The sequence below is a fragment of the Hyalella azteca genome, unplaced genomic scaffold (assembly GCF_000764305.2).
Source record: "Hyalella azteca isolate HAZT.00-mixed unplaced genomic scaffold, Hazt_2.0.2 contig5432, whole genome shotgun sequence".
Classification (NCBI taxonomy): domain Eukaryota; kingdom Metazoa; phylum Arthropoda; class Malacostraca; order Amphipoda; family Hyalellidae; genus Hyalella; species Hyalella azteca.
Window position 1 is genome coordinate 254,407 of NW_025935622.1, and position 144,179 is coordinate 398,585.

The following is a 144,179-nucleotide window of genomic DNA, read 5'->3' on the forward strand; positions in this document are numbered from 1 at the left end:
GATGTTCCTCTTGCAAAGGCTGCACAGAAATGCTCTTTGCACTTAGAAAAATTATCTAAATTATTTTGAGGATGGCGGGATAGACTTAATTAAGGTGAGGAACTGTTTAAAAATTTGTTTTTAGAGTATTCGTCGTATGTAACGGTTGTGTGCATGGAACCGCAGTTTGCAGATGTTCTAAGCATCCTTTGCTGCTGATTATTTGAATAAGTTTACAGATAATCACAATAAATCAAAAATGATTCAGCTAAAATGAGTTATACGTGGGTACAAAAAATTTTGGATTCGTTAATTGATTTCATCTTAGTAAACAAGAAGACATTGATGAAAACATTGAAGTGTGATAAAAAGACACTGTAGTTGTTGACATGGAACTTGTTATGCAGAAAACTTGTGACTCATATTGTTTCAAAATTGATATACATTTATTTAAAATATATATTTTCAAAAAGAACCTATAACAATTTCGATGCTATTGTAGGCCTTTTCCATGTTATTCTGAAAACTTTAATCAAATACAATTACCTAATTTAGGTATAGAAAAAAATATTTCGGGCTATTGCCCGTGGTTTTTTCTATTAACACATCATCTTTAACGAGAAATTTAAATTAATTAGCAACATTTTATCATCTTAAGAAGCCATGGGACTAAAATACATTTCCGTAATCGCAATTTTATTTCTTCAATAATAGATATATATAATCGGTATTTTTTGAAACGTTTGTTGAATAGAACTATACCGCTTGTTACTTATTAAAGAGTTCTTTAGTAAAAATTAATCGGGCTGTTGAGAGTTACCGTTTTTCAAAAATTCTTTATGGCAGAATATGATTACAGTTTTATTTCATGTCAACAAATGTACAGCTCAAATATTTATTCCGATATATCTTGGTATCAATTACACGCTGTTTCGGAAAATTTGTGTATTATTCCAACAAGTCAAGAATTATGAACTTGAACATGTTAAGGAAATTGTGTTTGGTTCGTTAACTGATAAGTAAGAGAAGCTGCGGTTCCAATCATTTATCACTTTATTGCAGTTAGTTGGGGTAGTTGTTCTGTTGCGAGTCGATTGCATGTATGATGAATAATTACTTTATTCATTTTTTTAAATTATCAAACTGATGATGGAGCTGAACTCTGAAACGTTTTCAATATCGATATGGTGAGTTTGCTTGGCGTTTTCCTTGTTTTTAAATTCCTTGTGAACTTGCAATTTAACCACACTGATAATATGAGTGAATAAATTATTTTATTTATTGTTCTATTTTGGTTCATTTATCTTTTTAATTTTCTACCTTTTGTGTGAAAACGGAATAATATAACACACTTAAAAGAGTACGGGGAACAGGATAATCGTGAGGACAAGGAGTTCATACTGCCGCAGAATTAGTATTTGAAAAATCATCAGAATATTCCTATTCGTGAGTTTTTACATTCTAATAAACAACAAGAAGGAAGCATAACTACATTCAACATCTATCGACCATTAAAATTTTTAAAAATTCTTCAAGCAAAAATTGAGGATTACATACAGTAGATTTAAAGAAGGGCAAGAATTTAATTTTGAATCGCAGCTTATTCATTTGTTAAAGTGTTTTACATGTTTTTTATTGAAAAGAAATGGAAATGTTATGCCGTTGCAAAATTTGTTTTAGTTGAATTCAAAGCAAATCTAGGAGCAAATTTCAATTCATCATAAATAAATAGTCAATAAATTCAGTCGAGCTCTTCACCCCTGTATTTACTGAAGAAGTTATATTAATCTTCATTTTTATCTACTTACGGGCCTCCTGCTTTAGGCTGGGCGCAAAATGCGCTCAATTTTTTCTCGTTAAGAAGTTGTAATCCCGCGCTCGAAAAAATCATCCCCGTAATGAGATTAATGACGCCTTCGTGAGTGGCGGTCTGTCTCTGGCGATCTCAATGGAAAATACCAGATTAAATCCTTTTTTAAATTCCCTCTAAAAATATTTCACTTTTTTTCGTTCTTTTAGGAATCCATGGAACCTCGGCTCAATTATTCGATTGATGATTTTTTGACTAATTTAATGGTCGATTTATGTCGTAATTGAAAATTTCTGTTTGTAATTTAGAGAATTTAGTGTAATTTAGAATTTAAAAAATCACGAATAGGAATTATGCAGATGCTACTACAATTTTTTTTCTAATTATGCAACGATTATCTGGTGTTGAAGAAGTTTTTGATTCTATCTTAAATTCATTTAGTGGCTATTTTCACGGAACGCCTCAAATTAGAAGGAGTCTCATAATAAGGAGTCCTTATAATAGGAGTCTCATAAGACAGTTATAGGATTGCAGTAGGATTCTCATAAAACAGTCATAGGATTGCAGTAGGAGTTTCATAATACAGTTTGAGGATTACAGTATATAGGAGTCTTAAGGCCAGATACAGGATTACAGCGAGAGTCTTAAAGGCCAGATACAGGATTACAGTGAGAGTCTTTAAAGGCCATATACAGGATTACAGCAGGAGTCTTAAGGGCCAGTTAGAGGATTACTTTAAAAGTCTCGTAAGCCAGTTAACGAATGGCTTAGGAATGTTTATGCCAGTTAACAATTAACTTAGGAATCTTTATGCCATTTGACGATTAGTTTAAGAGCCTTATATTACAGTAAATGATTAGCTTAAGAGTCTTTATGCCAGTTGATGATTAGCTTTGGAGCCTTAAATGTCAGTTTGAGATTAGCTCGGGATTTTTACTGACCTGTTCAGAATTAGCGTTGGAATCATATTTGCAGGATAACATTAGCGTATGAGTCTTTCATGTCAATTAAAAAATTTTAATAACTTTGAGATAAATTGTTTTCCTCGACTGAGAAGCGATAATAATGAAACATTTTACGAGGGTAGAAACACGAATATGCATAGCAATTAACGTCTATAAATTAATTGTTGGGAAATTAATGTCTGCTTTACAAGGACAATGTTATTTTACATGAAAATAAAACTTCTATTTGTAAGCATTGAATTGAATTCAAAATCATCCCTATTGCTTGAAAGTCACGTTTGAAGCTCAGTATAAAGTCATATATTCTTCATTCACGTGAGCAGCGCGAAAGGCTCTCACCAGACATTCTCGATCGCAACATAAACGCTGAGTCAACTGAGCACTTCGCTCGACTAGCGGGCCTGGAAAGCTATTGCAAGTGGTAACACAAACTTGTCGTTCGTTAAATTTTTGAGTTACCGTTCCCGGGTACAAAAAACGAAAGCTGGTTAGTGTAATCGTGCAATTCATTAAATAAGATAGTGTAATAAAGTCAGAATGTTTTTAGTTTGTGATAAAGTGTGATCTGTCGTGGCCAGACTAAATGAAAATCTACGACATGATACTGGCCAAAAAATACTACATCGAAAATCTTCGGCTGAATTGTGAGAATTGATAACTTATTTGACTGCTGTGGCATATCCTTGCACCTCGTCCGTGAATAAAATATCGCCATGACACACGAGGGAGATAAAACACGACCTTTCGCCTGCTGGACAATCTGTCTGCACCGCCATATCGCTCTGACAGACGCAAGACGGCGAATTTACACGCGTCCTTTGCACGGATATGCTTCACAAGATGGCACGGATATGCTTCACAAGATGGCACGGATATGCTTCAAGATTGCACGGATATGCTTCACAAGATGACATGGATATGCTTCACAAGATTGCACGGATATGCTTCACAAGATTGCACGGATATGCTTCACAAGATTGCACGGATATGCTTCACAAGTTTGCACGGATATGCTTCACATGATTGCACGGGTATGCTTCACAAGATTGCACGGATATGCTTCACAAGATGCCGTGGATATGCTTCACAAGAGTGCACGGATATGCTTCACAATATTGCACGGATATGCTTCACAAGATTGCACGGATATGCTTCACAAGATGGCTTGGATATGCTTCAGAGATGGCATGGATATGCTTCACAAGATGGCTTGGATATGCTTCACAAGATGCCACGGATATGCTTCACAAAATGGCATGGATATGCTTCACAAGTTTGCACGGATATGCTTCAGAGATGGCATGGATATTCTTCACAAGATGGCTCGGATATGCTTCACAAGATGGCATGGATATGCTTCACAAGACTGCACGGATTTGCTTCACAAGTTTGCACGGATATGCTTCACAAGATGGCATGGATATGCTTCACAAGATGGCACGGATATGCTTCACAAGATGGCATGGATATGCTTCACAAGATGGCATGGATATGCTTCACAAGATGGCATGGATATGCTTCACAAGATGGCATGGATATGCTTCACAAGATGGCATGAATATGCTTCTCAAGATGGCATGGATATGCTTCACAAGATGGCATGAATATGCTTCACAAGATGGCATGGATATGCTTCACAAGATGGCATGGATATGCTTCACAAGATGGCATGGATATGCTTCACAAGATTGCACGGATATGCTTCACAAGATGCCACGGATATGCTTCACATCATGCAAAGGAGCCCTTGCAAGTGTAGGATCTTTTTATGACGTAGCAGCTGTGGAAATCCTATTCAGGCTGTCCTGCCGATATTGGATTGACCAAAACTAAAAAAATCAATCAACGAGTAAATGAAGTTAATCAAATTTATGAAATAAAGCCTTCTTAACTCATACGATGCAAGCGAGTATTTCAGCCAGTAGAAAATCTCACAAATTAGTTATAATTTCTGAACTAAAGTCGTTCGGAGTGACGCTGTTCCGTAAAATTAACTGGCTTATGTAGCAGATTATTCGTCTTATACGCCTTAGAGGTCTTTAGGACGTTAAACACCTCAAAGGTATTACGTACGTCTTTCAGACGAAGGCGGACGTTTAATACTTCACATATGACGTTTATTATATGATGATAGACACGTTTTTTGGGACACTTGACGCCTGAGGGCGCCATCCTTCCGGATTGCTTCTTTACCACCGCCAAGGAAGCAATCTTCTTGTAATGCGGCTGGTACAGCGAAGCACTCAAATCTACGACAGCTTTAAACTTGCGGGCAATTTTTTATTGTGAAGTGACGGGGTACAATTTTGGAACAAATTCGGAATGAAAGTTTTGTTTTCTTATACGTATGTTTAGATTCCGAGGAGTTCCCAAAAAGCTAAATAAAAATTGTATGCTCTAAATTTGATGAAAATGTTGTCGATCAAAGGATGGCGAGCAGCAGAAACGAATGTTCGCAAAATCACAAGATAAAGAAGTTTATGCGTAGTAGTTTGTGTTTCGCTGTCCCGCTGTAAGCTAAGTTAACATGAGGGGGACTCATATACACTAGCGAGGGAAGTGTATTTTCATGGAAGTTGCACGTGAAGAATGAGTGAAATATTATAATACTAATGGCACAATAAATATTGACATAATAATGGCATCTAGAAGTTATAAGAGGAAATATTAAAAATTAGACTAAAACAGTAGGAGATATTTAAGGCTTACTTGACTGAACTAACGAAGAATGAAAAAGTTAATTCAGAAATTGATTGTTTGGTTTGCAGAGAGTTTAATTATTTAGAGAGTTTAATAAGAAAATTTTATATGTTTTGCCAATTATAACAATTGTACGTATTGGATGCCCGTATAAGTCCTCTCGTGTCATGAATTCGTATAAATTAATTCTGCTTCCAATCGTGTCTAAAAATATCAAGAATTTTTTCATCTGCAAAAGTCCAATCAGTTTCTTGTAGTTGAACTTTCTCTCTCTTACAGGTTGTTATGTAACGAAATGCCTGCACTGCAGAGCACAGCGTGTCAATATGTACAACACTGGCGAGCACAGCGTGCTAATTGTACAGCGCTGTGCTTATGTTCTGAAGTGCAGGAGTCGGTGAGTACAGCGTGCTAATTGTACAGCGCTGTACTTATGTTCTGAAGTGCTGGTGTTGGTTTGTTTCCAGGCTTGCTTCCGACAAAGCGATCTAATTGTGTTGGAAAAATATAATAGCATTGGATGCAGGAGATATTGAATTGAATTGCTACGCAAAGAAATGCTAGAGTTAAAGCAGTGTGAAAATGCAAAAATTGTTCCTGAATTAAAATGTTCTATTCATGTAAAATCTCGTAACGTACAACGACTTACAAAGATTTTATTATTGAAGGTTATTGAACTTGTCAAGAAAAGTTATTGTAAATTTCTTACATATTAAATTGCGATGAAATTCCGTCAAATTTTAAAATAAATAATTTGTATTCAAAATTACCGAGTAGTTTAATAATATTTTCGATTAAATAGGAAGACGACTGAGAGAACATGCAGATTTCGATAAAGTAGCTTCTAGATTTAATAATCTTTACTTTGTTAATTAAATAAAACATAACGTTCAAAGTGATATTAGTAATTGAATTAGTAGAGTAAAATGACCTTATTCACGTGAAAAGTCCAAATGTGATTAAGTTTAGTAGTATTAAAAACAGTGGGCCTAAAAACCAATTTCTTCCTTAGGAGTTTGCTACTTTTACATACTTAAAATCGCTGTTATAGATTCTGAACAAATCACAATTTCCTTACTTTAATTCTGTTTTAAAATAACTACGAATAATTCCTAGTTCTACAAACCATTCCAGTAATTCACAATAAATTATTTAAACCTACGAAGCATAACTTTTTATTTCCGAAATAAGTCAGGACCATTACTCTGGAATATTAAATATTCAAATTACTTGAGAATAACGAAACATTTAAGCCTGGAGTGTTACTGCGTACCGCATTTGCTCTCTGCCGCGTCGTATTTGGTCAAGAATATTTTATTATGATTGTTCTTACATAATGTGAAAGCATACTGAAATATTCGGGTTTTAGACCAACGGAAACCATCTCATATTCACGATAAGTGTGTGGTGGCGGCAATGAAATGGGCGAGAAAGAGAATGAACATAAAAATATTCTAGCGAATTCTCTATTTGACATGATGAAAGCTACATAAAATTTCATTTTTTTTTACAGAGGCTGTCATGTTGAATTATAGCGGACTTATATTGTATTGGAGTACAAATTTTAGGTGAATGTATTTTAAAAATATGTATCAAATTAACCTCTGAAAAATACGTTATTAGAAAGTCAACCTTTGAAAAACATGTTAACAGAAAGGACATATGTAAATTTTTTCGAGGAAATTATTTATCAGAGATTAGATGTATCGTCAATTATGTAACATGAATGAAATTCCGGTTCAAGGATCACAATTCATTGCTCATGGTTCTTTTGGTGGGATTTGTCATGCGATTTAAGAAAACTAAAGGACAGACTTATTGTATAAAAGACACGGTTATATAACACTAAAATGTTTAATCATCATTGATCCTAAATGAAAAGACAGCATTGATGAATAAATTTATTTGTCCAACATTCAAACTTTTAAATTAAAAATGTTCAGGTAATGTAATATTGTTGCATAAATTCACCATCAACTTGAATGGCTAATGTAAATATTTTCACCAAGAGTAGCAATCTTATTTAAGTAGTTAATAATCAGAAAAAAGCTAGGTAGCAACGTTAATCGTTTCTAAAGTTTTATAATTGGTGCTTTAGAGTAACTTTAACATTTTGTTATATTCAATAACGTGGTCATGAATTCATGCATGTGATACATACGATGCATAGATTGGACGCTAGAATTCATTTGCAAGTTTCATGAATTGTTTTTAGGCACGAAGCGTAATGTTAGTGGCAGTGATAAATTTTAAATCTTTCATGAAGCGATTTTCTTGTGAACTCCGCACAACAGACAAAACTCACAAACACACATTCACACAAGGGCAGCCATCGGATGGCAGTCATGGCACATCTTATTAAATATATGTACATGTTCTGTTGTTCATGTTGAATTAACTCTAAAGTTTTAACGAAGCAACAAGAGAGCTGTAATTTAAATGTAACTAAAGCTGTCGAAGTTAACTGAATTACCAGAGATATGACCAAAAAGATTCACTGGTGAGGACTTGAGCTGATGAAGCTGAAAGATCAGACCAATATGGTTGATAAATTTGACCAGCCCACGTGGCTGATACATAAACATATTTGGCCGTTAGCTTAGTTAGAATGACGGGGCAAACAGATATGGTGACTTGTTACGGTACTTAGACTAACGTGGCAAAGAGATATGGCTGATTTGACATGGTCGTTAGACTGACGTGGCAAACAGATATGGCTAAATTGACGTGGTAGTTAGAACCGCCTTAGCTAAGAGATAAGGCTGACATGGCTTATCTATGACATCGATAGACAAGGCAAACTTTGTTGATGGATAAGTCCTGCTTTGCTGATGGAATGGCGGGTGATATAATGATTGATTAACCGCACGTGGAGGCGATTGTTACCCTGGCCAAAGCCTCCACGTTCTCCACGCCCCCTGGTGATATTTGATCAAAACAGCGCGCCTAATTCAGCGTACACGGTTGTGTGATTGCAAGGCGTGTTTGATTTATTAAGGCCGCTAAATACGATTGCGGGGGATGTCATCATCGTCGTAACGGGCAGCTCGAACGTCGTCGATCAAACTGGTGCTCGTGATATGACGTCGTTAGCAGCTTGGCAATACCTGCGTCGATACGACTCCTCAGCGGCTGTGATCGACGTTCTGCACGAGTTATTGCGTTCTTAATTCTTGAACTTAATGAATTAGTTATTTCGGTCTCACGTGGTTCGACTTGAGTTGAAAGCATTACTAATTAAATGTACTACATTGGTTATTACGGTGTCACGCAGTTCAGCTTGAACTGACTGCGTATTTTCTGAAACGTATTGCATTAGTTATTTTCGGTGTCACGTGGTTCGTCCTGAGTTGAAAGCATTACTACTTAAATGTAATTAATACATTAGTTATTTCGGTGTCACGTGGTTCGGCATTAGTTGACTGTGTTTGTCCGTAGACGTAATGCATTTATTATTAATTCATAGGTCGATGCATGAGTTACTGGGTCACGATATACGTAGTCTGTTACGGTTTTACAACAAAAATTCTAGAAAAAAACACAAATTGCTTTAATTGAATCTAATTGTTTAACTTTTTCACAGACCACAGAACAGCGATATTGTTTATGTTTTGTATTACTTAGTTGTTTTGTATTCACAATCACCAATTTCCGCACGAGCGTTTGTATAAAAATATCTTATATCTATTTTCAAGCTAAGACAGTAACAGCTAATACAATTAAATTTTTGATTCGATTAGGTTATGATCTTTTCTGTGACTTTTTGAATCAAGTTTCAAAGTCCATAAGCTTTTCACTAATGCCACGATGATGCGGCATTGAAAGCTTCAGGTGGAGAAGTAATTTTGAGTACAGAGCCACTTCGCGAGCAGCAAGTGAAAGCTGGTCCATTTAATAGAGCCGCTCGCCAGCTTCTTTATAAACTAGGCTCATCTCACCGGCGCTGTAGGCACACTTGCCGTACAGCAACGGCCCTTCAGAGGCCGGTATAATGGACCGCTCGCTCCTCCAGTCTGTAGTCTTAAACTGCGGCGGATCCAAAGAAGAGAGATCCAAAGGTTAGATCGCGGTAGAGTAATGAAACATTCTGAGTTTTGACTCAATTGCAAAGGTCTGCCTGCGATTAAGTTTTCAATGATTAAAAAGAAAACTATATTAATCATAATATTTCGATACATTTAAATTCATGGAGAGATAATCTACTCTGATGAGAAATGAAAAATGTTTCAATGATGAGCCCAATGTACCATCTGACAAATTCAAAAAAAAGTTGACAATAGGTAGGTCCCTCACAGTATAAACCCAGCGTACTCAATATACGATATGCAATATCCCGGAATATAATATAATCCTCGTTTGAGATACATTTTTTATTTTTGTTCTCAATACCTTGACTTGCTCCAAGATAATTTATGAAGAGGGCACTGAGGAGGGCAAAAGGAAAGGACTCTGATACGCCATTTTGCCGGGACAGAATGATTCGCGCCGGTGTATAAAGGGCGCCATTATTTTGATAATACGTAGCTTATTTCTCAGGGTATATGTTATCGCTTGGCCAAATATAAGACAATGTATTTACTCTCTCTGTAATTGCTAGCTGCAAGTTGACCAAGATCGAGCTGCTATATAAGTGAGGTTAAGTCTAAGAATTGAAGGGTTTATTTTTTAATTAAAATATCAATTTATTCTTATTATTATTTTACTTTTAGATATATTAAGTTTACCTTGTGTAAATTTTAATAATGAAATTTCCAACAAAATTAGTTAAAAAGCAATATCTTGGGAACAAAATAGTCTTCTTAGCTCCGCACGAATCACGATTTTCTTTAATTACTTGACAATTTTCACAGGGTAAGCTTGAGCTACGTAATCGACCTAACACTTTTTAATTGATGTGTTCGTTGATTGATGTGTTCGTTAGTTGATGTGTGCATTGATTGATGTGTACGTAGATTGATGTGTTCGTTAATTAATGTGTTCTCTGATTGATGTGTTCGTTAATTGATGTGTGCGTTGATTAATGTGTTCGTTAATTGATGTTTTCGTTAATTGATGTTTTCGTTAATTGATGTGTGCGTTGATTGATGTGTACGTTAATTGATGTTTAAACGGAGTGACCCCCCAAACTGGACAAGCTGAACATGATGTGACATGATGTAGTCATGTCCCTACTGAGCCCCCTCGGTTTAAGCTGTACATGATATGATCGAACGAAGCTGTATATGATAAAATAAATTTATTGCACGCTCAGGTCCCGAATGAGTCCAGCCAGGATTAGCTGTATACATGATATAACCAATCCAAGCTGTACATGATTCGACATGAAGACACCTTTGGCCTCGTCTAAGCCCAACCGGGTCCAGGTGTACATGACATAACTGGACCAAGCTGTATACACGGTTTGACGTGATGAGGCCCTAGGTCCCGAATGGCCCCAATTGGGCCAAGTTGTTCATGATGGGACTTGATGATCAAGTCCTGACTCCTACACACCTGCGTGCGTCTGCCTCATTCTTCATTGGTTGCGGCCAACACTTACGTGCGCTGAAATTGGGTAATACCAAAGCCCGGCCAACGGTGCAAAAGCTCGACCAAGCCAACTTAAAGTATTTAGAGGAAGAATTAGTGGTAATTTGTCTTTAATATAAATGACACCGCTGGAAGGAGAACGCTCGGCAACGTTTGGATTTAAGTCAAAGTCGTAGAAGCAGTGAACCTGTGACGACATCCAATGATTTTACCGGGATTTGTTCACACGAATTGTCACGTTTCGCGTTTTGATGCGAATTCCGTCTTCATGTAGAATGTAGCAGAACATTATCCGCTCGGAAATCGGTTTTGTACACGCTATGATTTGGAAGATATGAGTTTTAAGAATCATATTCGAGATCTAGAAAAACATTCATAAGCGTAGTGTTCTACTAAGGATGTCAGTTAAGTTCAAGAGGTGCTGCGAATGATTTCGCAACATAAGTATTAACTACTTGATTGTATACTGTTTCAGTAAGTATAGTTCGAATTCATTAAACTTATTTGGAAGACTATCATGTATCATTCGAGCTGTATTATCGAAAAGTAAGTTCATCACTAATGTCAGGACTTTGAGTACAGTAAAATTTTCTATTTAACAGCATACTCCAATTTGCTAAGAGTTGTGCGGGAATATTAGCAAGCATTTCTTGAGCTTGAAAAAACATCTGCGTAATCACCGACTAGGCGAGATGCGAGTGAAACACGCATGCATCAACAGGGATGTTGGTGAGGAGAGCTTGCTTGTTATTCATGGGAATCATCATACGTAATGAGAACAACAGGTTCTGTTTTGTACGGCAGACATGCTGAGTTGCTGGCAACAATACGATACGAGCAATGTATATGAGCACTTAATGCGAATTACTCTTAGCTCGTCATGAGAAAACGAAGAGAAAATACGCTGCCTGCGATTTGCAGGGCTTAAAACGGACTTATTTCATTTCAAAACTGTACCCAGTTTTGAAATGTCATATATGTTTTAAATGTTTCAATTTCATATATATCAAATATCGTGTATTGTGACAGAAATTCATAAATTCTTTTGAATAAATCATTTTAATAATTCCTTGATCGATATGATTTATCCCGATAAATTAAAAAAAGTTAAAATCGAATTAAATTAATGAAAAATTATTCTTTTATCAATTATGATGGACATGCCTCGACGTTCCGATCAAGAAAAATGTTCGCTTGTGCCACTATTTATTAAACAAATTTCAGCGCTGAATTGAGTGGCTTGTCGTGGCTCTCTTGACACTCACAAGGTAACGGCCTAATATGCCGGGTATAAGGGCTCACGACAGGCGTCAACCGTGGGGGTGAATCATGGGTGCAGGCGAGGGTGATACTCACGACAGGCGTCAACCGTGGGGGTTAATCATGGGTGCAGGCGAGGGCGAAACTCACGACAGGCGTTTACCGTGGGGGTGAACCATGGGTGCAGGCGAGGGTGATACTCACGACAGGCGTCACCCGTGGGGGTTAATCATGAGTGCTGGCGAGGGCGAAACTCACTACAGGCGTCAGCATGGGTGCAGGCGAGGGTGATACTCACGACAGGCGTCACCCGTGGGGGTTATCATGAGTGCTGGCGAGGGCGAAACTCACTACAGGCGTCAGCCGTGGGGGTGAATCATGGGTGCAGGCGAGGGTGATACTCACGACAGGCGTCAACCGTGGAGGTGAACCATGGGTGCAGGCGAGGGCGAAACTCACTACAGGCGTCAACCGTGGAGGTGAATCATGGATGCAGGCGAGGGTGATACTCACGACAGGCGTCAACCCTGGAGGTGAACCATGGGTGCAGGAGAGGGCGAAACTCACTACAGGCGTCAGCCGTGGGGGTGAATCATGGGTGCAGGCGAGGGTGATACTCACAACAGGCGTCAACCGTGGAGGTGAATCATGGATGCAGGCGAGGGTGATACTCAATTCAGACATTTACCGTGGGGGGTGCAGGCGAGGTTCAGAGCCGCCTGTGCCGCTGTAACTTGCGGCAGCTGAGCTCACAGATGAGTTTTTGACCATGACTTGCGACACGTAAAATTAAATTAGGCGATGGTTAATTATTAATGGTTTATTTTCAAAATTATAAATCGAACTTTACTTAACTGAGAACTAAATCATCATGACTGTGATTATTAAATTTGAAGAAGACTTAATGTAAAATTTTGCACCAGGCTTCGGCTAACGTTAATTGGTAAATAATTCAAAATTTATTCGAAAATTCGGGTAAAAGATTGTTATTCTTGCCCCGATGCGGTACTCCCTGGTTTATGAATGCAGTTAAGCGCGTACGTCGGAATTAGGCAGGAGTGATCGTGCTGAACTGCCGCTTGCCCATCCGTCCCACTCTGCTGTGCGCCTTCACGCTGAACAGTGCGACGTAATTGCGTCGGAATACGATATTTCAAGATGCTTGGTTGGACCTTTGCTGCTTCGGATTCAAGGATTTCAAAATCTCTTCATATACTTAGGCATGCATTTTATATTATTAGTATTTATTATTATTGTGCGTCATATATCATTATTATAAATAACGTATTATTATCAAATATTCTATATTATCATTATATATTATTATTATGCTCTTGCAATTCTTATTTATTTGAAATTATGAATCGATTTCATGCTATGTAAGCTGATTTTTATGCTTCAGGTTTGATTTCAGCTTTTTTATGCTATTTAATTGAATGATTTGATGATATTTGATATTTCTTGTAGGTATTATGCTGGTTTAATTGAGCTTTTTTGTATTATTTTAGTTAACTTTAGCTGTATTTGTAAAATGCTGGTTGAGCTTAGCTGTTTCTTCATTGGCGGCTTATCTTTACGCTTGTTGAATACGATTTGTATGAGTTTAAGATGCATCACACACACATATGATACAACACACACATGATACACATACGATACAAACGTCATTATACATCCTTATACACGACGGCTCATCATTTGACGTGTTGGGAGTTAAAACAGATTGTTTTAATCTGTTGCAAACAGATCGACGTGTTAAACAGATTGTTTGCATGATGAGTAGATATATTAATGAAAATCTTTTGTTAAAAATGAATACGCAGTTCGAGCTGCACGATATTATGTCAAGACCGCCATTACAGTGACTCGTGATATACTGCCAGCGCACCCGTCGTTCCTAGATCATCTAACTGTGGGTTACAGCAACAAAATAAATTACGCGCGCCTTCTCATTTGTCGCCGCGGACTCGAGAACGAATTCTGTCTTCAACGTACAGGATATAAGAGCGCTGGAAAACTTTGTTTCAATTTTTGCGGTGTATGTTGACGAATTTTAAATGATGGTCGAGTTAGGTTACTGAAAAAAATTATTTAAAAACCGATGTAGTTATTATCGGTGAAATACTTTGCCTCCATTTATTTATAGAATTATATTCGAATAAACTTATATACGTATATTGACGGATAAATTAGAATTGAATTTAGTTTTTCAATTAAAAAATAAATAATAACTAATTTTTTGTCAAAACGTGCGTGATATTATTGGCGTAATTATTTGCGAGGCGTATTTTCATCATGATAATCGTTGCTAATTTTCTTGTTGAATACAATTTTTTCGAGCTTCTTTAAAACTTTATGTATTTGAACATTAAATTAACGCTTAAACGAGATCGCTTAAGCCTTAATTTAATTTTGTTATATTTTTTACACATGCGTGTAGTAGAATAGTTCGACACTCAGGACGTAGCGCAGGTTTGACGAACAACAAATTACTTCCTCCATATTGGTCCCACTGGAGCTTTGATCTGGTCATTCCAATTCCAAACAGGCAGGCGTCGACATTCAATTTTATGTGAAGCAATTTGTGTGGAAAGCTTGGGTTTTGCATGGCCATTTGTTTTATATTCAATGACGCCCTCAAGCTAGTCGTTAGCGGTACTGAAAGCCATTCAGGGGCACGTTCAAGCCATTTCATCGCACGCTTCAACTGTTCAACTTTGTTGCCAATGATGCTGTGTTTCGCCCTCGATGAGCTTTTGTTCGGTGCCTCCACATGTCTGAGAGAGCAGGGAAATATCAATGAGCACGACTGTGCTAGAGGACATTTTTGCTCTGCGACGAAGTCATCCTACTGCATTGTTTGTGCTGCAGGAAACTTTTGCTGTGCAACAGAGTGATGCTTCTCCTTTTTGCTGCTACAGAAAGGTTTTTTCAGGGCAGGAAAGTATTACTACCGCTATTTTTAGCTCGGAAAAACTAGCATGCTGGTTTGGGGAATGAATCTAAGGATATTTGGCTTTAAAATCAATCATGAGGTTTGCTCAGTAAAGACCGGCTGCTTTAGTGAATTTGCAGAAATGCGACACTCTTTGTAGAGGTGAGTATTTCATTTCATTTTTTCAAGTGAATTCATTTTCCTTCAAGAAGTTGAGTTAATAATATTTATTATTAATTTATTTCTTTATTTATTATTATAATAACATTTAGCAAATTCTTGCAATTTTACAGGTGACAATCTTTTTTAATAGCAGAAATTTTGTATGTAAAATTTTCGCTGAAACATTTCAATTATAAATATATGTGATGGAAATGGAATATCCCACGAACGTTGCAATAAGTGATAAAATGAAATATTGTTCTGCTCCGGAATGAAACCCTAACTTTAAATCACCACATTTCCATCAGAAAATTAAACGAATATTCTATTGAGGCTTTAGGTTATTGCAAAAACTCGCCCAACGATCAATATAAGGGCGAAATTTGCAGCAGAGCCGCTACCTCCATAATATTTCAGTCACTTTCTCGCCGAAGGCTAGGAATTAGCAGGAGAGCAGAAACCTCCACAAGACCGGAGTCAAAGACTCCAGCAGATACCTCCACATGTCTCGAGTCAAAAGACTCTAGCAGATTCCTCCACATGACTCGAGTCAAAAGACTCCAGCAGATACCTCCACATGACTCGAGTCAAAAGACTCAGAGTCAAAAGACTCCAGCAGATACCTCCACACGACTCGAGTCAAAAGACTCCAGCAGATACCTCCACATGACTCGAGTCAAAAGACTCCAGCAGACTCCTCTGTAACGCGCCTAGCGAACGCCCGTATGCCAGGCTGGAAATTAGCTGCAGAGCAAATACGATCAGCCACACGGGCTGGAAGCCACAAATCCGCAAGTGACAGCGGCGCGCGCGCGCTGTCAATAAGGACAAAACTTTGAGAACAAATCGCCCCCGCTTCATTGCACCATAAGCTCGCTGCTCTTTACTGCCCCTACTGTTTGGCTTCTAGCAGATTTATGAAGAACATTTCTTGCAACTGCCCAAATATTCCCAATAAAAAGGTATTCATTCAGCTAAGTAACCGAGCATGAAAATTAGTTACGTAAGGCTCAGTTTACATCGATCATGTCAAAAATTCGCTAATCAAATGGGAGGTGTTTAACCACGTTCTAGCTTTTAAAGGTTGTTTTCAATTGTGAGTAAATCACGCTGATAAATAACTAAAAAAATCGATTTTTGGAATTAGTTTCCCTCAGATAAGCATATGGAGCAGTCGTTTGACTGAAAATAATGACTTACCGAGAGAAAAACAAGGCTTATATATTTTTGATGAACATTCCGTTACAGAAGATTTCAGAAAATGTTTCGAGCCACTGTGATATTTAGGAAGGTGTGTGAAAAATGATATTTCATCGAGTTCGTTCACCCAGTTTGCTAAAGTGACCCTGAAACGAAACTTCTCCTAATGAAATCGAATGTTAACGAATTTCTATCATAATACGCTAAATGATTAATCGAAGAATACTTTATTTATTGTATCAGCAACAGCTGCCAAGAATTAAGGATCGCAAAATATTTCTTGAAAACAAAGCTCACTGTTCAACAGCATCTAAATACTCGGATATATCAGCGACGCGGTAATAAAATTTGCCGCTACGACAGCAGAGCTGCAACAAACCATCAACATCTCAATTTAATGTTCTACACTAAGCCCAGTTACAGGTTCCAGCGATCCATATGATGAAATAACACAACACGCAAGTGTTAATCCATACGTTCTCAGAGCTCCCATTATGGCGCCGGTTTAGGACGAAGTGATCAGGAATAGAAACAAGACATGAGCTCTTCAACGACTATTATGTTCCCCATAACGATTACTTGGGTCACCAGGCAGATGAGGTGTTCTTGATATCAACCACTTGCCGTTATTGCAAGCGCTTGCCATTGTCGGAATTGGCCTGCCTCCTGTCTGGCAGTGCAAGGTCAAGGGCGTTTAGGGTTAAGGTATGCGTTGCGTATGCGAGGTTTGGTTATGTAACAGCTAAAGATGTAAGTATGGTTAGTAAAATAAATTGTGTAATGTATGATGAGAGCTGGCTGTTGCGAAAACTCAAACCTAAAGCATTCAAATAATTTTGTTTAATGCTCGTAATTCGGAACTGTTTTAATATTTGATGTACTTTTTTTTTAAATCGGAATGCAGAGTATAATAAATGAAGTTGCGATTGTGGTTCGAAGAAAGAATTTTGGAATGTATAGATGAGTGCTGGCGGTTATGAAAACTCAAGCATTCATATCATTTGTTTAACAGTCATTCATTGGGATTTTTGGTTTTTGAAATATTTCTTCTACTAATTTTTAAGTAAAATGCAGTGCATCATTATCCAAAATCAATTATTTTTTAAATTTTGACAATACAATTTACAATTGACAATATTCTTCATGGTAATTATTTTCAGTCATAATGACTGCACTCTGCATATCTAAGGGAAACTACCTGAAAAAATCGATAATTTCATTTATTTATCTGCATAATTTACTCACAATTGAAACCGATTCACAATTAAAAGAAAATCCTGTACCGTTAACAATGCGCTTGATTGCCAAACATCTTCATTGCTTGGTATCGGAAGCCGCCTCTTGATACGCTAAATTCTCGACGGTCCTTTTTTCAATTACGATCGAGCGCCTGACGTGTATGGCCGTCTCTCCCCAGACGCGATCAGATGCTGAAGCTGAATTATTGGAAGTCGATGGCTTCGTTCAAGTAATCGCACGGCTTTGCTGCCTCGGTAAAAATTTGCCGAGCTGCATCGCTCGATGCGAAGGAATCCGTGGATATTTGACATCTGATTCTTCAGTCTCTTTTGAAATTTAGGTTCGAGGTTTTGCATGATTCTTCAGGGTCTTTTGAAATTTAGGTTCGAGATTTTGCAGTTCGAGGAAAGTAAGAGTCTAGTAAATGTTCATGGAATGTGAAATAAAATGGGGGTATTGAGGCACTTCAACGAATCGACGCTAACTATTAAGTCGTGGAAGTATTACCCAAATCTGACCGATAATATTTAAGAGGTATATGATTTGAATTTAAATTATTTCCTTCCTTTGATTGCATTATCGATAAAATCATGTCGTTTCTATGAGGAGCTAATGCTTCTATTGAAACGAGACTAGCTAGTTAAAAATTAGCGCTAACATCATCAACGGTTGCATGCAAACTTTCAGTCACGTAGCCGCCGCAGCAGAGCCATGGTAGTGCCTACCAATTTGGCGCCGCAATCAGAGATGTGCCCAGACTTTGCATCAGCTACATAGACAGGATGTAGACTCGACAGAGAGCGGCCACGATTGATGACATGGTGGCACTAAATCGGTTTTGCTTCGGCCGTGAAATCAATAAGTTCGTCTAGTTTATATTCGTCAAGAAAACAACGGACTTGTGATACCTGCTCACAAATTGTCTTCTGATATACCTATACAGGTTGGACAACATTTATTCAGAAATCTTATGTATGTGGAGAAGTGCGTACAATCATTTAATTGTTATTATTACAAAATTACTCAACTCAGGTTATCACCGTAAAGTTCGTATAATTTTCCGCACTAAATACTAAATTTTCCATCTTAATTACGCGCATTCGATCCATTCATAAGTCTTTAACATATTTAAGTCAAGGTCACGGCAAGAGTCTATAATTCATTAATTCAAATGTTTAATTAAATTTAAAACTTGAATTAATTGAATAATTTTTCATTTCCATCTTAGCATTGAGCTGTCTTGAATAGAGTTGACACTTTTATCTCAAGTACTTGCTTGGGATTTAAACTAAAAAAATTTTAAAATTATAAATTCAATAAAATTAACTTTTAAGATTATTTTAAACTATAGCTGGTCATCATCTACACTTTCATTCCATTTGAATATTTAAACTATGTCTATGGAACTTATTTAGCTTATTTTAGTGGTAAACTTTGCAAACATCAAAATAAATTTGAATATTATTTGATGATGTGGGATGGTGAAGAAACATGTCATCAATACCTACGCTATGTTAACCCCTATTTTTTAGTGCGAACTCTTTTTGTTACAGCTACGATTCACCTTACATTACAGAAATATTCTAATTATTTTAATGTGTTGGCCACTTTTGACCGTCTATTGGTCACATCGTCTGTTGGTGAACCGTCAGACATACAATGTGCCGACTTAATTCGTTTCCTATACTGCCAACTTGAGTGAATTCCGTCTTAAAGTCAGATACACATGAAGAATATTGTTACTGGTTCATAGGCAATCTTAGGTTGTATAACAGCAAGCACAGTGTTACTATTGAAGTTTTTAATCAAAATTTAAATTGTATGCTAGGAATTGTGGAAGTTTAATATTTTATATTTCACGTGAGCTGAAGTCGGATCGAGCTAGAGTTTATTCGTCAAACTTTCCTTCATACTCCAAATCCTTAATTTAGAAGATACTAGTGAGCTGCTGCTGTGATCGCACCCCAAATTCTACTTGTACAATCAGAGATAAATTAAGAAATAAGCAAATTTTCATAAATTTTCATAGATAATTTATATATAAATTTTTATTTATAATTTTTTATATAATTATTATAAATATAAATTTTAATAATGAATAAATAAAATTTATACTAGTTACCAAAAGAATTTCTAATGTAAAGATAACGTTTTTTCGCGCCAAAGAAATGAAAATCCAAAATCTTGTGTGCACATAAAAACCAATCCACTACATTTAAAATGTATGAGTTTCAAATATAGCAAAATTTCATTTATAAGTATTTATGTTAGGTTTCAACAGAAGCCACCGTGTTTCGAAGAGAATATTGAATTCCGGGCGAAGAATATCCAAGCGTCTTTTGAGTTTTTCCGTGGTGACAGCGCCAGGAAACCTTATCATAAAGGTGTTTTTTCAACACCAACGCCTCATTTTTACCTATTATGTTTCCCGGGTTATGGGAATGACCTTATTCTATTGCGTCATCATACGTGATGTGGCGGCGAGGCTTGATGTGACTTCAGCCGAGTATTACCATATGAGGATCTAAGGATTTGGCTTCAGGAAAAATTCATCCACGGAAACGTGTCATTTCAGCGTGGCTTCCAGACTACCACCTAAGCTGGAGACGTTCATGCCAAGAGATAAAAATTTGTTAAAAAAAATTAAATATTTAGGGATAAAGGCACTGAAATTTATTGTGGCAATACATTTTCAAGGTCCACAATGTAATTGTGGAAATCAGAAATCAAATATTAGGTAAAATTAAAATTTATTATAGAGAAAAGTATTAGTCCCGAGAGCCAATGAATATAAGAAATTTCCTCAAACACTTGCATTTTCCATAAAAATACTCAGTTAATTAGGACTTTAAAAATTATTCCTACATAAATGTTATATTTTCAATGCTCTGTTTTCAATTCAATAAACGTTTGATGAGCTATAATTTTTTGTAATAACTATTATTCAGAGAATCAAGTGAGATGCATGTGTAAATTCAGTAGAATTTTCTCTATTACATTGTAGTCTCCGAAATTCTTTTCCGCCACAATGGGCTTGTCCTGTTAGGGTGCTTGTGGTCGTAAATCCTAGTGCCGTTTTTCAGACGCTAGCGAAGCAGTGCCGTTGTGAGGCTATGTTGAAAAGACCAAAAAATTGTGAGCGTGTGTTTGACTGGCTCAAGCGTTTGTATTCCGAGCGGCTCTGACCGCCTGCAGCCTTCCATTGATCGGGACGGGCCTTTGCCCCAACCCAAAGGCTTTAATGAAGAGGAAGCTGAGCCTCTGCAGGAAGCTTTGCTATGCCTTGTTTTTCACGTTGAATTATTTTGAAGACATTAAGAAAAAAATAATTGAAGATTATCTTTGCGTCTTTTTTGCTCGCCGTTGAATTCAGGAAAAAATGAAAAAAAAATGAAAGAAATAATTGTTTTTCAGTATTACTTAACGATGAAATGTAAGGGAATTTGGAACGTTATATATCAAGTCGTTATATAATTCAAGTCGTTATGTCATGAATTGAATTTACTTGGCGCTTTCTTTGCTTTCAAATTCTTTTAGTTTAGGGAAGTTTTTTCGTGTGCTAATAAGATCGAAGAATAAAAGTATAAATTTAAGCCTTCACTCAATTCTAGCTTTCTGCTACCCAGCTTTGCATGAACGTGCGTGTAAAAAACTAGTAACATAACGAGGTTCGACCTTTGCTCGCCGAAACAGTTAAAGGATCGAGCGCACTACGTACAATTTTTCTCAGGGCGTGGTATTTTTTCTGCGTTGATAATCACTTTATGCATTCACTGTTACCGGGAGAATTTCACTTGCCAACAAAGCCCCAGAGACGCACTGTAGAAATACACTCAATATTAAAATACGTGAGATATTAGAAATAAATACATTAACTTAATCAATGTTCAGAGGGAATTATCTAACACTGAGTGCCATGGTGTACAGATATCTGGAAGATATCACAGAGGTACAGATATTTGAAATACAGGAACATAATAACAGTAATAAGAAGATCAACTAAAAATTATGGAGAAAGATATACGGCATAATTTTTAGTTCGGGGCTTTTAGATACGATAGAAACAATTGATTTACACTTGAATCATTACTTATTAAAGTGTTTTCACGTTGCAAAACAGTCTACATGATTACCTTGAGCAGTTACTTGCCTTAAAAAGGTGCCATAAATTGAAATATTTTGCTTAAGCCTCTCGCCCCTTCGTTCAATCAAAGCGACTGAAGTTTCGTAATATTTTGTTGTCTCGTGTAAGCACCTCCATTAACACTAATCACAGGAACAACGGAAAAGTTGGCCGAGCTTCAATAAGGGTTGTAGGAGCAGCAATACAAAATAGCCTACTTGTGACGTTTTGAATCACTAAACTGATCACCTGACATGAGTTTGATAGAGGCAATGAAGACCTTGACTTATGCTACACGCTAAATCTCCATTCATCGTGGCTTCAAATCAGTGAAGAAATTCGAGGTCCCTCCTACGTTGTGAGGGTTTCGTTCTTGATTCAGAGATGAGGTCGTCGTAGCGTTGCTTCTTTACCAATTTATACGCACAAATGCATTATGTAAGGATTTTTAAAATCTTTATAATTGTTTTTTAATTTTTTTCATGGTGCTAGACGAATATATTGTAATTTGTTATTTAAGACAACACTGAATTACTGAGTGCGTCAAGCAAACCTTACAGCAATAAAAAACAGCCTCTATGTTCGTGGCATATTTCACGAGGACGCTTCCTTTGCCTATGTGGTGTTTTGCCTGCAAAACTTTAGAGCGCCGGCCAGCAGATGGCATTAGTTCTTGCCACATCAAATCACAAGTTTAGTGCCGAGAGATGGACGGGACATCGAGTTCAAGAGCTCTGAATATTGAGCGTCGTTGCAACTCTCTGGATCGGCATTATCACAAATGATTGGCCTCGGACCGAGAAAAAACTTAAAGTCCTGACCCCAACTTCTAATCTGCAGAGCATTTTTCGTCTCATTGAAAAGAAATTACGCGGAACGTATGAGAGAACATTTTCTCTGAAAATTTGGTCTCGTTGAGAAGCTTTTTTTTTGACACATTGAAAATGAATTATGCGGAATGTATATGAGAACACATTCACTGAATATTTGATAAATGAAAAATACGTAGCGCAATAAAATTTCCACCCAAAGAATAAGCCTCGAAATTAAAAAAAATTAAAAAATTTATTGTTCAAGTGGATTAAAAAAAGGTAACTTAACTATATTATTATTCAATATAGTTATTATTATAACTATCTTAAAATATTGTAACGAATGACTGCTTTTCATGTACTAATGAGATGAATTGCTGGAATAGATTTTTTCTAGAGACATAAAAAATGAGGGTGCATAGCGAAGATGCAATTTATTGAAAATTAGTTAATTGATTTAAATGAAAATCTCTGAAGATTATTATTTTATATCGAGCAAAAATTAACCTCAGTTGGAGTGTCAGCAAATGTTCAACATTTTGACTTGAGATTATTTGAGTCACCCAGACATTGCAAAACTCTTACATATGATTTATATTGAGATTAGCGTGATGGAAGGGCACGTACGAATATTCACTGGAAAAATAAGGAGATTATTATACTCCTATTTAAAAGGTGTAAAGTGTGCATCAGCACAAATTATTAAAATAGCGTTTGGAATGCTCTCATTGTTGCATTTTCTATGTTCGAATAGATATCAATGCTACTAATTTTTCGAGCGTTCATATTCAGTCGATCAGCTGCCTTTATTACTTGCGGAATGTAATTGACTGGAAATACTGTTTTGGGGCCAAATGCAGCGTGTCTGAACTCGCATTAAAAGGGAATTCTTTGCTTTGGCACATGGAAAATATTACAGTAATTGGTCAGAAAATCATTTCACGCTCGAAAAGTATTCCACAAAATGTTAATTGAACCACAAAAATTTTGTCCCAAATTCGTATTGAACGGAGATCAAAGCTTTGATAACGAGGCGAGATTTGAAATTAAGATTCAGTGGTGGGATGCAATATTTCTCAAGTAATAAATATATAAAGCCGAATCTCGATGCAAAAACTTTGCAAAAAAAATTAGAGTTAAATCAATTGTTATTTCTACATTCCAAGTATTTTTTTAATGATCTGTGATTAATTCGCATATATTTTTTGTAAATCACATCAAAATGTGATTTATCAAAATGTGATTAATCAAAATGTGATTTTCCTTTCATTTATCAAAATATCAAATCAAAAATTAACTCGCAATTTGTATTATGATTGCAGGCTCAACATCTGTTATGAGGGAAGGCTAACGCCTGCATATCGGGTAATGCAAAAGAGTTTACTTGTTGTACAGATCATATGAATGAGATTGATCGTTCTTCATGTTTTGTAGTGAAATTGCATTCAGCATAAAAAATGTGAACAATTCATAGAAAATATTATTATATCAACTGCTATTTTGGTAAGGTAGGACAGCGAAAAGTTGCATGCCGAAATACGTAAGCTGAAAAGTATTGAGTTTCTAGAACTGTAATGATCTTTGTTAGACGAATAATTTCCTATTCAGAAGATAATGGAGGGCTTTTTGAGACTTTCTTCCAATAGTCTTATTCCAGTTGAGCAAATTGGAAAGAGATGTTGCATTCTAGCGAAGATTATATAGACCGTTCATGAATTTTAAATTCCTTCTACTTACTAAACAAAATTTTGATGAAAAGGCAAAGTACTACTAGTATTAGTTCAAACTTGATTTGCTCTGGCCAATAGGAATAACCTTTTTATTTTTAAACGTTAATGGGTGTAGTTTTATTATGCTAATTGAGTGTGCTGAATTCAAATTAATGAACCGTTCTTGATATCACCTTTAGTTTTTTCGCTTCTAAGAAAACTCTTTTAGCTTTCAACGGAAATTACATAATCACATTTCAAGAGATACAGCGCTGAAATGACGCACACATAAAAAAATAGGAGATTAGGAACCCTGATTGCGATAATGTACTTGGATGACACAATTCAAAGTCCCAAAAACTGACGAAAATAATGTCGTGGCGAGGACAGGGAAACAACGATCGGGCATGATAATAAATCTTTATACGATTTATTGAAAATGAAATAAACCAAATCGCTGGAGCCGTCCACGGGAGGGGGCAAAATCGAGCTGCGCCACCCCTTCTTCCACACGACCTATCTCGTCAGGACACTCATCCTAGATAGAACAATTAAGAGTTGGTCAATAACGAGTAAAAAATGAGAAATAAATCGATAATCATAATTCCCTTACACTTATAGGTCTAATCAATTATGAATTCGAACGAATCCAATGTAAACGAATTATCAATTAAANTTATCAGTTAAATCAGTTATCAGTTAAATCAGTTATCAGTTAAATCAGTTATCAATTAAATCAGGGGCAATAGGCAACTAATGAGGAATGTGATAAACTTAGTTACATTCAAATGAGGACAAAATTTAGCAGGATGAATGTCTAATTTTAGAGGAACTTAGCAAAGCCGACTTAAGACACTTCAAGAAGCAGTCACTGAACCACGGCACAGGGTAGGATAGCGACTTACGGCTTCAAATCAGAAGTGCAAGCTCTTCTGGGTCCAGGTGAGGAGTCGTCTAGTAGGTGGTAGAGCCTAGTGCAGTTCCATCATCGCCGTACGGAGCCACAAGACAAAAATCCAACGCACGGATGGGCACAAAGGTTGGCAACAGGAACGACACAGGTGGGAGTAGCACGTATGGTGTCTGAAGATAATCTGTATGTTGGCGGCCAGCGTTGCCCGACTTCGGTTTCGCTGGAGGGAAAGCCTCGAAAACCGATTAAGTAAAGTCGCGACCTCCCTGGCCGCTGAATGACTGCGTTGAAATTTAAAAATGAATTGGTATAGAAATTTAAATTTGAACATTCCTGATTAATTGCCATAGAAGATCTATAAACTATAATTTAACCTTTTCGACAAAAACAGCCAACTTAGTATTTTCTTGCTTGGTACATTTTTCCTCACGGGTCTCACGCACGAGCATCCAGCACAGTCTACCATTACGCCAGGGCTCCATTTGCCTTGATAGTCGCTCTAAATCTTCGTAATGTCTCGGTGGAATCTTTCTTCACGCTCATCCCTCACTCCTAAGTTTAGCGTGAAGAAGTTGAGATGGAAAGTGAGAATATGAATCTTGAGTGATATCCAGCAACGAGTACATGCCCAGCAAGATTTAAGCATTAAGTAACTTCTCAATGCAGGATTGGTAATTTGGCAGAGATTAAGCCACTCCCGACCGACCCAAGTGCATTTTTTGCTATCATCTCCGTTAAATTAAGAAGCTCGTCAAAATTAGTCTCCTTCAGTATTTTTCGGATGAAAGGCTCAGTAGAGACATCCTCTTTGATCTTAGCAGCACCATTACAGAGGATAAGTTTTGGAGAGACTTAAAAAAAATCGCGGTGCGTTACAAAACTTCACAACACGTAACTTTCTTCATCAAATCAAGCGTGATTCGACGAGTAGAACGAAGCCTTTAATTCATGTCCAATTTCAAAGCTCACGCAAGTACTAGAAGCAGCAAGTTTCTCGTTTGTGAGTAATGGGTTTAGCTTGAAAAGCCATTAGTGATTCGGTTACAAATTCGTAGCTAATTTTGATAGTACGGCCCCAGAAGTTCTTCATCAAAAATCAGACGTGCTGCTAGAACCATTGTATATTCAAAATACTTAGTGGATTGAGAAAATTTGAGGTCTTGACTTTAGAAATCAGTCTTGACATATTTTGCATGCATATAATTTATAGCACTTACTGTAAAACGCTTTTCGTTTTTGTTTGGTTTTGGTTTGACGTAAGTCCGCGTTCAGGATAACCGCGGATTCAACAACAAATTTCCCTTTTTATTGGAGTAAAAAGTTGTATCTGTAAGAACAAACAAATATATTAACCCTATTAACTTCATTGTATGCTTATAATATTCAAATATAACAAATAATCATCAGAACTATAAACAAGTTATAAGAAGGCATAAATTAACGCACCGAAATATTGTGGGAAGTTTTGACGCGGGCTACGAACCATTGACACGTTGAGCTAACATGAAACCATTGACACGTTGTCGACTACCTTTACACTCTAAAGATCGGATAAATAAGTACACTATAGGTGCGCATAAAAAATAGACTATTAAAAACTTAGCTAACAAAAGGTTCGCTAAAAATATTTACTCTTACAATTAGAGTGCTTTAAATAAAAAAGCTGTAATTTCCACGACCAGAGAAATTCCCTTTACGCATATGAGTCTTGTTGTGCCGTATATGCACAAAATTATTACCTTGCATATTAAAAATATAGAAGTGTTAAATGAGAACAAATTTAAAAGTTGATTATATACTCATATATCAATTGATTATAGTTGATTATAAGTTCTTATATATCAATATTCATTCTTTTCTAAACACATGTATTTGTTTATAGAAATAAATTCGGAATGCTATAGCAACATACCAGTTGAAGTCTTATGGGTACAACAATCTCTTAGTCCATTACTGACAAAGACTTGAGTGTGGTGGCCTTTGTAATTTTTAAATGGTTCTAAATGATCAGAGCATTCAGCTTTTACCTTGAAGAAATGCATCAATTGTCTAAATTCAGTCTAAAATTGAGTCTAGTATTCAGTCTAAAAAATAAATTTTATCTCCACAGCAACGGAGGGAGTTTACATTGAAGCCAACATTTTAGAAATTACTATTTTGGGTTAAGAAACTTTTGTGGAAAGTTCAAACTTCGCTTGAACTCTATGATCAAAGTGAATAGCAACAAGAATTATTGACTACTAACTCATTAGAAGCGTTGTGGACGTTGCATGACGCTTGACAAGTTTAGAGTGATAATGAATTGATTATGAATATTTTTCATTGTTTTACATGGATTGGGAAAATTGAGTTTGAATAGAACTGTCCTTATATTAGACTTTAATTTACTTATCTCTAGAAATTGACTTCTTTAGATATTTTCCCTGAAAAACACTGGTGAACTACAACCTAACTTGCCCCAAGTTCATCAGTCGTTTTCTTTAACAGTGTGGTCAGTAAATCTTTTGAGCTAATTAGTCGTCAAAGTTACAAACTAAGTCCCAAGTCTCGGGGCTTTGCAAGGTATTCATTATCATGAATAATTCCGTATGATTTTGAATATTTTTTACTTATTAAATACACTCAGACAAATGAATGTGTCGTATTGTCCACACAGTGAGTCTTACTTAGCAGAAGTATAGAGAAAGAACGTAGCACTGACATATTTTTTAGGTGTAACAAGATTATAGAAGTAAAGAAAATTATAAGTAAATGCTCCATATCTTCTTTGAAAACGTTAAAATGGTGAATTTAATGGGCATTTTTATTTTTATTTTTCAAGTTTTTACTTTTTACTTCACTTCTATTCCTCATTAGTACTTTGATAATCTTTTTCTCCAGGCCGAAATATTTCTGGAAGAAGGGCAAAAAGTGAGTGTCTATTGAGACTATGTATAATGATTGCCTTCCTGAGTGTTGAATCAGAACATTAAGATTATAACGGCAAGACGTACAGTGAGAACAAAATCGGAAGGATATTGCTAACAGGCTTAATTTTCTGATGCACTATAATGAAAATGCTTGATTTAAGCAACAATAGAAGATGACGATTGCGGCCATCTTTAAGAAATTCGTACTATTTTCAAATTTGAACCACCCCTTTTTCTGTGGGAACTTGTAATAAGGCCACTAGGTGATAAGCCTTTTCATGTTTTATAACATGTAAATAACAGTTTCTCCAGAACGACTTTGTCTTGCTCGTAAAGAAGCAGCAGAAACATAACGTTTTGCACTAACAAAACAACCGCAAAAACAGCTCTGTGCATTCCTGAACTGAAATCTCAAATCAGTTTCCTTTCTGGATATTGTATATTTTTGCGTACATAGCTTCTCTCTAAAGTCATTACACTATTGCAGTATGTATTTAAACTGTGAATATAAAAGAGTTACTTATATAACATGAAGAAATTTTAGTTCAAATAAATACTAGAGAAACTAGAGCTGATATATCCATCACATGTTGTTCTATATGTGTTTCCCCTTGGCAAGCTATGCGTTCGCGGCAGCTCCTACTCTTTTGTTCTAGAAAAATTTCATTTGGTGGCGACAAAAATACTGCTGCAGCTTTTAAAGCTGTTCATTGGACCACATGCTCGCTTGGGAAGCACAGCGGGATGGAATTCTAAGCCAGGGATTTGCCTTGTTAAAAAAACGGCCCGCAACAAATAAATCTTTTAAGAATACGTGAACTGATACCACGTTTATGGCTTCTAAATTCCGGCTACGAATCTTGGCTTCTCTTTAGCAACTAGAAATATTTCCACTTAACGCTAAAATTTATTCAGGTCATGAGTGCCTTCAGTTCAACTAGGTTATGCAATCATTAATTAACTAATTTTCAGTTGCGTTGGATATGTTCGCTTGCTTTCAGCCGTGAAGCAAAAAGGGACAAGCAGAAACGCATTAGCAAATGAAACTCTCCCTCGGGATATGTGAAAACCTTAGCTTTTTCTGAACGTAATTGCCGAGTTATTTAAATGTAACAATTTTGCAAACTATTCACTAAATATCTAGTGCATTATAGCCAACTCACAAAATTCCCCATTTACGCTTAAAATTCTGGCATAAACTTTCAAATAATCCTTATTGTGAATTCTTGACAGGAAAAAAATTTTCAGCATCGTTTGCTTGCGCCCAGAAAGTGAAGTAAAATCATTGAACCGAAATGAAAAATATTTGTTAGACTTTTGTGGCACTTTAATTAATTGGTAACGTCTTGGTTGCATACTAACAAATCACTCATCTGGATGTTATTATCATTTTTTAATTAAGGATTTATTAGTTCACAGCACAGTACAGTCTAACTGTTTGCTTCATCAACAGAATTAAATTACAAGGAGCCGGCAAAAAATGATTGAGTTAACGCCGGCAAAAGTCATCTCGTGAAGTGCACTTTATTTGCAAAAAAGCGACGCCTCAGATTGCCGTGATACTTCCTTGATTGGTGCATTTAAAAAATTTAATATTTAAGCAAATGCAATTTTAGTTTTGAATAATGAGGATAATATCATATCCTAGTCAGCTTCTGATGTATTTTAATTAATTATAATCTTTCATTTTATACGCTCTAATTTCATTTAAAATGCGCGCGCCACGTTTTACAATTTCTATAAATTCATCAAAAAACATGTAATTATTTATATACAGTCGAATTAACAATGTCAGTATTTATGTACTAAGATGGCAACGTTGCTTCCACCATTGATGTTTAGCTGTATTTAAAATAAATGAAACAGAAAAAATGCACACGTGCGCTAAAGTCACTATTGCATTTACTCCTAACGAGAAATGTTTATTCCGTAAAAATGGTTTGAAGAAAGCCTGCGTCGGGGCAAACAAATAAATCCTGTTTTTTTATTAAACTGATTAAAGTAACTTCATTGTAGGCTATCGAATGATTTTTGTGCCGGCTTGTCATGTAATCGTTTTTTTTTCTGAGGAAACATGTCTTTCTGACTTTTTTTTACATATAATACTAGCGATTACTAGATTTAATTTAAAGATGAGAATTTATGCTCAAGAGTAAAGTTTGCTCGTGTTTTCACCTTAAACAATTTTTTTGCAGTTGTTTGCTAGGAAGATGTTAACATTGGCAGTGAAACCATGATTTTTCCATGATAAAATAAAATAAAGCGTTATAAAACACGAAGAAAAATGCGTATGTATAAAGAGAGTTATTTTAGATTGAAGCCTCAATAAAATAAAACCGTTTCAAAATTTGCAGAATAGTTGGTATCAATAGGCTTCACAATTTTAGAAGCATTAATGAATTATAAAACTTGAAGTAGGCGTTTACAGCTGAACACATGAATGACTTGTTTGTACTCTTCAACCACATTACTAAATATTTTAGAAGTTCTGAACTCAAGAATTTGATGCGATTTAATGATGTTAATCTTGAAAAATTAGGGGCTCAATTTCTTCATTCATCATAACTTTTAATTGATTCATCGCAATCCTAAATTTAGCAGATATTAAAACGTGATTTTAATAGAGTATTGATTAAATACCTAATACTGGATATTAAGCGGTATTCCATTGTATCTCCAATCTTGACTAACCTAATTCAAACGTTAAACAATCTCAGGAACAGTAAACATTATTAGCTCTATTACTTACATACTATTTGCTTATGACCCAAGTTGAGTAGCTGGTGACAGACAACACAGCAATGGTGGCTCTCTACCTTAACTAAATCATTGCAATGTCTATATTAGTTATAAAGTTCTAGCATCTCGCGTAACACATAATAAACTGTAGCTGGTAGTAAACAATATAGCTATGATAGCTCTCTATCTCAACAAAATAATTATAATGTCCAAGTAAGTTATAAATGTTTAGCATCTCACAAAACATCTAATAAAGGACAACAAGTTAAAGCTAACACAGCAAGGATAGCTCTTTTCCTTAACAAAACTAGTTTAATGTCCACGTCAGTTATCAATGTTTAGCATCTTACAACACATCTAATAAAGGGTAGCAAGTAACCGCTAACACAGCAATGATAGCTCCCTACCTTAACAAAATAATTATAATGTCCAAGTCAGTTTAAATGCTTAGAACCTTACAACACACCTAATAAAGGGCAACAAGTTACAGCTAACACAGCAATGATAGCTCTCTACCTTAACAAAGTAATTATAATGTCCAAGTCAGTTATAAATGTTTAGCATCTCACAATAATCTAATTATAATATCCAGTTCCGTTATCAATGTTTAGCATCTCACAAAACAACTAATAAAGGACAACAAGTTACAGCCAACACAGCAATGATAGCTCACTACCTTAACACAACCATTGCAATTTCCACGTCAGTAGAGGAACTTAGGCGTCAAGCGCTACACCTAATATCGGCGCGCTCCAGCCTCCACTTCTCTGTTAGCTCTTGTTCCGTGTAGGGGAGCAGTAGGGAGAGCAGGACTTAAATATCCTCCTCATTTCCAATAAACGTGGCAGTGCAGCTGTACCTCGCGCACAGCTGCATGGAGGGGCAGCTGTACCTTGCGAGAGACTGCACTTCTTAATCAGTTTGTCTCATTTATTAACGCCATATGTACACTAAGAAAAATGCATGGGTCATATAGTCAATATAATTACACACTTTTTTACCCATAGCACGAAAAGAGACAAGATGTTGAGCTGGTACACATTTTTGCTGCGGTAAATGCATTCAGGATGACTCACACAGGGGCAAAAACTCATCGCTGTTTAGAGAAAATCCTGCATATTTCTCTGCTGTAGCTCTGAAGTATGATGTTCTGGTTCCAGTTAAGTCGTAATGCAGTCTCAAGTAATAGGCTTAATTGGTTCTACTAATATGATCGTCACCAACACCAAACATTATGCTTCATTGGAACAAACATTTATTTTATTTACGCGATGTATGGACTATCGGCAAGAAATTTATGTTGGGAATTAGTAGTGTGATCATACATTAATGACGCCCGATCCAATTTGTCCACTGTTACCTCCGATGAAAATTAGTCATGTTAGGAGTAATGCAAATGTTCCGCTCAAAATCCGTAGATTGATAAAGCGACTTCGATTAGTATGCATAAGTTTAATCAAATATAGACTCTACACCATGTTCTTATTACATAAAGCATAAGCTCACTCATCAGTAGGGAAACAACTTGATTAAAGGGAAAACAGCTTTTCTTGCTTATAATTACTTCGCAGTATTTTCTCGAATAAGCTATATTTTCCTCTTATCCGAAGTAAAAATATGGTCTTAGGTGTTAGTAATATAGTAGTTAAGCCCAAGCCCTCCCAAGAAGTAAGCTTAACTTCCACAATAAAGATTGTCGTTGACACCAAACTTTTATTTGATGGTTTTTAGTCATCGCGTTTGCTCGTCTCGCAGCCACGCCAAGGAGTTCACCGATTTTGCCCCTAAGGCAAAAAGTCTGAAATTGTTCACTAACTTTGCTTGTGCTGGCAACGACTTTCACTTAAAAAAGGTTCTGCAACCTTTTGTGAACTCGCTTTTCTATATATTTTTGTTTATATAGTTCATTTAAGTTTTAATTCTAACCTAGTAAGGTTAAAAATAAAACTTAGATGAATTTTTTTAATGAATTAAAAATGGAACAATTCAATTTTTTTCCTATAATGCATGAATTTTTACATATATGTCGAAAAAAAGTGAACAGTTTATTGCAGACTATTTTCGTAGGTCATCGGGACACACCAACTCAGCCTATGTTAATGATCGTACAGAATCGCCTGGTAACAAATGGTTTTCCAATAAAACCACTTTATTGCAGCTATCTTATCGACAGCGTACACATTCGTCGTGCTGGTCAAAATTGGGAAAAAATTTCTGTATCATTTCAGTGAGAGACAAAGACTTGAAGCCTCACACCGCACAGTAATCTATCTACGCACAACTCCCGCTTTTAAACTTACAAAAACTTAACAATGAATACAAATGAATTAACAATGAATAAATTTACAATAATAAATAAATGTTAGTAAAGTTAAATTGAAAAAAGACGCACATGTTTTCCCTCACTCGGTTTTATTTATTCATCCTTTTTCCTAGGATAGCTTGCGACAAACACTCGTATGTTGTGCTGTAAAAAAAAAAACAGAAAGAAAAACATAATAAACGCTCGCTTCCTAATCTGACATCTACAGACTGGGATTGGGTGTTTTGGCGCACTAATGCAACATGACTGCTCTGCTTGCCTTTGTAAGGTTCTTCACAAATATATATTTACTAGGAAAGTTTTCGGGGCACGTTCCGAATTTCTCCAGAAATTTAGCGGGACAACTTCCATTTTTTCGATTTCTTGAAATACCGCGAATGTAATTTTGAAAACAGTCGAGACTTCCGCTATCTGTTGATATCTGGCCGCATAAATTTTTTAGAGCATCAGCGAATTTTATTTTTAAAGAATGGGACATTGTTTATAGAAAATTATTCATATACAAATGACAGGAACATGCGTTATGATTCATTGACTAAGTATCACAATTTTTCATTATTTATTTTCCATGTTTTAAAAGCTGGTACGATTCTTGAAAAATGATATCGTGTTCTCTGTTTAAACTTAAAATAATTTTAATCGAAAGCCTGGAAAAGAGTTGATTGTACAAACTACGCATGAATTGCAATTTAGCTCAAATAAATAAGTGGCTACAAAAATATTAATTCTTATAAAACATTGTCAGTGTCGGAAATTACTCTCGACCTGGCAAAAGATCGGAAAACCGGTTGAACAATGGTGGAACTATGATTCAACTTCCAATGACTCCGGATAACGCATGATACAGGAATAAGACAGTTAGAAATTGTTACATTTAAGTTTAGAAATGTCCATACCTAAAGTTTAGAACATTTTCTGATTTCAATCGTTTATATTTTGGAGCTGGTAAGTCATATATAAGTCATATATATTTTCCTGTTATATGTAAGTCATATATATTTTCCTGTTATATTTTGGAGCTGGTCATTACAACAGGAAAATTCAATTGAAAATAAACGTTACAAAAATTTAAGAGCGAAAAATTGGATTATTGTGATTGTTCATATGTGATAAACCTTCATGCATGACACTGCACTCATCCAAATGAGTTCAGGTTCTACTTGAACATCCGAGAAACATAGGTGATTGTTTCTTCGTATATTAAAAAATTACTTTTCAAGTCCTCTGTTAAATTAAAAAATTCATTATCATTGTATGAAATTATAGGATTATTTTTTAACAACTTCCATAGGCATGGAATTCCATTGTCAATCCGATAAAAATGCGATGTAAAAACAAATTATTCGGTCGACAAGGTGAATTTTCTTGAATTTCATTTGCTAATAAGTTCATTTATAATGTATAGAGTTAAAAGCGATGATTTTTTTTCATGAACAAAATGCGGTCTGATGATCAGATGTACTATTGTGTCGTCAATTTCTCAAGATTGGCTGCTTTCATAAATACGCGATATTCGATGGAATTCCGCCATTTTCTTATCAGTTTTTCACTTGTACCATTTCTAAAACTAATTTGATTTATAATCCGTCTAATTTTCTTCTATTTGGCGACTAATTGATTTGATCTGTTCCAACGAATACGAGCGCGGAAATTGTATTTACCCCTTGTTGATACTGTTAATTCGGCTGTACAAATACTGAATACATTGTTTATCCGTGTGCCATAATTAGAAATAGTATTAGTAGAAATAGTAGAAATAGTGCCATGGAAAATAGTATTAGTTTGCAACAGAAATATTTTTCTTTTAAACATGGGATATAAACATTGCGGCGCGATGTTTCAAGTATTGAATAAATATGAGACGAACGATCATGGATGACCTACGATTGCGTGAGTAATTAGGATGTGAATAACATATTTAATGCTCAAGTGAAATGCTCATCTTTGAGAATCTAACCAATGTTTAGAAAGACTCAAAAACCCATTTAATGTTAACATATGATTAGCATTTTTCACAGAATGCACTCATGGTTGACAAGTAATTTTTCAGGGAACCATTTAGAATAGCATCTATCTTCTCATAATTTTACATTCTCAAGACTTGCCAGATTTTTCCGCTTATGTGTTAATCAACAGGTAATCAACTGTTTTTTTTTGTCCATTTGCCTGTATCAATTTATTGTGCTTTCTTTCTAGTTATATATAACTTAGATTAAGAATTGAAAAGAAAAAAGACTTCTTTTGCTTTAGAGATTAAATTTTTTGGAGTTATTGGAGTTATTTTTTTAGAGTTATTTTGGTACAGGATTTCTCAATAATTGCAATGGTCTTCATTGAAAATGTAATGCGAAAATGATTTTTACGATTAATTTTCATATATATATATATATATATTAGTTCTACTCGTTGCTTCATTAGCGGTAGCAAAATGTTTATTCATCACACAGATAGGTAGGTACAAGGCAGATGAGGAAGCAATGTGATGTATTTGGAGGATAAAGCAATTTTTTAATTATAGAATTAATGTGCAATACAGTCATTGCTTATAAAATATTGAGCGTCGGTTAGAGATAAACGTGACCTCAAACATCGTTCAAATATTTGTTTAGGCAGTTACTTTGAAGTCACCATGTGGTCCATAATATCTTAACGTTGAGCAAACATGGTTTATCTGAGGATCGTTAGCAAATCTGAATGTGTACTCAGCAAGGACCTTGAAAATGAATTAATTCCAGTAAAGTTTGCTTTTAGGCTTTCATTTGATCATTGATCTTTGGCAAGAGCAAACGCAGGCTAATGGATGCAGGATCATGTCACAGCAAGGGATCAGTTTCGGCTACCAAGTGTTATTCTAGTGGCGGATACAAGCGTATCACTAATACAGTATAATCGACTTAAATAACCGGATCACCACATTGTGATGACGTATATTAAAACTGTGTGATGAAATTACCTTATTCAAGGAGGGACTTAACATAGTCAACTAGGAAGTTTTCCTTGCATGCCAAGAGTAGGAGAAGATTACAACGGCAACGTCATTAACAAAAAATGTAATAAAATACACTCAGCATTCATCCCATCAACATGCTGCGTCTCTGGAGAACTTGAATGTCCTCATCTGTGTAAAAGGATTGGGATGCTTTAGTTGTTCTCGGCCAAGCATAGAGATGGCAGGATCGTGGTAGTGATGTAAGTAACACAATATTCCCAATAGCAAGAGCTCTTGAATACAATTAGCAAGGTTTTGTGAGGAATACGTAACTTTAAAATTGCAAAGTTGAGTTTTTTTTGTAACGTGAATATTTACGACTGTGATGAACACAGCAAGTAAACGAATTGGTTGTGTTAATGCAGGCAGTGAAGAGGAGCTATCGTGAGATCGTCGGAAATTCTTTACAACTTTTTAGCATTAACTTGTACCTGCAAATTATTGAGGAAGTTTATAATTGCTGGATTTTGTGTTACTTACCAAGAAAATATAAATGATTGCTTTAATATTATTATGAACTTGAGCTTTCTGCTGCGTCTCAATTACTTAATTTATGAAATGAATGAGTGAAGGTGAATTTCTCCGGGCTTGAGATGGTGGCACATAGTATTAATTGGAGACTTCGATCAGTTTTTGATGTGCTGTAACACCGAGAAATATGGAATGAAATTCAAGCGTTTTTAATAATTTACCTTTTTCCGGATTTCTAACTTTTCAGGAAATCTTGAAATCCCACCCATTAACCATTGAGTTTGATATAATATGTCGGTTCGTGCATAGCTTTGGAGCAGATTTACAAATCCCCTATATTTCAAATAGCTCGTATGACTCAAACGAGCTTCAATAATTACTTGAAAATCTTTGATGTAAAATTATGCGCTGACCTCATTCGTTAGATAAAGTAGCTGTCATTGAGGTAAAGTTAAACTACCTACGCTCAAACAAATGAGTAAGACATTGTTCAAATGGCGATGAGCTTTTTGGGACATTCAGACCCAGTTCTACACGTATGGCGTATCACTGCTATGTCGACGCTCACGTCGTGCTGCGGACGAGAATGTCGTAACTATTTTGAAATTACGACCCCTTCATATTTCTGAGTGTACTTCTACCATGCGTGTTGTATTTTCACGAGCAAGAAGTGGCGTCAAATTTTCTGATGAGCTAATTATGATGGCGATATTCACACCAGCGAGTGCACTTAATTTTAGACACTAAATTGCGAATGCTTCAAAGGAAAGAAAGCTTCAGGGAGTTGTGTGATGTCGGACTTGCGTGTTCGCCGGAGCGCGATTGCGCAGCTGTCCAGAGACGAGATGGATTGCTCAGGTCTAGCCGCTTTCTAATGCAAAAGACTCAGGTTAGACGTCCAGATTTATTCTGATTAAGATTAAACACGGGCAAATTGGCTGGCGGCGAGCTAAGAATTGCTCACTTGAACTTGCCCGCAGATTACGTTCAGTCGAGCTCTTCTAGGCGCGATTATTTGAAGATTAGTTAAATTCCTGATCTAAAGATTATGCAAATTTTTAGTGGTATTTAAGACAGTAACATTTTCTGCCCAAAACTCTGGTATTTCCACTGATTTACATTTTAAAAGATATTTAAGTTAGCAGATATTTCGGGATTCATTGCTTCCACCTGCTATGGTTCCGACAATAATTTATATTTAATTCGTCACTCGTACGTTAATTTATTTCACTACAAATCTAGAGATGAGTATTTCTATATATAGATGAGTAGATGAGTTTTTCTAAATACCAGCTAGAACGCATTGCCTCTATGTAATAGAAAACTGCAGTTTTTAAAAAATAAAATTTTGAAAAATTTCACTCAGTCCTGCTGAAAATTGCCGAAGTAATAAGTTTGATAATTAATAATTGTATGGCATCTCAAAATGAGCAGAGACAATATGCCATTAAGTATGGCATTAATTTCACCTAGAACCCACCACAGAATTTTTCTTAACTGTTTCAAATTTACTAAAAATGTTGTGCAGTAACTGACATTTTTTAAAACAGACAAGCTGCTATATTTTAAGACAATATTTTGAAATCAGCAGTCGTTCCTTTATATTTTCTATGTTGCTTGGGTCTGCTGAAATTTGCAATTTTAGATGTAAATATGAAATTTGCATGTGTATTTGTAATGAGTGAATATATTGAAATCATGATTTAATTTTGCGGGGTAAATATGAAATGCTTTTCGTATTTATTTGAAAATTTTCATTATGTTTGCACGGAGGGACTCTTTCAGTAAAAGAACACTTTCAGTGAAGAGGGCATTTTCAGTGAAGGTACACTTTCAGTGAAGGAACATCTTTAGTTGAGGTAAACTTTCAATAAAGTGACATTTTCAGTGAAGGAACACTTATCGTAATGAGACACTTTTTAGTGAAGAATCACTTTCAGTGACTCTTCAGTGTAATTTAATTTCGACCAGAAATGATTGCTGTAAACCTATATGATTATAAGTTGACCAAGACTTGAATTGCATGAATTAATAGAGTATATTTTTTGATAACTTGCGCGATTCGTAAATTGACCAAGACTTGAATATGGTGCATTCCTAAAGCATTTTTTTAATTTATTTATATGATTGGTAAGTTGACCAAGACTTTCATTACGTGCATCACCAAACATTCAATCCGCTCAATTATGGAAGGAGGTCGGATTTTCTGTCCGTTTAATCACTCCTTTCGTTTCCCAATCGAAGTTGGTCATCACTGCGAGCGATGTAACACAATCATCTTTATATTCTCCCTCAAAAATTAATATTTTATTCAATAATTTTACCATTCTTTGAAAGCAGTTGCCACTCCTGTTTCAATTCAAGTCAATTCAAGCATTCAATTTTTAAGAAATATATACAAAACACAAAATTATTTTTTAAAATGAATATATATGTAGATGTGCAAGCTTGCTCACAGTGGCGAAAAATGTCTGTGCGGAAACTTTTGTGTGATACAAAATCGTAAAGATACTGTTTCCCAGATTAAAAGGAGAAATCATTAAAAATGCAACAAATTCAAGCGCAAATTTTTTGGCTACATCTTATTCATTCTCAAAGTTAATCTCAGGAAAACGTGCAGTAAAGTTTTCAACACTATCCGCCTCAACATTTTCAACACTAATAAAAAACAACGTCATCACAACCTAGGTTTTTCCCGTCATCTGAATCAATAAAGTCCAGGTTTCGACATTATCCATCTCAATAAAAAAACAAAAACAAATAAAAAACGTCACTACAACCTAAATTTTTTCCTGTCAACGGCTGCAGTGCTTCGTCCTTTTTCAGTTCATTTTTGCTGCAGTGTCGGCCAAATTTGTAGACGCTGAGATATTCTGGCCATGGAGGTCCCACTTCCCCTCACGTCTTATCAAAAGAAGCTTGTTAGGAAATTTTGTCTTTGCTTTAGCGGGTCGACAATTTTCTTAAGTTTCTTTAGTCCTGAGGCAGTAAAGCGAACCTCGTATTATGTGCATTAAACATGGCTCCTGTGCACGCTGCGTCATATCCTTCCATTCATGCACGCAAATTACGTTGATTTCAAGGTTTAGTACGTGTTGATTGCGTTGGAACAACGTAAATTCAACGTTATTTTAAGAGTCAAACACCTGATCGGTAGTTTTAATCGCCTGCCGGGCCCTTGCTGTCTCAATTATCATCAATTAAAAATAGAGTTCAGGGATTAAATGCTCTCAACATTTACTTCTGTTTTTGTCTCTTCTTGAACAGGCAACAGCCATTCAAAGCTTGGCTTATCGAGTTATCGCACTGGAAAATAAACAACGACAACAAGCTCAGTATTCTGGCTGAGAAGTGTTAACAGTAATGGATTTAAAGTAACTTTTTTTCTTAACAAAACAGCAATAGCAATGCTTTTGTTCGATCACAAATAAACGAATTTGAAACCTTGTAACTTTGGCATTTCGGGTTCATTTTTAATTGAATGCGACTGTGAGAACTCTGATTATTTGAAGTTGCCTGCAATTGCGATTAATTTCTTTCGAAGGGCATATTTCACTCTTCCGGGACGGCAAAGATAAATGGGTTCTCATTAACAACGTTGCAAATAACTCATGACTATAATTTTCGGGAATCAAATTAGACAACTAATACTCGTTACTGATTGAATAAAATTTATGAAAGAAAATATACATAATGGAAATCGATTCTAAACAGGGCATTTACAAGTCACGTGGAAATTTTAAAATCGAGCGGTAACAATAAAAACGATTATTGCGTTTTAAATGAGTTTTAAATTAACTCAAAGCCCATAAAAATGCATGGAGTCTTCAGCGTTGTGTGAAAGATTAAAGTTTTGATGATAATATATAGTTCTACCTAAATCACTGTCCCTAGTCAATAAAATAGTAAAAACTTAAAATTTAAAGATATGACGGTAAATAAACAATAAAATCTCCAATATTTCCCTGTACTTAATTAGAAAACTTACTGCTGTACAATGTTGGCGTGATATTCGTATTAAAATATTACTCATTTCCCACAACATAGGAACACAAACACAAAAAAATTCAATAAAGTTTCAGAACTAGCTTCTCAATAAGTTTTGATATCACAAAGAATGGTTCACCGAATTTCTGCTCATGATCAATTTAATTAAAAACTTCATAAATCTGCTCCGAACATGTCATCTTAATATTAATATTACTTGTACTCAGGAAAATCATATTTTAAATCTGACAAGACGACTGGAAGACCTGCTTGGGAGGCGTAGAGCGTCTTTTCCTTGAATTCTCAAGTCCACGAATCTCCTCACTTTCCCACTGAATTGGTCTCAAAATCGCCATGACAAAAAATCTTTTGGACTTTAGGCAGTCCTGTAAAATTTGCCATTGAGCACCGAAAGTCACGTCAGAAATTCAGTGTGCAAGCTTGAAAGCTCGGCAGACTGGAAAAATTGGAAACTGGTCCACTGGCGACCAAACCTTTTGGGACTGCCGCGCGATGTGGGATTCGAACAGAAAAAAGGTAAATGGGACGGGCATTGTGAGCGATGGCATTTGAGAGAAAAAACCCATCGAAAAAAGAAATGAATGTGTTGTTGACTTCGAAATTTGGAGGAAATATGGTCGGTGAGCTATAACAATGAGTTTAAAAAGCTTACAAAAAATACTTGATGAAAATTTTTGAAGCGCTTTTACATAGGAATTCATGTAATTACTTAGATCATTACTATTTCAGATCATGGCATTCCAAGATACGGAAACCTCGTAAAAACTATTCTGTTAGCCACAACAGGACCTTGCTGACAAAAATTACTGTGGTGGTATGACAGGATCGGAATTCCTTTGACAACAGTTCTTCAAATTTGTCGCTGTCAGGTAGAAAATTTAATGCCCGAAAGAAAATTAGAGAATTTGGGGAAGGTATTTTGAAATACAGGCGATCAACAAATGGGCTCCAATTCGATTGACGGAATTTCTTTTATGACATATAGTGAATCTAAAGTTATAGTGCGAATTTAAGCGCAGAAACGAAGAAAAGATGACATAGGTTGCTAAAATTATTATTGAATTATTATAAAATTACAATTTATTATCGAATTTCGTCGTCATTACGCATATCGTTAGTCTCGTGTTAGGAGGCAGAGTCGTGTCTTATTAGCTCGATGGTGATTATTGTTACTTGGACCATACCTGTGTGAAGACGTCCTGCTCAAATCGTATTACAAACCGTGTTCAAGCTTGCTTTTCTATGCCTTAATTAGAGTTTGTGCGAGTTTATTTCCATTTTACTTGAATCTTAAACAATAGTTCTCGTGTAGAGAAATATGGGAAAGAAAATTGAGAAAACATTATAAGGAGTGTTCACTCGTACCTAAATAGTTAAATGCGTACAAGCATGCAATTTAATTCACAAGCAGTAAGGCAAGTGACAAAATTAAAACTAAACATGAGAGCTCCTCATGTTGTCATGAGAGCTCCTCAGTGAACACTCCTTATAATGTTTTCTCAATTTTCTTTCCCATATTTCTCTACACGAGAACTATTGTATAGGATTTATCAAAGGAGACAAATAGGTTAATTAATTTGATCATTTTGCAATTGTTATTCGTGATTTATTTGCTCTTCTTACTAAAACAAACTGTGTTACATCTTGAATTGAATCGGAAGATAGGTTTTAACTTATTATCTACTTTATCCAGATAAGAATCCACCCAATCTCCGTGACGTGCAACTTGACCTGCGAATCTGTCAGCTTGCTTCTTCATTTATTATTTGCCACTACATTATTTTATTATGTGACCCGCAATTTTATGTTGATTGATTGATTCAAAATTGATTTTGAAGATAGGTTTTAACTTCTTATCTACTTTATGCACATAAAAATCCACCTCATCTCCGTGACGGGTGACTTGACCTGCAAATCTGTCAGCTTGCTTCTTCATTTATTATTTGCCACTAAATTATTTTATTATGTAACCCGCAATTCAATGTTGTGAATAGAGAGAGAAACATATAATTTGCATTACAGGGACCTATTCCTTTGCAATAAATATTGTTACATTCACTCCTTGATTTTTAGCGCATTTTCTCATTTATGGAAAAAATGCACTATTGTGCTCGCCATGTTCGTCTGTCTGTCTGTCCGTCCGTCTGTCCGACCGTCCGTGACCTCAAGTTTTCGTCGACGAGAAAATGCGCTCTCTGTCACTCACTGCAGTGAGTACTGAGTTATATTTTTGAACTTATACTGACAACAACCAATTTTCCCTGCATGCGAACTACTACTATGGTTATCTGTTCTTTAATTGGCAGCTGTTCACCCACTTCGTTTGGCGTTAAATAAAATTTTTTAGTTTCTCATTCACTTCTTTCATGTACACTTGCACTGAAATTCGATAAGGAGGCCTAATGGCCTAATGAAAGGCGATGAAAGAAGTTAATATAAATCGGTTAACGGATTTATTATTCCTATACGTATTTACAAATTACGGTACGTAAACTCGATAGAACATTTAACCCTTTGTAATGTTTAATCATCGGGGTCAAAAATTAAAAAAAATATCAAAGAGTTTCATAAACTTATAATTTATCACTATAATATTTGCCTAAAAACTCTTAAGCAGTGAACTTCGTTATGATTATACCATGACCTAGCTGACTGAGACTGCTGATGCGTTGTACTCACTTCTACAACCATCTTAAAACTCGTTGCTATTTAAATGTACCTATCGTTACCAGGACTTTAGGTACGAATATCATAGACGACGGTAAACGTATCCGCAGAAGCAGGATAACCCTTGTCTGCTAAATGTACCTATCGTTACTAGGACTTTGGGTACGATTAGCATTTCCGTCGGTCAAGGTTTCCTTAGACAAAAGATTACGGAGAAGCAAATTTTTACAGAACGCCATTTACGGGCACGTCTCACGGCTGACAAATGATCGGATGAAGACACGCCGCTGATAGACATCACAAAAAATGCTACGCAGGATCGATTCGGGATAGAAAAAGTTTCCATACCTGCTGCTGGCATTGAGTTCTGGTGTGAGGCTCATCTTTCAAAAGTACATTCATTTTTTCATTATCATTTCATCTATCTGAATGGAAAATTTAGATAATTTATATTTTCAGTTATGATTGTGATATGAAAATTATCTTGTTTATTTTTAGAATTCTCCAAATTGTTTACTGGTAGAAGAAAAACAAGTTCTCAATTCTCATAACACCGATGCCAAGAATAGAACTTTGCTTATTTGTTAAAGAATATCTTCTTTATAATCATATGAATATTCTTTTGCAACTTGTATAGGATAGAAACGCAGCCATTTTGTCCCACTCTTTTATAGAAAACAATTGCCAAGTGATGACACATCTCATTTAAAACAGCATAAACATGTAATTGTACCAACTTACACGCACAATCCTCACAATAGACGTGATTGTGATGCAATAATGCCTAAGTCCCTGATAAAATTTCCTGCTTGTCAGTTACAGTTGAAAAAAATAATTTTACAGTTGAAAAAAATAATTATTCTAAATCCATAAAATCAATGTTCTCCAAACTTTTGAAATGCTTCATCGGCCGCACAAAATGTAAAATTTATGTAAGGTGGTAATAATTTAAATCAAAGACTAGATTAGCAGCTGAAATTTATGTAAGTTTAACTCATATTACAGAAAAATTAAAGTCATTTTTGATAGAACCATTATCAAAGTCCGGTGAAAAATAAATTACAGAAGCAAGTAATACCTCAGCCAATTCATATTTGTGAGCAGGCATAGAGAAAAAATCTATTATGTATTAGAGTGTTCCTTGATAAAATCATTATTTTCTCTCTGGTAAATAGCGAATAGAATTTTTAATCGAACTTTGATTGAGCGATGATTGTCATTCTTTATAACAAGCTATTCAAACTTCCCAGTGCTGGTCTATTACAACGGCTAGAGAAATACTTTTTATAGGAAAAAATAAACGTGGAAATTTTAAAAAGTTTCATTACTTTTTCAAAGCAATGAGTATTAGAGCTGTGAAATGTTCTAATTGAATTCTTCACATGATGAACGAACTAACTGAGAAAAGAATGAACTGTGAAAATTGTGCAAAAAATAAGAAGAGTTGATTTGTCACTAGTTTTCCTGTTTATTTAAATTGCCCATATATAATGTTGCTTAAGTAATGTTCTATTAGACTTTAGAATGTAAAAGATAACAAAATTTGGTAAAAGTTATAAATTATGCTTGTAATTTAAAAACTAGATAATTGCAGCCTAATTCATGCCTGAAACTCAAAAAATAATTCCGCGCACATTTAGTTTAATTAACACAAGTTAACATATGACGAACGTTTGTGTGAGAGTTTCTATGAAGAAGCAGCCGGAAAACAAGACTGCCGCCTACCAACGTCACACTGAACTCTCTCTCCGGCCGTCCTCGTCAGTCCCATGCAAACTCGAGGACTGAAGTCCACTTTGGCCACTAGCAGGTAATGGAGAGGCTTCATGTTTCTGGATGACAGAACTCATACCTGGCAGAGCGCGAGATGCAGAGTAGTTTCTACTCACGAGTGTCGCTCCCATGTCCAGATGAAGTAAGCTAGGCTCTTGCGACGTCAGCATAAAAGGAGATAACGTCACTTTAGAGACGGAATTTTGCAAAACTGGATCTGGAGGAGCTGGCTCCGGGGGAGTTGATGAACTCAATCGTCGGTTTTGAGATCCTTTTTCGTCAAAGATAAACGATCGGTTCGAAAAGTGAGGAAGCGTGGTCGCCACCACTGGAGTTTCGAGAGCATTTGTGGAGAAACAAATAGGATCTCCGGATACTTTTGTCTTGTGGCTTCCTTTGAAGGGACAATCTGCAAAGCGACGCAAATGGGAACTACAATTTGATCAGGTTTCTTGTGGGAACACAAAGAGGAGTTACGAATAGAAAATATTGGGGGAAGTGAGATATAAGAGGAATATTGAACATTTTTATTGTTTGATATGAATAGTTTCCACAATAATGTAAAAGGAAGAGAACGAATAATCGGGTGGTCGAATATGAATTGACCAAAGTGATTTTAATATCAACATACCTCAGTGCGTCGTTGCATTTTAAAGCTATAATAATTTCGACGACATTCTAAGTTATATCCACATTGCTAGTGACCTATTCTCTAACATGCAGTTAAATTTTTGTGGAAACAACAACAAAAAATATACTTTTACTATCTAACAAAATTAAAACCCACCACTCCACTATTGTTTGCGAGAATATAATTTGAATGTATACGTAAATTAAAAAGTTAGTTATTTGAACAAACATGGTTAGCCCTTTAGGTTTTTGTTTCAATATTATCTGCGATTCCAAAATACGATATTCGATTTTTATGATTGAATAATTTCTATTTAAAACAATTAAATTTAAACAATGTAGTTGAAACCCTCACCTCGCGTGAGAGATGTCATAGGACTCGACATGATGGTGGCTTCTCCCTCTGTATTTTCAAAGAGGTTTAAAGATATCTGCTTCTTTTTTCTGTAGGTCCCAGCGTCAATACTGAGCGAGTCGGTGACAGATATTGGTGCTACTTCAGATTCTTTAGGAAGGCTAAGGTCTCCGCTGGTGTTAGGAGCGTAGGTCTGCGAGTCTGTCAACTGATCGTTTTGGTCTGAGAGATGCTGCTGTTGTCGGTGACAGCATCGCTTCTGTGACCAAAATGTGACAAAAATATTGAAAAAACACTTCTTCATTAATGATGGAAATTAATTCAATGGAAATTTGATTCGCGATGGAAATTTAATATAATTATAGAATAGTTTGTCGTAAGCTATTTTTAAATTAATGTGTATGATACAAAACAACGAGAGTTTTAATTATCAGCTAATGAACCAATTATCAATGTTAATTATTTTTAAATAATCAACATATTATCGGAATTTCATTCTATAATACAAGAATTTATATTCGTACATGGATTTCTGAATTCATAACATATATTATCAGAATTTTAGTTTTACTTATTTAGATTTAAGCCAAGGGTATAGCGTCAGAATTTTAATCATTGCTTATAATTTACAAGGAATCTTGCCAGATAATCAGTTGGAGAATTATAGAGTGGACTCATGCCATTGAAGTTTATTAATAATAGTATTGAAGGTTTAATAATAATATTATTGAAGGTTTAATAATAATATTATTGAAGGTTTAATAATAATATTATTGAAGGTTCAATAATAATATTATTGAAGGTTCAATAATAATATTATTGAAGGTTTACTAATAATATACAAAATATTAGATAATATAATCATTACTCTGAAAGACAGGACTGCGACGAAGGTGAGTGCCAGCACGGCAGTGATGGTGCCAGCGAATGCGCCCAGCAGGCTCGCGTAGTTGAGTGCCGCTGCAGCGCCAGGGTCGCTGTGTGTCTGTACTGAGCTTCCTTCTGTGTAGTCATTAAACAAAACATTTATAATTCGTAATATTTTGCTTTATAATTTATCTTATAGCCTTACTTATGATGTACATCATGATTTTACATTTTTTTACAATATGGATTTGCCAAATATTATTATTATTATAATAATATTATTTAATTAATTTTTTCTCACAAACAAAACATTCATAATTTATAATATTTTACTTTATAATTCATCTTATAGTCTTACTTATGATGTACATGATTATTTTAAAATTTTTCACCATATGGATTTGTCAGATATTATTATTATTATTATTATAATAATATTATAATTTAATTATTTTTTTCCAAATGGCGACAAACGTAGTATTGAAAAGCTCTTTCGCCAGACCAAACTGGGTCAAGATGACCCACATAAGGGCAAAAAGTTCATCGCAGTTTCAAATGTCTCACTAATTGTTCTGAGTGTACGCAAATAGTGTTGATCTATTGTGCTGATCAATATTAAATTAATTAATTAAGGTTGTGTGTGGAGACATGAGTGTTAATTGTCAATTCTCTACGAAGTCAATAAAACGAGATGATGGAAATTCGTGTGAACTAATGGTTTCATCGCTATTATAATTATTGATATATCATATCTGTATTCTTATCATGATGATGTATGCGTATGTCGTGCCGAGATCACGGAATAGCCAATTCTATGGAATCGGAAGCCACTTTGCCGAATCTGTAGAATCAGCATTTCTATACAATAGGAATCTGGGGTTAGTTCAGTCAACCAAGTTTTTTTTTTAATATTTAAATATAAAGGAACTTGACCTAACATTTTTTTAACTCTAATTGTCGATTTATGTTCTAACTCTAACGTCTGATTTTCTGAATCAACAGCGAAATGCTGATTCTACAAATTCGGCAAAATGGCTGCCGATTCCAAAGAATCGGCAATTCCGTGATTTCGGCACGACACATACACCATCGCGCTAGCTAATGGCTATAGTAGAATTCATTCATCGTTACACAAACGGATATTTACAGGTCAATAAACGATGAAAGTTTAGTTTCTCTCGGCCGGGCCTTTGAGTTCTACTAATGAATCGGAATTTTAGGGCCGACAGTTTCCTGTTGAAATCTTAAACTTGCCTCCAAATAAAACTTTTAAGATGAAAAAAAGCTACGCGACCAAGAGGCTCCAACGGGCCACGGCCATCGTTATTTCCGGGTACAGTAACTGTCGTCGATGTGAGGCGGCGCAAGTCCACAGACTTTTTTGTATTTCTAAAATTAGAAACTTTTCGACTACGTAGAATTTTCGTTTAAATGTTCGACTGTAACGTCGTTCTATTAAAGGCAAATAAAAATCGTAAAAAGCCTAACGCAGTCCCTAAAAATATTTTCTTCTTTATTAAAAATTAAAGCAGAACAACCCCAATTACTTTTTGAAAGATTATTTATCAAATTTTGTATTTACAATTTTATCATCAATTTATGTGTGTGTACAATTATATCGATTTCTGTATTAAATCACCATGCCACGGGCTTTATTTTAAATGAATATTACTTCGAACGTTTTTTATGTTGATTACGATCGAATTTATCGTTACTCATTAATACACAACACACAATATCCTTGATGATATTTTAAACCTTGGGACTTTTTTTGCTCGTCGTGTATGGCTTTCTTTGTTATAACAAAATATAACAGATTCACAAGCAGGGTTGTCGGTATGCACTTACATTTTATTTCGCAGATATATTACGCTGTAATAAATTTTTTCTGCACCTTACATGTTATCAAACTTGATTATGTAAAATCTTAAATTCATTTATATATTATTTTTTTCCTCAACCTACTTCTTCATAATACATTATTCATCTTTCTTTATGCACATATCACAGAGAATTTTTTTGCCGTTCATTTACATGAGAACTTTAATTTATTCCAAGCTTCATATCCTTCATTTCACACTAGAATATTGATTTACTCAGAGCTTTAGTTTCTAAATTCTACACTGGAGCATACGTTTTTTCCAAGCTTCATATCATATTCCTATTCAATACTCGACATTAATTCCAAGCTTCATATTGACACCTGAGCATTCATTTATTCCCAGCTTCATATCACACATACTGCACTGAAGCAATGTTTTATCCCGAGCTTCATATCCTATATTTTCTGCAGCACTCAATTCTATCGCTCGATTCACTCTATTATGGAGATTCCCCATCGGTTGACGCGGGAATTTTTAGAGGACCGTGAGAGCGCAGTCGATGTTTAGAGAAGAGCTTGAACGCATTGAATTATTAATAATCGATGAGCCACACGCTGGAGTCTTTCAAAATAACGTAAGTCCTTAAGCCGTATTTTGATAGATTTTCTTGCCGTTCGTGCTCGCTCATGGGGAAATAAAAGGAGCCAATATTTAAATATGCGAGACAACCTCTCTTGGGTTTGTTCACGAACACCGTGGGGGATGGGATTTCAATTCAGCATTTGAATGCACTCGTGCCGCTATAAATATATGAGCGACATTCTATACGTTGTCGAGCGTGGCGACCGTGGCTTTCAGGCTTACGGAAATTTGAAGTCAAATATTTGCAGAACGAAAACAATCAGTGGGCGATTATGGGCGATATTAACATTGTACGACTGATTTTTCATGCATAAATGAAGGTAAATAAAGTTCTTAATGAAATTTGTACTTATTTTGATAGTTTAATTTAGGATAGTAATGTGGGGCGTTGAAGAATAGGCCAAGTTTGCTTAGTCGCCGGTTCTTGGAATGCTCTTGACTTGTCTCGTGGATATCTAAGAACTTATCTCATAACATTGACCAGTTCTGTCCAAAACTGACGTTGAAGTTAAGTAGGTGTTGCTCATGCACTGGCTTCTGAGGTGGGAGGCACTTCTCGTCTGCATAAATATCTATCTATACATAGCTCGTCTCTGCAAATATCTACACCTAGCATGGGTATATTCTTGAACGCGTTCATCCTCGGAGCGTCAACGATGACGGCAAGAGAATATATTGAAAGACTTTTTCAAAATATTTGTATCACTAGATTGATGTAGATTTTTCTCAAAAATTTGTCATGTCAAAGTTAATCTGCATCGACATTGAAATATTAAAATATGTTCATAATTAGATTGGTATAGTTTCACTTGAGCATAATTTAATGTCAAAATTGATCATTACCCATCTCGATCAACATTGAAATATTATTTCGAAACTATTTTTAAATACTTATCGACGTAGTGTTTTCTGAAATTAATCATATTAATTAAGAAATATTTATTAATAGGATTATGAAGAAAAAATAATATATTCATTAATAATATAGTATTTACCATATTATTAATTAATCCAAAAGTCACCTGTATCATGGCGAGTCTCGAGCTGTTTCACGGGCAGGCTGGGCAGGTCGACGTCAAGTCTGACGCCGGGCAGCGAGCGTCCCCGCGAGTTGCCGGAGTAAATCAGGAGCTGCACGCTAGCCCCGCTCTCCAGTCCTGACACCTGGAACCTGGAGGCAAAAAATGGAGTCATGTTAACCTGGAGGCAAGGAGTGGAGTCATGTTAACCTGGGACCTGGAGGCAGGAGTGGTCATGTTAACCTGGGACCTGGAGGCAAGGAGTGGGGTCATGTTAACCTGGGACCTGGAGGCAGGAGTGGTCATGTTAACCTGGGACCTGGAGGCAAGGAGTGGAGTCATGTTCACCTGGGACCTGGAGGCAAGAGTGGTCATGTTAACCTGGGACCTGGAGGGAAGGAGTGGGGTCATGTTACCTGGGACTTTGGGGCAAGGAGTGGGGTCATGTTTACAATGCAGGAACCTGGAGGCAGGGAGTGGGTTCATGTTAACCAGGGACCTGGAGGCAAGGAGTGGGGTCATGTTAACAATGCAGGAACCTGGAGGCAGGGAGTGGGGTCATGTTAACCTGGGACCTGGAGGCAAGGAGTGGAGTCATGTTAGCCTGGGACCTGGAGGCAAGGAGTGGAGTCATGTTAACCTGGAGGCAGGGAGTGGGGTCATTTTAACCTGAACCCTGGGTGCTAGGCATGCTATCAGGTTAGCCTGGGGGACAAGGCATAGGGTCATATTTACCTGGAACCTGGGGGTGAGGCAAGGCGTCATGTTAACCTGGAACCTGGGGTAGCGCAGCAGGTCCCATTATATTATTAGTTATTAAATTATATTCTAATATTTATACATTAATAAATCATCACATTTAAAATATTAGCCAGTGTAGTGCGTCACTCTGAACATTTTTAATGCAAAAGTTTGCTATAAATCGTGAGCGCCTTGCGCTTGCTCATGCCCTGTGGCGCCTTCCACTTGTCTCTGTCGCCGACGCTTTTCATCGCGGACTGGCGAGCGCCTGCAAACTTGCGCGAGGTCAGGGGAGACTTGGAAAATTCTGAAATTCATGCAGGGCAGAATTTATAAGCAGTAAAGAAAAAAACTTTGATCTAAATAAGATTACTCTCCTAGGTCCAGGTTGCAGATATTACTCCAACTTCTGTGGGCTTATATTAATAAAAAAATAATAATATTACAATAATAATAATATATATAAAATAACAATTACATATATACATAATAATAATATTTAATAATATCAAAATTAATAATAAGTTTCAATAAATTTAAAATCATGCCCAACCACGCCTATAAACCTTTTAGTTGAAATGGAGCTAATCACTGACGCCTGATTTAACCACTTGAATTTCTCTAACGAATTCTTCATTCGAATGGAGCCGCAGTTCTGGAGTATTAAAATATGAGATTTTTTGCTGCCCCACATCATGAGATAATTTTTGTAAAATTTTTTTTTAGCCCAACACTCACCAAGTTACGAAGTGCCATTCACCAAAATTGACTTCCTTCTATTTGCCTTGGCTCAACACTGCTCACGACACTGTCATTTTTCTCACGGCATTCATACAGCGACTGCCGTCGCACAGCATGAATTTTGTATGACATGCCGACACGCACAAGACAGTCTCGATGCAACACTTAACTTCCGGTCTTGAACTGTGAAAATTTATACTTCAAATGAGTTTGTGTCTAATTGACAATATTTTTTATGATTTCGGCATAAACTTTTAAACTTTCGTATTTATAAAGTTATAGAAATATTATTTCACACTTCCTAAACAGTTTTAGCAAAATTTCTGCTGTGTAAAACCAATTTGAGCATTAATGAATACTAAACTGAAAACCTCTTGGCATCCAAATTAGTTAATTAACCAATGAAAATACAAATTTTCGTAAATTGATATAACTGCGAAAAATTCCGCCCCAAAATATTGATTTTCAGTTCGCTAAAAAGGTCTAATTCGCAGTACGGAAAAAACAACAGCAAGCTGCGAAATATTCGATATAATTGATTCTCTCCTGTATGTTTGTGATTTGAAAATTTTGTTAGATTTGTTCAAACCATTTCATATTTAAAATTGACGAAGCAAAATACAAACTATACATCACACAAATTTTTCTTACTTTCGACCAAAATTGCACAGGAGCAAAATGTACGAGAATACGTAATCGTACGTTACTCATTGATTTGACACTCGTTCATAGAAAAGAGGTTACATTATTTACAAATAAGTAACAATAACCGTTTTTAAAAGCCTAATCAATATTTATATTCAAAGCCTAATCAATTTATCAATATTTATTTCCAGTTGCGTCTGTAATAAATTTAATATATTTTTAAAGTTTTCCAATTTATCCTCTGAACGACCGTACTCGGTTTCAAGCCATGCCTCTTATTATACATTCTGCATCGAGCCGCCTGCGTACAAGATTACTGGCCGCCATCTAACTCACTTAGGGTTGGATGCGGACACGTTCAGCCTGCAGTATGTCGGACCTGCCAGACCTGACTTCCATATGTGAAGTTGGAGGCAATCTTCGCCCTCAAAACTAGACTCACTTAGGGGTGGACGCGAAAACATTTGGCTCAGTGTGCACGACCTCACGAACATGACTTCCATATGGAGAGTTCGCATCAATCTGCTGCTGGAAACAGGCTTACTTAGGGCTGCATGCGGACACGTTCTCTTGCTGTATGTCGGGCCTGCCGGAACTGATTTCCATATGTGAAGTTAGACGCAATCTTCGCCCCCATAACTAGGCTCACTTAGGGCTGGATGCGGAAACGTTTGCCTGCAGTGTGTCTGGCCTGCCGGACCTGACTTCCATATGGAAACTTTGCATTAATCAACCCCAAGAATCAGACTCACTTAGGGCTGGATGCGGACACGTTCGCCTGCAGTGTGTCTGGCCTGCCGGACCTGACTTCCATATGGAAAGTTTGCATTAATCCGCCCCAAGAATCAGACTCACTTAGGGCTGGATGCGGACACGTTTGCCTGCAGTGTGTCTGGCCTGCCGGACCTGACTTCCATATGGAAAGTTTGAGGCAGTCCGCCTCCAAAACCAGGCTTGCATGTCACCGCCACGCTGCTAGGAGTCACGTTCGTCACCTTGCATTCATTTGGGGGCTGAGGACGAGCTGTGAATGTAAGTATGAAAACATAAGAAATATGCTTGAAAAGATAGACCATTTATATTAGCTAAAGCAATGATAAGTTTAAATTTTATAGGCCTGTCAAATAGTTGGGTTAAATTTTTTCAGGAAATTTTTGATTGACAGTCGTTCTGACAGTCATTTTGTAAATTATAAATGCTTGCCGATTAATGTAGACTTGAAAATAATTAAGACTATGATGTTTAGATTCACTAAATTATAAACTGCAAGAACTACTTAGAAATGAAACAAAACGCGTTTAAAACCTTAACAAACATTACAAGAGGTATAGTGTTGAAAGTCTTTTCGCACTTCTGGATCAAGCTCCAGTTATATTTTAGCTTATTTTCTAGGTAAGTTTGCCATGGGTGATAATCACATTCATGATAGAAGTTGTTGCCGTGGATATATTGTACCTGCTTTAATGACTTCACGAGATAACAAAAATCGTAAGATGTACGATATAAGTTCTGGCGAAGTAATGAGCTAAATTTTACGCGAATCTGGTCGTTACGCCAAACCTAATTGACGGTTATCACCAAAATCTGAGCTCATTCATCACAAACTTTAGATTAAATTTATCAAGCTCAAAGTATTCAAAAAAATAATCCCCATCATTTTTCATTCGGATTTATTATGTTAAGACATGGTGAAAATATGTACAGAAAGTTTATATAAGAAAATATATAAGAAAAAACTCATGAATAGATTCACTAATAAATCAAGTGCTCTATTCTTGATATTTTGTTCAGCTGTCAAACAGAAAAATAGGCAAATCATCCTAAACTCTTTTTGTTATTGCACGATCACAAAATTTTGCACTAGCTTTGGGCATGCTTCCATATCTGTAAGAAATTAAACCATTTTTCTGAAGCCTTAATCACTCAACTTCTAACTCCTATCTAGTATTCATATCCAATGAGCAAGCGTTATGGATATTACATTAACCTATTTACATTAACCGTTACATTAACCGTTTACATTAACCTATATAATAATATTTGTCCCAATCTATATTTGAATAATATATTTAATATTTTGTTAAATTATTATTAATATTTATTTATTTATTTATTTTCATTTTATTACATTATGAATATATTGTAAAATGTAGGTTATGAAGTACAAGTTGCATAATTTGAATAGAAAGACTGTGATATGATGTGATTATGATAGAATTATAAAAATTATACACCAAAAAGGCATTTATTCACAAATGATCTTACAAAATATATTTATATATTATTCATTTATTTAATTAGATATATTATAGAATATATTTGTCCCCTAATCGTAAACCGAAGAGATATTGTAGGAGGCAAAAGGATCTTCTCAGCCAAAAACAAAACTGAGCGCTGGTTTACCTGCAGGGACAACTTGAAACATGCAAGGCTCCCGTTGTCTGCCGACCGCGTTCTCGGCTCTGCATTGTAATGTGCCGTACTCGAAGTCACTCTTGGGGATATACTCAAGATGACTGATGTCTTTAGGGCCGGTCAAGGGTGACTCAGGAACCTCGAAAGTTTCTGATGTGTTGTTGAAAGTCCAGTAGAAACGCGAGGCCTGTGTAGGTTATGAAGCACAAGTTGCATAATTTAAATAGGAAGACGGTGATATGATGTGATTATGATAGAACTATAAAAATTATACACCAACAAGGCATTTATTCACAAATGAGCTCACAACACAGCTATGGTAAACGTTTTCATAGCAAATTAAGTACCGGCGTTCAATGTGGCCTGAAACTAATGGTTTCGTTTTATAGAAAAATGTATCATGGACAATTTTTTGAGGGGGATTTCTTACATCTTACACAATGTGATGGGCAAAAATATAATATTTATCATAGTCTTTACAAATAATTTAACTATTAAGAGAAATACAACTCAAGGCAAATTAATTTCAAAACTCTCTAATATATTTTCTCAATAAATTTACTTCAAAATTTTCCTAAAATTTACCTAAACTCCATACAAATCCTGAAATTTTTCGAATCATCATTGACAAAAAATAATTAGTTAACATCAACTTGACTGCAAACACAAACACGTGAAGTCCTGAAATTTTATCGAATCTTACTTGAAAAAATAATTCATTAATATCAACTTAAATGCCGACACAAGCACGTCAAGTCCTGAAATTTTCCGAATCTTACTTGAAAAAATAATTAGTTAATATCAACTTAAATGCGAACACAAGCACGTGAAGTGCACTAACCGTAGGCACGGCCTCCGTATTGCACGTGACGGTCACACTTTCCCCCACGGCTGCACCGTACGTCTGCACCTGAGCAGGGCTGCAGACCGGCGCGTCTGCCGGTGTATTTAATTTCTATTTAATTATTGATATTTTGTCGTGCTGTCAAATAGAAAAAAGGAAACTCATACTAATTTTTTAATTATTGATATTTTGTCTCGCTGTAAAGTAGAGGAATGGAAACTCGTACTAAAATTTTAGTTACTGATATTTTGTCTTGCTGTCAAATAGAAGAAAGGAAATTCATACTAAAATAATTTTGTTATTGCACGGATCATGTAAATTTACATCAGCTTTTAGAACGCTGAGTGTTGAACTAATCGCGTTAAGAATAGTACATTAGAAAGTGATAACACTTTGCGTACTAGGAGCAAGGAGTTTGATGAGCTCAGTTACGTGAGACAGAAAGTTATTTGCTGATGCTTTGTAATAGTAATAATTCTTTATTTTGATCAAAATATTGCGCAAAATAGCTATGATCATTCTTAGTTTACTTATTGTATGTATTTGATCTTCTTATCTACAATAACTCAGCAATGCCCAACCGCCTCTGAAAATTCCAATGCAAAGCTGCACCAGAAAATAAAAGGATTACTTATGAAGCCTTTAACTCTGAGAATAGTTAAAGCATGAAAATAATTGAATATAACGAGCCATTTATATGGATATGGTGATCGATCATTTAAAAGGAGTGAATTAAGTGGAAGTTTAATTGTATTGTCGATATTAGGTCACAAAATTTTAATCATCTAAAGTCTAAAGCGTGCCCAAGGCTTACGCAAATGCAAAGACGCCCCTCAGAAAAATGAATTTCTCATATTGTTCAAATAGTTACACTTTGTTGCACTCGTTAAGAGAGCGAAAAGTGCATCTCCATTTAAACAAAGTCCTAATCTTTTCTCTGATTAAACGACGTGCGACTTAAGAGCAAGACGGAAACTAAACTCGTTGATGATATTCAGTCGATCCAGTCGCCTAAAATGCTGCAAGGCAGAATTAAACTCACAGAGGATTTTCAGCATTCTCGGTTTGCTGATGCTGTCGCCCTCCACGTTGCTGGCTTTGCAGGAGTAACCGCCGGCATGCCTGCGGTGAACGTGCTGTAGTACGAGGCTGTTTTGCGTCACGAGTACGCCGGCATCGCGGTCTTGTCGCACCTCTTGGCCCTGTGAGTTCATTCACAAAACACATAAGCTACCTGGCTTAGGAAATCTGAATCTGGAGGGACAGAAATCGCCTAAGTACAAGTAGCGGTCTAAGTACAAGTGTCGGCCTACGTAAACGTAAATGTTCAAGTACGTATAGCCACCTAAGTACATGTGAAGATTTAGGTACATGTAGTTGCTTAAGTATCCATATGCACCGGCCCAAGTACTCGGAACTGTTGGAGTATATGTAGTGGCCAATTTCAAGTCTGCTATTGGTTTGTCTTGAAAAGCCTTCAGTGATTGGCTGACGGAGATAGGAACTCGATCGTAAATATCTTTAATAGTACATCCCGTGCTATTACTCAATTAAATTGTCACTGACTCACTCAAGAATGAAAAGATAACACTAATATCCCTTCTGTAGACCTCGTACATAGGCACAGTAAATATTCGGTCATTTTCATCTAAAACAAAATACATATATAACACAGTCTAGCTGGGTCAACACAGTTAAAATTTTTCCTTGATAAACAGTAGACATTAAATTAGGTTTTCTTTGCCGTTCCCAGAGTGTTTGTTTAGACCTGTTGGTGCAACTCTCGTTCCAAAACACGCACGATTAGTTGTCGTGTATTTTAGCGTCTCTTTGAAAGTATTGTTAGCACAGACTGAAACCTAGGCTGAAAACGTGTGAAAGTTATAGAGTGATTCAAATTTGCAGTGACAATGGCTTTAATGTACATATGAATTTTGTTTTGTGATTTACAAGCGTATTTACTCGTAGTGCTGCATTGCACGCACTTTGCGTTGTCACGCCATGTGGCAACATACTTTATATTGGCACTTATGATACCTATGAAGATAATAACACATTAAGGGATGATAATTATACCAGGAGTGCACTCACCTCGTGCTGCCACGTAACTTTGTAGGCCGGTGGGTTCGAGTTGATGAAACACTCGAAATAAACGTCGTCGCCCTCTCTGATATTCGCGGGGTCCAGAGAGGCTCCAAAGCCCACTGAGACCTCGGGCACGTCTGGTTCATCAAAAATATCCCACAAAATAAAACTATTTTAATTAAAATTTTTTATCTTTTTTTCTTCAATAAAATTAGATTTTTCATAGAAATGAGTAAACAGCCTTTCTTTCTTACAAATAAAGAGGAAAATATAATAAGCCTGTCGAGAAAAATGAGAGATTCAACTACAATCTTTCTTTACATAGATTTTGAACATTTTTCAATTTCAGCGATATTTGGCAAATTTATTCATTCGTCAAAGCCATTACGCTATTTTTCATATATCGAGAGAGCTTTAGTTCGAATTATACATTTTTACGGATCCCAATAGAATAAAGTTAACGTGTTTGCTTCTTTAAAAATCAATATGATCAAATTGGTAGCTGAATCCGAAGGTCCCAACATGCGTAAAATTAAAACCAGTTAATTAACTATGGAAACACGAGATCAATTTAGATAACAAATAAGATGATTCGCTAGTTTCGGCACCATGCATTGCTCGGGGTGATTGAGACAATGAAACAATGATCCAGCAATAACGTAAACTTAATGACAATTGGATTCTTGCAGCTGAAATCAACTCTCGCCTTCCGTCTAATGAGAGCGCCAGAAAAAGCACGCAAATGCCTGGTCTATTCTGAGAATACTTAACTGAATTGACTGCCCCTTTATGAGGGTGGAAATGAGCTTCTTGATAATCTGAACACTATTAGTATTCAGTGAAGTACTGAAGAATACAAGTGAACACCATTAGTGTTTGGAACTCCTGTGTTGTGTAGATACTAAGAAATGAGTTTGGTTTGCTCAAAAATTACCTTGTTATGTTTACCAGCCACAAATGCGCAAAAATTTAACGGGCTAATTGTATGAAACTGCGACTAAAGTTGGGTGAGTTATGTAACCTATTGAGTTGTACCTACACATATAGGCTGCTACAAAGTTTGAGTAGTACCTACACAATAGGCTGTTACAAAGTTTGAGTAGTACCTACACATATAGGCTGCAACAAAATTTGAGTAGTACATACACAATTGGCTGCTACAAAGTTTGAGTAGTACCTAGACAATAGGCTGCTACAAAGTTTGAGTAGTACCTAGACAATAGGCTGCTAGAATAACTCACAGTAAACAGAGAGCTTGAGGCTGTCCTCGAGTTATTTGTATTTGAGATCAAGTATTTATGAAGTTGTTCTCAAGTTATAGAAGCTGCAGAATAACTCACAGTAAACAGAGAGCTTAAGGCTGTCCTCAACGACCGCCTCAGGGATCTTGGGGTTGTGCGCTCTGCAAGCCACAGTCTGGTCGTGCAGACTCGCGTTGATGGCCAAGCGCAACACTGAACGCGACACGTTGCCTTCCTGCCACGTCTGATGCCCAAGGCGAATATAAAATGAGTTATAATAATAATAATAAACGACAATACAATAAATGAAATAATAAATAAACGAGTAACGAGCTGTATCGTCGCCAGCGGCTCATTAATGAGTCTCTGTCTCATAATGACCTATCGCCAGAGTGTTCCTTGTCGTAGTGGAGTATCATTAGAGTCTCCTCGTATCACTATCACAGAGATGTATTAAAAGAGTGCCCCCCGCTTCACAATAAAGTATCATTAGAGAGCCCCATTTATTAGCAATATGTAGCATCAGAGTGCCCCGCTTCACAATAAGTAACATTAGAGAGCCCCTTTATCAGCAAGATGTATCATCAGAGTGCCCCCATTTCACGATAAAATATCAATAGTGAAGTTAAAGAGAAGTGTTGTGATAAGAGCTATATTAATAGTAATAAACGACAATACAGTGAAAAATAAACGAGTAACGTGCTGTATCGTCGCTAGCGGCCATTCTTTATCATCAATATGTATCATCAGAGCGCCTTCTCGTCAAAGGATGTATCATCACAGACATGCTGCACCGAACGAGCACATCACCTGGTCTGCGATAGGCCGCAGTCTGCGGGCGCCCCTGCTGCACCGAACGAACACATCACCTGGTCTGCGATGGGCCGCAGTCTGCGGGCGCCCCTCCACCAGGTGATGAGGGCCGGGGGGCGGGAGCCGCGAGAGGTGCACATGAGGTCGTAGGTGCGGCCTGCCGAGAACGGCTCCACCGGCTCACTGATCACCGCCTCCAGCGGCCGTACTGAGATAAATGTAGCGAGATCCGATATAATAATAAATAAATAAATTTATCGTGTTTACTGGTGGAAGGTGTATCAAAAATGAATCAATAAATAAATTTATCGTGTTTACTGGTGGAAGGTGTACTTAAAATGAATAAATAAATTTATCGTGTTTACTGGTGTATGGTGTATCAAAAAATAATAAATAAATTTCTCGTGTTTACTGGTGGAAGATGTATCAAAAATGAATAAATAAATTTATCGTGTTTACTGGTGGCAGGTGTATCAAAAATGAATAAATAAATTTATCGTGTTTACTGGTGGAAGATGTATCAAAAATAAATAAATAAATTTATCATGTTTACTGGTGTAAGGTGTATCAAAAATGAATAAATAAATTTTTCAGGTTTACTTGTGGAAGGTGTATCAAAAAGACGTACGTAAGACTTCATTAAATCAAGTTTCGCTTAGTACAAGATTTTTGTCGAATTTGAACTTGATCAGTTCAGGTTTAATTAACCAAGCCAATGTTCGAAATTACGAATAATATATTAGACATGATACAAGTTCTAAATTGAAAAACTTCGTTTGAAGATTCGGGTAAAATGTACGTTGTACCGAGAAATTCTAATTTTCACAGCTCACAGCTTAAAGCCAATATTCATCAACTACAAGACCGGCATCAATGTTCTCAGCGGTCCAGCAATAAATTCTTGCTACAGAGGCGCTCGTAGTTCATTCTCACAATTCATATCGATGGTAGCGGAGGCGACCATAAGCTTGGCGACGGAAGCCGTGTGAGCTCTGCAGGAAATTTCAGTCATGACGTATTCGCGGGGTAAATTTTTGAGCACGACGTGACTGATGGTCACTCCTGCCGTCCTGGTCTGGTGAGCTGCGGTCACCAGCTCGTCTTTCACCACCCAGTCGAGGTCCGGGGGTGGTGAGCCTGCGGGTAATTTATTCAAAGCCATCAAGAAAAACAGGATTGAAGCTAGTAGCTGGGCGCAAAATTGTGTTTTCTCAACACTATGTCTGGGCCTGCAGAAGGCCAAAGTATTAGTAAATGATAATCCGTGGAATTTTTAGAGATAAGAACTTTTCAATGTATTGAAATAAGTTTTTATGTATTTGTTAGTTGGCTTGAAATGCCTCGTGCATTCTCATAAACAGCAAGGTCACTAAATACACAGTTCGCTTTTCCAAATTAATACATAATTTATATAATTGTTGAGGCAAAACTTAATGCGTAGTTTGTCGAAGCAAAATCTAATACAAAGTTTGCTGTGGCAAATTTAGTACCGGGGGTTACCATTGCCTTCTCGACCCAAACAAATCTGAATTTTCAAAACCACTTTAATTTCATTTAAACCAAATTTTATACCCTGATGGTCCCGCATCCACGCGCCGGCATCAATGGAGTACAAAATGAACTAAAAAACTGGTTCACTAGCCAAAGTTTTGTTTCAAATATACCTTATCATATGATATTTCATAAATATATTCGATAATTAAACTTAAAAGCTTCACTGCGTGCTGTTGTGGGAGACTCTTCTTCTTTTAACTGAGCGATACAATCAGCACTCGAGTTTAGCAAGGGACATGATCGATAGTAGATGTTTTATCACTAAAGATTGTCCACACCATTATAATATTTACTTCGATTGATTTCTTTAAAATATTCAGTTGATGCATCCAAGAGAACATGAGACCTGAGCATTGTTTCACAACGGACTTCTCCATAGATTACGAAATTATCGATACAAATACTGAATGATTAAAAGCATTTTTGGGGTTATCATTGACCGACGGGCATTGTCTATGGTGAGGATTAATTTATTTATCTTTCTATATAATGCTAAACTCTCATCAAGAAATTATTCAACCTCCTGCTCAGTCGGCAATTGTTTAATTGCGGCAATGGTTATGATTTTCAATAAAAATCTCTTACAATGAAATTATAAAAGGTTGAGGTTATTATTGACTTGAACCCAATGCTATATATAAGGAGACTGGAAATCTTTATTATACTCCCACCAATCTATTGTTCTCCAACATCTGGGCGCAATTTAAAGCGAATCAAAAGCCAAATCCTGCAAAGTAAAAGTTTCTCGGGAAGGATAAAGGAGTTGCGTACGGGCGGATCAACAAGTTTCTTTAGTGTTCAGGAGTTCTTTATCCCTTGCAATATTGCGCTCCATGCTTCGTTGTATGCTTCAAATCTTCTATTATCTTGATGCAAAATAGCCACTTGATCTCCATTGCTTTTTTGAACCTGGTTAAACATGAACAAATACACTAAAAGCTTGAAACCATCATTGCGTTCGACATCAATAAATTTCATCATTCAAATCTGAAATTGTTTGTTTTTTATTATCATATGGAAAGAATTAATTTTAGATCCATATGATGGAGTGACCTTGAGCGATTCCCAAACGTGAAGTGGAAGTTCAACAGACACGAAATGTTGTTGGGACAAACGGCAGCGCTATTACACTAGGAGAAATGAAGTGGTCAGGTTGCCTAAATATTGACACACTTTCTTACCCGCATCATAAACAGAGCAGGGAGCAAACGGTGCACTGTACTCCATTTTGCCGTGGCAAACTATATCAGGATGACCCACACAAGGGCAAAAATTAAATCGATATTTGGACAAGACTCCTCTATTTCCGTGAGTGTAGTCGATAGATGCTCTGTCTTATCATACATACAAGCGCTAAGGATCATAGCACAAGTAATCATCCATTAAATCTGTACATCAGCTTCCAGGAACACTGCTCGCTATAATATACTCTTTATCTTATTAGATAAACATATATAATACAGATACTCCTTGATATTAATTACATTCTTTGAAAAATATTATTTCATAATTTTGTCCGTATATTCTTGGCTCAATAATTAATTTTTTTCTTATTTTTTTCCTCTATCTCCGATATGCCGAGAGGGTGCAAGCTGATAAGACATCGTAACTTTATAGCAATTATGATTTTAATTTTCATACATGATTTTCTAAAATTAACATTTGTTAACTTAGGACGGGCTGTCAAAATGCAATTTTATAATTCGTGAGCAGTCTCTGCGGCAGCGAAATTGTACGTTCATATTGCATGATAAATGATAAAAGTTTCTAGATGATAAATGATGAAAGTTTCTGAATGATGGGGAAGTGTACGTGCATTACCAATTCCTACTCAATGTGGACGCACGAAAGTCAGAACGCTGCAGAACATGAGAAATATAATTTAATTATTGCAGTATTTATAGCACACAAATTATGGTTTACTTGAATATAATTCTCTCGGGCGGAAATTTTTGCGACAGAGCTAAACACATTACTTGTATATTTGATTATTTTTAGTTTAATTTTCAGTTTACCGTATTTAATCACAGTGTTTTCCTTTTCATCTGCAACGTTAATTTATTATTAAATTAATATAATTTAAATCAAGCATCACACTGTAATGACGACAAGTTGTGCGTCTCGTAATGGTCTTCAATTACGCTGACATGAATCTTGATTGCCAGCGACGCAGACCAAATTGCCTGCGAGTTTCCTTCGCAGTGTGAAGACGTATGCAGATAGAAACCTGATTTATCTCCGTAATTGACGGTAGCTTAGCAGCTAGCAAGTGATTTTTAATTAAATGTTTACTTCATACATTTTAAAGTAACTTTTTGCCTTATAACGTCGAGTAGCGAAATAACCGTAATATTTCGAGCCAGTTTTTTACATGATGCAATGATGGCAAAAAAATTTTTATGTATCAAATTTTTCTAAAAAAATTCTGCTCAAATTCCTGAACGATTAATACATTGTTAATTCAGAAAGCTCTAAATTCGAAGAAGCATTGAAAAGCCTCCAAGATCGCGGACAATTCTAAATGTCTCAATTTAGTGATAGTCAAAATTATTCCATAATAAAAGTTGCGATGAAATCATCATTCGAAATGAACCATTGGCTCGTAGTCTCCACGTTGCATACTTGAAATGTTCGCTTAGAATTCTACCTAGCACTGGTTTGTAGTGCTAGTTTAAAGCGTTGCAGTTCGGCCTAACGTGTTATTGTATTGCTAAAGTCCCCGGAGAGTCTCTACAAGTTTCTGGAGAGCTTCAGCAACTGGATCACGTCCAGAAATACCTCTTCGCAAACGTTTCAGGAAACACATCATTGTCAGCAAAAAGTAGAAGCAGACCGGAAAAGTTATATGTCTTCCGCTGAACTGTCTGGCGATTTCGATTGGACTTTTATGGCTTATATAGGCATCAAACGGTATCGAAAAATTGTTAGGGCTTTGGGCTCTGATGAATACTTTGAATAAAGCACAAAACTCTGATGGTTTATTTCGGTTTAAATGGTGAACAAAAATGAATAGGATTATTCTATTATGCCCATTGCAAATGATAATAATACTATTGCATTTTGATTTTGATGTAATGTTATAATGTAATTTAATTTTTTAGAGAATTAGCAGGTTTGCTTGGGGTTGCTGGAAACAGTAATCCCTGCAAAAATTGAATCCCGTATCAAATCATTCTGAACAACGACATCCTAAATTCCGCTAATAATAATAAAGCTAATGAATGCATGCTAATCTAAGAAATACCAGCGTTACCCGCATTCACCATAAACTGCTACTTAACTCTCGTTTAATAATATACATAAAAAAGAATTTTGCGTCTCCTAAATTAAAGATGCAGATACCAATATAATACTCCGATTCCAATTTGTGTACCAAACTTTTCATTTTATATTACGTTACTATTCTCCCACTAATAATAAGTTGTCAGACCCCCGAAATATCCTGTCACGATCGCAGATAAGCGCCCGAACAGCGCATATATTTTCGGCGTCGTCTGCGAACAAATACACAAACGTCCACAAATAAATAACAAAGAACATATTTCATTATAATCAGATCATTGTAGCATTTATTTGCAGTGCGATTTTTCTCAAGCAATTTTATCAGCACGTATATGTTTAGTATTTGCGGAGCTGTGTTCTGTACAACATGTACATTGATCATATATTCCTCAAGGAACAAGCAATTAAAAATTTGCATCTAGTAATGAAAATCCCGTTATTGTTTGATTCAGCGACAAGCTGTAGACACGAGCGTCAGTGTTATTCTGCAGGGCAATTAAACTTACTTCGTTATACTACAGTGTTATGGATGAAAACTATTTTGTCTTTTTGAGCATGACTACATTCAATAGTCATGCTCAAAGTAATAATATGAAAAGATAGTACAAATATCAAAGATATCTGCACCCATCCCATTCGAGCACCCAGGCCATTTGCGTTTCCAGAGGTAATAGTATTTTTATTTTATCATAATAAAAATCTTTCGTTTTCGTGAAAAAAAATTCTTTTTCGTATATGGCAGCACATTGATGTATATAACCTTGACGAGCAGTTCACTATTATTAATTTTTATTAGACTTTGATTTATTATAAAGAATTATATAGTATTTTGTTTGCGTCCAAAACTCATTTGTTAGCAATCTTATATTGTATTCATAAAATCTAATATGTCATTTATATTTTGCTTTTATTATATTCATGCTAATTTAATTAAGATATATTATATTTTTATTTCAATTTTTTGGAAGGTAGTGCATATTAGTTTTCTTTATTTATGGAACGTATTTCGGTATTCCTACTTTATATTTTTATATTCAACATTTTCAATTATAACAGATTCTCTGTAGTGTTGTAATGAATGTTGTAACATTTTAGTGTCCGACATTCGGATCATCATTATGACTATTTACTTTACAATAGAATTTGGAGCAATTTTAGGTGGAGTGGATGTAGTGGAATGGTTTAATAGAATTCCAATAGGTTTCTGAAATTAAATCAACGTCGAATTAAACATTTTTCAGCCGAATCAACGTTAATTAGACGTCGTTTTCCAGAATTAACGTTAAAATAATATTGTTTTATCTAATTAAAATTAATAAAACGTTATTTCGTTAAATTTTATTACGTCTATTAACTTTTTTCCGTCAAATCAACGTTAATTCAACGTCATTTCCCTGTTAGAAAGCTTGCTGCTAATTTCTAGAAGTAAGAGTCGTGACAACTCACCGCCCGACGCGACGCAGGATACCCTCAGGTTGGTACCTTCCATCACAGGACCCAGAACAGAGTGCACTGGCATGCCTTCCTCGTCCTGTAGGACCAACGCAGTCGGGGGCACTGGTCGAGTTAAGAACAAGTTATAGTAGAGCATAGTACATATAATATTGTATAGTTTCATAGTATGGCATAGTAGCTTAGTATAAGATAGTATATAGTATAGTATAGTATAGTATAGTATAGTATAGTATAGTATAGTATAGTATAGTATAGTATAGTATAGTATAGTATAGTATACAGTAATATAGTATAGTACCTTGTATGCTATACATGTTTCGAGGCTTATTATCGGCTTATACATGTATAAAGAATTTGACTCACCCACTATAGTTAGGTTGACGCGGTTGTTTATGGTGGCCGCTCGCTTGAAGTCCACCCTGCATTTGTAGAGGCCGGCGTCGGCCGCAACAAGGTCGGTTAGCTGCAGGTATTGCGACTCTGGCTCGGCTTTAAACAGCGCTCGTGCCCCAAGCAGGGCAGCGTCGTGCCAGTGCAGCGGCCCCGACAGTTCGCGCAGGTCATAACTGCACAAAAACGTCGTATAATATCGTAATTATTTGTAAATGTAATTTTAGGTTGAGCGGAAACTCAAGTCTACCTCATCGTGCATAGCTGTAACGCAGAGGAATGAAATTGCAATGGAAGTGGAAATAATCAAATTTCAGTTTTTTTCAATCACTTTTAGATCGCTTTGCTATAAAATAGCATTAAATTTCATGAAAAATTTTAAACTCAAATGATTTCCACTCAAACGAGGGAAAAATGCCCTAGAAATGGTACTATCATTACTCAGCGCGTTGGAGCGAAATATAAACTTCCAATTAAGTGTTAATGATGGGTCCTGACGTTCTTTGATCTAACTATCTCTTTTGTTACCAAGTCCCGCTGATCGTAAAGACGGAGCTTCATTTTCTTATCATCAAGGCAAGAGGGCATAAGTGTTGTGTTGAGGGCATAGCCACACTTTAAACAGCCCGCCAAGTCATTATCTTAAGAGGGTAGTGTCGGTGAGGGATGAGGTTGTTTAGTAAGGGGAATTTTTTATCGACGTGCCCTTTTATGTGTATCGGTCTGGTGTCGAGGTAGCTTGAAGTGTTTAATAGCGTGACCTCAGCACCGGTGTTTTAATTATTTTACCATGAACTTAACTCCAGCGATCGAAGAATTGATCCGCGGAGATCTTGCTCAAGTGTGTTTTGCAGAGCTCGGTAATTTCTCCTAATACACTTAGAATTAACGTTAGATTATTATTATTATTAGTGGACGGTATGCGTGAGAATTTTTCACTGCCAGTGGATTTTTTTCTATCCCTGACAAAGCTATGAGATTAAATTTGCCCCTGAGAATTTCGTTTTTTCCGTTCCATAATTTCTACTTATTTTCAACCTCTGAATGAATATGATGGCAAGCATCGTCAGAAAACTTAACACAAATAAAAGCTTTTTCTTCGCGAATATAAGTTTGACATGCACATAATTAAGTGTAGTATAGTATTTAGTTTTGCAATATGCTTTCACTCAGAAATGCAATAATATCTGAGGCAATCTCTAACTATAAAATCAGGGAGAAAAATAACATTATTCAGAAATACAACCACACCATAGCCAATCACTAGATATAAAAGCATAAAGAAAAATCCTCAGCCAATCACTTAATTTAAGTGATCTAAATAAAATACTTTCACTTACAACAGCACTATATTATTATTCCTCACTTAATCACTGAATATGAATAGAAATATTCTTAAAATCTGCTGTCGAAAAAATTAAACTAGAGGCTTTCGAATTTCACAATCAATTTATAATTTTAATTTTGGGATGACTTAGTAGTTTAGTATTAAGAGTTTTGAGCAATTGCGGACGCCATCATATTTTTGCCGCGTATTTTTGTTTTTCTATTATAGAAAATAAATAAAATGCTGCGAGTTCTGTTTAGATTTGAAAAATATTGTTATCTTAGCTGATGATAATGGAATAAGTGTTTTTATTACTGGTGCCCAAGAAATATTCCCAGCAAAGTTAGGCTTAATGAAAACAAATAAAATTATAAAATTGGAAATGAATTTTAATAAAACAAATCGAAATTTTATTTAAGTAATTCACTTCCAAGTTTTTTCACTACGTTTTAAATGGTTTGATTTTTTTTCCTTGTTCACTACAGAAAATTGTTATTAAGCAAGACAAGGCTATACTAAATTTGTTGATTAGGTTTAATTCGGTTGTTGTTGAATCGTTGATTCCAATTAGTTGATTCGGTTGTTTTGAATCGTGAGAAGCTTCGTTTATTTTTACAGATTCTTAACGTAAATCGTAGCGTTAATCCAACAGTCCCTTATTATTTAAGATCACTGATCTGAAAAACAAAATTACAACTCGAAATAAGTAAACCTCAGTAAAATGGCTGGAATATCGTTCTTTAAATTCACGTAGCATCGCTAAAAACAAACTCTGAAATAAGTTGTTATAATATTAAAGGCTTAATGTTCACAGGCGATTGCTGAGCGTTTCTGCTGACAACCAAGTAAACGACCATGCGATGAAAAGCCTGAAAGTTAATGAAAAATAATCTATAGCGTATAAAATTTTTGTTGTCAGTGTTGAAGATATGACAGTTCTTTACTTTATAATAAGCGCTGACTGTAATTAAACTCCTTGTGAATACTAGTCTAAAGTTCACGTTCTTTTTTTATCATACATCCTTAATAAAATAGTGTGATGTTATTACACAATACTTAGATAGTTACTATAGTTTCTTCTGACACGGCCCGATAGCGGCCCGATTGAGCCCCAATTCCTGATTGCCGTATTGCGTGCTTATAAGTCCATATTTCATGTCTTGAAGCGTGCACACTTGACGGACAATTTTTTCAGTTAAAGTTTTAATTAGTCCGTTGAAGCAAGCCTCAGCCACCAGCTGCGCTGCCTCGACCCGACAAATGCTTCATTTGTGGAACAAAATTGACACGCATGTAAAAATTTTCAACACGAATACTATTTACACGAAAAAGAATTCAACAATTTGATTCACATGAAAAATTGTGCTTGCGTATTATTATAAAAATGTTTTTCGTCACGTGAATTATATGAATAATTTTACGATCCATTGATTCTCAGTGTTCATGTTAATCGTGACCTCAATTTCGGTACACCTTTTCCCGGAATATAAAGTTTAAAGTTTGGAATGAACTTATTTTCAATATGAAAAGTTCCAGTCATTGCTTAGGAAATAATTATTTTACCGTTCTTCAACGAGTTATTTTGTTTCAACAAGGATTTTAGTTTATCTCTATACCACATCCTTGCACTCGACTCAGACTTACTTACAGTTATTCGTGTGACAAACTGGCATGTATGCATGTAATTGCGCTTGTTTATGGACGTTGATTCACTAAAGTGAGTTATATTGTCCCTCTTATTTCTCTAATTGTTGAAGTTGCACGATTGGTAGATGAAAGTAAAAGTTATGTAAATGTGATTGTTAGTTAATTTGGGATGTGAACTTTGAGTAGATTTAGTTGATGAGAGTAGCAGTTAGGTAGATGTGATTGGTAGATGATTTTGGGATGAGAACTTTCATTAGATTTGGTGGATAAGAGTAACAGTTAGGTAGATGTGATTGATAGATAATTTAGATTGAACTTTTTTAGTTAGTTTTGGTAGATGAAACTAGCAGTTAGGTAGATGTGATTGATAGATGATTTGATAAGAACTTTTATTAGATTTGGTAGATAAGAGTAACAGTTACGTTGATGTTATTGGTAGATGATTTAGGATGAGGAGTTTTATTATATTTAGTAGATGGAATTACCAGTTAGGTAGATGTGATTTCCAGATAATTTGGGAAGAGAACTCTAATTAGATTTGGCAGATGAAATTAACATTAAGTAGATATTATTGGTCGGTAATTTAGGATGAATACTTTAGTTAGATTTTGATAGATAAAATTAACAGTTAGGTAGATGTGATTGGTAGACAATTTGTGATGAGAACTTTTATTACATATGGTAGATGCAACAAAGACTGAGGTAGACAAGAGGCACCTGTAGATGGGGGTGGCGAGACCGTCTCTGAACCACAGCACGAGGGACACCGCGTCGCCGCTTGGGGCGCTCATGTTGCAGGGTAGGTGAGCTGTGCGACCCTCCACCCCCACCACCGCCACGGACGCGTCTGCTCAACAACAGAAAATATATTACTCGTTACTATTATTTACTATTTATTAATAAATTATATATCAATATTGAATAATATTACTAAATTTTATTAATAATATTATTATAACATACTACTATTGATTTAGAAATTGAATTTGATGGCGAATGTTTTGGTCATATTAACGTGTTAATTATTAGTTATTGTTAATAAAGAGTTTTTCTTGAGCCCTTGAGCCTCAATTACCAGTTACAAGGTAACAATTATTTAAGTTTAATTGTATTATTATATGAGGTATCAGTTTAATCAGTTCAGTTCAATAAATTATTCGAAGCTTTTTAAGGAATGGTTCGATATGAATCTTTTGCTAAAATAAGGATGTTGATAGACTCAATATTCCCATAATTTAAAATGCTCATTCTAAATGAAATTCATACTTGTGTCTAGATAAGGTACTTGTGGAAGGATTAAATAAGAAAACCCGAGTAGGAGACAGACTGAGATTGATAGAATATACCTGGTCAGATACATGGTCAGATACCTGGTCAGACTCAAATACCTGGTCATATACCTGGTCAGATACCTGGTCAGACTGAGATACCTGGCCAGATACCTGGTCAGATATCTGGTCAGACTGAGATTGATAGAATATACCTGGTCATATACCTAGTCAGACTGAGATACCTGGTCAGATACCTGGTCAGATACATGGTCAGACTGAGATACCTGGTCAGATACTTGGTCAGACTGAGATACCTGGTCAGATACCTGGTCAGACTGAGATACCTGGTCAGATGCCTGGTCAGACTGAGAGACTTGGTCAGATACTTGGTCAGACTGAGAGACCTGGTCAGATACCTGGTCAGACTGAGAGACCTGGTCAGATACCTGGTCAGACTTAGATACCTGGTCAGCTGCATGGTCAGACTGAGATACCTGGTCAGATATCTGGTCAGACTGAAATTGATAGAATATGCCTGGTCATATACCTGGTCAGACTGAGATACCTGGTCAGATACCTGGCAGACTGAGAGACCTGGTCAGATGTCTGGTCAGACTGAGAGACCTGGTCAGATGCCTGGTCAGACTGAGAGACCTGGTCAGATGCCTGGTCAGACTGAGAGACCTGGTCAGATGCCTGGTCAGACTGAGATACCTGGTCAGACTGAGATGCCTGGACAGACTGAGAGACCTGGTCAGATGCCTCGTCAGACTGAGAGACTTGGTCAGATACCTGGTCAGACTGAGATTGATATCCATGCATATTTATTATTCGTATATTGGTGGCCTCGGCCCTACGTACCTTAACTCGATTATAGGACTCGTATCCTAAAATTAAATCAAATAACGGTCTTGCAGCGCAGAAACTCGAGTTGCTGAATTTCAAACTCACATGATAGAGAAAAGTTTACCTTTTCTAAACGTTATATTATAAAGCTGGTGCATATAGTAAAGACACACAAAATGAAATTTGCTTTCGAAAAAAATTTATATTATATTTTGGTTCAATATTACCCAGAAATTACTTTTCCCGAACAGTTACTTTATATACTTATTTGAAATGTTTCTGTAATTTTCAAAAAATATCCCACTCATTATTATTTGCGCTCTCTTTTAAAAGACTACAATTCGAATTGTAATAAAATACAGCAATTTACAGTGCCTCTAGCTTTGAGGCCATTAAATGTGATGCAAAACAGTTGAACAAGTGTAAAAAATGGTGCAATAAAAACCGTTATGCGCATCACATAAACCATTATGCGCATCACAAAAACATTATGCACATCACTCGAAACTAATGGCAGAGTTGGACTTCGCGATCCATAATAATTCTTGCTCAACGTTACAGTTCTTATTCGCATATGATTACTCTACTACCTTACTGCGTGATCATCAGAATATAGTTTTAAAATATAACTCTTAATGCCCTAGAATTTAAATAATTCTTGCCGTAATTGACTAGCTACAGCAAAGACTTTTAGGTATTAATTCTGGCATTGATTTGCATACGTCAACGCAACTAGCCATCATCAGCCCTTCAAACGTGCATGATGATTTGAGAAAATTATAGAACAGAAAGAACATTGACTAGAATTTGTAAAATAACTAGCTTTATTCAACATAAATCAATATTAATTAGATAAGTATTTGTGTCTTCAAGAATTTTCAACATAGTTTTCTGTTACCTGCTACAAAATTAAGAAACTAGCCAAGAAAATATCTTTAAAAACCACACTCTGCATTCTCTCTGAAGAAATTATGCTTATTAATGTGGGAAGTGAAAATAATATTAAATTTGAAGAACTATCAAACTGTATAATAGCTATTGTCGACGCTAAATTGCTAATTTTCTTTCACAGTTTTGCATTGTAATGTGAAAGAAATTTAATGTATTGAAATGCGACATTTTTTATTCTCAGAAACTATCCCGCTAAATTACATACACGATTCATTGTTGGGTACAAAATACTACCTCGTATTCCTGTATAATTGGCCAAATTAATGTTGAAATATCAGGAAAGATATGCGCATAAATTCAGGCTTAAACATTCCATTTACTAACAACTCTAACGTTAGGCCTGCACGAGCATTCGTACCATCTCGGAATACTACAATCTTTTTTTATTGTGAAATTTTTCAAATTACGAAAAAATATGTTACGAGAAGCAATAATTTTCCTTTCAGAGCCTGTTGAAAAATAACTGAAATGAATAAAAAAGAATTACAATATTTCGGAACTCGTCTCGCTATTTTCATTTCATGCGTCAGTTTTAATTTTATTTTATCACAGTTGTAATTTTATTTTTATCATTCGACGTACCCTAATATTTGTCGGAGTACAAATGTGTTTGGATAATTGACCAATGTCACGAAAAACATAAATAATTAGATTTATTCTACATAAATATTTTTTTGTACTCGTTCGAGAATAGAAGGCGATCAGTCACTAGTGACATCATTGGATCAGTCACCAGTGACAGGGTTAGACCAGTCAACAGTGACATCAAACACATTCCAGGGATATTGATCATCTCTCAACAATGATATCGTTTTGCTCCTAATAACATACTACGGGCTCTGGACAAACTTAATTTAAAAATAAAATATATTTATCAATATATTAAAGTTTATTTGACATTTATGCAAGAAAAATCAACTGGAGTGAAATATTCTTTTTTAACTAGGGCACGGCGATTCTTCGTGGTAAAACTATCTATTTTTCAAAGGCTCATCTTTAATTTGAAGACTGAACAGTTTTTGAAGTTCTTAATACAATCTACATATTTAAAAACTTTTACTTGGCTCAGACATTGGAGGTTAACGTCCGTATATTATGCTTCATATTCGGCCGGCCTTGCCTGCTTGCGCCTACTACAGCACGCTCATTTCGCTCAATAAAATTTTTCACAAACAAATTTTTCTTATTGAAAGTTTGAGGCAATCAAGTCAAAAAGACACATAATTACCCCGAAAAAGTATATTCAAAATTATATCAAATAATAAATATCAGTAGAAAGGATCGGGATGAATCTCGTAACTTCATTTGATAATAAATACGACCAATCCCATGTGTGAAATAGAACTCAATTTTGAACTATGAATCAATTCGATGACATAGTAAGAATCAATGTCAAAACATTGGCCAACATTAGAAACATGGACTTCTTCTCTAGTGGGGCGCGCAGAGAATGTGCGAAGTGGGGAGCTAAAGAAAATTGAAATTAGATTTGTCAAAGTTGACAAGCTGAAAGGGGGAAGAAGGGCTGGTATCCTCTTATCGTCAAGGTTATGATGTTCACTATAGTTACGATGTTTGAGTAGTTTGAAAAATGTTTTAAGGACTTTAGATATTGCACAGCTTTCCTTTTCTTTTGAACTACATATTTAGTTTTTTTATGTCTATTGCTCAATTTTATCGGCATGTGATACAAAAAATAGCTATATTTTTCCCTGCCTCAAGCAATATCAGATTCCTCACGTCATTTTAATACAAGAATTATTCCTCCAATTAAAGTCCTTTGAATATTCTTCGGTTGGATGATACGGTATAATTGAAAATTAACAGTTTCTGGCCCTCTAACAAACAAATAAGAGACAAACATTTTGTTCAATACTAACAAGGTTGTTGTACAATATTAACAAGGGTAATATTGAATACAACTAAACACCCTTGGTCCCTGCTAAAATCCTTCTAAATTTGGAAACATACACTCACAAAATTTCGCCACACAGCTGCAGAGTTACTAGTTACCTAGTCTTAATTTCAAATATGGAATCCCCTTATAAAATTTCGTTATTGGATAGGAAACTTAAGGAAGAAAATGATGGTACATTTATGAAATGATGGTATTCATCTGCTAGACAACCGAAAATATAGCAAATTCTGAATCGGAATAAAATTTGGTAAGCATTTTAAGGTGTTTTTTATATACAGTTCAGTTCATTCATAACATATAGCTGTTCATTCCATAAATGCCGTAAAGTCCATAACGGTTCATTTATGTATATTTAGCTCAAGCATGCAGATGCAACTAAAGAAACACGCAAAATTAATCCCCTGATATTGTATCCTGGCAGGTTTATCTTAGTAATAAACGTCAGGCAGAGAGCTTTGCGCGATCCTGATTGCTTCAAATTGAGAAAAATATAATTGCTCTGGAATTACTGCTACGGCTTCAAGTTTAACATGACGATATGGCGATACGTTCACTTTTTAAATTAATTTCACTTGTTTGAAATTAATTTACCAGTTTGATTCGAATCAAACTGGTAAATTTAAACTTACAGTAACTTGTTTACTAATAATAACCTGTTTCATCAGCCATGGAAGAAAAATGATGTTAAATAATGTCGTTGAATCAAATTCGTTACCTAGATTGGAGGTAAAATAAATTATAATATCATTTTTTCCCAATCACTATTTTAGATTGGAAAAATTTTAATGAACGAAGGAATGGGAATTTTTATGCGAATAACTTTTATTGATCGTTACAAATAAATAAATTTAGTTTAAGGAAGTTTTGATGCCTCTTCGGAGTACTACTGTTCAAATTTTTTACCTTCACTACGATTTTTTTTCTACGGAAGTCCTTCCTAAAGAATTTAAAAAGCTGACTATTCCATCCGTATCCCTTTATTTCAACTTTAGTTGTTACTAAAAATTTCAATCCAAACTTTTCGTACAGGCTTTGACGAATAACTAACCTAAATGTGCAGTTACAAGGAGTCTTTAGTAGCGGTCAGTAAAACTTTCGAATGCAACCACTCCCTAATTATCATGTCAATGGCCTCGTGTAAAGGGTTACTGGGTCATTCAGTGGCTAGTAGCGTATATACACGAAGTCCATAGCAAGGCAAATGAAGGGGGTAATTATTAAGAAGTTATACTGGCCGCCACTTCTATTCTGTACAAGCAGTTTTAATGTAAAAAGAACTCCATATGGCATCAAGGTGTTTTTAACGCTGCAAGATCTCAAACATTAAAACATTTAATTTATTAAATTATCATCCAGCTATGAAACTGTCAAGTTTCAATTACATAAATAAATAAATGAATAAAATAGCTAGCGTGCATGTAGCAAACTTCTGCAAGGAATAACCGTCAGTCAGGACTGGATTGTAAACAAAGTGATATTCTCTGCAGGCATGAGAAGTGAAACGCGTGATTCCTCAGGTCAGGCTCCATGAATTCACGAAGCAGAGTTTTTTTTATAAAAGCTTTTTAAATCTTTTCAAATGTAACCGAGTTTTATTAACGTAGATGAGACAAAATTTTCAATTTATTTTCTAATATTAGGCAATCTTGCGTAATGAAATTGAATAATTATTGGTATAAATTAAGGTCCAAGTCCTCTCCAAATATTTATATATTATGAGGTTTTTAGTTATTATTATTTGTGTTGTTAGTAGGTAAATAACATCGTTTATTTATATCCTATTTCTTGTGTGTGTTTCATTTGCTGAATAAGATCCTGCTATTTCGATGCTCATTTTGTTACAATAGTAATTATTATTTGATCAAACTTCTTAACAAGAATCCAAACCCGTAAAAATCTCCATAATGTTTTATCCTGCATGAGTTGAGGCAATAATGTTCAGTAAATTATCATTAGCAATTGGTCCCTTGAATTCGTTTCAAAAAACAATACCCGTAAGAGTCCCTACAATGTATTAGTTTACTTGCCAGGAGGCAATAATGTTCAGTAAATTGGCGTTAGTTTGGCCTCTTAAGAGCGCCCGCGCCAATATATGTGATGAACGTACCGATTGATTACTCCAGGATCTGTGGACGGCAAGCTTTGACCGAATCTGGCAACTTGCTGCTCGACGAATAATGACGTTGGTTAGTGGTCTTTTATTGATAACTGTTATAAATATGTATACTTGTTTGCAAATTTAAAGTTATATCTAATATAATATTTATTGTTTTGAGTCGGTAAAGGTTGCAGATTGACGAATAATGGCGTAAATCAGTAGCTTTTCCGGATAATTATCAATTACGACTTGTTCATGAATTTTAAGGTTTATTTATTATAATATTCATTTATATAAGCCCGTAAAGATTGCAGCACGAAGACTGATTGCACTGATTATACATTCATGGCAATTTCTTGACAAATGTTAACTTTATATAAAATAGAGGATTGATTGAACATAATATTTATTAATTTGCGCAGTTTCAGTTCAGAGTAATTAAATTTCAATTAATTCAAGAAGCCGCATTGGTCAAAGACTAGCGGCAAATTCTGTTATTCTTAAGCGATATGTATTTAATTTGTTGTGTGTTCTTAAATGAGGACTTGCATATTTCACAAGAAGCCACTGTTCAAATATAACTTTTTCCAACAGTTTTCAAGTCTTAACTCGCACCTTCACAACTGGAGCATGAAAACTAATTAAAAAGGAGCCTAATGTTATACGATCTGTCTTTTCACTCAGTGTGTTCAAATCGATGATGGTCAAAGTTTGAATTCAATTTGAATACTCTGTGCAGCCGATGCGTGTACAACTCTACCCTAACAAAATTTAGAGTCGCTCCAGCTTCTGGTACTCCAAATCAGAAGCTGCCGCGTCTGTAAATTTTCGCTGGGATATAGTCTCCTCGAGCCTTCAATAAGCCGATAGTAGAACACGTGCCCCTACATACATGGAGAGGCCGCCTCTCACTCCACTGCTTTATCGCTAATGCAAGAAATCCGCGGAATTTGGCAAATGCGGAGCATGAGAGAGAGAGAGAGAGCTGTAGTTCGATGAATCCGTTCTAAAACTAACCGTTTATTAAACATGGATAAAATTTCTCGACAAAATTGGGTCATAAAAATTATTGAACGAAATATAAGTCGGAAATTGAAAAAAACATGTAGGTACATTTTAAATGATATCTTCAGGAATCATGAATTGAATAATTCAACCGATATTCGCTTCAAAAACTTCACGAATTTAAAAGAAATAAATTCTCCGTCAATAATGAATTTTCGACCCGAGAAACTTTCAACTTATGCCATGCAAAGTACTATAAAAAATTCATAAAATAAAATATGTCTGGGCTTCGTTCGATTGCAACGATGAACTTTTGATGAACTTCCGACTGAACTTCAGGGAACCTACGACATTCATCAGATCAACGTAGTTATTGAAGTCTCGAAAGTGTTGTTGGTGGACCCGAATCTAATATAAGTGGTCAAAGTTTTATTTAATTCCTTTTATAAAAGTTGCGAGCGCACGAGTGCTAATCACGAGTGCGCTGTTAGAGCGCACGAGTGCGAATCAAAGCGGTCACTGAATCAAATATTTATAATGCACAGCACAAGGCAGCAGTAAACCTCCTGTGTAAGTATAGTTTCCAGCATGGATCCCTGAGGGTACATCTCATATAATAATAATTTGAATTCGATCGAAAATTAATTATTTTTCTAACAGAAGTTTTTATTCCAGATAGATTATTGTAATTTCTCTCACTTGATGGTTGTCAATAATGGACGACAAACGTTCTAAGGATTGCTGCTATTTGATTAAAAACATAACAGCTGTTGAAAATTAGTGTGCCTCCATCTGACCACTGCAGAAAAACTTTTTATTTTAAATCTTTGCTATAAAAATTCTACTCCCAGAATTCAATTTTTCAAGATGACGAAGTCTCATGTCCATCAGCACTAGATATACTATTTTAGCATATAAATCAAACAATTTAAAATGTCATACCTGGTCATGGCTGCAATAAAAAAATGAGTAGCAATTTACAAAATACTATTAATAAGATAATAACATAACCTCTTTGCAAACTCATCCTGAAAATTCTACATTAATTGATGTGGCCCAATTCTAGATCAAATCACTTAAACAATTAATCAATTAATTACATGTGGTCCAATTCTGGACCACATCAAAACACGCACGAAAAACTCAACAAGTAGAAACCCAGTAATCGAAAGACAAATAGTTCACCGTAATAAAGAATTGCAAAATGAACAAACTCTGAAGTTTCGAACTTGAATTAGTTTCAATGCAAATTGGTACTCTGTAGCTGGTAGCAGCTGTAAGGAACTTGAAATAATTTTTGACATTCTGATGGTACGTATATAGGCATATCAAACTGATGGGAGCAAAGACTAACATTTAGTTGCTGTTCGTTTATCATATGACGCGCATACAAAGGCAAATCCTTTAGGATACAGTGATATGACAGCCACGCCGAAATGTTTCATATCATATAGTATTAATGTCACTAGATTTTTTAATCACAAATTCACAAATTTAAAAGCGAAGGAAACTCCACACAAATTCACCATTTGTATATTGAAGACGTTCTGACGTCCAGCTCCATCGTCTGTGCGAAAAATTTAGAACACAAACATAATCAGAAGTTAATACAGTCAAAATTAAAAAAAAAAGTTACAACCTAAACTTATAAAGAAAAGACAGCGTAGGAAAGTAAAATAAATAATGTTTCGGCAAAATGTGTCTATCATAATTTCCGTCGGATAAGAGCTAAAGGCTGCATTTAAACTAGGTCTCTCTTTGAAAACATACAACGATTCTAAAATACGCATATCGGAAGCACCAAAACTAGAAGCTCAAACCTTAAAATCACTGCTATGCCGGACACTGGAACGTTGCACTGTTCGGCATGAGTGAGCGCAGCCCAATGAGCAGGGAGCGATAGTAACTGCCTTCAGATCATAGTCGAGATAATAAACTAAAAATTATTCTATTACATCGAACGGGATCAGGATTAATTATTACACAGCATAAAAATAGATACCTAACAAACGAAAAATTAAATTATTTTTAAAGAATTCGGTATTTAATTATAAATGTTGAAAATTACGCTGCGACAAGGTATCCTTGTGCAATCAAAGAATGAGTGCACTTTGTCTAAATAGAGATGCAATTTTGCGGGTCATCCTGACATAGTTTGGCCTTGAAAAATGCTGCTTTCGCTCTCTGCTTGTGCTTGTAATTAGAACAATAGGGTTTTTTTCCATAAATGAGAAAATGCGCTAAAAAGGCGAGCTCATTAGCGCATTTTCTCATATATGGAAAAAATGCCCTAATTTGCTCGCCATAACCGTCTGTTTGTCTGTCTGTCTGTCCGTCCGTCCGTGACCTCAAGTTTTCGTCGACGAAAAAATGCGCTCTCTGTCACTCACTGCAGTGAGTAATAAGTTATATTTTTTTAGTGTATGTATGTTTGTTATATATCTATGTATATTTATTATGTAGCAATTTGGCGGGCTCACTTTCTCAATGCATGACTCAATTACAAGTCATAACTGAGAATAATTACGCGTCAATCAAGGCACAAGTTTGTAATTTCGCAGTTCCAGAACGCAAGCAGATCAACAATCAGTTGCAATAATTAATTACTATCGTTATAATTCTTTAAGTGTCCCATGTCCCATGTCCCATGAAATTTATAGTGTCAGTTGTCCCACGTGACCTGAACGTTATTACAAAGAATGAATTACTGATACGTTTAAGCTCGAGGTGCTAGTGTAGTTTAGCTCCAGCGTGATGCATGCTGGGAGTTGCATAATTTTGGCTGAGGGAGACATTACGTCTGGAAAATATGGTTCAAATAAAGAGCTTCGTGATCGATGTAGAAATAATTGTAGTTCATGAGAGCAAAATCATCATCAATCAATCATTTTAAGATATGGCGTCCATTATAAGGAAAATCCTTCAACAAATTTATTATTATTAAGCCCGAGAATTTAAAAAAACTTTCTTGATCTAGGATTAAACGTAGTCGTTATGTCGGGAAAAAATGTGCATTCATAATTTAGACGTACTTGGTAGGTAAATTCACGTGTTGAATAAAAGTTAGGACTAAAATAATGTTTAAACTACATCAATATAAACCCGCTGTCACGATTTACTTTCCATTGCACGCAAGTCTTTTCGAGCCAACACGCAAAATAAAAACTTTGCTCAGGGAATTGCGCGAGGCTGTGGCAAAAAAATCGATTTGGCGGCAACAAAACATGGCGCCGCAGGAGCAATAATTTCACCTTTCATCTGGATAAGATAAAAATAAGTGGGTGAAAGAACCTAGTGCCACGAAGGTCTGAATAATGGCCCTATCTTAACGGAGTTTTTATAAGGTATAGGGGAAGTAAAAAGAACACTATTAATGCTACGCAATATGAAGATTGAAGATTCGTGGAGTAAAGATGTCGATAAAATTTCATTTTTATGCAGAAACTAGTTGAATGTAATGAGTCGGTTACCAAACTTGCTTTTTTTATAAAATTTTGCTTAAATGCGCTCCTGTCTATTTCAAATCCTGATTTCTTAATTTACTAAGCCGTGCAATTTGCATGCGCAGCAAAGTTCCGAACTTCACCTGAACTTCGATAGCGGCGAAGACACTCTCCGAGGCGGCAGCACAATAACCAAGTTTCGGCGTACGACAACTTAGGCCAACATTTCCGAGCAAGTTAGGCGTAGTGCAATAACATGAATGGAGCTACTCGTGAAAAAGGAAATTACCGAGTCGTTTGCATGGCAATGTCCGTCCTACTCGGGAATATCCATTACTCGCACCGGAGGGACGTGAAAGAAACGTTTCTTGTCAGCGCTAACTCGCTTGTCAGAATGTTTTTTGTACCATACTTATTGTGCCATTTTCTTACCTTGCCCATTATTTTTGCCTGGTTTTTGCGTCATGATAGATCCATGCAGGAATGAAAATAAGCATATAATAAGTATATATCTTGTCAATTTGCTGCAGAAAAAAACATCAAGTCCAAAACGTAACAAAATTGCAATATGGTAACAATACCAGTGCAAAAATGATGATGAAATTTCTGAATAAAAAACTTTTTGGATAGAAGCGCATACGAGTTCATGTCTCTGAAATCGTAAGGACCGCCGTTTATGTCAGAATGACGTAGAATGCAATAAGATTACGGGTTTCCTATATTTATTGCCTCGCTGAAAACCTAGTCTTTTGATCCTGAAAAATGTGGCAGCGTCGAACAAAGGAGATGTCGCGCACCACACAGGACTCAGTTAACATTACGAAAGATTCTAGTCACGCATCACGCAGAACTCAGTTAACATCACGGAAGATCTAATTCTAGTCACGCACCACACAGCACGCACTCAGCATCACGAAAGATCTAATTCTAGTCACGCACCACACAGCACGCACTCAGCATCACGAAAGATCTAATTCTAGTCACGCACCACACAGCACGCACTCAACATCACGAAAGATCTAATTCTAGTCACGCACCACGCAGCACGCACTCAACATCACGAAAGTTCTAACTCTAGTCACGCACCACGCAGCACGCACATAACATCAAGGAGGATCTAATGCACACTCTAACGTGAAGAAAAATGATAAATTTCGTTTCTGGACGTTACACCCAAAGACTCAAGCTCCGAAATTTGATTAATTGTTATGAGTATGACACACTTATTACATTGAATCACATTGATTTGATGCTTGTATAGATAAATAGAGTGAGAAATTTTTAATTTCCGCTTGCCCAATTAAAAAGTTGAAAATCTTTCAGGGAAGGACTATAAACCGTTTGCGTTATTTCTTTTTACCAATATACAATATAAGTCACCGGAAAAAATAGAGAAACAAATTTATAAAAAATATGAAACTCATTGATTTTAATATTTTTAAACGCTTTACACTTTTAAAATATAGTGAAAATATTTATTTCGATTTGCACGTGTCATCAGCGACCCTGTCGAAACAGAGCATTAATATCTATAATGTATGTAGCCATCTAACACAACTAAAGTTTGCCTAGATGTTTGATTATTATCAAACTTTTCAGTCTGTTGCTAGAGCTACATTTTAATGATATATCATAATACAATAATAAATACATAACTTTCGGAATAAAAAACTTTACTTCACTTTGATCTTGACCGATGTACTGTCACCTATGGTCGATTCCCAGTATTAATTGTTACTTAGGGTAGGTTCTCCTTATGTATTATCACCAATAGTAGATTCTCTTGTTGTATACAGTAGGTTATCCTAATTTACTTTTACCTACTGTAGATTTATTATATGCTTCACAGTTATATTATAGTGATAGCTACAAATTAATAATTTGATCATAATATACATATAAATTACTTATATTCTATTATTTACATCATAATTATAACATAGTGATTTTAAAACTAATTATATAATTGTGAAATAATAAATTGTAAATAAAGAAAAATTAAAGTTTAATTCGGTTCTCTATCTAGTTCAAACTCGAATGTGTACATTCTGCACATTAGATCAGTGAATGAATTTATAGGCCTTATGTTATTTTGAGTAGAGTTATGTTGCATAGTTTTAACTCTCTTGCAACTTCATGGATTTCCGCGGCAATAACCGAGCTATGCCTGTCTTGGTTGCATTGCTGTCAAGCACAACTGTGAAGCAAATATCAAAGCTACTTGAACGAAGATATTATCGGATCTGAATTAATTCTAACCGAATGATTTCTTAGCCAGTCAAGAGGCTCGTAATCTGAAATATCTATATTATGATAATTTTGCAATAATATTATAGTCCATACATTCCGCAATGTGTCACAATGAAGCTCTTAATATGCATGATTACCAGAATTTTGTTAGCACATAATTTTATGGCATCAATCATTCAAAAAATATTCCTTCTTATTGAGAGGCTCTAATGGAGCGAACATGAACACAGCAATAGAGAAGCAATTCTTCGCATCCTCTATAAGCTTGATTCTATTTATAACTAATTTCAAATGATAACAGGGATATAGTTTCTATTCAGGGATATGGCTTGAAAATAACGACAAGATTCTCAGTCAAAGTTTGTCAAATTTTGAGAAATCAATGCTAAGGTAAGATGAAAATAAATAAGTGCTGAGGGAGTTTAACTGGTGAATCAGTTCCTTTTTTACGCATTTGTTACCTATTTGAAATCCCGATGTACTCTCACCTATGGTAGATTCCCAGTATTAATTATTACTCAGGGTAGGTTCTCCTTATGTATTATCACCAACAGTAGATTCTCTTGTTGTATAAAGTACATAGGTCATCCCAATTTACTTTTACCTGCTGTAGATTTACCTAAACCAAATCGCAAAACATAAACTATAAACCATTAAATTTTGACATATGAATATACTTGTCCTACAAAAGAACGAGACGCCTTAATATGCCTCATGGATTTCCCATATATTCCTAAAATAGGCCTTGTGACCAATAATTCATAACTATGCACCGTCAGAATTATACAGATTTGAGGAAAAAAAGCATTTGAAATTATGATACATGGGCTGCTATTATTTTTCATGCCTCATGGCAGGTAACTCCATTGTAATGATTTACTGATCGATTTAGTGGTCGGAATCGGTGAGAAAAACTCCTTAACAGCCACATAAATCTGAGCAAGAAGTCATAACTATCATCATGGCTCCAAGATCAGTACTGTCACCTGTTTGTCGACGTAGCTTTATTGAGGAATATCTGCTTCTTCGCTACAAATCAACGTGCAGCATCGGTTACTCATGTGTCTAAGCACCTTATATTCAGTTAATGGAATGTTGGTGGCTTGTGACTCAAGTGAGTCGACGGGCTGCTAAACTGGAATGTTCGACGGGAATAATTTGTGAACATTGAAGGAGCGTTAACTAAAATCGTTGGCATTCAATAAAATTGGTGAATTAAAGTGTTCATGATATATTTTGCATGCATATATATTTAAAAAATTCTAGTTCATTCAAATTGATTAAATCGACAAAGTTTTGTTATAATACCATTTTATTCTCTCAAATACTCACATTTCCTAGGGGGTAAGATGCCAGGTATGATGGATGAAGGAGGCAGCGCTGTACCAACTTTGATCTTGACCAGACTCGTCTCTTCCTCCACTGGTGCATGCCTCCGCTTGACCAGACTCGTCTCTTCCTCCACTGGTGCATGCCTCCGCTTGACCAGACTCGTCTCTTCCATTTGATTCCGCCACTCAATATTGCTCGCTTCGGCCATGCCATGACTCATTATCAAGCACACATATAACGACAATCTAAACGTGTTCATTGTGTTGTTATAGTTTATCATCAACGCGTTCTTAGAATTGTTGATTCAATAGCGGCATTAACTCACCTATTGAGTCTTATTACAGATTGAGGTACAGTCATGTGTGTTTTAGTAAAATAGTGGGTTCTTATTGCAACCTTTCGCTGGGATTACTTGGAAGAGTTGAGTGGTTTTCAATACACTGTCCCAGGAATGTATTTAGTCATTTTGAGATGCACTTGTTCGTAAAAATAAATCTCACTTAAGCAAGTACTGGATTTGTATATCACGTATATGCGTTCAATGAATTTTTTATTGTATTAATTTGTTTCATAATCGATTCTCTATAAAAATATTATCACTTGTATTACGTTTGCTATAAATCCCGAGCGTTGAAAATTGTGACAAGTGTAATCATGGAATTTCTGTTGGGGCAATAAGATTAAAAGATTTGGTATAAATCCATAAAATTTAGATTTATTTGGCCCTAGAGGCAGTTCCTAGATACAAATTGTCCCTCAGTAATGACTTCATTAAAGCCGAACACTTAATTCTTCAACATCCGCCAAACATCAAAATTAATGAGTAAAAATAATGTCATAAATCACGTCATTGATTGAAGTTCGTACAGGATGACAAAAGTTGCTAAGTTGATGCTCATTAAAGAAATTTTTTTAGAAGTTTATGATTGCGGTGTGGCGTTCTGTTATGATTTCGTCGAAAAATCTTTCCTTTGCAAAACAAAAGTTCATTCATTCGTCTAAAATGCTCATCTGTGCAGCGAGGCTCTGGAGTTAAAAAGATCGTTTTTCTTAAAGCCACGAGCATAGATGAGGTCGGTGCTGCGTTTAAATTAGAATTTCCCCGTTAAAAATGTTCAGAAAATTTTCCGTTGCCCTACATAATTATATTCCGAAACTAGACATATAATTTGTGAAACGATGATGATGAAATTCATGGAAAATTCTCAGAATTCCGGTGTCTGGTGCATCATTTTTAAATTTCTCTCTGCTTAATAAGATATTTTTTCGCTTTAGTAATGATATTGTTCACTGATTAGTTCGTTCAGTTCCTTTCAAATTTTACTTGTTCAATTCCTTTGAAACTTAATTTATTTGTTGTATTTACAGTATCTCTACTTTTTATACGTTTTTCAACAATAGTTCGAGTACCTTAATGACAGAACACTTTGAGATGATATTTTTCACAAAAAATCAAGCATTTGACTTCAATGAAATTTAGTTAGTAAGTTTGAAGAAAAAGGTGCTGAACCTCGCCGACGAGAGAAGGTAAACATTCTTAGAAATTAATAGAATTTCAGTAATTTGTTAGTTAATATTATAACTGTCGCTAAATGGAGCAAGCCCAACGAAAACTTTATGCGTCTTGTCTTTTTATCAAAGTTTTGGTGGCTGGAGTTAAAAATAGATACTGACCCTCAAGAATTCTGTATTAAGGTTTCATTAGTTTATTGTGAAATAAACACCAAATTTGATGAAAATAATTAGATACTTTTTGGCAAGAGATTTTTATTTACGACTCATTTATGATGAGAAATACGATGAGAAATAACCCCCCTGGCAATTACCTCAAATGCCAATTTTTGATCCTGTTTTATACCTTCTTTTCGCTCACAAAAAAAAAATTGGCTAAGTTAAGCTGGAAACACTAAGCCAGCTTATTTATTATTTTATTTAGCCTTTTAAAGCGTGAAGCGCCTTCTTTGTCTCACAAAATGTCTCGGAATCGTCGCTGCATTTCCTTGAGGTATTGCACGAGAATTGGCTCGAGATTTCCAGCCTGACAAAGTAGAAGTATTTATTCTAAGCCAAGGTCTACTTCTAGGAAGGAATAATTTCTTTATAGTGCAAAATCGACTTCCCGCAGCGAAAATTTAAACCATTAAGGTTTTTACGTTCTTTGCTAAGTTAGTAAAGCACTCGCAATTTCTTGCTAAAAAGTACTGATTGAGTTTGGAAAGAAAAACAGTTTAAAATAAATATCAATTTAATAACCAAGGCCTTGAACATTATTAGGACAGTTATAGGAATAAAACTACATACTATTATATAAGAAGTCAATATATTCACACGCTCTCAAATTAAAAAACTTTTATTACACTTTTTTCCGTTTATTATTTCTTCTCAGTTTGGAACTTGCTTTCGACATGAACGCACAACGCCATGTTGTTTAATTTATGTTGATTCTGAAAAAAAGTAAAAAGTTTATTTCTAATTGTAACAGGAAAATAGTCTATGGAGAAATTAACCAAACAAGGCCAGGCCGACTCGCCTGGCCTTGTTAAATGAAAGACAAAGTCATGTTAAAATTACACAAATTTGGCCTTAAACAATTTTTTATAAATGTATTTCCATAAAATGATCCAAAAATCTGAATAATCTCTTCGTTAAGGAATCATATAACTTGTGAAGGCATTTTTATTGACACTTATTAGTTACCGTGTACAATAAATGAATAAAAAAATCATTGTTACAGCTAGGGAAAAAGATCATTAAATGAGTAATCAATAATTAGCGTTGATCAAAAGCGCATATTCACACGCATCCAGCACTCGAATGACATACCACATAAAAGATGATAGCTATTCATATGAATTATCCCGACAATAACTTTTATAGTTTAAATTAAACTCTAATGAACCAATTCGGAATGTTAAACAATTCAGACATTTTCTATGCAGCCCGCGAAGAATGAAGAAGCGTGGCTTACCCAAGAAGATAGGACCAGTCTTCTACAACTAAAATATAAAATACGGCGAAGCTGAACATTTTTTCTTCACTAGAGTTTAAAGCAAATAAGAATTGATGTTTAACCTTGATATTTGACCGTCTGGAAATCGCGACGGTTAAAATTTTATATTATAATTGGTGCGTGCAAAAAATGTCATTCTCAGATGGCATTAATTACATATTTTTTTGCATTGAAATTTTCAACTTCATTTTTCTTCAGAACCAATTTCATTCTCAAGTATATACATAGCCTCTGGTGAAAATGTTACTTCATTCATGTACATTTGAATCGTAACATATTTTGAATCGTAATAATATTTTGAATGTACATCTTATGATACATTTCATGACTTTTTCACTTCTATTGTCAGCGAACTTCATGCGAATATGATTTCATCAACTAAAGAAAAATGTTAAAAAGATCTAGTTGATTCAGCATAAAAATGAATTAATAAGGTTTTATAAACAGCATGCTAAATTATTGCCAGAACTCCGTGCCAAGGTCGAAAAAATGCTGTAAGATTTTACAAATATATATTTTTTACGGTTGCAGATAGTGGCGACCTTGTGAATTATCCATCCACGAAAAACAAACTTTTCATCTCAAAGCTTGTGTTAATTAATTAGAAAAATCAGTTCACGGGATTCTAAAAGTCCCGAGGAATTCCTTGCATTTCTTGAATTGAACTTAGACTTCAAAGTATTTAGTGGATCTGTTGCTACAGTTGTTCTAAAAATGAATTCACATATAATTATTGTTATGTATGTCTCTTAGAATCATTCTTATCGAAAAATTTCCATCAGTAACGGAATCTTTAAAAAAATTCAAAAGTTTACGGAATTTGAAAAATATTTGTGCTTCTGATTCTATAACATTACGGGAAAATTGAAATTAGTTACTGTCCCTTTAATGTACCTAGTGATTTTCTTTGTTTGAGCTCATTCTTTTGGTTAATTTTTGCTGATTATTTTCATATTTAGAAATTAGAATGACTGAACCAATTTATGAATTTAAAACTAAACTGAACTGAACCTGACGTTTATAGGCTTGAGTTGTCATCTTCTGTGTAAAATATCTATTATATACAAGAATAACTTTACCGGGTGTAACAGATTCGTCCAAATGTTGACGTCGGTTACATTCAACACAGAAGAAGAAAATATGATTAACTAACACCGGAGCCACTACACCGGAGTCTCGAATATTCCTGACTTTATTTTAAATTTGTGGCGTCGAGACCGCTGCCTGTAAGGCTTAACTTCGCTAGTAAATCTCGCAGCCTCCCCAGTGTGGGATGAATCTAAAGGAACAAAATCTACGGTGTTAAGGAACACATTTACGTTATTTTTTGTGTTCCTGGCCTGAACACATTTACGTTATTTTTTGTGTTCCTTACCTAAATATATTCACGTTTATTTCTTGTGTTCCTTACCTGATCACAATTACGTTATTTTCTATGTTCCTGACCTGAACACAGTGACGCTATTTTTTGTGTTGCTGACCTGAACACATTTACGTTATTTCCTGTATTCCTGACCCTGAATTTCGCCAACTCTATTATCTTGTTTACAGGAAAATAATTTTTGCTCGTATTGGTAAACTTTGTTCAATGAACTAATGGAAGTTATTGAGATGCACTTTTTGCATACGTATGGTGTTAATTTTTATGTTTCTTAATGAATTGATTAAAACAGTTCGTAGATTTTCAAGTTATAAATAAAAAACGACACACCAATTACACCGGAGAATAATTAAATGGATTTCTAGCGTCATACAAATTATTTTTCTGTTCTGGACAAGGGCTGACAACGAACCATTATAATTGTTGAAACCAATTAGTCACAAGCTATTTCTCAAGCGTTAAATTAGCATTATAATTTTGACTTGATTGTAACAAAATAATTTTCCATAAACAAGTCACAATAATTGTCTCAATTTCGCTTCGTAATTCCAGATAATTAGTTATTTTTACAACCTAGCTGCGTCATCTTGAACAAAATGGCATTGCTCAGAACATTGCTGCTAATTAAACATACTGTATATATAAATTACGAGCATTAAATTACTGACGGGCTTAAATTACTATTTTCTTTGTAGAATATTAATTCAAAAATGTATCGACTGAAAATGATTCTGATTAAAACAACAAAGTAATGATTGATAGCCCTTCAACTGTCAAGTGGACCTGATTGAGACCAGTATTGCTGAGCGGCCGCTGAGCAAAGTCTTGCAGCATAATTGAGATATCGGAGCGTCTTTATTATGTGCCACCTCTTAAATAGAGGCGTATATGTACCGGCCATGTACTCAAACAAATTATTTATCCAAGTAATGGGGGTCGGTAATACTCGCGGTCTGCCAAGGAGAGACGCGTACTAAAACAAATTTTTGACATAAGCCACCGGTTTATTAGTTAGACGCGAGCCTCTTAATCCAAGGCGTGTAGCCATAAATGTTTTTAATACATGGTACCGGATTTTTCATTAATACGCGGGCCTCTCAAGCGTGTAGCCTAACGATAATTTTAATTAATATGGTTCTGCTACTTAAGTAATACGCGCGGACACTCAAGTAGTGGCTTGTATCCAAAAGTCTTCTCGAGACAAGGCGTGGCATGCACTCGCTTATTACGTGGCTCTCATTAGTTTTAAATCAGGAGTAGGGAAGCATTATCTGAAACAAAGAACATGGGCTCAAGGCTTAGGCAAGCCGCGTTATTCTCGACAGGGCCGTAACAAGGGCCGTAACACAGCCGTAATGACGCCGTTAGTAATAACGGCCACTCGAGAATGACCCAACGGGCTGGGCTCACGTTCTGCTCACGGGTATGGATGGGCGCAAGTTTCCGTGATCCGTGGACATCTGCGGTTCAAATTAGTTCTTCTGGCCTGGCCTTTTGATGCTCGACTCCTAATTGAAGCTCAATGAATATTAAAGTCTGTGTCTGTGAATTAGTAAGACCATGAATTTTAATATTAGGAGCAGTCTTTTTCCCAGCTGCTTTTGCTACTTTAAGTCCTTTTTTCTTGCCAATGTCTTCGAAATGTGCACAAAAAAAGCTTTTTCATTAATCAAGTCAATATTCAATTTAAATAAAAAAAGCCATCGAACAATAGTTTTATTTGTAAATTTAAGAAAATAACAGTCATATTTATTCAATTCATTGTTTTTTAACAAAGCTTTTTAGAGTTTATTCCACCTGTGAAATTTAGTACACTTAACAAAGTCAAAATATTTTACCAGAAGAGTTCAAGCTGCCCTGAATAAAGCATTTGGTTACTGAAAATTTATTCTACCTAACTTCTCTGAGAGGAGAATCCTGCGGCTGCTGATCTTGAAAATGTCAAACTTAACCAATAAAGCAAGACTACGAGGGAAACTTCCCGCGCTAATTAATGAAGCTGATTATTAATGAAGAAGATTATTCACAATTTATTACTTGAGCGATAAATTGGTTCCAGGAGCCGAGATTTTCAAAGGAAAGCCCCCCAAAGAGAGTCATTGGTTTGGCAAACTTCTGGTCTCAGAGCCATCTAATTTTTGCAAACTTTGGCCCTTACAAACGACCCCGCGTGAAACTGTCTGCACTAATGAACCAATTTTAACTATTTTTATTCTACCTTGACGGTTTTTTGCCGCTAAAATGAAATGTATTCCATTTCAAAACCCCATTTGTAAATGTATTCCATTTCTTGCTACTGGAAAAATTTCAAACCCTTCCAAAACTATTTTTATTTATGTTGAAAATATAACAAACTCTTTTCAAACCACTTTCCCTGATACTGATAAAATGTTCAAAAAAAGTTTCAGTTGAAAAATGGAGGTTGAATATTGCTCGTCATGGAGGTTGAAGTTGATTACAATCCACCAAATCCACCACTGATTATAAATGAACGATAGAAAATTGGAAGTTCTATGACGATTATTTTATTCAGAGAACAAATTTCTGTGAAGTTGATGAAAATTCCGAGAAATTTTACATGATTCATTTAATGTGCTATACATATAATTATATATTACATATTATTCCGTGATAATATATTCCGGAATACCGTGAAAATTCACTATCAAATTTTTTATCTCGGAAGCATGACAGATCTGACTAATTAAATCAACACGCCCCATAGTGTATTTAACGCTATCATTATATCATTATTTTTGATGATTATTGATGGTATCAGCTAAAATCTTCACCTTCAGTAGAGCGAAGATCATTTCGATGATGTTTATATTAGCAAATGCTATCAGTGATCAAACCTTAGAAAAGATTGAATGGTTTTATTGACCTGAATAAGCTTTTATTCAGTCGCCTGCACATAAATTATCCATTGATTGCATTCATGTAGTTTATTAGTGTCGATATTTGTGAAAGAAATGAAACATGCAACACTTCCCGAATGGTAAGCAAACCGTGATCGCCTTTCTTTGAATAGTACAAATATGAATAAACTTTATTATGCAGCCAACGTTTAGTTATATGATATGAATTATGATTGGCGTTAACGGGCCTGACCTCTATAATTTTCTTTCGCATATTCAACGGAGATTATTGAACAAATAATAAATTCTATTTACCATCAGCGAAATAGCTAATATTGTATATTAAACACCAAACGCTAGAAAAGTTTTATTCTAGTAAATGAACGGTATTGCATTTATTGTCCTTTCGTATTGTAACAAGATTAATTCACTAATTTTTTATATGTTCAGATTGCAGTAATTTGCTGCCTGTGAAATCCTTAGTCAACAGGAAGCAAGAAATCATGAAACTTGTACAGGTAAACAATGAAATTATTCATCATAAACTTGGATATGAGAGGAATCCTTCGACCAACAAGCCCTGAACCAAAGCGTTCATAGTGTGTCGGACGAACTGCTAACAATGTTATACCATCATCTTTTTTTATATTATAAATTTTATAAGTAAATATACTTTTCTTATTCCCTTGCACGCTAAAAAGCCCGTTGTTTAGAAATTATTTTCCTGTTTCGACCTTCTTATGAGGCCAAAATTTATTTTGCATAAAATTGATTTTGGTGGCTCTGCCTCTTCTTGCCCCAATTTGAGGCGACATGTGAAAATTTTTGCTAACATTTTAATTACGCACATTGCCGCAAACGCTACCAAATCGCTTTTCTGTCAAGCTAGCCATTTTTAATTCTTGTCTGACAATATCGTAAAAGACTTCTGCAACGTTGTTGTTATTAATGCTAACATAAACCCCTTCACTTCATGTCAACTGTCGCCTCGTGTCATTGGATACATTATTGAAATTCAAAGCCAAGTATCAGGACTCGGCTACAGTGTAATAAATGATGTCTAATCAAGTCAATTTTGTCCGCACGTGTATGTTTGTTGATTTTCCACACATGATATTCAAGGTATTAATTTTCAATCCCAGGTGCAGCTTACGATATGAATGCTCGAATGTAACAATTAAACAACAACAACGTTCCTTATCAAAGACTATTTGAAGTAAATGATAATTTTTTACACTCTATAAAGCCTGCAACACCAATGTAGCAACTGCTGGATATTGGACCACAACTTATACATTTTTACCTGCGTTGGATATTTCACGGCTTAAATTAATTATAAAGTTATATAATCGTTGATCATCCACTTTCACTTACAATATATCTGACACTTTAAAATTGTTATCGGGATTACATGATTATCTTAGCCTCATTTCGGACACTGAGTGCTGAGTCACTGACCGCCCACTGCACCTCGGTGTTCTGAGTCACTGACCGCCCACTGCACCTCGGTGTTCTGAGTCACTGACCGCCCACTGCACCTAGGTATTCTGAGTCACTGGTCGCCCACTGCACCTCTGTTTTCAGAGTCACTGACCGCCCACTGCACCTCGGTATTCTGAGTCACTTGCCGCCCACTGCACCTCTGTGTTCAGAGTCACTGACCGCCCACCACACCTCTGTGTTCAGAGTCACTGACCGACCACTGCACCTCTGTGTTCTGTCACTGACCGCCCACTGCACCTCTGTGTTCAGAGTCACTGACCGCCCACTGCACCTCTGTGTTCAGAGTCACTGACCGCCCACTGCACCTCGGTGTTCTGAGTCACTGACCGCCCACTGCACCTCGGTGTTCTGTCACTGGCCGCCCACTGCACCTCGGTGTTCTGAGCCACTGACCGCCCACTGCACCTCTGTGTTCTGAGTCACTGGCCGCCCACTGCACCTCTGTGTTCAGAGTCACTGGCCGCCCACTGCACCTCTGTGTTCAGAGTCGCTGACCGCCCACTGCAGGGCATGTGACGAGTTTAGCCACAAGTTTCGAGGCAAATTGGTTTTCTGATGCCATGCTTACTTTCAAAATTCGCTAAGTGAACGTAAGTACTTACGCTCTATTTTCTTGTCTATGATTGGTGGATTTTGTTGAAAGGCCGTCAATGATTGGCCGATGAACTTACGATCTCTTAACTTTTTTTGAAAGTATAGGTCCAGGCCCAGTGGAACAAAGTAAGGAAAAAATGAGCAACAATTTTCGTTCATAGCACGCATATCTTGAAATTAACTGTCCTAACTTCGTTCAAGAAATAGCCTTTAACTGTTCAAGCCTATGTCTGCTGCTAATGAAAGATTCCTGAATGAACAGTCTATAAGTTCAACAATCAACTTTGTCACTCGACACACTACTCGACTTCTGGTTTTCATTTTCGAAAGAATTCAATTACAAACTTTTCGTGGACGACACAGTTTTGAATATGGAATTAGTTTTGGAACTTATAATTAACAAACGCCCGTACAGCACCGTATGATCTCGTTAAAGAATTGTCTGAAATTATATTTTTCAAACGCGACACTCTAATCTTCACTGGTCGACCATTAACTTTTCACATGTACCTAATACGAACGGCGGAACTCTAACGATCAATGAAACAAACAATAAGTTTTCTAGGATAGTTTTTAAGTACAGCAGTAATGCAAGATTCTCTTCGGTTGGACACGAAATCAACGCTTGGAGCAAAGACTAACGACGCAAAATTCTAAGCTGCTGAATTTAAGAGCGTGAACAGTGAACACTCCTCATATTATTCTCATCAAGTCAGTGGTAAAAACCCACGCGTGGAACTGAGGTCATTAATAAAGCATAAGTTTTTTGTCGATTCTAATGCGTTTCTCTGGGCACTCAACGGATACGATCACGGCTCAATGCAGTTTGCAGAGGATACACTCGAAGAACTTACTGAGACTTCGTCTTAATAGTGACAAACTTTTGGCTTTTGTGTGAGTCAGCTTGATTCAGTTCAGCCTGGCGTAAGGGCCATACAGCCTGCGCTCTGCTTGTGTTGTGGGTACGAAAGTGGGACACAATTTGGACCAAATGACCCATAAACTTTTCTGAGAGCAAAAAAGGCTGTACTAAGCTCAAGGACCTCCGCTTTCTTGTTCCCAGGTCCTGATCGATTGAGGCTCGAGAATTTGGCAGAGAAACAATTTCTCTCCTGCGAGTTCAAGCCGAGGCTGGCAAGAAATAATTTGGTTTCTTCATACAAGCTTGCTGCGAACATTCAACATCGCCATAGATATTTAACTGCATTCTTTAACAAAAGTAAAGCTTTAAAAATGAAATCGTGATTGAAATCGAATGCTGGAGAAAATAATTTGAATTATATTTTTGTTGATTTTCTACTAAGTGTATGTTTTTGTCTTGGGGAGCTAATTTCTATTCTTTTTATTTAAGTGTTGTCTTAGTCAATTTATTTTGCTTTGCTTAACTTAATTCGTACAAAGTAAATAGCAAAATTCGTCATTAGTTAACTGCGTTGATAAATGAGCAAAAAGGATGGAAAAAATTATATTTTCAAAAATTTTATGCTCAATTTTCGAATTTTAAGGCAAATGGCTAAAAAATATTGGAAATTATTGTCTAACAACTTTATTTAAGACATTCATTATTAGAGAAAGAGAATATTTTCTATTAGAGAAAGAACTGCATTTTGCTTCTTGTACGGTAACGAGTTAATCAAACAACTTCTCTAATTCAGTAGCTTCTGAGCCATAATAAATATTCCTTCATAATCAAAAAACAGCTTTTCACAGATTAGCTTAAAACAAAAACAGATTAGCCTAAAACAAAAAATGATTTGCCTAATGCAAAAACAAATTAGCCTAAAAGAAAAACAGGTTTTCCTAAAACGAAAACAGATTAGCCTAAAACAAAGAATGAATTGCCTAATAAAAAAACAAAAACAGATTAGCCTAAATAAAGCGTTTGTCTTAAGACGTCATGAAGCATACATAATCGCGCAGTACAATGAAAAAGGACTGGCACAAACACACAATGAGTGAGCTAATCGAGCATGCGAAAGTTTACCAGCGCGCATTAATGTTTTAAATCATCACTAGAGTATAAATAAAACCAGATTATTATGTTCCACTGTCGAATTTTTCACACGAATAAAAATTTTCAAATAAATATGAGTAAAATGAATAACAATAATTGGAAACCTAATTTGTCAAATGCTCAACACTTCACGACGATGTCTTTATTTGGTGTAGATATATAATCTCCGTAATGAGTATTTGGGTGACGCATTACACTCAAAACTTGGATATCAAAATAAAAAAAACGGTAATAAATCTTGCAAAAATTTATTATCAAAAATAGAAATCTATCAATGAATGCAGTAAAATTCTAAATTTTTTCAGTTTATTAATTTTAGTGCAAATTGATGTATAAATCATTAATTAATTTTTTGAATAAATATATTTACATTTTCAAACTGAGGCATACAGGGGATCAATATGTGATAAAAAGTGTTAAATTCATCATTTTCTTGTGTTCTCATCTTCATTGGAAACGTTTTAGATGACAGTGAGGTGAGCTTCATTTGTGCTTTTCTTGCAAATTTATCATTTAATTAATGTTAATTAACCTACAATCTAAGAAAACTAATGACTTCAGCAGTACTGTTTCAGATTAACGTTTCATTGCGTTGGTTATGAGAACACCGTCTAAATTAAGCGTCTAAGTAATTAATTAACACAGTCTAAATTAATTAAGTTAATTAATTAAAATTGATTACAAATTCCCCGTATTCCGAATTATTTATAAAAATCAATTACCAATTGACAAAAACGTACTCTAAGACACAGGAATCTTGTAGCTTATTGAAACCCCAACCTGTGCTACAAAGCGCGACACTAAATATTTCCTTCGTAAACCACGATGCTGTCTGTTAGTGTATTGGCTTTGTTATCTAAACTTAATTACTTCAAATATAATACGACAGTTCATCAATAACTTCTGCTCACTTTATCCAATGATAGATAATGAGAGGAAATTTTGGAGATTGATATTAATTTTTGATTCCTGATAAATATTTAAAAGTGTTTTCGGATGAGCTTCACATGCGCTTCTAAGGCGCATTTCCTAATAAATGTATGCATCGTACGATGGGTGTCATGAAGCCTTCATGAACACAAGACATGCAAGTTACATGAGTTCTTCGCCACCGGATTTAGTCATGAATACATGAATATGAATGTCGTCAAGAATGTGATTGTCCTCATCATGAAATCATGAAATCGAATGTTATCATAAATGATTCAAACGGAATTTCATCACCTTTACATTGCAGTATAAAAATTTAATGGTGCTAAGCTTTCTACTGTACTTGCGACCTTAGTTGGTAACATTTGCTAATTTTCCAGCCTATATTCTTCGGAAGCAATTATTCATTTCCGGAAATGCATGTGTATGATCAACTTTGAATTTGAATCATTTTAATTTTATATGCCTGTCGCCTTTCAAATTGGATAAAAAATTATATATACATGTTTTTATTTTGTCGTCTTTCGACATTTAAGTTTTAGCTAGAGCGTCAAATCAAGGATATTTAACTAGCATTTCCAGCAGCTCAGTAATTTGTTCATATATTGAGAAGTAAATATTTCAAGTTTTTTCTTCATGAATTTGCGATGAAGTTGAGCGTTATCATTCATATCTCCACGTCATCATTCATATCTCCACGACATCATTCACTCTAATCATTCCTATCTCTTCTATGCCTTTCTACGCTTATCACTTCACCTTTCGTGCTGGGTATCATGGATACCATGATATTGAATACGATCTTCTACAAGCTAATCACACAAGGAATGTAGTTTAAAAAGTTATATGTTAATCTAGTTGTACAACTTAGTTAATTGAAGTTGAATGACGTAGTTAACTGAAGTTCTATAACTTAGTGAACAACCTCCCGAGCAGAGCCGAGCTAGCTGCGCTTTGTTAGGGATTCTAATATATATATATAATGAAAATGATGATGATGATGAGGTTCAGTTCGAGTAAGCATGTAAATAAACGCAAGGTTAAGCATGTTATTGCTCTTTATGATTTATTGCGGACAAATAAGAGATTCCCAAGCAATAAAAGTTTATCAGCTGCTCCAAAAAAGTTTTAATAAAAAATATAATATGTACCAAAATTAAATCATTATTGTTATCATTCTATTTTTCTATGCTATCAAGAGCTCACAAGTTGCACGCACTTTACACTTAGCTTTCTTGCCTTATATTTTATTAATTTTTTACTCAATGTGATGTTTTCAATGTTGATTGTAATTTTTTAAACTTTAATTCATTTACTTCAACTACTTTAAAATGAATTTCTTGGATTTTGTTAAACTGAAACGAATTAAAATGTTTAAAAAATTTTGTATCACACGCCTAATGAACTCCTCAACCTGCCCGCACTCCAGGAAGGCCACCGCTCCTTGGAGCGTCGCACACGCGCTCACTCGCACAGCTGGACCAGCACTGAAGCTCCTGAGGGTGAGCGAGCGTTGCCCTGCCCTACGCAAGGGAAGTCGCCCCTGCGAACTGACAAAAATGTGTTATATATTATCTTTGCTTCTGACGCGTTGATAAATAATCATAGTTGATTTGTACAAATTACAAAATTTTTTCATCGCTGTTGTATTGGAGTATAGTTCATTTTATGTAGGCTTCGTAAATGCATCTAGTACATTTGTACTACCATGAACTTTATAGCCAAACTTTCCATGCATTATCTGCCAAGGGTTTTATCAGCTTTATTATGATTTGGTCGGTATTTCACTCGTTGATATTCAACAGAAAATTCTAGTTGTTTGCCGAAAAACTCTACGGTGTTTGCGCTCATTATTTAACTATCTTTCGCAACCAATAAAATAAATTATTATTCTATTCTAAAATATATTTATCGCCATGAATTTTTACAAATATGGCATATTGAAGGCGTAATACGTAGTTGATGCATTCATTAAGCTAAAAAATTATATAATATAAATTCAAAACTTCAGGATTGAACAGTAACTACTTGCCTCATATTAATTCAATTTTCTCATGTTAATTTAATTTATTAACGAGAATTTGCAACTTCCATCCTTTTAAAAAACGGAAGAGCGTCAGTTTTATCATTCGAGTCAAATTATTCATTTAAATGCTCGTATACTAATTTTTGGGCATAAATTTGCTCGTATACTAATTTTATAATTCTGGGCTATTATATTTATGTTTAGATAATTAGTAATTGGCATGTACATGATAATGAAGCCTCAAACACAGATTGGAGGAAGCAGTGATGGGTTTTTTGGGACGCGAATTTTAGTGGCCATATATGGTAACTTGCCCGATAAAAGGTTAAGAAGATTTTTCGATGAGCAGCTATAATTAAAAAGTCAAGTTATTTAAATGCCTACTACATATATAATATATTCAATTTTTTTCACTTAATGAATGTGAATTTCACAATCATCAGCCTAAGCCCATTTCTGACGCGGGCATTAGAATAAAATTTTTTAATATATAAAATATATAAGCTCAGTTTTGCATCTGCATAGACAATTAGATTAATATAACATTATAACTGTATATTGCGCTTCTATGCAATTATACAGGATGGACGGACGCACAATATTTTATACACTCAATGTCACTTGTGACTTCCAGCCGCGTAGGCTTGACGGTACACCAATTTATAAATCATTAATTATCGTAAGTTACGTGGCACGGAGAACGATAACATTTTAACTGCATTAGAAGAATAAAGTGGTCCAGGTGATGGCTGCAAATTTCTTCGATTTCATCCAGCAAAACTAAATCTTACTTTTGATTTTAACATTTTTAACACGCAAATTAAGCCAATACACCCTTTAGTGGGCACTAACTTGTCTAACTAACCTACTGAATATGAGATGAATATGAAATACCATTATAAACATACATCACGTTTGAAAACGTTGTTGGCATTTATATACAATAATTTTAACGTCCATCGCCCCCGAGAACTTAATAAATTACTTCCAGGGGTATGACTATCATTCCCACTATGGTAACTACTTCAAGGGGTATGACTATCATTCCCACTATGGTATGTACTTCAAGGGGTATGACTATCATTCCCACTATGGTAACTACTTCAAAGGGTATGACTATCATTCCCACTAGGGTAACTATACTTCAAGAGGTATGACTATCATTCTCCCCATGATAATTACTTCATAAAGCCTGCATGCTCTCTCCATTCCTCCACAGGTAATTACCAATGGGGTAATATATACATTAGTATGAGAACCACAGTTCCAGACAGAACCGTCAGAGTAACACTTGAACTAGCAAGGAAAGCCATGCCTGTTGTTCCTGACGAGACTCCAAGCCCCGGTTGCCGGATCAAGCTTCTCAAATTGAACAGCAGGTTCAGATCGCGCATTAAGAAGTGGACAATCAAGCAGACGACATTCCAAGCCTTTTTACTCGGCCCTTCATGCAGTCTCTTCCCCTACGACACTCGTTCTGAGTCATTAAACTCAAACACGTTACTCGTTTTTAAATATTGTCATCGACTGCCAATTAATTAATAATTGCCAATAATTATACTACTGTCAATGATAATACCTACTGCAAATTTCTTTATAATATTTTAATGAATTTAATGTAATTACTGCCAAATTATTTGTATCTACCAAGTTATTTTGTAGTTGCAGAGTTATTCGGATTTTTTACTGTAAACTCTAATATATTACAAAAAAGAAGCCAAGAAATCAAAGCCAGACGTGCAAAGACATCAGTTCCACGTTGCTGGGTTAACTACGTGAGAAGAGGTTACCGTCTTCATGCAAAGAGGTCATCGTCTTCATACACAGAGGTTGCCGTCTTCATACACAGAGGTTGCCGTCTTCATACACAGAGGTTGCCGTCTTCATAGGTCATCGTCTTCATACACAGAGGTCATCGTCTTCATACAAAGAGGTTGCCGTCTTCATACACAGAGGTTGCCGTCCTTCATACAAAGAGGTTGCCGTCTTCATACAAAGAGGTTGCCGTCTTCATACAAAGAGGTTGCCGTCTTCATACAAAGAGGTTGCCGTCTTCATACACAGAGGTTGGCGTCTTCATACAAACAGCAAAAATCTCTCCACTCGCGGGAAGAAATTGTGCGTTTTGAGCACAAGCAGAACTGAAGCTCAAGGCCACGATGGCAATAAATGCATAAGCAAAACCAACCCATGTATATTTACTTGATTCTTAGCTGTGTAATTTGAAGTAAATATTGCATACAAGGCGCTGCCACAACTGAATGATCAGTGCATAATCTGATTAATTAGACCATAATTTCCATGAACCCAGAGGTTATTTTGATGCATTTTTGAGAACAACAGGGCATCCACAACACCAATATATCAACATTTTGTCTACGGGTACATTAACACTGGGGAATGATATTCCTACCCAGCAGCTTGGTAACGCAAATTATTCCTACCTAGCAGCCAGGTAACGCAAATTTTTCCTACCTAGCAGCCAAGTAACGCAAATTACCGTCAGTACACGAAGGAATAAAGTCAGGATAAGGGATCGTACGTAAGGATCTGCGCATCCTGACCAGCTATTGACGCAGAGAAATTAGGACGCCAGTCGCTGCTGCAGCCAAAATAAAGTGGCGAGCTCACAAGCAGGAGCCCGCCGCTCAGAGAAATTCATGAGACTTTGTCCGAAAATCGATGCACTTTTGCCCTTACCTGAGTTATTTTTAAACAGTTTGGCTGGGAAAAAAGACGTATCAGTGCTACACGGAACAAGTGAACTCACTTCTCGCTTCATGATACAAGCGATGGTATAATATCATCCTGCACTTCTCGCTTGATGATACAAGCGATGGTATAATATCATCCAGCACTTCTCGCTTGATGATACAAGCGATGGTATAATATCATCCGGCACGCTAATTGCTAAGCGAATAAACAGGGTAACTTTGTACATCTAAAAAGATTACTCAGCTGTACTCGGTATCCCCCGCTGCTGCTGCAGGTGAGATTTCACTTGTGTAAACATCTCATCACCATCATCATCACCTGTCGATCATCACCACCATGTGCAACATCACCTGTTATCCCTTCTACGCCTCACCTTCATCGGGAATCACCAACTTTTCTGTTCAACTTTACCTTTAACACAGACAATTGCACTGCAGACCATTACGCTTCAGACAACTCCACAACAGGCCATAACGCTCCAGACCATTACGCTCCAGACCATTACGCTGCAGACCATTACGCAACAGACCATTACGCTACAGACCATTACGCTGCAAACCATTACGCTGCAGACCATTACGCTACAGACCATTACTCTACAGACCATTACGCTACAGACCATTACGCTACAGACCATTACGCTACTGACACAGACCATTACGCTACAGACCATTACGCTACAGACCATTACGCTACAGACCATTACGCTACAGACCATTACGCTACAGACCATTACGCTACAGACCATAACACTGCAGACAACTCCACAACAGACCATTTTGTCTCGTGGCCCTCACCCCTCAGTCTCGTGACCCTCAACCTTCTGTCTCAAGACTCTCAACCCTACGTCTCATGGCCCTCAACTCTCAGTCTCATGACTCTCAACCCTCAGTCTCATTACTCTCAACCCTTAGTCTCATGGCCCTCAATCCTCAGTCTCATTACTCTCAACCCTCAGTCTCATGACTCTCAAACCTCAGTCTCACTACTCTCAACCCTCAGTCTCATGGCCCTCAACCCTCAGTCTCATTACTCTCAACCCTCAGTCTCATGGCCCTCAACCCTCAGTCTCATGACTCTCAACTCTCAGTCTCATTGCCCTCAACCCTCAGTCTTATGACTCTCAACCCTCAGTCTCATGACTTTCATCCCTCAGTCTCATGGTCCTCAACCCTCAGTCTCATTACTCTCAACCCTCAGTCTCATGGCCCTCAACCCTCAGTCTCATGGCTCTCAACCCTCAGTCTCATGACTCTCAACACTCAGTCTCATGGCCCTCAACCCTCAGTCTCATTTCTCTCAACCCTCAGTCTCATGGCCCTCAACCCTCAGTCTCATGACTTTCAACTCTCAGTCTCGTTGCCCTCAACCCTCAGTCTCATGACTCTCAACCTTCAGTCTCATGACTCTCAACCCTCAGTCTCATGGCCCTCAACCCTCAGTCTCATTACTCTCAACCCTCAGTCTCATGGCCCTCAACCCTCAGTCTCAATACTCTCAACCCTCAGTCTCATGGCCCTCAACCCTCAGTCTCATGACTCTCAACCCTCAGTCTCATGACTCTCAACCCTCAGTCTCGTAGCCCTTTACTCTCATTCTTGAGAATCATTCCGCGTCCACCAAGTCCAGTGAGTACTGCCGTCATTTTTACCAACATGTTGATAATATATAACTTTGGCATATTGATTTTGGCAATCCCTCGACTTTTCAAATGTGAAAAATTTGAAATAAGGTTTCAATGAATTAGTTCTATTTCTAAGTTTCATTCTTTATCACAGAAAAAATGTGTGACATTATATGGCTGCAACGCAATGGGTTTTATGACATTACGACAGAACCTAATTTGTTTTTAATTTTAAATATTCAGCATTGTATTATTCTGCTTAACACGCTACTTAAGATAACTCACGTTACGTTAAAAAACACGCCAAGTTACCAATTTTTTTATAAAGTTCTTGAAGGTACAAACTTTTAAAATTGTTGATAAATTTTAAAAAATTCTTCATTATTTCAACTTTGTGATAAATGAATCAAATATTTGCTGCAAAATCATTCCGTGCAAATTCATTTTTTCTGCTTTAATGGCTCCATTGACTCGATGTTTCTATGTGTTTCTTTGTCATTTATTAGGAAGAGCATCATTTGCATTCCAATACGAAAGGAAAATATATGGAATGATATTTGCTAATTCCGTTATTCAATAAATAATTTTATGTATTTGAATATTTGTAGTCAGCATCGGCTATTGAAATTTGCAACGCTTGCAGCTGCCATTCTGCAACTGTTAACAGTCAAAATTTGAGATTTTATTTTTATTAACCGTTAGGGAAAATACTGCTGAAAAAAAACTCGATTAAACTGCAATAAAACCCGAGCCGTTAAACGTGACCTCATCTCCTATGTTCGGGTTGAATATTTCATTAATTATTATAATATATTAATTATAATTATTGATTCTCAGAGCAACGGGCTCCACCTTGACGAACTCATTGTACATGAAAATTAGATTATGTTTGAAGCTTCAGCGCCGATCGAATGAACAAATCTAACATTTTAATACAACAAGCTTTCTTGAAAATTCATAAATTAACTTTTTACTTGGCTTCAATTAGCATTTTTTTGATAAAAATACTCGCTTTCGATAATCCTTTCGGTGATAAACATCGCAAATACTTTAATAAATTTTTATTCCAACTTCATGAGTCAACATTTCAGATTAATGTGTTTAATTCGTTCATCAACCCATGAAATTGCGTGAGACATTTTCGTTCAAATGTAGTTACATTAAACTACAATCATAATAACAGAGAAGTGATAGACGTAAAATTCAATGATTTTTTGTCGAAAAAAAAAAAACAATCGTGCACAAATAATAGGTATACTAACTTAATATGTAAGCACCACTAGGGTCTATAGTTTGACGATATTACGCCCCACGAAATTCATGGAAACAGCAATGAGAAAAACTAGCGGTCCTTGTATGGCGGATAATTACCTGACTTATTTGGCTACCAGAGAATCGATGCAAAATTATAGATAAGGAACACTTCTTTTTTGCAGTCAGTTCTTGGGACTGAACCAACCCTTTAAAGAAGCTCACAACATTTCCTGATGAAGTGTACGATTTGTTTTTAGTTTTAGTTTTGTACATAATTAAAGAACATAAGAGCATGAAAAACTAGTAAGTGCATGTTGCTTCTCAGTAGCAGACGTCACAGCTCCAGAGCTGCGCCGCCCGGCCGCTATATAAGGCACCGTCCAGGCCGGGTGTCTGCAGTCTACCTCGTTCTGCTCAAGTGTTACGACGTCGCTTTCCTCTGCATAAACATGGCTCTTCTCAGGTCAGTTACAACCTGTTTTTCAGACAACTTTTGGTCGGTATTGAGATCGAAGTCGCTGTACCGGTGCCAGTGAGCCATCAGTTTATTTAGTAGTTGATAGCCATTTCACAAAAAAATTAGCGCATAGTTTGCTGTTGCTTAATTCCTTAAATTACAGTACTCACGAAATTAAATTTTAATCAATGTTCTTTTCCTATTCCTTAACAATGCCAGCGTTCGTATTCTCAATAACATACTACAACGACTTCCATACTTCGATAAATAATTTCGATGTCGCTATTTGTTTGTAAAATATTAGGTGGTCCAAATTCTTCGAATTGAATGCAAAGGAAAACAGAAAAAAAATAAATTAATATAATTGATCGATATACATTATAACTGTGCAAACTTACTAATCTTAAATTCCGTATCATTTCGTGAAATTTCAATCAAATAGTTGCAACTTCAGAGATGAAGAAGCTGCTTCCGAATGCCGGAGTTCTGGTTGCTATTTTTAGCGCATTTTCTCTTTAGCACATTTTCTCTTTATAGAAAAAATGCACTATTGTGCTCGCCGTGTCCGTCTGTCTGTCTGCCTGTCTGTCTGTCTGTCTGTCTGTCTGCCGTCTGTCTGTCTGTCTGTCTGTCTGTCTGTCTGTCTGTCCGTCTGTCCGTCTGCCCGTATGTCCGTCCGTCCGTCCGTGACTTCACGTTTTCGTCGACGAAACGAAAGTTTTAGTTGAGTTTTCAGTTTAGTTTTTAGTTTAGTTTTTAGTTTCGTTTTTAGTTTAGTTTTCAGTTTTTAGTCTAGTTTTTGGCGCATTTCCTCATTTATGGAAAAAATGCACTATTGTGCTCGCCATGTCCGTCTGCCTGTCCGTCTGTCCGTGACTTCACGTTTTCGCCGACGAGAAAATGCGCGCTCTTTCACTCACTGCAGTGAGTACTGATTTATATTTTCTTTAACTTATGCCTGTCAACCAATCTGCAGCCTAGCTCGTTATTACTCACCATGAAAGTAGTTTGCGCGTTTATATTTAAATATAAGTTAAACATTTGGCAAGCAATGCAATGTAAACTTAACGGGCAATTCAATGTTTCTGACTGAATTCGATTTTGTTCACTTACTGACTCAATGAAATGAGTTCAGCTGTCAATTTCGTAAAGATACTCTGATCAAGACGCGTATTTCTTTAAAATTTTGGCCCCGCTTTGGATATATTTTTTTTGCATTTTCGAGTAGAAAATCCATTTGGTATCCGCAAAGAGATTCAGCTTTTTTCTATCAACTTGATTATTATTAACTATTTCAACCTTATATTCTATATTCTATGACATTATAAACTATTTCAACCTGTTTTTATGGTCTCTATGAGTCAACAGAGAAACTAGTTACCGTGACCTACCAGCTAAATTTATTCAAATTAAATGGAAAACAACCCGATTCAGAAATTTTATTCCTACCAAGTATTTAGTCTTCCGATATATCCGTAGTCTTTTTATCTTGGTTAAAATTCGGCCATTTTTTTCACACTAGCATTTTTTTGTTCGGTTCGCTTTTCATAGCGGGTTCGGTTGTAGGCTTGGTCCATTGCGTAGGGAATGAACAAAAAGACTTACCGAGGTTTAACTTGTGCACTAAAAGATTAAGGCATCGCAAAAGATTCTCGTGCCTGCATACCTGTTCTCGACTGCACCACATAAGGTCACAAATACCGGTTTGGTTCTGGTGAAGTTTTTTACACTGATTCCGCATTTTATTCTGCACTGCAAACCTGTTAACTCAAGCATTTTTGTTCATCTTCCAAGATGAGGTGGAGTTATTCAATCTGTGAATGCAGTATTTTATACGAATGTTTGAAACATGTGTGTACATATAAATACAATTTTTGTGCGAATAGAAATAAAATTTTGTATACATAGAAATGAATTTTTGTGTAAGTGAAAGACATTAACCATTCACATATACAGCTCTAGTGGGTCAAAATGAATGTAATAATTCCTGGCAAATTGTTTCCATTTGCTAAGTTCTTCTCCAGTTATAAGAATTTATATATGAATGGAGGTTATAGTTGAAGCCTCTACCTATAGCTTACATATTTATCCTCGTGAATCATTGTTTGTTTAGTATATGTTGACCCAGGTTCAAATATCACTCCATGATTTATCATGCCGACACCTGCCAACCTTCACTGCAGCTCATGTCTCAGCTAGATACCATAATGACTTTCACCATGAAGAGCGATCACTGCTTCAGTCATCCCTTCACTTCTGCCCTTCCAAATAACGAATGCACGAATACATTGCAAATTAAACGAAATATAAATTATTGAATAGGCGTGAAAATAAACTAGGTACAACAGGAACACAAGTTGTGTCTGTGTACATCTGCAAATGTCTGGGCATGTACGTCTGCACCATTGAAATGCGTTAGTTTTGAACGACATTTTACAGTACAACTGTGCATTGAAAAAATTAAATCTAATCATGAACAATTCGAAAAATCATGTTTCCAAAGTTGAATACAAAGCCAATAACAATATTATAGGTATGAATCATTCCCCCATAATCGATGGAGAATTTCTAAACCTGAGCTTTGCAAGAAAAATTAATGAATTAATAACAAGGATATCAAGATCTGCCACCAAAATATTTCTGCATATGAATTTCAGCGTTTCTCAATACCGTCGTCTGCTGAAATTAATATCTCCTAGAAGTCTGACTGTAAGGCCACATTTAAGGCTGTCTCAATTCCAGGCAGGCATTGTTGGCAGTTTTGAAACGTGACATTTGGCTTTGTGATAGAATTTTAGATGAACTCATCTGACAGAAGGAGCGGCCGTGCTATCCACGTCTGACTACATAATTCGGATGGAACGATTGCGTGCTCGAAGTAAAGCATTTTATTTTCACTCGGAAACTCGCTCGGTTTCATAGAACAATTTCAGACCAAGGTTGCCGTGCGTGTGTTGCGCTATGACAGATTGTGGTCGGCGAGGCATCGGATTCTTAAATCCCTCAGGGTGATATGACCACACAATGTTTCCTAATATTTACGGAAACCTCAAAAAACAAAAAAAAAATCGACCAGTGAAAGACCAAAAGAGAATTCTTAACTTCACACGTAGAATTCCTTAAATGTATTGCTATCAATAGCGAATCAAAATAAGGATGAACTTGATTGAAACCTGGCGCATACTTTCAACAAATTATATTTATCGATTAATATACGTACATTGTTGCATACATTCGCTTGCAGAACAAGTGATCACCATGACAATACATATAATCAGGATGTAAAAATAGCATATCGCATACACATATGACGCTTTGAAAGAATTTAATAGAGTTGTTAACAATGTCGAATGATGAAAATATATACTATTTAAAAAATGAGGGCAGGATTTAATTTCGTTCAAATATTAGTTACTACCATTCATATACAAAGAAATAAAATAGAAGAAAAAGCTTTTACCGTTCTTGTGCAGAATAAAGAAGGCTTCAAGTATTGCTCCACCAGTTACTTTTTATTGGGAAGCTATGGTGATGGGGTACGAGCTAAAAATCAAGCCATTAGCCTCAGTTGCATGTAATAAGGAACGAATAATCTGAAAATAAGAAGCTTTATGAAAGTTCACTTAAATCCTCGTCGATTCTACTGATTGCTCTTGTTTATTGAAATATTATACTTCTTTAATTGTGAGACGCTTCCTCTCAACAAAGGAGAACGTAGATTTTTATTGTACTTGATTGCCAATTGAATGACCGGGATTATTTCTTGGAATAACTCACATAACCTCTTTTTAGCGCATTTTCTCATTTATGGAAAAAATGCACTATTGTGCTCGCCATGTCCGTCTGTCTGTCTGTCTGTCCGTCTGTCCGTCCGCGACCTCAAGTGTTTGTCGACGAGAAAATGCGCTCTCTGTCACTCACTGCAGTGAGTACCCACTGAGTTTTATTTTTTGGCATCACACTTGTCCGACTTATTTTTCTTTGCATATATTTAGATCTTAAACCATTTATTTAAAAAAATGAAATTTCATCTTTGGACAATTTATTTATAGATTGAATGTGTTGCAATCATAAATAAAAACATTGGGTTGAAAGTACCAAAAAATTTACTTTTTCCCTCTAAGTAAAACCACGGACAACCTCGAATTTTACAAAAACAATGACACATCTGAAACCGAATTTCACCTCTAGTCCAGCTTGAGGTTCATTCCTGATGAATCAATTAGTACTATTAATAACCCAGTTAATAATCGTCCGAAACTCGGATAAATTTTATACCTGTACGTGTTCATGTTATAGGTATTTTGTTTAAGATTATTTCCTCGCGTATTGTTTTATTTATCACTACAGAAGCGTATTTTTTTCATTTTGTGTAAAAATTCATCACAAAAAAATATCTACATTTTTTTCTGCATTTTAAATTTTTTTACGTTATTTTCCTCTTCCAGTTGGTAAAATATGATTATTATCAATTATACTTTAAATATTTTCCCGTACAAATTCTAAAGCGACCTATAACCTTGCACTTATAGCAAGCCGCCAATTGAAGAACTGAAAAAAGCAAGAAAAAGCATAAATATTCTATATGTTTCTTGGAAAACAAGGTAAACATTTTTGTGAAATTTTCGTGCACATCATCGCTCTTAATTTAATCCTCCATTTAAACATGAAAATAGCCTAAATAAATTTGAAATTTACTTTCATAGGTACTGTCTTATTTTTGTATGACTACCCGAGGCGGTGACTCTGAATTCAATAAAAAGAAAAAGTTTAAATGAACTTCTGTATGAAAATTGCTGGATGCATCTGGGCTTGCTAGCACGGCACACGTTGTTTTTCCATTTATTGTGCATCAAATTGTTTATATTGTTTTATATAGTAAGAAAATTTCACACGATTATAGTCTTTTGTTAAATGATAATGTGATAAAAAAGATCTTATTCTCAGGAATATTTTCTGGAGGAGAGATGCTATAGGGAAGTTTATTTTGCTGGAAAGAAAAAGAATAAGAAATTTTTATTAATACTTGCAATACAACAGCCTTGATCTTCTTGCGCATAGTCCCGCAATAAAAATACACTGGTAAGTTTGCATATTAAATTCATTGCAAAATATCACATGCATAACGATAATTTTCCTTGCAAATTGCATTTTTATTCCATATATTTTTTTTCGATGATGGAGCTAGCCTCAGAAAGTTTTCTATTAAGATGTCGCGAATTTACTTGGCGTTATCTTATCTTTTGAATTCATGTATCACTTGGATCACAAGATATGAGTAAAGTAGTAATAGTTAATGTTGCCTTACCGTGAGCGCTATTGAATTCAGGAGCCATACCCAAGCAAATAATCATGAGAATAAATTAATAACGATGAGCGCTCCGCTCCCTGAACATGAATACGGCACATCATGCAGCGGGCGCTGGAGCGACCCAAGGCTTTCACCTCACCTGGAGAACAGGTCGTAGCAGCTTACCTGCATGCCGGGGTCAACGTACTCGTATGAAGCAAACAACACATGGACACATAAAACGCGTGAGAACGCACTCGTATGAAGCAAACAACACATGGATACATAACACGTGTGATGGTTGTGTTTTTCACCATTATGATTTTTTTATTATTATATTAGCACTATTATTGCTCTTTAACTTTTAGTTAACTGCGTAAAACTTGTTAGCTCAATAGAAATTTCACATTGTTTTGATATTTTCTGGATTAGAGCCATTTTTCTTGAACGAAGGATTAAATAATATTTTATTCTTAAGTACGAAATTACAAATTTTCAAGCTATCAGAATCTTTAAAATTTTTATTCATTTATGATGTCGTATTATATTTCTCCAAATAGTTTTCTCCTTTAATAATCAATTGATCAACATATTACCTGAAACTCATTATGATGCCAACTAGTACTAGCTATCGCACATTGCAACTTAGCCCGCTATATTATTATTTTAAAATAATTTTTATACAAGTTATTTGAACGACCGATTAAATTTTTTAAGTTAATCACGATAAAAATTATATTTACCGTTTAGTATCGTAAGTCTCAACCAATCATTGTGGTAGACCACTTTGTCGAGCATTTTCTCTGGACATTAAAGTTGTAGTTTTTTTACAATGCTGAATTCTAAGGCGAAAAAACATCCGGATGAAGATAGATTCATATCGTAAATGATTCAAAGTTAAATTTACAGTTCAGTAACATAAGAAGAATTTAAATTCGTAGTTTATAGGAAAATAAATTGCCAAACGAACATCGCTTTTCAGCGTTCGCGAATGTCTTATAAAGCCCATATTGCTTAGGCGATCCAATTTTGATGTGCGCTCGCGTTGTCAAGTACAGCTAACTTCTTCAAAATTTTGGTCCCTCGTGATCTGTACGCTTGAAGACACGTTCCATTGATCCGTGCACCGGGTGCATGTCTTCAGAAGATTACACAGGCGAGTTTTTTCTTTCTTCATGTGTTTACTACATTTTTTATGAAATTTCAGTGAATTTTTGTCTTGTCTAACAGAATGTTTAACATTTTGATGTGTTACCAAATATTATTTTTTGTTCATGTTAAATCGATATCTTTTAGTTTAGTTGGGTATTTTACATTTCTCAATTACACTACAGTAATACTGCATTCTGAAGCGTTATAAAATATCTCTCTATATTGAATTTAGAGAAATTGATATTGAGTTGTATAATTGATGCAATAAATTAAGCGCTAAGCAATTCAAGAGCTACCCAAACAAAATTTAGGTGTGGCTCTGACTCTGAAATAGGTGCCGCCTACGACTCGGGTAGCACGTAAATCAGATAGACGCTCTTTGTCCGTTTCGGCTCTGGGTTTGACGGGCAGCCTCTGGGCAGCTTGCAAGATCTTCGTGACGAAACTCGGCCAACTCTTGTCATACTCTCAGACGACTACAAACTCAAGCAGTATAGATTCTGACCACAACTGATTTCGATCAGTTGGTCATGCATACCTAGAATAACCTCATGCCAGGAGTAGCGAATCTTCCACGCAAAGCTTAGGCTTTGCCCAAATTAGCTTACAAAATAGCTTAGCCCAAATTCTGTTACGTAATAATAAGTTCGTTCAACAACTTCCCAGATATGTAATATCTTGTGTCGTAAAAACCCTTTATCAAATTCAGAACATCATAAATAGAAAGTTTCAACTGCAAATGAACCTGTTTCGGTATCCAAAACGTCCGTCAAGTGTTCAATAAGGTCAGTAATTGGATTATAATAAATTAATTACTTACCGGTGCTCCTCACTATAATCAAATAGTCCTAGTGAAGTGATATTTAGCTAGTAGATCACAACACGCTTCAATGGAGGAGCAAGAACGTCTCAGAGGAGCCATCACGAGATTAGTTTGCGACACACTCTAAGCAGCAGACAAAAAATGTGCGACATTTTAGACATTATTGCGTCTATAACTGTGAAAAAACTATATTTTCTATACACGTTAACATTAAGGCAAAGTGATCTGCTGAGCATTAATACACTGTGTGAAATAGCCAATTATTTTATCGTATTCTGTCATATCTGTCTTCCTCGTTGCAATCAATATTATGAAAAAATTTTGCATGCTAAAGGTCATGCAACCTTCGCGTGAGCAGTACAATAATTGCATGTGCAACCTTTCCAAGCACCACGGACGCTGCCTGCGCTGACCGCCTCTCAGATCATAAAAACTGACGACACGAGCTCGTCTCTAGGCTGACACTGTAACTTGTAAAATCACACTTTTATAGGTACAATCATACAGTACGAACTTTTAGCATATTTTAGCCGAGCACAATATTCCTTAAGAATTTAATTCAAATAATTACTGAATTAAGTATTATAGGAGAATTTAATGAAGCATCAGATTTAAATTTCGCCTGCATCACTAATTTCGCAAACAATCGTAAAATTTTATACTTTATTCATGTGTCAAAAAAATAAAAATAAGGCCCATAAATCAATACAATTCTAACTTATAATAAGAAATATGCACGTTATTTCATATGTCTGTTATAGGAAAGAGTCGTGTCGCAGTAACCATCCTCCTTGTTTAGAGCGTTCAATTTTTTCACTCAGCTAATTTCTTCCATATTTTAACGCGTTTTGATTACCAGTCTCCTAGCAAGATAAATATTAAGCCTATATATTATTCGCGCCGGGTTTTTCAAGCGTGTATCAACTAGGGTAAAAACGAGCGAGGACCCAAGCACGCGGGACTAGATCGAGTCAAGACCTGCGGCGGTTCAGAGAAGTCGATCGTTTGACCTTCAAGATCTGCAACTTACCGGACCAGTCCTGAGGCTCCAGGCGGCTGCACCTAATCTCTTTGTCTTCAAGTATCTACATCTATTTGTTAAATTAAGTGCAAGTGTTGAAATATAGAAGTCAGTGTAATTTGTTCATTGATATTTACTTCAAATCTTCGTCAAATATGCGATTTTGCGGCATTTTAGCCTTAAATTTCGCGTATTCTTGTTCTTAAATCCTGTTACATAACCACGAGTTGTAATGCGCAGTCACTATTGGCAGCACACGCTCATGACTTATCATTTTTTATGCACTGTCGTCTTCTAAAGGCATATGCATGCTCTTAAAAAGATGAAAATAGCTTAGGAACTCACATTGAGTCGATCGTTAATATTAGCGCACGTCCAATATTAGCGTCTAAAGTTATGCCTGCCTAATGTCCATAAACAGAGCGAGAAGTTCAATGAAATCACTGCAAATGAAACACGCCGAGTGCGTTTTGGCACATCATTATGCTTTAGTTTCGAGCAATCGTTTGATGAATCATTAACCTACCTTCTTGCTTTAAAGAAACAATAATTTGAATGATTTATTAGTTAAAATGCATCCATTCTCTTTATTTCCAATGGCACTCCAAGTAAAAAAAATCGCTCTGAAAAAAAACTGAACAGAAATAATTTTTGAATGCGCTGTCTTGATTTATTTTATCAAATGCACAAAACCAAGTCCAAGTTTTACTAGCCAAAATCGATACTGTGATTTTAGACCGGGTTCATCAGAAGTATCAGCTGAAGAATTCTTAAATCATCAGGTGACATATTTAATTTAAAAATTAATTCGATGAAAAATGCTTAAATGCTTAATGAGTCATTCTTATTTGCTTGGTTACACAATACTGGTTTCATTTGATAATCAACATCATTCAGAATCAAAGTGTAAATAAATAAACTTAACATAAATAATTAGTATTAGTATTATTGACCACCAATGACCGGTCTTTGAGTGGCAAGGCTTAAGCAGATCTAGTTTCCTCTTGAGAAGCTGCCACTAAACCTACGCGGCCGCTTCGCTGAAACCGTAATCTGTTTACCTGGCGGTCGATTGCACCGAAACCCGATTGCCGGAGTGTGATTCTGGAACTTGACATGGAATTTTCACAAAACGGGTATAAAATATCTGCCTTTGTGTATCCGGTATAAATTAAATGATTTAAAATTTTCGATTCAATTTGCTCAGAGGGTTGATAAGTGTATTTAAGTGGCTGGTATCGAAGTTTTACAGAATCTTACTATATGGCTACTAACTAAAAATACATATATAATATGACTAAATATCAATATCCTGAATCTTGGGGTTTGTTTTGAACTCCTTCACGTTCACGCTCTAATCACAAGCTTTGTTATTGCCAAATTTTTGCAGCCTCGTGGGGAACGAATCCACTGATCATAGCTCCAAATTCTGAGCGATGATTAACGAGGTTTTAATACTACAAGAGTTATTAAACGAATAACCTTGTATACCCAACATAAGATATTATCTTTATTATTATCTTTATTATTATTTATCCACGTTTTCGTCGACGAGAGAATGCGCTCTCTGTCACTCACTGCAGTGAGTACTGAGTTATATTTTTTTATTGTATGGTATATTTTCTTCAAATCATATCTCATTCTCCAAATCGTCCCTCAGGTTCTCGGTGTTGGTTTTGCTGTTGGGCTACAGCAACGCTCACAGCGCCGGCGCCCCGTCGTCCGCATGCAACTCCCTCACGCCTGACCACGGCCCTGGCACGACCATCACCAGCGGTGGCCAGCCTCCCTACACCCTTGATGCGCCCGCTAGAGTCGCTCCTGGAGCCGCGACTACAGGTGAATTAGATTAAATAATTTTATTAATTTAAATCGTCATCCATTTCAACACTCGATATGATCATAGAAAACAAACTTATAGATATATAGGCGCAGGTAATTATAATAATTTTCTTAACATAATTTTTTAATTTGGTAGAATTTTTGGGGGCATTTGTTCACAGCCTTGATATTTGGCATGCTTTCTATCGCCTTATTCTTTTCGCTCAGTGTCTGTTTACCATAGAAGCAGCGCTATGTTAACCTACTACGTACGGTATACATTTATGGATTGTTATAATTCCACAAATTGCGGAAGAACAATATATAACAATAAATCAATAAAATTTCATTGCATGATTTGATTTGAAATAATATAATAAGCGACACGAAAATTTTCAATTACTCTTTTTGAACTGATGAACACTAATGAAGATTTTTCCCTCAGCAAGCACCACTGTGTGTTACGAAACTTCCATTATGCAACCTGATTTTTAAAACTATAATAATTATAGTCACGGAAATTTCTCAATTTCTCTTTAAAATTATAATAATAATAATAATCACGGAAATTTTGCAATTTCTCTTTCACATTATAATAATAATAATCACGGAAATTTCGCAATATCTCATCTTGAACTGAAGTGAATGTTTCCTTCAGTGAGCATCTCCGGAGCGCCCTTCAAGGGCTTCATCGTGCGCGCAATGGACGCCCAGGGTAACAACGGTGGCGCAAGCTTCCTGCCAGGCACCGGCTACCAAACTCTCGACTGCAACGCTCCCGACGTTAGTTGTATTGCTATTCTCTTAATGTTATTATTATATTCATTGTATTCTTACATAGGTTCAACTAAAATAAGTTTTTTACAGCTCAATTTAGTTTGTTTGTTGTATTACATGTATGTACGATATTAGATCTTCTGTGATCAAGGCACGAAAAGGAAAAGAATCGGCGACAGGCCACATCAGGCCTACACTTCAGCGCCGAGATCAATATGTTATATTATGTTATGTATGTGGTTATCTTTCGATGGCTCTGTCCTTTCTTCTATATATTACAATCGTATTCATAAAATACGTCTAATTTTGATTAGTATTATTAAATATTTATTATTATTTTGGATAATATATGCGGCTACCGATAGTTTGCCCTTTATTGGTGAATCAACTTGCTGAGCAAAAACTGCGTTTATCTCGTGAATTATTTGGTAGTCGCGTTTTCGATAATTCAGTTGCTCTTCCCATAGTCAGTCAAATCGTAACAATTATAACAAATAATAAAAATATAATTGCACTTTTTACCATTGTTATAATGGGCAATAACTTATTTTTTCCCCTCCTGCTTACATCACTAGTTTAAAAAGATAAACGCAATGAAAACTTCATGTAAATTCACTATATCTTCACTTAAAAAGATATGGCAAATTTACTTAGCGTTTTCTCAACTTTTAAGTTCTTGGGGAGCTCAAAATGTATGTTTAAATGTAATGTAAAATATATATTATACAATAACAGGACACCGCAACCCACGTGTTCTCCGGCAACGGCGTCAACTCCGTGAAGCTTCAATGGAGCGCTCCTAAGCAGCCCGGCATGTACAGGATTGTGTGAGTAATTCATTTTAATAATGTTCATAATTTGTATATTATATAGTGCGACGTCAAAACAATAGCTCCTTTCTTTTTCCAGAAAAAAATAAATGTAAAACTGGTAAAAAAATATTCAGAAAATATCATTTAATTCAATCAAGCTTAATAGTTAGCAATAATAATTGTCCATAACGTAATTTCGCCATTTCACGGAGTTCTTCAGCCAGTGGTCGTTTATCTTTAATTACGGCATTTTTTTAATATAAACTGTGCGAACCAAAGTATGTATTTATTATTTTACAGTGCCACCATCGTTAAGTCATACTCGGAAATCTACACCGGCTACTTCACCGATGTCCGCGTCCAGTAAACATCCCTGGTATCCAACATACCATTGCATGCATAGTAAATGTCCCCGATTATTCAACCATGAAATTCTATAAGAAATATACCAGGTATCCAATATACAATCGGACTGTAGGTATCCCCGGGATCCAACATACAATTGCAGAGAAAAATTATCCGGTATCCAAAATACAGTTACATAGTAAATAAATCCGGTATCCAACATATCATTGAATCACAGTTCCGGGAACAAGGGTTCACATGAGCACCGGTTGAACTATTTAATTTAAATTTCATCATTTGTCGATGCAGGCATCAGACTGACGATGCTAGGCACTGATAGTTTAACTTGAATTTCTCGATTCGGGAATACGTCGTAAGAATTTTTTATGCGCGATGTCGACTTGAATTTTCATGTGTTATGTTATAGTGAATAATTTTACAAACTAATGGCTACCTAATAATGCCAGAATGAAAGTTTGATCTATTGGTAAACAAACAATTATTTTGAGCATTATAATTTTTTCCGAGAGGTGTTAAAGTATAATTGGAGAGTCCATCAATATTATCATTGGTGTCTTAATGTAAGTGTTTTATCATATTTTTAATGAGGGTTTTTTGCTTTCGAACTTAGTTTAGTTATACTCCGCTTAATCATATTAAATATGTATACTGAATAAGATAACTTCTTGAACCCTGTTAACGAAAGTTTTCAACCAAATATTTTTGTTTCTATTATGCTCGTATTATAAAAATATTATTTTCATGAATTGAGCGATTGGATTCAATATCTGTTCCACACTGAAAATTTAATAACTTAAAATAAAAGCTGAATGAAAGTTTTTGCCCAACAATTTGCATGCATTGAGGTCAAGTTTAGCCATGCTGCTTGGACGCTCTCTGACGTTATTTAAATTCTCAAAGGCTATTGAATTACGCGGCTAGAATGTAGCCTTGCTTGAAATAGAGCTCTGCTTCATTGCTATTAAAAATATAGCCTATTCATTAGCGTCAAATAAAGGTTTTTTGGCTCTCATTTCGTTTCATTAAAGCTATCTCCGTCACAGAAGTTGTGATCTCTTTTGGAAATCCTTAAAATTAAAGCTAACAAATTAAGTCATGTTCATATTCAAAATTTATTCACATCTGATGTTCAGGGCTATTTTTGAGAGTTTTCATACCTATGGGAAAAAGATAAATAGTAAGGTTATGTTCAGCCTTAAAATAATATGAACTACCAAATATTCGAATTATAGTATCGAACCCCAATTAAGTTTAACCCGTTTGAAAAATCGTCCTGAAAACGCATTTGACTTTCAATCCTGAGTGGGTATAGATTTAGAAAATTCGATAAATATTTGGACTTTATACAGGGTGCGGCGTGGGAACTTACTCTTTTAAAAAAATCACAAAGTAAAAAGTATTAAAGATAGCGTTTTAATTCTTTCTTTTTTACAAAGAGCTACATTTAAAGTTTCGTTGGGTTTACTTACAAGTTTAATTCTTGAATATTACATCTTGTAGGTGACCTAAGAGACTGCGAACGCGCGCTCCTCTCTCGACCACTGCATGGTCGCAACTGAACTGAGTGGACGAAAAACTTCATAGCCCGCGCACCATATTGCGCATGGCGCCACCTTCCTAGGACTAATGGCCGCCACGTGGCGCGCAATTCAAATAAGTAAGTTCCCGCGCCGCACCCTGTACTTATGTATCAATATCTACCGTCGAATAATCCGATTTAAGTTTTCAGTTAGACGTATAAGGTCGTTCAATAAATGTCTGAAAAATTGGTGCAAGTTTTTTTTCAATACGCTTGTAGAATTTATTTGAAAACAGACCCGACTAACATGCTTAACATTGATCTAAAGTAACACATCTCCCCTGCTTTGTTGAGCAGTCGTTGCGCGAATTGGATTTAAATTATTTTTTTAGAAGGTGCATTGCTAGCTATAGGAGGATCTTGCTATGAATCACGTTTCTGGATGGCAGTCACGCATCGGGCGAAAGTGCTACGAATTTGCCCAAATGCTCCTATGAGTCTCGAGGGAAGCCCCTCTAGATCGAGGCCTTACCGATGCACACGAATCTTTCAAAAGAAGTTTTCGTTCCAACCGAGCAATTTCTTTCTGCGAGCTCGAGCCTCATCAGTGAGAAGACTCGAGTCATCAATGTAAGAATGAGTCCATTAATTCAAAAATGATATCCGCGGTGAACTTTGTTTCCTGGTGATCAGAAGCTCTTGCCTCCATTAGGAAACGCTCCTTTCACAGGCTTATCTTCATAACGGGCTTCTGAGAGACGAAGAATTTAATTTTTATGCCAACGAACGGGATGAATTAAACGAAGGTTTTATCATTAGAAATTAGTCCTTATTGATACTTTAATTACCACGTAGTTATGACGATATTTATCAATAATTTTTTTGCAATAGGATCTTTGGCGGCAGACATTCTTTCCGGGCAGTTCAGTCATGCGGTGGTAAAGAGATTGAGAATTGTTCTTCATTTCACATTAAAGGTGAGAAGAAATAACCTATAAGATGTTGTTACTGAAAAATTTATAGAACAATACATATAATGGGTAAAACAATATATCACTCAGGAACACGATCAATTCCAATAACGTTAAAGGCTTTAACTTAGATCGTCCTGATTGCAGTGGTTGGCTGTGCGGAGCTAAGCTTTGTCAATTAGTACTGCGCTAACATGGCGTACGATTTCTTGCACTGTAGCGACTAAATCATACGTTCAGGTTTAACCTAAGTTTAGGTTAGACCAACTTATTAAATAATGTTGGTGGTCTGTACCTGACCATTTACTGATTGGCTGATTATATAGTTTTATTGCAATTAGAGATTAAAATTTATTGCAAAGACTCAAAATCGGTATTATGACATAATTTTCATTTGGGATCTAGCCAATTTCGGCCCATAATGCGGGTGACTTTTTCATTTATGACCAGCCTGACTGGCTCTATGAACCTCGTTGAGAACCTCGTTGGGAACCTCGTTGAGAAAATCGTTGAGAACCTCGTTAAAAACCTCGTTGAGAACTTCGTTGAGAAACTCGTTGAGAACCAAGTTGAGAACCTCGTTGAGAACCTCGTTGAGAACCTCGTTGAGAACCTCGTTGAGAACCTCTTTGAGAACCTCATTGAGAACCTCGATGAGAACCTCGTTGAGAACCTCGTTGAGAACCTCGTTGAGAGAAGCAAGAGAAGTTCTGAGTTGAGCAGCTTCCTTTTTCCTAACTTTGTCAGTTTCTTGTCTTTTGAGGAAGGGTTTTCTGGGCGCTGTACAGCATACATATTTTTTGTATTCATAGAATATTAATGTGTTGAAAATCCCACAATGTTTGCCTTTTCCAACTCGAGAAAGAAAAAAAGTCCCACACCTGTAAAACTAGCAGAAAATAATTTATTACGCAGTATTGCAAGAAAAATATAGGATATATTTTGGAAAAATATTGATTTAAATAAAATAGAAATGATTTGTATCTGCTCAATTAAGCGGATTAGCATTCATGAGCAATCGAATCTATATTCTTTGATTGCTTTAAATTAATTTAAACTCGGAAAGCTGTCATGAAATTCAATATACAAAAATTATTCAAATAGAACATATATATAAGGTCCTCCACCCAACAATGGCTGCATGTATGAGCTGGAATTGCTCTAGTCATCGTGATAGCATTTCAGATGCCAAATTTTTTTATGAACTACAATCAAATTCTTATTGTCGAATTTTCAAGGATGAAAATGATTTTAATTTGATTTCTTTCAAGCTTTCTAACCCTTAAAACCGTTGAGTAGGCATATGGAAGCCCAAGAATTTCGACACTCCCCTCTTGAAAATGTTCAGGAATGCTGAGAAGAAGGTTGAATCTTTTTATCATAGATGGTTAAATTTTAGGCCAGTTCAAGATCAAATTCAACATTTTGCACAGTAAAAATATTTATTAAAAATGTTTTACAGATATAATCCCGTCGAGTCTTCCATAAGGGAGTTTACTTAAAATTCTTAAGACGGGGTGTTTAGGCTCCCTTAAAACTTGAAAAAATATGAGCTGGCGAGTTAATAACAAGTGTATCGGATCCTGAAGAGACATTCGTCAAAAAAGGAATAAGTATGAATTTCAGCAATCAGCAGACTTCAAAGCTTGAAATTTAGAGTTCCTCAAAAATCTCGTACGTATTATGGAAAATTTCTCCTCGTGTAAATTCCCGGACCTGTATTCCCGGACCTTTCGTATTTTTTTATTTGCCATGGTTTATCTAGCGGGAACTTTATCACAACAAATAATGTTTATCCCGAACCTTTTAATTCATAAGAAGTGAGGGGAATTTTGCTTACTGTAGCTTCTTTGTTTCTTTAGCTGCAGCCTGGGAGAATAATTATTGTGGAATTTAACGTTTTGAATGCTGGCAGTGGTCGTAAGGTTTTGATGTAAATCCTCCCAACACAAGCTTACATGAAGCTCGCGAAAAAAATGACCTCGAAAAGCTCTGTTACTCATTTCAAATAACGTAAGCAATAAGCGACCTCCACAAACTGAGCAACTTTACTGGGAAAACTTGATAAACTTGCTGCTCGAGGAGTCATAAGAATGCAATTAAAACTTCAGGTCTCTGACAAACTTTGAGGCTCTTTTAAAGAGCTCAAAAACTACAAACTGGCGATTTCCAGAACTTGTGAAAGAAAGTTGACTTGCCAGCATCACGATAACGAGACGGTGTACTTTCAAGAGGTGCAAGAACCTCGGTGTACATTAAAAGAAGATATAACTTATAACAGCCAAGGGAAAGCTATTAGTGCATCGCACGAATTTATTTATATATTCAAAATAAGCATTTCTGTTTTCACAATTTTGATCACTAAACTACGCAGGAAATGAAGGAATTTTTTTTCTGAAACCAAAATAAGGCTGTGCTATCTGCTTTATTACAATGAAAAGCCACAGTTTGAGTTATTAGTTAATGTCTCCGACGACGCAGAATACAATAGAAGAAGACAACACACATTGCTATTCCAGCGCAGGTTTCGAGTGCCGCCGCATTTGTTGCTCAAACCGGGCATATATACGTTGTAGGAACGCTCTGGGATAAGAGTACAAAAAAATGTATCGGCAATAAATGTTGCTCTTTATACAGTTTATAATTCGATATTTCTTTATTGTATATTTATTCAGGTTTTAAGTTAAGGTTCATCTCTGAATCACTGTATCCCTAACAAAATTTAGAGGCGTGTGCGACTCTGCATTAGGGTCGCCGAGGACTCTGGGAGCACGTAAATCAGATTCTCTATGTCCGGTGCGGCTCAATGATCGGCGGCAGCCTCTGGGCAGCTTGCTAGCTCGGTATGACTCGGCTCGGCCAACCCTTGCCATACTCTAAGGAGACTATAAAGTCGGAAATGCGATTCTGACCATTAACTGATTTAGATCGGGTTACCAAGCAGACCCAGAATAACTTTGTGCCGAGTGTTGTGACTGTATGGCCGAAGCCTAGGCGGCCTCCGAATTTTGTTAGGGATGTCGTCGATAAGGCACGTTTTGATTCAGAGTCCGGATATTACGATTTCGAGTCTTATCTTTGATTGATGAAATTTCATGATGGATGGGAATGACAAAGATTCTAGATTTAATCAATATCCAGTGCCAATTTTTTATTTTAGATATTACTGGTCTATACCATAGAACTTGGTAACGATCAGCCTTTAACAATGAAAAACAAGTTTAAAACCTGCAATTGTGAATCCGTAATCTCAGCAATTATGCTTATTTACACAACGAAGGAAAAACTAAATGTAGTACTTCATTTGGGTTCTCCATATCAGGTTTGGCACATCCATAGGATATAGATCACGAACTCCCACATAATACATTATTACAGCAGCAGCAATCGCTATGTACAAATAAGATATCAACTAGGCGACTTCCGACGAGGATGAGAGCGTAAAGTCTACAACCCTTAATACCTAAAATAACTCGTCCCTAGTATGTTCCGGTCCGCAATACATATACTACCATAATGTCGGGATACCCGCTACTTTGTCATAACAAATTCCTCGTACGAAACTTACATTATTTCGAATCGCGCAGGCACACAAGTGGATCAGCTTCATTAGCTTGAGTTTACAGTTAAAAAAAATCTCTGTTCACTTGTTGCAATTTTGTCTGCAAAGACGCCGATGAAAATATCCAGACTCCTCATTATGGCGAAGAGACTCTTGAACGAGCCTCCGCAGAGCAGAAAACGTTTGTTTCCATCTAAACTCCTGAGCCCAAGCACTTCATTACAAATATGAAGAAAACTTGGCGGCGTGGAATTTCCCCGTGTTTTTGCATCACAAACTAAAGGCATTTGTCTCACTTCCACAGAGTGGTGAGCATTTCATATGCGTTGCTCAAGAAGCACGGTCGAAAAGAGCGAGGCTATGTAGAAGTTTCGACTTAATTTCAACGTTTCAGAATCACCTGAGATCAGTTACACACTCGCTTCATTGTGAACTCTACCGAAGAATTTCGATTTTCTTGATTTGTCGTTTAAATCTAATCAATTAGAGCAAACTACCGCACGTCAATCCGCCCACTATGAAATAAGAAACTATTTCTTAAGAAGCTTCTTCATTGCGGCTGGCGTATTTTATTTCATACGTTCTACCCAGCTTACCATGAAATTCAATAATGACTGCCCAAAAGTAACTTCCCAACATATGAGTTCAACATGTTGCATTCTGTACCATCTCTTGAATGGTTAAGCAAAAATTTACGTGTACATTATAAAATGAACTTTCGCACCTGTTTAGTTTGATTTTTTTTTCTGCGCACTTCCCTGAGAGTGAAATCGGGACATAACAGGATAAAATAAATCTGGACGCAACAGGATATATAACTTTAGGCATAACAAGATAAATTAAGTCTGGACGCAACAGGATAAAATAAGTCTGGACGTAAACGGATAAAATCTTTAGGAGTAGCAACTGACGGCGTCTTGTCTTTGCTTATAAGTGAATAAAAAAATAATGAGTCCAATTGTCCAAAATAGTGAAAACTTTCTTACTCGCAGCACGAGCAGAGAGTGGACGTAGCACTGATACGCCATTTTGCTGCGCCGAACTGAGTCAGGCTGACCCACATGGCCACACAATTGCAAACGTGCATCGTTATTGGGACAAAGACCCACTCACGTCTCTGGGTGCAGACTTCTGCTGTAGTTCTATTCGCTGAGACTCGACTTTAACTTAACTTATTTGTTCAAGGTTAACTGTAGTCGATGTTAAGTCTATGAGCTGTTACTATAGCCCGAATGTTGTGTGATTTACTCTAATCGTGTATTAATCGATAAGTACGAGTTAAAATATGCGAATCTTTTTACTATTTTCCTGCATGTCAGTTAAGCGGTATAGCGAATGTGAAAAAAATAAATACACACTGTTAAAATTTTTAATTTCTAACATATTGTTAGGCTTGATTATTTTTACTTAAATTAAAATGTCTCATTGTAAATTACGTGCAATTAGTTAAATTCATTTTTCTCAGCTCCTTTGAGCTGAGTAAAAAAACTTTAGTAATTTTGCAATACATGTACTCAGTCGCAAACATTAAAAACTTTCTTGTGTGATGTGACCGTCCTTAAGCGCTGGGATCTTCTGTTGAAAAAACCGTGTGGAAAGAAGAAAAATATAGAAGAAAAGAAGAAAATATATTACAGCTAGGTATCCTCAGCAATTAATCCTCTCGGCGAAATTCATTTCAACGGACTTCTCATGCAGTAGGAAAAAATGCTGGTCTCTGTAATTCTCTATCTCATACATGCCAAAGAATGCAGGTTTCTTTTATTAACCGTTTTATATATGGAATGAAACGCTTGTCTCTGATCTTCCTTGAATCCTTAAGTCAAAAAATGTTCACTACTGTTATAGTCTTTCTTATACCTTATATGCTATAAAATGCTCGTAGCTGATATTCTCTGCATCATAAAAACTTTGAAATGTTCGCCTTTCTTTACATTTGGTCATAAGGCCAAGAAATGCCTGTCTCTGTTATCCACCGTATCATAAAAGCAATGAAATGCTCAGCAAAGGAAACGCATGCATTTATTTGACTCAGACTAATCAATGAGGGAAGGGCATTATGCGTGCAAAGTAATTAAAACGTGATCATTTAGCGACAAATGCATTATCACAACAACTAACAAACGTTCTTCAGTGCATAACCCCTAAAATTCTTTTATTAATTGTTTATTTAATATTTCTAACCTATATATATAATTTTCTTCGTATGTATATAAAGTTTATAAATATTATGCACTCAATAACAACTCTGCTGAAGAATAACTAAGAATTTTAGACAAAGAAGCTAGCGAGCAAATGCGCCGCGATGATAAAGGTAATACAGATAAGGCGGTGTGAGGTGTACGGCAAGATAACACAAGCTGGACGTTCATCATTTCTCATAACTCAGGTTGTTAGCTCCAAGATTCACGGCGTTATTCCTTAACTAATGAGCCTTTTAGTCTGGCCAGACGATAACACTTATTTATCCTCACGAGGTCACTGAAGGCACATATTATTGCCTCGGTGACCGAGCACAGCAAGGCCTGGTGAAATCATCTAAAAAGTGAGGGATTAATAGAATACTTTACGAGGTTAAAGCTTATAAACTCCATGGTAATTTTTTATGCAAAAATTTTCAGGACCGTCAGTAAAATTCATTTAAAACTCATCAAGGTATACGTATAATGACTTTAAATTCTATTAACACAATTGCTTTCATGATTGTAGTGACATTTTACAGTAAGTAATAGATGGTAGTTTTACAGAATTATAATGTCCCAGCTGTTTGTAATAAATAATGACCTACTTTTTTAATGACTTTCATTTTGCTGTATTTGCACTCTGCTGGCGTTTAATCGATAATTTGAGCTCTAATGCACGAGCCTGTCCTTCATCTTCGCGATTAAATAACAGTTTGTTGATAATATCAGTCTTCTAGCGAGCGAGCAGAGCTTATGACGTCACGCAATACTGGCTTTCTTTAGATTTGTTTGCCCAATTAAATTGCGCGATCTCGAGAAAATATGTAATACCCGTCGTCAATCCCCAAATTAATTAGCCGATGATATTTTTCCATGCATGATGCTTGAGCTAAAAAATTTGTGTAACACGAATTTGGTAGTTAACTAATATTATTCCCAAAGAATCGCCAATTTTTTAATATTCTATAAACCAATTTCTTTCTAATGAATATCGTAAATTTATTTATATTAGCATTTTATGAAATGACTAAAATTATTACAGTCATGAATTGAACCAATAGGAACTGGAAGGTAAATGCAAAACACAATTTTACGTCTAACATTATGACTATAAATTAATGCACCAGAATGCAGAAAACGGCACCTTCACCTTTATACAGCTGGTGCTTGAGACCCGTTACCAATACAAGGTAAACTTTACTCATATATTAAATTTATATGGCGGTGTAGGAAGCACTTAGACGAATGAGTGGGACATTTTTCAAATAGCTATGCACTATTTGCCCTATTGTGGGCCATCCTTACTGAGTTGAAAAATGAATGTCCTAAAAAAAATATGTCAGCGCTATATTTTTTTTTATGTTATTTTTATGTTTGTTTTTATGCTTGTTTCTTGTTTTTTTCTGGCCGCTACATCCGCCCTCTGCTTGCGCTCTAGATATGAAAGAGTGTCACTATTTGGAACAAATCACCCACTAACTTTTCTGGGTGTAGTGGCAGCAACCTCCGCGTGTCCACAGCGATTTGTCCAGAGGATGAAGTGACATGCAACCTTCATGCCGGAGTGAACGCGGGCTTTACTTTAGTGATTTTTGGGCGAGGCTTTCCCTTATGCTCTGCCTAACTGATACTTTAACCCCAATTGTTATGGCAAAAAAAATATCTTATGAATAAATTTTCAGAATTTTTGTGTTCCTTTTATTGATGATCTGGTACAATTTATTTGTAAATGTAATTGTTTTATAGAAAACATTATATGTTCTCTGGAATATCCCTGTAATAATAATTGAGATCTTAATAGCTTTATGTGGTGGCTACCACTACGCAACTTTGAGTTTATTTTATTTTCCATCAGCCTACTATGGATCAAAGTAATTATGTTCACTCACAATATACCTGAGGTTTTAAGGGGGAAGGAGGGGGGGCTTTGTTCCATCCTCAATTACATGTAAATTGAAATGAATAGCCTCATTCATATGTAAATTCCAATGACTTCTTCAACATCCAAACCAAATAAAACCGGGATTATTGGGCCGGATCAGCTGGTCTCTCACGCTCCTGAGCTCGCGCACCTCTTGATTTTTCATCATGGGAACATCGAGGGCTCTTTGGAGGCTAATAATCACGGAGACCATCATCCTGATGAGGCTCTAGTGGCTAATACTGTGGATGTAGGTTGCCTTGCATTGCCGTCATCGATGGAGGACGTCAGTGACGAGCGCTGTAAAAAAGGATTGATAGGTATAGATAAAAATGACCTAAATATCACAAATAAAGTGAGCGTTATATAACCAGCAGAGCAAAACGTAGTGTGTAAAAAAGGATTGATGGGTATAGCTAAAATGACATAAATATCACATATAAAGTGAGCGTTAAATAACCAGCAGGGCAAAACGTAATGTGTAAAAAAGGATTGATGGTATAGATAAAAATGACATAAAGATCACGTAATAAAGTGAGCGTTACAGACCAGCAGACTAAAACGCAAAGAGTGACTACAGTATATCAGTAAGAGATTATTTTATACATAACAAGTAAAGAGAGGCTATTTGAGTGAGCGTATACGACTGCCAGAGAACAACATTCCCAGCAGGCAATGCCAGGTTGAATCAACGTTGGAACAACAAAACTCACGACATTGGAATAACTTTGAATATTAGTTTAGAATGAAAATTGATGCAACGTCATTTTTTAAACATTGCAAATTTCGACGTTGTTTCAACGTTGAAATCTCGTAAAGTTATGACTTCAAAATCGCATATTTTTTGCGATCTTACCGTCAGATGCAACGTGATTTCAGAGTTGAAACAACATCGAAATGAAAGACGTTGAAAAATGACGTTGCTTCAATTTTCATTTTAAACTAATATTCAACGTTAATTCAACGTCGTGAGTTTTTTTTTGTTTCAACGTTGATTCAACCTGACATTGCCTGCTGGGTTACACGTAAATAGAAATAATAATAATAAACTATATCATTACTACTCTTTACGAAACGCCAGATGAATTGATATGACCTAAGCCACTTATTAATATTATTTCTTAAGTGCTCGCTTGGCCCTCTTACTAAGCCTTAATGACAACTTTTTTAGGCCGGAATTCAGAAAAAAAAAATTTGCGACGCAAAAAAACTCCCCCATGCAGAGGCTCGGAAACAAGTTCCTTAATTAGTTCAACGGCTCTTGGGCTCCTAGATGTATGAAGGGGATCTTTTGAGGCTTTTGTGAAATGAGAAATATGAGAAAATTGTGGTAAATTAGACGGGAGATCAAGCCTTGGTCCTGGTAAAGGTTGGTGGTATGAATTTTGTTTTTATGTGCCATTCGTGGAGCTGCCGATGTTCATTCCATAATTTCATTAATTTATGGGATTTCATAATCATAATTTATAAGTCAATGCAATTTCTATTGAGCCTCAACCGAAAAGATTCATGCGGCATATCGATACGGAGATGTCTATCTTACGTCACACGATCATGATACGACATCATGTTCTACCATATCATGGCGATTATCCCGCACATAGTAGTATTCTATCAGTTGGAGTACATTCGATAAAGTAAAATCTTATCTTAATCTTGCTGCCTTTTTCCGTCTGTTTGGAGGGCAAAGTGAATTCGCTCCTCTCACGCACTGGTCACTCAGAACGTTCGTTTTCTTATTATAGCGCATTTTCTCATTTGAGGAAAAAATGCACTATTGTGCTACCATGTCCGTCTGTCTGTTACACGTAACGTCCGTCCGTGACCTCAAGTTTTCGTCGACGAGAAAATGCGCTCTCTGTCACTCACTGCAGTGAGTTATGAGTTATATATTTTTTTGCTATTTACTGTTTTATTAAGATTGTTAACCGTGCGTATAACGACTCCGAGTACATTAAATAAATCTATAATAAGCTTCATGCATTAATTTCGAAGTGTGGAAGCTTCTGTCTTCTTTTTGTGTGCCCTCGTCACCGTGATGTTAGCACATCATTAAAATCCTGTTCAAATGCTCACTTACGGCCGCATGATGAATGCCATTGATCATTTACGTGGTAATCACTTCGTAATCATTACCCATTTACGACCACACGACGAATCATTGCGCGTTGGCATGGCGACAAAATAGCGTAAGTACGTCTTAAAATTTAACGCACGCAACGAACGATGTGGGGAGGAACAAACATCATTCATCATCACTGCACACAGTGAGCACACAGGGAATCGGACTCTGTAGCTTGTTGTAGCTTGTAATAAAATCTTTATTTTCAAGTTGAAAATGTTCAAGTCTAAAGTTATTAAGGTTCAATCTGATACGTCCTTGTTCGCCAAAACATTAATCATACATACTTTGTTACCAACTATCTCATCTATGCAATTGATATTCTACTGTAGTGTTAAACAAACTACTCATATTTGAAGCAATTTCACTACATAATTTTAATTTATATGCGTGATGAATGATATTTAACCCATATATTTTTGTTTCAAGTAGACAAACGAACGATATAATCAATTTATCAACTTAATTTTTTAAATTTATCTCAGTAAATATCAAGTGCGAACATTTCGTTTCAATAAAATTGACTATCAACAAATTAGATATCTGATGGGTTCGTCCTCCAAAGTTTTTTCCTAAATTTTTATTCATCTTAAATGTAAAATAAATTTTGAAACAGGACTTAGCACACCACTGAGCTCTATTCAAAATATTATAATGAAATATTAACGGAAGGAAAATGAAGAATTGTTGGAATTATTTCATACTTTCGAATTTTCTGACTAATTTTCATGAGCGGGGGAACACGCAAATTATTACTACTTACTTTCAAGGAGGATAACTACTCCTATTACTTACTTACTACTATTACTTTCGTAATACTCGAATAAAATAACTGCATGCGTAATACAAGACATTATGTAATATACCCATATATGTTCAAGTGTTGCTATAGTTTCCAAATCATCACTCGTTTTAAAATCTAAATATCCGCTCAAGTTTCAACGGAATATTATTAAATTATTAATTCTAAAGAACAGCGCACACTTTCAATCACTTCTCAATGCACGGGTAAATTATGTACCTGATAAATGAAGGGTGGATGAAGCTGCCGTGCTTTGATTGAAGCTTCTGACGCTCTTTTGGCAGCGGCGTTGAATAAATAACAGGATCCAGGGAGCCAATTTTACCCTCAATTTAGTTCGATGCACTTCAAAAATATCCTAAAAGCTCTCGCTCTAATGAGCGGCGCAGCACGATGGCAATCGCGCTGAAATTCACAAATTTGAGACTTTTTTGCAGTTGTCATGGCTTCCACTTTCGTTGACGAAGCAAAAGATAAAGCCAATTTTCGTAAACATCAGCTTCCACGTCAGCTCGGGTAAATAACTGTGTTTTCCAAGTTCTAAATAACTCTCTGAATTATACAAGAGTTACCATTTGATAAGGCTTACTATTCATCAAAAGATAAATAAGAGATGATATAAAAAGCTCTCTAAAAATTTAGCGTCCGTCAAAGATTCCCCTGAAAATTCACCCTATAACATCGCTAAGTCCGCTCGGTTCCGTCCAATTTTTCCACAATATATTTCAATATTTGGTTGGATTTCCGGCTGCCAGCAAACGGTAACAATGACCGCGTGTGCAAATTTAGCGAGCGATCAGACTAGCAATGCCTCAGCTGAGCCGATACAGAGCAGATGTTCACAGATTTGCCCGGCTCCAGTCGCTCTTTCAACGTTGGAAATAAAATAACAATATTTGGGCAGGTTAAGCATCGAATTTGTTCTAATCTTCATGTTTATTTTATATTTTACTTGTAACGCCACCTAGTTGAATCGGCATGGCACATTTTGATCATCAATTTATAGATTAAACTCGATAATCGACTTTTCGATTATTAATCGACAATCAACTGTTTAAGTCAATTAAAAAAAAAACTAAAATTTCAGGTTTCCCGTCAACGGACTCAATTTCACCAAGCAGGTAGAATGGTGATAAATAACATATAGACTTGAATAAGACTTGATATAATATATAGACTTGAATAATATATAGATTTGATCGGATTTTATTACTTTGCAAGCGGGAACCTCAGAAAGGCAAAGAATTCAATCAAAGTGTTTGATAGAAATTTAATAAACATCGAAACATCACTTCAGACAAATGTCAATCATTTTAATTCAACAAGGTGAGGACGAAAGCTGAGGGAACTTGACGCAAGCCTCCCCTTAAACCCTCTACCGCCTGACATGAGTAACCGGAGCAATATTGTCACAAGCCCATGAACTTCCCAAAAAGGATACGTTCTAGGGAGCGCAAAATGACTTACACTGATGGTTGCAGCCACGTACAACTTTAGAATGTTCTCTGTTGCAAACAAACGTCCTCAAATAGCTACACTCGATATGTTAACGTATAATTTAAGTTGAAAGTTATGTTCCCGGAGAGTGACATACGGTGGTGTAGGGTTAAGTTGGTCATCTAATTTCGAATGTCAAGTGAGCAGTACTAATCCTAATTAGTACTAATAATTACCACAATGCATGAGTGAGCAGTATATTCTTTAAGCCGGATCTATGACCCTTATGTGTGTGAAACTACATGAAAACTAAAACATATGAACAGAAAAAAAGTTTTTACGAGAGAAAATTATTTTAAAAAAATCATTATTAATTAGAGGCTCGATTATATTGTGATGGTTTAAAAATTGTGGAATTCACATCCAAGTCACATTCGAAACTACAATTACCCAGTCGTTCCAATTTATATTGTATAGTATTAAAATATGGCATAATAAAATCAGATTAGCATGTTTGGTTTAACGCGGATTCTAAGCATCGGAGATTTCTCACAGCAATGCGAGATTGGAACCCGCAACTCGCTATTCCAATCCTGGTGCTCTTAGCCACTCAGCCACGCCGATATCGACTAGAATTTCCAACGCTGCCTGCGGGATTGAACCCGTAAATAACAGCTCAGCGATAATTTCTGCAGGTAGCATGGCCATGAAAAATGGGGTTGGAATGGGCGACCTGAACTATAGACGTATATGATTCCTAAATAATATTTACTCTTCCCTGTCACTAATGTTACATCTAATAGATTGAAAACGGCACACAAGATTTTGACCGCAATGAGCTTTGCTAAATGTTTATTACTTTATTTATTTATTATTACTTTATCATTTCGTTCATCACGCAAATTGCTTAATGTCGGAATTACTGACTTACGTGTCGCACGTTCTCCTAACTCGCGCTATATCCTTTGCACTGCAAAACCTCTCCCTAAGCAATCACAGGTGCGAAGGAATGCATCCTAATTAGGTGAACTATGCACGTCGGCGCTGAGATTTATTGCAGCCTCAGGTCGAGTAATTGTGACAACTTGCACAGGCTAACGCGTTAATTCGTGTCAACTACTTAGTTATGCATTCGGTAAGGTCAACTTCACTACAGGGTTTTAAATTTCGAATTTAGAAAAGCCGGGCTCCGGTTTTTGAACAAATATAGTCAGTCATAGAATTAACAAATTCATAATAAAATTGTGCTGCTTTTGTTAGCAATAGGTCTATGTGAATCCCTACAGGTAAAATTTGTTTCGTTTTTTTTAGTCATAGCGTGACTTTCTTATTAAGGTTAAATGATGTAGACATTAAAGATAGACCACGTCAATTTAGCCTGCGATGAAGACGAACAAACCACAACGCTTAATTTCACATCGGTATCTCCTACGAATAGTGTAGTCGATTCCCATGAAGAAAAACTTGAAACTCTGGTAGCTAAACATAGCACATTATGGCGAAAAAATAATAGTCATGTACTGTATATTGCAAAAATTTATTCACTTTTTCTTGTAACCTATACAAATAAGTTATTTTATTGCTATCGGAGATAACAATAGCACAGCCAAGATAAGACAAGATAAGAGTATAGCCTGAAATTTCAAATGGTCCAAATAAACAATCGTACAACAGTAAACTATATCCAGTGTACTAAAAATTTCGAACCTATCTCATCTCATTTTTCGATCCTTAAACAATATAAAAGAACAATATTCGAAACTGAATTCAGTCATTTTATTTCAAGAGCGAGATCTTCCATGATGTTCATGTAACAGTCATTTCCACTGATATTTTCCATTCTTAAATAATTTTTACCGAGTTGCCAGAATATGATATTATAGGACAGACACTCCGTACTGACCTTCAAACATCCCGGCAACTTTTTCAAATTCTAACGCATGAACTTATGCTCTTTGCAGCTAATTAATCTCAAATGAGCCTTGCTTTTCCTAACGGTAATAACGGCTAGCCTTAATATAAATAATTTTGAAATCATTTGGGTACAATTAATTTGATTGTAAAATTTGTAAACACTTGAAGGCAGGCTTCGTTACGCACACAAAAAATTTAATACAGAATAACAGAATAAGTAACTTACCGTGAGGGAACGAAGAATGAATTACTATTACAGTTTCAAACGTTCCCTAAACTCGATGAACTTTTGCGATTTGCGGACATTAAAAAATCACGCAGTTAATCTATAGTTAGCAAACTGTTTCATTATTGCAACCATCGCAGAAGTTCAAGACGTTTATAGAACAACGTATCATTCTCTCAAAACTTGAAACAGAAAATGAAAAAATTATCACTAGAATTGGCTACAGCCATTCTTGCATTTCTTATTAAAACGAAAACGATTTTATATTTGAAACGCACTAAGTTTAATCTCTAATTGCAGCACTTAGCGACTCATAGTAACTTTTTTATTCAAATTTTGCGGCAGTGGTTGCATGCACAGTAAATAGTACAAGCATTCTGTACTAATTTGTACAACAAACTGATCATATGATCATCATTTTAAAGCGTTACATTCAGATTCCATGGAACTTCTTTGGTTATATGTTAAAATATTACCAAAATAAGCAACGAATATCACAAACAAATTTCCATAAACATTAGTGTCTGTAATTCGTTTAAGGCTTTAGTTGTAAAATTTGTTCGAATATTTGCTGTTGGAGCTCACTTACAAAACAAAAGCATAAATCCAATAAAATCCTGAACATTGTATGCGTTGAGCTGAATTATTTTTCACTCACTAATCGTGAAGATACCAACAATACTTTTTTACTGTAAAACCGTTGGGAAAATTACAGAGAGAGTTATTTATTTTAATACTTTTACTTTTTCAGCTAAAACTTTTCCGATGTAATGACAGCAGTTGAAATTCAGGAGATTGCTGAAGAGGTTTTCAAAATTCATCGAAACCAAAATTTAGAAATCTGAAACTAATCATGGACAGCTAAAATCGCAATCTGAAATCATGGCATTGCTATTGGAAGACTTTCTCTTCCGAGAAATCACTTGAATTTGACTGCTCCCGGTCTCTTCTTTTCTTCATGCATTCAAGTAGAGTGTTTTGAACTGCCATCCTGAACTCTATTTTCTCGATATCGTCTAATTTCTTAAGCATCGGCATAAGACTCTTGAAAAAACATAAGTCGTCGTCTTCATCTTCTGGCTTGAAGCTTTTCGTATATTCTTTCTCATTCATATATACAAAAGGCTCGGTGGAGTGGTATGCAGAATCCTGTTTTCCTCTTTCAAGATACGCGTCGAAATCCAGTCTACCGCGCTTGACGTTGATTGTTGGCGTGGCTTCTAAAAGAGAATTTTCATGTCCATCAATTTCTTCTTTTACAGCCTCCGAATCACAATTTTCTATGTTCATAATATTAGAAGGCTTTTGGTTCCCATGTGATAGAAAAGAGAAATTTTGTGAATGCATAGGGTACGTTTCCTCAAGACCAGAGTCCTCGGTTAAGTCTCGGCCGTCACCTACTATGAACATCATGCTGTCGAAAAGCGGCCACTTCTTTCTTCGGCTGGACGGAATTTTCGACAGGCGGTAGAGTTTGGTGAAGTAGTCTCGCAGGTAAGCCCATCTCCGCTTCACTTGGTCGACTGGAAATAAGTATCAGAAAGTAAATCTTAGTACGTTTCCCCAAAGAGGAAATAAAACATATTTTTAAATGCAGTGAATGGAAACCTAGGAAATCAGAAGGGCCCTTTAATTCTAGTTATTTAATAATTTCCATCCAAAGACCGCATTCTCATAAACGACTGAGATTTACTTTCAGTGCAAAAAATTTTAACGAAAAATCTTGAAGCGACCAACAGCCGTGCATGGATTACAATAGGTAATTTTATCCTAACCTTAGGATAAAATTTTTAACCTTATCCTAATCTTAACCTAACCTAATTTGGTAGATATGTTCTTAAACTTAGTTACTATCGGATATAATTATCTAAATAATATTTTAAAAACAATCGAAACTGTACTATAGGAACAAAAAACTTAAATTTTTCACTCAAGGCCACGAGTTGAGGCTGTTCGGTGAAATCAGCATACATTGATTCTACTCACAAAAGGCAACGCATTGATTCTACTTATGGACAGCAATAAGTTGATTTCACTCACAAACAGCAATGCATTGATTCTACTCACAAAAGGCAATGCATTGATTCTACTTATGGACAGCAATAAGTTGATTTCACTCATAAACAGCAATGCATTGATTCTACTTATGGACAGCATACATTTATTTCACTCACAAACGGCAATGCATTGATTCTACTCAAACGGCAACGCTCGGCCAGAGAACAAATCGATGATGGCATGGAGCGCCATCATCTCAGGCGAGCGTAAGTTTCCAGCCGCATTCGCACGGAAAAAATCCCCTAACATTCTTTAAATTTAGGAAGCGGGAAGACTTAAACTATAACATTTATTGATAGTTCTCGGGAATTAATAGTTTACGATGCATGACAAAAATCATACGCTGGCGGTTAATGCAATCCTCAATTTGAAATTACCTCTATTATAAAAATTCGATGAGACATCAAACAGTAAGAAACTATTTCAGTGACTGCAAAAATCAGAGTGTAACGATTGCAATTCTGTTGCAAGCACCGAAACTGCCACCTGGAAAACACGATAATGTTCCCATCTCCGAGAAGTTTTTGCTCTGGCAAATCTCTTGCTTGCGTGGCGGTAGCAGACATTTCCTTTGACAATCTTGCTTCATTTAACGTACGAATTGCTTAACAAAAAAATAAAACTGTAAAATTACATTTGAGGTTCAAGCTGAGGATAAACTTTCGTTTGGGACAGGAGATGAGACAGGGACAAGAGAACAGTTACAGGAGATGAAAGCAGAGGCTGCCACAAGTTGCCAGACTTTATTTTAAAGCGCAAATGTCGGTGCGGGAGCAGCAGCACCAGACACAAGAGCTTGCTTCAAGGCCAGCAGACATTCATTAACAGAAAACTATACTACAGACAAACTTATAGTTACTCACTGTTGCCACCGATTTCCGTGGCACACTCTTCCCATAGAGTGCGGATTAGTTCTCTGTTACAATGTTTTGGATGATTTTTGTCGTACAAAGGCGGCCGACACTGCACGGCCGCAATCACCCTCTCATCGTCCATGCCGGCCGCACACTGACGCTGCGGCGCATGTTTGGTAACTCCCAGATTCTGACGTAATGCGCAGGGTTTTTCTATACTCCGGAACAGCTGCGTGCGTGCACGATATTTCTTTCGCAAGATGTGCAAATACAAATGAGATCTACGGAAAGTGCGTAAACACCGGATTCTGGTTTGTGTCGTGATGCAATCCTGAAAGGTTTTCCGCTACAATACTTAACCGCTATTGCTGCGCCCGCAAGTGATGCCATAATTCTGGACGGATTTCCGCTATGATCCGTAGCCTCTGACGCTGCTCCCAGTGCCACGCGGGGCGGAGTTTATGGCGCGCTATTGAATTTAAGGATACAAGGCAGCTGTTCTGTAGACTGCGAGCGCACAAACTCAGCTGATAAATGCACTTTTTCATCACGATTTTTTTTGTTCAATGTTCGCTCGTACCAACCTACGAATGCACTCTCAATTAAACCTGTGCATCGTGTCGAGCGGCAAATTTTTCAACTGGCATTAGGGAAGCAAGTTTGGGCCCCAGCGGGTTGTTTGGACGACACGTTCTAACGAGCCTCCTGTTCTTTTGTTAAAATTGCGAACGCAGTTTCGTTAAAATTCTATGGTTTGTTCGAATTCGAAATTCTTGAATAAATGCATACTTTGTTTTCCCACGCGAAAGTGCATAAGAATTTCCTCACAAAAAAATTCAAAGCGCTATTTTATTTCAAATCAACTCTTATTTCAAATCGAGGGAGTAAAATTAGAATTTATTTGATATTTTAATGAATATTCCGAATTCAATGGGAAATAAAATAGGAAATTTGAGTTCTATCAATTCTCCGCTAGAAATATAAAGTTTTCATTATTGTATTTTTTCAAATAGTGGTACTTTATTAAAAATAGTTTCAATTATTAAAAATAATGACTGACCAATATAAGATTCATGTAACAATCTATGAATGTATGGATGGATATTTGGGCAGTACTTGATAGTTAAGATTGACATCGATGAATTAAAAATGAAAACGAAATTAAGCTACGATAAAATAATGATTTCCTTTAAATATACGCTTAAATATAATCAAAAATGTCTCTTATTTTCAGATATTTTATGTGTTTCCAGTTACACGCGACGCCAACTTGATGCGGTGCAAAAAATATATGCCTCTTTTACAAATAAAGAACCCAGATGGAATAAGTAAACATGATTAATATTTTAATAATCTGAGACTAGAAATAAATTCCATTTGAGGAATGTCCCGGTAGACCAGCTAGTGTTTTTTTTCGTTACATTATTATTCACGCTCGTGTAAGTAATAGAATTTCGTCTTTATCTGAGTTAGGGTAAAATTAAATATCGTTAGCATACCCCCGAAGTAAATCAAGTTTTGTTAACTTGCGTCAGGAAAAGTTATATGGATTGATGGACTCCAGATTGAGTTACGCTAGCATTCGCACGGTTCCATGAAATAAATTTGCGTTGAGTGAAGGAATTATCGGGGCTGAGATTGGAATTATCCAATTGATTCGATATCGCTGCCGCAGCCCGGCCACCGAAGTTTACTTTTCATTAAGAGGATTTACTGAATGACGTCGGCGATACTATGTCGCTCAGCACCGATAGTCTGGCACGTCCGGGAAGTGATAACAGCTTCCGTGAAGAATATAAATTCTGGTTTGGTTTATTTTTCTAATTGGTATTATAACCTATGAGCTAGCAACGGTTGCTAGCCAGCAAAGTTTTATTTTTGCGGGATCTCTGATTTTCTTCGAGAATCTAGCATTTCGTTAATTGCCTGACGAAGATCACGTGCAGAAAATTTTTGCCAGAGTTCAAAAATTCATTCCTTATAGTTTTGTATTTATTGCGTTTAAAATTCGGAGTGACTAATATTTCATTTCTATTGAAATCATCTAGATGAATTTGTTTGCAACTACTGTTTCCTCGTCTCCAATACTTGATAGTGAGAAATACTTGTGAGAAGGCAGGTTAAAGGGAGCCGTTTGCCCCGAACATCACGTCGTAATACCAGTTCGGGGAGCCGTTTGCCCCGAACATTACGTCGTAATACCCACTTCGGGGAGCCGTTTGCCCCGAACATCACACCATAATTCCCAGTTCGGGGAGCCGTTTGGTCCGAACATCACGTCGTAATACCAGTTCGGGGAGCCGTTTGCCCCGAATATCACGCCGTAATACCCACTTCGGGGAGCCGTTTGCTCCGAACATCACGCCATAATTCCCACTTCGGGAAGCCGTTTGCCCCGAACATCACGCCATAATAACCAGTTCGGGTAGCCGTTTTCCCCGAACATCACGCCATAATTCCCACTTCGGGAAGCCGTTTGCCCCGAACATGCACCACGCCATAATACCCAGTTCGTGCTCGAGCCTCTCATAAAGCTGGCAGGATTACCAGGCTCGCCCCTCTAGGGCTGGCAATGCATTGCGTCAGGCTCTGATAAGCGCCACGAATTGTGAAGAAACCTACAGCTTCATACATCGTGATGGTGTCCAGTGGCGCTACAAATAACAGCTTCTCATAGAGAACAAGCACACATTTATTCAGCTCAATACAAACACGTGTCTGTGCATTCATATATGCAGCATGAAAGACAATACATTCCTTTTTACCGCTTTTCTGACAATACATTAGATTATTCAGCATACACTACAATGCATTCATTTAGCAAACACAACATTACATTCATAGTATATGCAGATAAAAAAATCATTCCTTTTTACCGCATATACGAAAATACATACATTCATATAGCATATACGACAGTACATTGCTTTCCTACTGACATCGACAGTTTACGTGCTCCTGAAATGGTAGGATATCATACATACCGGTAAGTGGCAACACTAATATATTATATACAGCATATAATGTATATTATATACATTATAATTTGTAATATATATTATATAATATATATATTATATATTATTAATTATTTGTATTATAATGTATTATATATTATACATCACGCACTAATAGTGATACCCAATAATCTTTTTGATGGTGCGATGTCGTTAGTGGTTTTGCACAATTTTGTTACGGCATTTGCATGTTGCTAAAGAGAAATGTTCGCTGATTGACACATGATATTTTCGCAACGATTCGTAAACACAAGTTAAGCCCCTGATCTCAGAGATAAATTAAATAAATATTAACATTACATTTATAATTAATTATATATAAGACAATACAAATTAATTTCTAGTGTTAATTAATTAACATTAACATTACAAATTAAAGTTGAACATTAACAGTGCTTCTTAGTTGATAATTAATGATTATTTATTATTATTCATTCAGCATGAAGTCCAGTGTCGAATACAGAATAATACAAATTAGCGATAAGAAATGATACCTGATGGTATGCAGCGATTGAAAAAGACTTTATAGCGGTATTGACAAAAAAATGTTTTGGGGAATAAATTTCAGACATTTAGAATAAATTTCAGACATTAATTAGAAAACAAGGAAGAGTTAAATAGCGCCTAAGAAATTCGAATTAAAAGCTTAAATTGCTTATGCACACTCCACACTGTATTGAAAATGTTACGACATCGCCTTTATAACTAGACACTATGAGCTGCAAATTATACACATTGAATAATGTAAATAGTGTAAATACGATTACACTACTCTCAATCAAAACCTCCCTCCTCCCGCCTGATGAACCCTGACGAGGTACCCCCCCCCCCAGCCGTCGCAATCCCAATCAAATGCCCCCTCGCCCAAAATCAAACCAATTATTCGCTAAGCGCCTTTTCCGTTTTCTACTGTCCTTTCCATTTCGCCTTCCTCTGTCTGGCCACTCTGTGCCACCTTTTATTCCCTCCCACTTTTTCTTGGAGGCACCACGCCACAAAAAATGCTGTATCAGAATCGCGACACTAACAGCCACTTAGAAGTAACTTAGATTCTTAGTATATTTTTCCTAATACAGCACTCTAGCTACTGTAGGGTGATTCACGGAAATTTCTTGATTTGAAAGCTCAATAAAGAAAGAACTATAAAAGTTATCATTGCAGTAGGAATTTTATTAAATAAAAATCTGCCTGAATTTTGGTATCACTAAGTTTAAAAATGACATCGGACAAATGACGGCCTTCATAGTCAATGCATTAAGTCAGTCTATTTTTGAAGTTCCGTTCAACTCACTGAAGCATATTGACGGGTATGTTGGCGATGGCTTTTCGTAAGTTGTTCTTCAAATGAGGTAGGGTTTTTGGACCGTCATTGCAAACTATTGATTTAAAATAACCCAACAATAAAAATTACATGGAGCCAAATTGGGAGATCAGGCCGGACAAAGCGCTCTGTAAAATGTTGTCTCAGAAGATCCATTGAACATCGCGCTGTGTGGGTCGTGCCTCCATCATGTTGTAAGCAGACATCCGTCACATTTCAGCCAGTTTAGGTAAAAAAAGAAAATACGTCAATCATTTGTGTGTTCTTCGTTGAGTTTTCGTACCACACAGCGTGTTGCGAGCTGAACGCAAAAACGCCGTGTGGAGAACGTATAAGCGTCTTTTTAACTCTTTTTGCGTTTTCGGGTGTTGTGGCAGCCCGCTGACTTCCAGATCTTGTTGCATTCACACTTACACTTGCCCTAAATGTGTTCGACCACGTAACAATAGATTTCCCACCTGAAGCACGTATACGGAACCGAGTTCGGAATGATCGTTGAGTAGCGATAATAGAACGGCCATTAGAAAAGTACGCTTCGACAGCAAACGCACGCTGCTCACTTGGTCAATGCGTAGTGGATACTGAATACGCGGACATGAAACTTCATGACCTTGCCTTCCATATGAAATACTCCCCGCAACATCTGGCTGCTTGACGCGAAATACAACGCAGGAAATTTCCGTGAATCGCCCTGTATCTTCGTACATCATGCTTCAATATTTCTGTCAAAAACTTGCCATATTACTGGACACATCGTAGTCTCTAACTAATTAACTCAATGGTTACCCGGTAAAAAACTTTCTGCTAAATTTATAAAGGTTCCAATATGGAGCGCCGTCAAAAAAATTGCCTTTATTACATTAGCAATATAGAATCCTGCAAAGCCGACCAACAAGTAAAACATAATAGGTGTTTGAAATTTTTAGCATTGTATTACGTTCTATTTCTTCATCATAAGCTCATTGTAGTGTTCTATAATTCACAAAACTGTAGCGCATTGCCAAAGAACTTGATTTAAACTGATTACTTCATCAATGGAACAAAATGTCGATTCGAATATATTAACATGATTATAGATGATAGTTTAATTATTTGGGAAACTTTGGTAATCATTTAAATAACATAAGTTAGGCCGATGGTCGGCAAGCAGGCTCCTCCCGTGGGCAACAAGTCTAAGCACAAAAACGGTACATAAATACATAGTGTTATTGGAACATTCAAATTTCATTTCCTTAATTGTGGTGATTTAAATATTTAAACACTCCTTCTTTAAATAAAATTCACAAATAATTTTCTTCAGAGAAGCAATTCAATGTGCCAGTCTTAGGCAGCTCCCCACATTCCCTCACTAAGCCTGAACTAGTTGAACAAAGTAAGTGCAGAGGCAATACGTCTCGCTTCAAGGGAAGCAATTTATTAAGTTCTCGAGGCCTTACTCCTTTTGATGCGATCCACCGTCCCATGTAATTTTGGTGAAGTAGGCATTAAGTTTAACCCCTGGATATCCCGACTGTGTTTAAAAGAGACCATGGACAAATATGTCTAACTAACTATTTAATTTAACTTTAAGTTCAGCGGCAATGTAGTCCTTCATTTTTCAAAGTATAGATATGTTTTTACTTTAATTAGTTGGTTTCTATGATATTATTGTCATTATAAAAGCTGCTTTTTATTATGAGAAAGGAAGCTTAACTATAAATAATGATGTCTTTGGAATATGTGAATAGAAATATAATTATTTCTCATAGTCATCATACGAATTTTTCCCTTTTTGATATTAAAGCAATGATTATTTTCAATTTTTAAATATAATACTTTCATTCGAACGTGATCGAAGATTATGTTTGTACGAAATCAGTTATCCAATCAATCTTTCATTAACAACAAAACATTTGGATCGACAAACTCCTTACACTCGCAATAATTCATTACACAGGAGCAAGCAACAGAAACCAAGAATAGTAAGCCTTCTTAATTATTTTCTGGCCTGCCATTTGGTCCTTTGTATTTACTATATGTTCGTGGTGTGATCAATGCGGTACAATGAAGCATTGTAGGAACTTGGTGCTCATGCAATAGTAGTGGACCAAGGACATGCAATAGCTGTGACCAAAGGAGATACGATTGTGGTGGCTGGCGACATGTTATAGTGGAGGCCAAAGGACATGTTATATAGTAGCTGCCAGAGGACATGATATAGTGGCGGCCAAAGGACATGTTATATAGTAGTTGCTAGAGGACATGCTTTAATGGCGGCCAAAGGACATGTTATATAGTAGTTGCCAGAGGACATGCTATAGTGGCGGCCAAAGGACATGTTAAATAATAGTTGCCAGAGGACATGCTATAGTGGCGGCCAAAGGACATGTTAAATAATAGTTGCCAGAGGACATGATGGCGGCCAAAGGACATGTTATATAGTAGTTGCCAGAGGACATGCTATAGTGGCGGCCAAAGGACATGTTAAATAATAGTTGCCAGAGGACATGCTATAGTGGCGGCCAAAGGACATGTTAAATAATAGTTGCCAGAGGACATGTTATAGTTGCGCCAAAGGACATGTTAAATAATAGTTGCCAGAGGATATGTTATAGTAGCGGCCAAAGGTCATGTTATATATTAGTTGCCAGAGGACATGTTCAGGTGACGGCAAAAGAACATGGTATAGTAGCTGATACAGGACATGTTATAGTGGCGGTCAGAGGAAATGCACAGCAGTGGCGAAAGGAAATGCAATAGCGGTGGTCAGAGAATGATTTCTTCTTCATACTTATATTAGGTGAATATATGCTAAAAATTATGTTCTGATGATCATTTTCTTCTAGATTATTGCTAACATTTATTTGTTGTGAGAACAACACTTTCAGACGCATAGAAATTCTTGTGTAAATTCAGAAAAATATAATTCAGTACTCACTGCAGTGAGTGACAGAGAGCGCATTTTCTCGTCGACGAAAACGTGAAGTCACGGACAGACAGACGGACGGAGACGGACGGAC

At 36.0% G+C, this 144,179-nt stretch overlaps 3 protein-coding genes across 3 annotated transcripts; 1 reads left to right on the forward strand and 2 right to left on the reverse strand.

Moving 5' to 3' along the window:
• Positions 1-44,113: 44,113 nt before the first annotated feature.
• LOC108666323 (nephrin) lies at positions 44,114-85,150 on the reverse strand. Its single transcript, XM_047880476.1, has 17 exons — positions 84,846-85,150; positions 70,449-70,578; positions 66,731-66,933; positions 66,359-66,469; positions 61,010-61,213; positions 60,133-60,284; positions 59,370-59,507; positions 59,264-59,288; positions 58,029-58,159; positions 56,980-57,139; positions 55,935-56,029; positions 55,082-55,280; positions 53,534-53,702; positions 50,555-50,703; positions 47,069-47,202; positions 46,201-46,459; positions 44,114-45,624 (listed from the first exon to the last, which is right to left on the reverse strand). The coding sequence occupies exons 1-17, from the start codon at positions 85,123-85,125 to the stop codon at positions 45,173-45,175; spliced, it is 2,991 nt and encodes a 996-aa protein (XP_047736432.1). The 5' UTR covers positions 85,126-85,150; the 3' UTR covers positions 44,114-45,172.
• Positions 85,151-105,135: 19,985 nt separating this feature from the next.
• Positions 105,136-118,283, forward strand: LOC108666345 (defense protein l(2)34Fc). The gene is made up of 5 exons (XM_018153197.1): positions 105,136-105,217; positions 115,158-115,336; positions 115,977-116,101; positions 116,831-116,922; positions 117,208-118,283. The coding sequence occupies exons 1-5, from the start codon at positions 105,204-105,206 to the stop codon at positions 117,272-117,274; spliced, it is 477 nt and encodes a 158-aa protein (XP_018008686.1). The 5' UTR covers positions 105,136-105,203; the 3' UTR covers positions 117,275-118,283.
• A 15,114-nt stretch (positions 118,284-133,397) lies between these two features.
• LOC108666328 lies at positions 133,398-137,027 on the reverse strand. Its single transcript, XM_018153173.2, has 2 exons — positions 136,852-137,027; positions 133,398-135,453 (listed from the first exon to the last, which is right to left on the reverse strand). The coding sequence occupies exons 1-2, from the start codon at positions 136,982-136,984 to the stop codon at positions 134,822-134,824; spliced, it is 765 nt and encodes a 254-aa protein (XP_018008662.1). The 5' UTR covers positions 136,985-137,027; the 3' UTR covers positions 133,398-134,821.
• Positions 137,028-144,179: the final 7,152 nt, after the last annotated feature.

Excerpts from the sequence above, each read along its gene's own strand:
- LOC108666328 (XM_018153173.2), bottom strand. The coding sequence starts at position 136,984 with ATGGACGATGAGAGGGTGATTGCGGCCGTGCAGTGTCGGCCGCCTTTG. Across the intron at positions 135,454-136,851 it reads CACGGAAATCGGTGGCAACA|TCGACCAAGTGAAGCGGAGA; the intron begins GTGAGTAACTAT and ends ACTTATTTCCAG.
- LOC108666323 (XM_047880476.1), bottom strand. The coding sequence starts at position 85,125 with ATGATAAACTATAACAACACAATGAACACGTTTAGATTGTCGTTATAT. Across the intron at positions 59,508-60,132 it reads TGCGGCCCATCGCAGACCAG|ACGTGGCAGGAAGGCAACGT; the intron begins GTGATGTGTTCG and ends CTTGGGCATCAG. Across the intron at positions 56,030-56,979 it reads GAGAATGCTGAAAATCCTCT|ACGCGCCGGTCTGCAGCCCT; the intron begins GTGAGTTTAATT and ends ATACACCGGCAG.
- LOC108666345 (XM_018153197.1), top strand. Across the intron at positions 115,337-115,976 it reads TCCTGGAGCCGCGACTACAG|TGAGCATCTCCGGAGCGCCC; the intron begins GTGAATTAGATT and ends TGTTTCCTTCAG. Across the intron at positions 116,923-117,207 it reads CCCGGCATGTACAGGATTGT|TGCCACCATCGTTAAGTCAT; the intron begins GTGAGTAATTCA and ends ATTATTTTACAG.